At 55.8% G+C, this 105163-nt stretch overlaps 6 protein-coding genes across 15 annotated transcripts; 3 read left to right on the top strand and 3 right to left on the bottom strand.

Moving 5' to 3' along the window:
* Positions 1–7657: 7657 nt before the first annotated feature.
* Positions 7658–19329, bottom strand: SEMA3G (semaphorin 3G). Of its 2 annotated transcripts, none has more exons than XM_031470483.2 (16): positions 19185–19329; positions 17217–17377; positions 17040–17102; positions 16695–16814; positions 16338–16428; positions 16103–16219; positions 15724–15869; positions 15475–15589; positions 15313–15382; positions 14907–15051; positions 14378–14609; positions 14191–14282; positions 13510–13551; positions 12557–12785; positions 12106–12245; positions 7658–10770 (listed from the first exon to the last, which is right to left on the bottom strand). In XM_031470483.2, exons 1-16 carry the CDS (start codon positions 19291–19293, stop codon positions 10321–10323), a joined length of 2322 nt encoding a protein of 773 aa, XP_031326343.1. In that variant the 5' UTR covers positions 19294–19329; the 3' UTR covers positions 7658–10320. The 2 variants fall into 2 exon arrangements, with proteins under 2 accessions (XP_031326343.1, XP_031326345.1); XM_031470485.2 differs by having other exon boundaries at positions 7658–10767.
* A 4952-nt stretch (positions 19330–24281) lies between these two features.
* On the bottom strand, positions 24282–27227 carry TNNC1 (troponin C1, slow skeletal and cardiac type). The gene is made up of 6 exons (XM_031470487.2): positions 27171–27227; positions 25671–25701; positions 25303–25449; positions 24905–25019; positions 24561–24697; positions 24282–24475 (listed from the first exon to the last, which is right to left on the bottom strand). The coding sequence occupies exons 1-6, from the start codon at positions 27192–27194 to the stop codon at positions 24444–24446; spliced, it is 486 nt and encodes a 161-aa protein (XP_031326347.1). The 5' UTR covers positions 27195–27227; the 3' UTR covers positions 24282–24443.
* Positions 27228–29140: 1913 nt separating this feature from the next.
* On the top strand, positions 29141–61904 carry NISCH (nischarin). Of its 3 annotated transcripts, none has more exons than XM_064496475.1 (21): positions 29141–29401; positions 31545–31628; positions 32301–32483; positions 40663–40711; positions 41694–41857; positions 42227–42322; positions 43574–43669; positions 44890–45042; positions 45690–45758; positions 46260–46445; positions 46611–46739; positions 47856–47969; positions 48294–48405; positions 52513–52637; positions 53760–53809; positions 54631–56037; positions 57978–58356; positions 58801–58957; positions 59460–59588; positions 60109–60270; positions 60670–61904. In XM_064496475.1, the coding sequence occupies exons 1-21, from the start codon at positions 29306–29308 to the stop codon at positions 61278–61280; spliced, it is 4551 nt and encodes a 1516-aa protein (XP_064352545.1). In that variant the 5' UTR covers positions 29141–29305; the 3' UTR covers positions 61281–61904. The 3 variants fall into 3 exon arrangements, with proteins under 3 accessions (XP_064352545.1, XP_064352544.1, XP_064352546.1); XM_064496474.1 differs by having other exon boundaries at positions 57972–58356; XM_064496476.1 differs by lacking the exons at positions 52513–52637; positions 53760–53809; positions 54631–56037; ... (3 more) ...; positions 60109–60270; positions 60670–61904 and adding an exon at positions 48945–50009 and having other exon boundaries at positions 29144–29401.
* A 141-nt stretch (positions 61905–62045) lies between these two features.
* STAB1 (stabilin 1) lies at positions 62046–90701 on the top strand. Of its 7 annotated transcripts, none has more exons than XM_031470489.2 (70): positions 62046–63404; positions 64091–64359; positions 68345–68481; positions 68801–68916; positions 69109–69194; positions 69288–69357; positions 69761–69856; positions 70125–70235; positions 70483–70679; positions 70938–71068; positions 71218–71345; positions 71640–71719; positions 71935–72072; positions 72212–72352; positions 72503–72565; positions 72864–72977; positions 73056–73109; positions 73352–73432; positions 73801–73959; positions 74324–74386; positions 74621–74716; positions 74964–75050; positions 75548–75659; positions 76119–76305; positions 76406–76499; positions 76610–76768; positions 78083–78178; positions 78848–78943; positions 79077–79124; positions 79291–79421; positions 79594–79705; positions 80102–80179; positions 80268–80366; positions 80497–80595; positions 80734–80865; positions 81079–81207; positions 81382–81438; positions 81758–81841; positions 82338–82533; positions 82657–82752; positions 82843–82888; positions 83000–83076; positions 83279–83404; positions 83606–83679; positions 83817–83891; positions 84152–84274; positions 84561–84608; positions 84821–84898; positions 84996–85142; positions 85530–85670; positions 85759–85818; positions 86172–86348; positions 86432–86518; positions 86633–86782; positions 86885–86941; positions 87033–87234; positions 87598–87747; positions 87841–87945; positions 88093–88200; positions 88288–88481; positions 88577–88721; positions 88802–88935; positions 89025–89190; positions 89268–89377; positions 89468–89587; positions 89667–89816; positions 89893–89997; positions 90076–90222; positions 90312–90428; positions 90508–90701. In XM_031470489.2, exons 2-70 carry the CDS (start codon positions 64279–64281, stop codon positions 90562–90564), a joined length of 7710 nt encoding a protein of 2569 aa, XP_031326349.1. In that variant the 5' UTR covers positions 62046–63404; positions 64091–64278; the 3' UTR covers positions 90565–90701. The 7 variants fall into 7 exon arrangements, 3 of the variants coding, with proteins under 3 accessions (XP_031326349.1, XP_064352542.1, XP_064352543.1); XM_064496472.1 differs by having other exon boundaries at positions 72209–72352; XR_010384843.1 differs by lacking the exons at positions 89893–89997; positions 90076–90222; positions 90312–90428; positions 90508–90701 and having other exon boundaries at positions 72209–72352; positions 89101–89190; positions 89667–89805.
* Positions 90594–99200, bottom strand: NT5DC2 (5'-nucleotidase domain containing 2). Its single transcript, XM_010985270.3, has 14 exons — positions 98868–99200; positions 95189–95373; positions 94931–95005; positions 94613–94668; positions 94410–94503; positions 94062–94190; positions 93890–93950; positions 93706–93808; positions 93487–93588; positions 93208–93289; positions 91397–91483; positions 91171–91311; positions 91021–91085; positions 90594–90937 (listed from the first exon to the last, which is right to left on the bottom strand). Exons 1-14 carry the CDS (start codon positions 99097–99099, stop codon positions 90676–90678), a joined length of 1674 nt encoding a protein of 557 aa, XP_010983572.3. The 5' UTR covers positions 99100–99200; the 3' UTR covers positions 90594–90675.
* A 2416-nt stretch (positions 99201–101616) lies between these two features.
* On the top strand, positions 101617–104888 carry LOC105093380 (ubiquinol-cytochrome c reductase complex assembly factor 5). Its single transcript, XM_010985252.3, has 2 exons — positions 101617–101980; positions 104784–104888. Exons 1-2 carry the CDS (start codon positions 101830–101832, stop codon positions 104873–104875), a joined length of 243 nt encoding a protein of 80 aa, XP_010983554.1. The 5' UTR covers positions 101617–101829; the 3' UTR covers positions 104876–104888.
* Positions 104889–105163: the final 275 nt, after the last annotated feature.

The raw sequence follows: 105163 nt of genomic DNA, 5'->3' as shown, positions 1-105163 counted from the left end.
GTCCACACTAGACTGAGACTAGGCCATTGTTGCAAGGCTTGGGCCCTAGACTCAAACAGGCCGGGGCCTGCCGTGCTCACATGGGGCAGAGATGTGTCCTCACTCCAGCGTGCCTCCCAGCATGAATGAGGACACATCTCCACTCAAGCCCTCCTGCTCAGGGGCTCGACCATTTCCAGCTTGGGTAAGGGGACCATGCCAGGACAGTCACATTAGGCAAGGCAGCTGGTCCTTGGGAGAAATTGAATAGAACCTATCTCATATTTGCTTGTTTTTAATGATTTTGTGGGATTTGCAGGAGTTGGGGCAACTCAGGACCATTACTGATAGAGGCACTGAGTTCTCAGGATATGAGTCATCGTCACTAATTGCAGAGGATGGGGTTCTTGATTCAAATGACCTCTGGAGATTTAATATCCAAAATGTGCCACAGTGATCACCTTTGGATCTGACCAGATTCACTTGGAATCACAAGGGCGTGGGTGGCAAAGTGATACTCTAAAAAGAAATCAGGAAGTACTAAAAGGATTATAATGAAAAGTATTCTCTTGACTCACCCTTCCCTACCCCCAGTCCTACCCCCTAAAGGCAAATACTTTCTACTTTTTTTAGCCATTTCTTGATTTATTCATCTTAGACTTATTGACTTCTTATTATGTTGCATAAAGATCTAGCACCTTTAAAACCTTCCCATTTTTATTCTCTCCGTCTCTTATAATTGCATCACAATTTTTGTTTATAACTATATAAACACTGTTCACTACTGAGCCAAGCAGCACACTATGATTATTTTTCCTCTCCTATACATGTTTTTTTTTTTCCTTAAGTGAATACCTCTTTTTATTTGCTCAATTTGCTATGTATCTATGGCTAATTCTTCCCAAATGTTCCACATGATCAATTGCCTTAAAATACACTTTTCCTCATAGGCCAGGCACCAGATCACTTTCTGTTGCATTTCTTCTCTGGAAGACCAATGGGCCCACTACACAGGGGCCCAGGGCTCCCCATGACTATGACTTTTTCCTTCATTTTTCTCTCCATGGGTTTGGTGACTCAGTGTTGCACCTCCTAATCTAGACATCCAAGAACACTTTGTCAGATCTCTGCAAGTGAGAAGAGAGTTCTTAAATTGTCGATTTTCATCTTGAAAACAGTATTTTACCAATCCTAAAGACTCAACACTTGCAGCAGTAATTCACAGCTGAAAGATACTTCCAAAACTAAGATTTTAGTGTCTAACAGAGTTTCGATACCTTGGGTCACCAGGCATATTCTCAGACATTTGCGGTAGTATCTTTTCCTTTAAAAAGAGTCCATTTGTATACTACTAAAGTGTTAGAAATACCATCTTAACAGTGCCCTCTGGACTCCAGCTGCAGTGGGTAGGAGGTGGAGCTTTTGGCGGGGGTGGGAAGATGGGGAATGCATTTGTCACCCAGACACTCAGTTGCCTGGCCTCTGTGCAGTTGGTAACTATCAGAGTAGTGCACATGTGGGCACACACCTCTATTAGCTATTTCTTAATCTGCATACCCTTACTCTCCATCAGTGTTAATAGCTAACTCCATTCTCGTAGGCTGGGAAATCCAACTTTGAAATGTTCGCTTCTTCATCTGGACCTAGTCAGTCATTCTCCAGTAAATAACTGGGCTTTTTTCTTAAACTTCTAATTTAGGATAATTTTAGATTTAAAGAAAAATTGTGAACATATTGCAGAGACTTCAAGCCCATTATTAACATCTTACATAAGTGTGGTACACTTGTCACAACCAATGAACCAATACTGATACATTATTATCAACTAAATAAAGCCCTTACTTTATTCAGATTTCCTTAGTTTTTACCTGATGTCTTTTTTTTTTTTTTTTTTTTTTTTCTGTTCTAGGATCCCATCCAGGACACCACATTGCATTGAGTCGTCATGTGCCCTTAGCTTCCTCTTGGCTCTAACAGTTGGTCAGATTTTCCTTGTTTTTGGTGACTTTGACAGTTTTGAGTACTGGTCAGGTATTTTGTAGGGTGTCCCTCAATTGGAATTTGTCTAATGTTTTTCTTATGATTAGACTGGGGTTATAGGTTTGAGGGAGTAAGACCGCACAGGTGAAGGACCATTTTCATTACATCAAATCAAAGTTACATGTATCAACAGAGCATCACTTTATCTTGATGTTGATGTTTCTCTTGGTCACCTGGCTAAGTTAATGTTTGTCAAGCTTTTCCAGAAAGAGAAAAGTTACTCTTTTTTCCTCCCTTTTCATACTGTAAATTTTGGAAAGAAATCACTCTCTGCAGCCCATAGTTAATGAGTGGGGATTTATGCCCCCTCCCTCTTTAAGGATAGAGTATCTACATATATTATTCGGAGTTCTTCTGCGTGGGAGATTTACTCATCCTCTCCTACTTATTTATTCAATTATTTGTATCAGTATGTACTCAGGGATATGTATATTATACTTTGGGTTATAATCCAATACTGCTGTATTTTGTTGCTCAGATTGTTCTGGCTTTGGCCATTGGGACTCCTATGTCCTTTTCACATACTGCCATTATAGTGTGCTTCATTTTGTTTGGCTTGGCTTGGTTTTGAGAACTTCTTTACTTTTTGGCACTACAAGATGCCCCAGACTCACCTTGACTATTTTAATCACCTGTTTTCACAATCATAAGCCTATTAGAATTAATTACCACTTTATAACCTAAGACCTAGAACAAATAGTTCACTTGGGGAGGGTAGGAATAGATGTTAAGCAAAAATTCCCCAAAACACTTGCTCCCCTTCCTCTAATCATTACTTTCGTGGGAACTATGAACTACGGCCAGAAACCTCAGAATCTCCTTATGTTTCCCTTTCTGCCCAACCACCTTCTTGTCAATTTGACTGTTTTTCAGATGTTTGTCTTGTCTCCATCTCACAGCCAGTGCTCAGCTAAGACCCCTGTGACTTACAAGACTGCAGCAAAAGCCTTCTCTCCACATGATTTCCTTTGTCCACTTGCTCTGCTGACACATCCACCCTCTTCCCTTCTGCTAATTACCATAAAACATCTGCTAGCTCTTTATTTAGGTGGACCCCGCTAGGATTAGCATCTAAAGCTTCCACAGATGTGTCCCCACATGTGGCTTCACCTCTCAGGAAACTCCTCCCACAGGCACTCTGCCATGACTACCCTTGAATACTGGGCCCTGAGCATGAGATTTGCAGTCGGGTGGACCATAACCTCTACCCTCAGCCTGGTGAATCCAGCATAAGGGCCACGTCTTCATCCCTAGGCACTCTCTGTGGGCTCTGCTTGTACCCCTATTATAGCCTGCCTCAATCTCCATCTGGTCCTATGATTGTCTCTCCCACTAGATTGGAATCCCCTTATGGGAAGGGACCTGTCTGTCTTATTAACCTTTCTCCCCTTCGTGGTGTCTGGCTCAGGACCCCCATTCAGAGGCAGTTTGAGGAATGTGCTCAAACCCTTCATTTATAAGCCTGTTGTTTTACTGCCCGACACCAGAGGGCGCTGTGAGCATATTGAGGAAGACGGTTATAATGCTATAGACCTGGAAGGCTGAGAAAGGCTTATAAGCTTGCTTTGTTTTGGGATTGCACGCGATTTACTGCTCTTTGCTTATTCTAAGCACATCCATTCGAGTTTATTCATGAGTTGTGCTCCTGTTATATTTATAGACTAATACAAAAGTCACCAATGACACTTCTATCGTAGGTCAGATCCTCAGATAGGACTGCCTTCATGGTCTCTCCAGACCCAAAGTGATCCTTCTATCCCCAGCTGTCCTCCTCTTACCCCTAAAAATGGGGACTGCAAGTCCCAAGGGCAATGGGTGATATGGTTCTGTTCCTCTTCTGCCCCACCCTACTACCACACACACACACACACACACACACACTCTCTCTCTCTCTCTCTGTGACATCTGGGGTCTCTGGCTGGTGGTTAAAAGGCTCTAAACTCCTGTGGGCAGGGCCAGAGGTTGCTATGAGAAACAGCACCTCCATTGATCCTGACCCCAGGGATACTGTCAGCTACCTGTGTGCTCCCAGGGGCTGGAGGTGAGTTGCAGCATCAAAGGGGCCTCTTGGTTTGAGAAGACTCCCTAACTGACTAAACCAGGGAGCCCCATTCCAGAGGGGTTGGCTATTTGCAAGGGTCTCATGCCTTGTACATCTTTTCCAAAAAACAACATGGCAGTTGGAGGCCATAAACCAAAGAGTTGATGTTTTCCAGGAAATAATCTGGCTTCTCCCTAGTAAACCACCTCTAGCCCTGGAGTCCCTGAGTAGCGTGACAGCATGAGGCCCCAGTAGAAGGAGGGAGGCACAGGAGCTCCTCCCCCTCATCTTTGGTGTAAACTTGTTCCTTAAGCCTGCCCTGCGTGCACCTCTGATAAACAGGAAGGCATTTACGCCATCAGTGTCCGTCCCTCACAGAGCATCTGAGATCTGTCTGGGCCATCAAAGCCATCCCCAGCCCCCAGGAGCACTCTGGAGGGGACTCTGGCCTCACTAGAAACAATTCCCCATTGTATCCCCCTACCTTGGAAATCATAGATTTGTAAACAAGCCCTTACGTTTAGACAGGTCCTGCCCTGGCTTTGTGCTGGTGTGTTGTTTTTTCTTCCCTGAACAATGTCCTTTCCAGTAGGGCCAGCCGTTCACACCATTGTCTGAGACCCTTGGACTACAGGAAACAGCACCAGATTCTTATCAGCTGACGGGGTGCAGAGTGAAGAGATGAGGTCATGCCCATACAGCAAGCTGCTGCTCTGCCACGTCATTCTTCCATACCTTTATCTCTGAGAGTGGAGCCCCCCTTGTCCTCCTAACAGGCAAATCTAAGCTTTGAGTGTCTCTAATACTATCTCCTCCATTTGATGACAGACACCTGGACTCTGCTCCAGGCCTCTGTTAATTTGGAATCCTCTCTAGCCCCCAACTGTCCCGTTGCCCTGGTCTTCCCTCTTTACCCAATGGGATGCTCTTGGCAGTGAAACACACCGCATTGGGATGGACTAAGGTACACTGCAGTCATCTTTCTCCCTGCGGGTGAGAGGTCAAGACTGGTCCCCTGAGTTCTCCTTACAGCAGAGTCCCTGAGTGCAAGTTACTAGCTGACTACTGGAGGCTGAGTGTGGGGATGGGGGTGGGCATCACTTACAAGGCCTCCCCTGGAGACTGTGCAGCATTTCCCGTCCTCAGTGGAGAGCGATTTTTTTAAAAGGCTGCATTTGAGGAACTAGGAGTTTCCTTTAAGAAAATCCATCAGGGAAAGTGAAAGGATTCATTAGGACACAGCCTCCAAGGTTGTGGGGCCCAGCAGTGGTACTCACGGCAAAGACTGGCTGGGGCTGGGTGGTGGGAAGTGGGCACGGGCTCGCAGCTGGTGTTACTTCATCTCCTGTGCTTCAGGAGGGGGTGAGTCCGGAAGAGGAGCCAGGGTGGGGGACCAACAATCCTTAAGCTCCTTATCAGTTATTATATCCAAACCTAGCTCCACCCATTCTCGCAGCACACCAGGGCCAAGTTTGTAATCTCAGAAAACCCAGGGGACTTGACCTTGGCGTGTGTTGAACTTTCTCCCTGTGGGGAGCCTCTGCAGACCAGGACTTGGGTGAGGCTAGGGTGGATCCTTAACTCGGGTGGAAATTGGGCTGTTTCTGAGCAACTGTCTGCTAGTTTTAAGGAGGAGATGTGGCTAGCTGGAGACGCCCCCACTTTGCTTGACTGGCAGAGGCACGTGAGAGAGTTCTCTGGGACCTACTCAGCTCTAACTGCATCTGGGGCCCTTGCCAGCCCACAGAGAGGATAACTGGGCAGGAGGCAGGCCTGGCTCCTGACGGCTGCTGCCTGCCCACTCCTGCAGTTGGGGGATTCTAGAGGCTTCTGGGACCTGACCCGGGCTTAACTGAATGAAAGGGAAGCATAGAAGCCATTTAAGGAAATGAAAGGACTGTTTTTCACCCTTATTCTGCCTCCACCCTGCCCGCCATCCTTCCTCAGAAACTAGTCTTTGGGACTGCAGGACAGGCTCAGTCTTGGGGTGAATCCTAGCCTCTGCAGAGGACCCTTCCAGACACAGGAGGGGCAGGAAGTGGATTGAGGAGGTAAGCTGGATGTGGGAGGACAGGAACCAGAGGCAGGGCAGAGTCCAGGTCCGAGAGACAGCAGGCAGGTGGCTTGGCAGCCCTGGTCCTGGGGTGGCAGGCCCTGCTCTGGTACCAGCCATGGGAAACCAAGAAGTGGCTGTTCCATCCAGAAAGTCAGGGCCTCCAGAGTTTACAGGCTTAGGAGGCAAAGATTAATCTCTCATGTCAAGGGAGGAGATTACTCTAACCAGCATTTTCCCAAAGTATGCTCTTTAAAACACTGGAAACATGAGATGGTAACTGCTCCATGGGAAAAAAAGGGATAGAGGACCACATGTTTTGGAGGATCATGTAGCATGTAGTAGGCATGCACATTAACAGATCATTGTGGGTGCCTCGGGGATGTCACAGGGCAAGCAGGCAGCCAGTGCACAGCTCCGTGGGGGCGAAGGGGGCAGAAATCTCGTGTTTATTTGACCATTGTCAAGGATCTCATGGGACAATTTTTCCGAAGAACACCATTTTGGAAAACATTTGACTAGAAGCCCTTTTCCGGCTCTAAACCTGTTTGGGAAATTATGAAACAGGCCCCAAGACCAGGGGAAGTGTGAGACTTAGAGGAAAAAGCTGGGAGAGGAAGATAGAGTGAAATCCTTAAGGCAGGAAATAGGGCTCGAGATGGGAGGAGGGAGGGGGAATGAGGGGCCAGGGGAAGTCCAGACCCAAGGGGTCTTCGGGGCATGGGTAGTGGCCATGTGGGAGCAGAGATGCTGTGCTCCTCATGGGAGAAGGGGCTGTGAGGCTGCATTCACGCACCCTCCCAGCCCGGCACTCCACACAAAGTGGGGCTCTGATGAGGCTTCTCGGAAGGGGTGGTGATGGCCTGGGGCAGGGCAACAGGATTTCACATTCTGTCAGGCCTGGGTGCTCGTGCAGCGTCCAGGGGGCAAAAGCATGGGTCCCACCCTAGGGCCAGGGTGCAAGATGGGATGGATGACTGACCTGTATTAAGCACCCCCTAGTCTATAGCACGGATTGAGGGGCCCATCCAAGAAAGAAGGTATTCTCCCTGGTGATGTGGGGTGATGTCCCTCCCATCTTTAAAGTACCCCTGGCTTTTTCCATCTCCCTCCAGCCCCGATGGAGTCTGCTCTTTGGGCAGGAGCATGTTGTCACTAGGGGAGTGAGAGGTGGGGGAGAGGCACCTCCTGCAGCCCAGCAGGCCAGACTCTGGGGCTCCCCCTCCTCTGCTGAAGCTGCAGCTCTCACCACACAGCCCAGCCCCCCCGCCCCCACCAGCAAGAGCACAGTGGCCTTTTTTTTTTTGGTGGGGGGACAGTAATTAGGTTTACTCATTTTTTAATTATTATTTTTATATTATATGTTAATTATTTTATATTATATTTTAATTATTATTTTTCTTGATGGGGGCACTGGGGATGGAACCCAGGACCTCGTGCATGCTAAGCACGCACTCTGCCACTGAGCTATCCCCTCCCCGTCAACACGGTGGTCTTAATACACGTTGGTATGTGGCTGATGAAGACAGGCACCAGGCCAAGTGTTGCTATCAAAAAGTCAAGTGTAATTATGAAAAAGGAGCAGGGCAGCCTACGTGCCCAGCTACCCTTTGCCAGCATTTTTTTTCCTGGCTTGAGATCTTCCTGAAGTTCCAAGAAGTCTCAGAAGCCCAAGGGACAGGATTTTCCTAATTTAACAAGCAATCTCCACTTCATAGGCAAAGCCCTCTGACTCCTTCCTTCCCCTGATACCTATCTCCTCTTCTAGGAAATACCACCCAGAGTGGCTTATCCCTCCTAGAATGGTCAGGGAAGGCTCTTCATTTCCAGCTCACAAACATAGCATCAGACAATTTAGTACAGAAATACACAGGTACAATAACGATATAATTATGTGATATAAATATTAACTTCATCCCTTTCCTTGTAGGTTGTGTGGTAAACCACTGTGCTGTCCTCACCAGCACTGAGGGGCAGTGACAAAGGAACAATAGTAATTATGAGAACTGTGCTTTGAAGACAGAGAAACCACAAGGCCCATCTCAACATATGAATACAAAAATAGAATTCACACATAGAGGCATTTCCAGGCGTTAATAACACACAGTACCATGGGGGATAGGGGTGGGCAATCAGTAGAAGCTGTCCATAATTTTCCAAATGCTGGTGTTCCTGGTTCAGGATTTTTAACTCCTTCTCCCTCTGTTTTCCAGAGTAACTTCCCTAGGGGACCCTGCCTGGAGCCGGCCACACATGGACCCAGCCTAGAGGCCCAGTTGCTTCTTCCTGGGACAGAGGGGCAGAGTTGGCTGCAGCTCTGACACCTGTTCCATTCTACCCTCTTCCGTGGCCTCTACCTCCTCCTCCCCTTTCTTCTCCAGGCCCCTCCCCACAGTCCTCTCCTCTGCTTTCACCTGCTGACATCTCAGCCACAACCACCCCAGGCCAGCGGCTTCCCAAAGTGTTATCAAGGTAACCTCAGTGCTTCTGTTTCACTTACTCCAAAGGGAGAAAGAAGGGCCTGTTTCAGATTCCAGTTCTCTGGAGGTGGTGGTGGGGCATGGGGGTCTTGGATAAAATCCAAGGCAGACACAGTCTGGGTTTGAGTTCAACAGGGCAGGAAGCCCTGTATTGCTTTTTGTCTGTGTTTTTTTTTCCTTCCTCTCTTCATCTTGATTTTTTAATGGAGGGAATCTCGAACCTGATGCTCTTGTCTCCCTCCTGTCGGTTTTGTGCGTCACTGACTTGTTCATACGCAGTCTGGGAACAACTTTTCATTTAGTCCTCCTCCTCCCCCTCCATGCTCCCCAGCCCAAGAAACACATTACCGCTGATGGCAAAAACACCTCCCTACGCGCCCAGACAGAATGCATCCTGGCCACCTGAGCCTCGCCCCCAAGAGCCAGCAGGATTTAGCAGCTTCTCCCCTACATTTCTTTCCCTTAAAAGAGAAAAATTTTCATAAATGAACCATCCATGACAAACCCTTATTTAGCAGAAACCAAAGATCCCAGGGTGGGAAATACTTGGCTCCTGGGCTAACCGATGCCTTCTTGGGTCCCTGAGAATGCCTGCCCTTGGGTTCCAAAGCCCATCCGAGGGTCTCCCACCCTTTCCCCTTTCATCTCAAAAGCCTCAGTCCTCTGTGGCCCACCAGGCAAAGCCCTGCCCCTGGTCCTGCCCACCAGCTGTAGCTTGCTCACAAAGCTGTCACATTCCCACCCTTCCAGGCTGTGGGCAAGGTTGCATTGCCCTGGGAAAGACAGCTCACTCCTCCAACTACCCCACACTTTCCCAGCTCCCCTTTCCCTATCTCTAGTCCACAGAGATGGGGGATAACATTCTCCTAGAATCCCCCCACTCCCTGCTCATCAGCGTGGAGACCCTGATGGTAGGGAGGGCCAATCCCATCAGGAGTGTGGGCATCCCAGGAAACTTGGCCTGGCAGCTCTGGGACTTAGGGAAGGGAAGTCAGGCTGTGAAATGTTCTCTTGCTTTCATTTGTGAAGTGGGGCCTGAGGTCCAGACCATCCCCAGGACCCAGGGAGCTCTCGCAGTCCATGCTTCTATGATTCTGAGATGGAGAAGAGGTGGTGGGCAGTGGGGAACCACCAAGATTGCAGGGCATGGAGTGTGAGGGGGTCTTGCTGTAACGTCTTCTCAGTGCCTCCACTTTCCCACCCACCTCGCAGGAAAGGTCTTCTTCCCCCGTGCTAGCTTAGGAGGCAACTTCTACCCTCCTTGGCTGCCTGAGGGCCCCCTGCCCAGGCACCTCCTCAGACGCACCCACACACCCACACACCCACTGGAAGGGTCACTCAGAATGGCCATTGTTCTGCAGGCTGGGTGAGAACCACCCAGCCCTCTCGCCTCTGGCCCCCGGGCACAAGCGGAAATGTGCTCGGGGGCCTTGTCTGAGAACAAATAGCAGTCCCACTGGGGTTGCCAGCAGCCAGAGGGTGCTGGTTCCAGCCTGGGACTGAGCACAGAGAGGGGCAGGGAATAGGCCTCAGACACAGGGCCCTCCATCAGGCCCCAGCGTTTCCTGTGGGTGACCTGGTAGGAGTCTGGGGGCAGAAATTCCCATCTCTAAGAGACAATCAGGCACGTTGGCCTCCTCTGCCCTAACCGGGTGGGTGAGTGGGAGATGCTGGGGGCTCATGCTGGCCACTCGGCCTATCCCAACTACCCTCTCCTCATCCCTCTCCTATGTGGCCTCCACTTCCCGGGGTGTCCGATTGCGCTCAGCTTGCACCCGGCTCTTCACCTTCTTGCCTAGCTCCAGCCCCACCCAGTTCTTGCCCTTGGCCTGTTTGCCACGGCTCCGGCTGCGGGAGGGGCACCACACGCGCTCACAGTACTCATCCACCCGGGGCAGGTTGGCGAAGCCAATGAGCTGCAGAATGTCCTTATACCAGGCCTTGGAGGGGGCGGAGGCTGGGCCTCCCCGGGTTGCAGGCTCCTCTGGCCTGGGCTGCCGAGGGAACAGGCCGTCAAGCTGCGCAGCCACGATCACCTCTAGAGCCAGGCGGACCACCACCTGGGAGAAGCCGTGCTCCAGGGTCATGCAGGTGTAGGTGCCCGCATCCAGGCGGTTGAGCCTGCGGAACAGCAGACCCTGTTCCGTTTGCAGGATGCGCTCATCTGTCTTTACCTGCTGGGGGTGTGGGAGGGCATGAGTCGGGCAGAGGGTGGTGCAGGGCCTGCACCATCAACTTCTCTGCCCCCTACTTTTCCATATTTGCCATCTCAGAGCCTACTCTCCCCTCCCAGCAGCTTGGCAGGCTCAGGCTCCTCGACTGTGAGCTAATTGCAGGCAGGGCCTCACCTTCCCATAACCCAGGACAGGGCCTGCAAAGGGGGATTCTCAAAGATTTGACTGACTGGTCTCTCCCCTAGTCAGAGCTCTGGGGCCCCTATCTTGGCCTTGGTGGTGGAGGTGGGGGGCTGGCACACATTCCCAGGGAACAGAGGGTGTTAAAGAGGATCTATGGGCTTTCACTCAGAGGGACTATACCTCCTAGCTCCAGGACTAGGACTCCCCTCCACTCTATACACACACACACACACACAGTCCTCCAGATCTTGGTCTGCATTGGTCACTCCCTGCATAGTGCGGGGCCCACAGCCCCATCCCAGTGTAGGAGGTGGGAGCGCGGTTCTGATCTGGCCCCATCTCTGGCCTGGAGCCTCTCTGGGCTTTAGTTTGCACATCTGTACACCAAGGCTGCCCTGCTTGGGTGGTGAGTGTTGTGTAACTCCATCTCATCACTCCCCCGCCCCTGGCCCTCCGGGGGAGACTTCTCAGTGCCCAGCCCAACAGCTGGCCCAAGGCTGGCCTCCCCCAGTTCTCAAGCTGGAAGAAGAGCCCCTCCTGTAATCAACCCACTGCCTCCCCTTCCCTGCCCGTGGGAGCAGCTGGAGAACAGTTCTTCACCCTGCCCCACCGACATCCATCCTCAGGCCCCAGACTGAAGCCATCTCTGGGGTTGACAGAGCTTTCTGGATTGGGGAGGAGAGGGCTTGGGCAGACAGCTGGACTCTAGTGAAGAAGTGTGGGGCCAGGCAGTGTGTGTGGTGGGGGGATGTGTGTATGTGCAAGGGCCAATGGTCAGGGGCACAGGCTAGGGCAGAGGAGGACCAAGAACCCCTGAGGAAGAGACCCCTTCAAAGATGAGCCATATGTGTAAGCATGCAGGGCTTCCTGACCAGCCCAGACCTCCTTCCCTCTCTTCTGTCTCTGCTACTCCCCATCTCAGACAGAGCTTGGCTCAGTCCCTAGGAGTTTGTGGGCTTCCGTCACTGGATAAGTTCTACCACATGTGGCCTGGGTGTTCTCAGATGGCAGGAACAGGGACACTTCGTTCTAGGCGCACCACGGGCCTAATACACACTTAAGTTGATCTTAGCAGGTGCCCCCCAGAGGCCCTTCCTAAGGCTTTGGGTTCAAGGAGGGGTATGACCTCAGGACACATGCAGGCTGGAGGTTCACCTGGTCAGGCCCGTCGTCCCCCGGCCTCTGCAAGAACCAGCGCACAGCGGCCTGGGGGGACTTGGGCAGGCACTCCAGGAAGGTGCTGTTGTGCTCCGTGCCGTAGACCGCGGTGGTTGCCACGAGTCCTGCAGCCTCCTCTGGAGGGATTTGAAGATAGGCTCAGCTCAGGAACTAGGGGACCCCAGGGACCATCAAGAGACTCCCCCAGCCCAGGAGCCCCCACAAATGTGCCAGGGACCTAGGTGCCTATCAACCCCCAAGCCGCTCACTCTACCCTAAGACCCTATACTCATATACTGACAAGAGCTGCACGCACAGGGAAACCAAGGACGGTCTGTTACTACAGGACTAGCCTGAGGCCACACCTCACAGGGGTGGAACCCAGGCCATTAGGGTGAGGGGGCCCTGTGGGAGCCCAACTGGCGCCACCATGCCTGCTGCCACTCACCTTCCTGGCTTTGGCCCAGGCACTGCAGGGCAGGGTTGCCATGCCGGATATCCTGTCGGCGGATCCGGCGCTTGCTGGTGCCTGGCCGGTAGCGGGTGCAGGAGGCACCATCCCAGGCGCAGTACGGGTCCCGGGCCAGGCAGCACTCTGCACAGGCACTGCCGTAAGTCTGACACTGGTGTAGCTGGAGCCGGGCCACGCCCAGCCTCGAGCCCACGTACAGCATTTGCTGGAAGGGACACAGGCAGAGCTCATAGTGAGCCTGCACTCCTTCTCGAAGCGGCTAGGCTCTCAGCCCCTTTGGCTTTCCTGAGACCCCTGCCATTTGCAAGAGTCTTCCAGAGCCTCTTGGGTGCATTCCCAAAACCAAAAAGCATTTATCAGTCACCTGATCTACATTAGATCCTGTGCTAGGGTGTGGAGGGGGTAAGGAACCCCTGAGGTTCTCTAGGGGGCTTCTCCAGGCCCTCCCTGCAGTTGACCTTTGCTTTCTACCCCCATAGCCTTTATCCTGTCTTGCCATTAACCTTAGAGGTATAGTCTGCTTTAAGTGATCCCAGTACAAAAGTCAAGATTTACCCAAAGATAAACTGGGGCAGATGAACTTGGGGAGATTTTGCCTCTTGCAAAAGGACACACAGCAGGCCTCTAAAAAGTGGCTCCTAAGAGTGATTTAAAATCTGGATTTTGTTTTCAAGCACTTTTGGTCTACCCCTGAGGAACTGCACTTTGTGGATCTCCCCTGATCTGAAGAGAGACTCACTTACTCGGGGTCTCCCACTGCCCACTGGTTTCATGCATGGCATCTCAGCTCTCAACCCTCATTGCAGGGCCTAATCAGGCAGCCCCAGGGCCTGCTGTGGCTCGGCTTCCCAGTGATGGAAGCACTCAGGGAAGCTTCAGGAGACTGGTGGAGAGGAAAGAAGTTGGGGAGGATTGGCAGCTGTTCTTACCCTTTTCACGGAGATCTCCATCTCAGTGATGGGTGTTGGCACCTGGGGAAGAAGCAAGAGCTCCCCTGCATCCCGGCTTTCAGCCTCCTCCAGCCTCTGGATGGAAGCCACCTTTCTACCAGGTCAGTTCCCTCCCTGGCAACTAAGGCCAGACAGTCTTGCGCACTCATCGGGTTGCTAGAACAATCCCCTCACCCTGGCAGGCCTCCAAGGCTTGGCTAAAAGTAAGCTCTGGGGTCTCCTGCCACAACCTTGCTCCCTAGCAATAAGGCAGCCCTCCCAAATCACCCATCCCTTGTGGGGAGGCATGGCAGTTCCCCAGACACAGATCCCCTGCCTGACTCTATAGAGGGGCCAGCAGAACCCACAGGGAAGTTGGGGTTTCAGCCACCCCTCACTGCAACTTGAGCCTGGCAGGGCTTTGTCAGGGGACCATCACCTTGGCCATTCCTCTCTGGGCCCCCCAACTCTCAGCTTAGAGTGCGTCTCCAGGCCCCACAGTCATTTAGAAGCATCAGTAAGGCCTCTGCAGCAGTGTCACCCCTTTCACTCCCCACCAGCTGCGGGTTCAGTAAAGTCCAGCCCATCTCCCTCCTGTGCTTTATTCCTGCTTCCTTGTAGTCAGGCCTAGACCCAGGGACGGGGCTTGAGGGGACCCTTCCCATCAGTCCCCCTGCTCACCTTAAACACTTGGAGCTCCTCCAGAACCACCTCTTCAGGCTCAGCCGAGCCTCCCACCTGGAGGGCAATGACTTTGAGCACAGAACCTGAGTCTGAGGCAGGGAAGGGAGAGGTCAGTGAGAGAGGAAGGCAGAGCCTGGGTCCCAGCACACTCCCCTAGTGAGGCCACCCCACTAAGCCCACCCACCAGTCCCCAGGAAGATGACATCGTAGGTCCCGTCCTCTGCCTCCACACGGTCCACCACGATCTGACGCAGCTGCTGGGCCAGGTGGGTTTTGACGAGGACAGGGCGGCCCCGCCGAGGACGCACAGGCCGAAACATGAGTGGGTGGGCTCGGGCAAACTGCAGCACCTCATCGGGGTAGTCCTTGGTGCTGCCAAAGGGTCGTCCTGGCTGTGCGGTCATCTTGCTGGGGCACTGCGGGCAGCAGCAAAGGGAGCACGTGAAGCTTCCTGGGATGTCACATCCCACCCCAGTGTGTTTCCGAGGCCCACTGGTTAGGCACGCCAACCTCAGAGGGACCGCTCTTGCTGTAGGAATGACTCTTAGTGTCATCAGGGCTCTGCTCCCCTCCTAAACCCGCCCAGCCTCTGTGGAGCCCCAGCTCAGCTGCTTCCCTGGGGCTGCATACGGACTCAAGCCTGTCCCCGGGCGGAGACCCTCCTGGCATCTACTCAGCCCTCTTCCCTGGCCTGGCAGCAGGCAGATACTCACCACGCCAGGGCGGGGGAAGGGCACCTTGCCCCCATAGGGCCCCCACTGGTGCTGGGGACCATCTTGGTGGGCAAAGGGGCCCTTGAAGACCTCCCAGATATCCGCCATGTGGTACACGCAGACAGCGTAACCCTGGAACACAGCACTGCGGAGGGGGGACAGGGACAGTCAGGCCAGGGTGGCTGTCATAGGTTTCATAAGTAAGACAGAGGATGATGGTGACTGCGGTCAGCAGAGACCAGAAAACGAGGACACCCAGGCAGAGAATACAGCCATGGAATCACTGGGTCAGGGACAAAGACAGGGACCCATGGTGAGGCAGGGACAAGAAAGCAGAAGCTCAGGGGAGGAGGCTGAGGGTGCAGAGATGGGGCCGGGGCAGGGGTGAAGGAGGCTGTGTGCCCACCTGACCGTGCTGAACAGAGCGTACACCTCTGGGCTCTTCCCTGCATTGGGCCACAGCAGGAACACGTCCTCTGGGAGACAGAAGGCCACCACCAATGCCCCCTACTCACTGGCTCTGAGCACCCCCCAGCTCACACCCCACCTGCCCTGGCCACGGCCTTACCCAGCTGGTCAAAGTGGGTCTCGGTGCCGCCAGGGCCAGGCACGGAGCAGAGCAGCCTGGCCTTGAGGAAGGTGCTCCATTTGTTCACCAGCACCCGCTGGCCACCTGCATCATTCTAGTGGGTAGGGGCCAGTCAGTCTTGTGCCTTGGGGGCAGGCCCCTCCACCTGCTCCTCCTCCCTACTTCTGCAGGTGGGGACAGGTCCGGGAAGGAGAATTTGAATCTCACTGCCCCTTCCATAGCTCTCACCACACAGACGCGGCCCACGCGGCTGACGATGACATGGCCCAGGCCCCCATCAGGCGAGGGGACTGTCTCCGAGAAGAAGAAGTACACCTTGTCATCATCCTGGTCCAGATTGTCCGGGATCCGGGCAGCCATCACAAATTGGGGTTCTGGGAGGTGAAAGGGAGAGGCTGGTGGGGGCCCTCACAGTGGAGGATGGGGGGAGGCTGAACTAATGAGGAGGGAAAGAAGCGCAGGACCCCACTGGAGGCTAGAGTCCCAGGGAGTAGAGTAGGGATGGGCCGCCCTCTGGTCCCCACTCCAGAGTCAGCTCTCCCGCCTCCCTGCCAGTGTCAGAGGCAGACACCAATCAGCCTGGCCCTCAGCAGACCCCTGGGCTCACCATGCAGAAGGTTCTGGTCAGAGTCAGAACGCAAGGCTGGCCGGAGTCCCCCACTCCGGAAGATCATGGCCTCACGCCCCAGGAAGTCAGCATTGAGGCCTGTGTACAGCTCCCCTCCTGGGGTAGGGGTAGGAGGCAGGGTCAGGAGAGGAGGGCCAGGCCTGTAGCCAGGCCCCATTCCTTCCCAGCCAGCTCCCACCCTCACCATGCCTGCCCCGGTCTGGGCATCACCTACCTACAAAGGTGCTGGCAAAAGGACTGCTGGGCTCATGTGGGCACCTCCCCCGCCCACTTTCCACACTGCGAGGCTCCAGGTGGAGTACATGCTGGGGGAGAAGGAGGGAGACAGATATGTCACATAGGAAAGCAGGGCAGTCCCCCACCCGGGCAGTGGCCATCGCGTGCGGCTGGAGAGTGGGGGTGGGCAGAAGGCACCCTTATTCGGGCCTCACCAGTGGGGTCAGCTCCCTGCCACAAAGACGCCTTTCAGGCTCTGACACTTCTGCCCTGGCCCAGGCTCAATGGGGAGCGTTCAGGCGGCAAGGAGGAAATGTCACTGCTTCCCAGTCCTTTTTGGGGCTGCCCGGCTCACCTCCCCACGATGCCCAACTGCAATGAGGGCGCAGGTGGGCTGGAAGGCCCCGGTGCCACATGCCAGCAGGTGGGTCCGGTTGTGGGGATGCAGCACCCGCACAAAGTTGGCGCAGTCCACCTGGGGAGGAGGGAGTGGAGGGCATGAGGGGTGCTGCCTGTCTGGTCAGCTCCGGTGATCTAGAGTGGGGGGAGATTCTTCCAGACCATCAAGAACCCTCAGGATCTGCTCCAAGTGTCCCCAGCACCGGCACTAGGGTAGCAGTGGCCCCAGGCTCTCCTGAGGGTCAAGGCCTGGGAGTTGGTCAAGGAAGCGGGGACGGATGTCACTCCCAACAGCACTCACCAAAGGATCTCTTCCCTTGCGAACACATGCCTCCCTCTGTCCTGGCTGCGGCGGCCACAGGACCTAAAATACAGCCTGGCTTACCCCTGACCTCACAGCCTCGGTTTCCCCAGCAGGCCTCCCATCTAGAGTTGCTCGGCTCTGAGACAGACCCTCTTCCCGGTCAGCCCAGCTCACCTCCCGGGGATCCATCCATGCCTGGTCCAGTCGCAGGGAGTAGATGGCATCACGGCCACCCAGAAACAGGCGGTCCCGGTACTCGTCCAGGTACAGGGCCTGAAGGTCCAGGGAGCCCCGGGGACCCAGGAAGATGGCAGAACGGTTGGCAGAAAGGAGGTCTAGGAGGGAGCGAGGGAGGGGGTCAGAGCCTGCTGCGCAGCCCACTTCTCCAGCCAACATGTGGAGGTGGAGGGTCCCAGCTGTGCGTTCACCCCCCACACACTTACATCTGGAAAATGTTTCCATCCACAGGGCTGCTGGAGGGCTTCTGGGAAATGGCTCCTGGGGGTGGGTGGGACGGGGACTCTGAACCCCCAACCCAGCTCAGCCCACCCAGGAGCCTGTCCCTTACCCCTCCCACTCATTGGCCCCCTGGTTTTTCAGTTAACATCTTCCCACTGGCCCATCTGAGCCCTATCCAGTCCCCAGGAAAGATAGCTCTGCTGACAGGATTTATGGCAGCAAGCTGGGCAAAGGGCTGGGAGAGCCTGGAGAAAGGGTGGGTGATCTGAACAGCGTGCAAGGCTGACTCAGTGGGACAGGTGAACGAGTAGGGAAGAGTGCTCCCAGCAGAGGGAACACCTGGCAAAGGCCTGGGTGTGGGAGAGGCTGGGTATGGTCAGGTGGATCTGTAGGCTCCGGTCCAGGGATGTAGCTAAAGAGGGTTTTCTCCTCCATAGACACTGCCCACCCAGGCCCCAGGGGTTGGCTGTCTGGGGACAATGATCCCTGAAGGTGGGGATTCTCAAATAGGTCCTTGGGGTCCAGCTTGGTAGGTGGAGGTGATGGGTGGGCAAGTGAAAGCAGCAGGCTGTGGTGGGAAGGGGCGAGGGCCATCCTTGGGAATACCGGGTATCCAAGTCTGCCCAAAAGGTCATCCTCAGCCCAGCACCTACTCTATCCCCAAACTCATCAACAGTCTCTTCAGGAAGCCCTCCATGGCTGACAGTACTTTGGGAGGGATTTGCCCTATTTGGGCCTTTTCTTATAACCTGACTGCCCTCTAAAACCCACAGCTCCCAGCGCAGGACCACATTTCTCCCACCACACTGACTCTTCAGACTCTCCAGAGTGGAGCCACATTCCCTCCTCCAGACTCTCCAGAGCAGTCCTGGGTCTCCCCTCTTGGACTGGGGTTCCTGAGGGAAGATGATCACCCCTCTGGCTTCCCCAAGAAGAATCTGTGGAGAGCCTGTGTCTTAGGGACATTTCCCATGGACCATCTCCACAGATTCAGAGGAGACTGTGTCCCAGCTGAAGCATAACATAAGCTAGATCTGCAGGGGAACCTCCTGGACCAGGATGAGCAAAGAGGGGAGACCGGAATCCTCCGTGGGCTACAAAGGGCCTCTTGGATGGAGGGGAAAAGGCAAGGTCAGCACTGCCAAGGTCAGGGAACAGGGCCATGAAGATAGGGTGAAGGACGCCACTGAAGGGCAGGACGAGAGGGACAGGATGTTGCCCTCTCCCATACTGTCTGCCCTGGGCAAGGAGCCGGGCTGAGTGCAGACAAATCGTCCAGACCTGCCCTCTCTGCCCCCTCCCCATCTCTCTCTGCCCAACTCTGCTGAGGTCTCTCTTCTTTTCTCAACAGCCCCCTCAGGTTTCCCTGCTTTGTCTGTCTCTCCCACCTCCACCTTGGCCCTGTCTTTCAGAACCTGTCCTCCTCCCCCGCCTTCCTCCTGGGTTCCTGCCCCTGGCGGCCAGCTGGGAGCACCATGCCGGGGAGTGAAGGTAAAGTGCTTCCCCCATGGCTGTTTAAGGAGTGACCGCATCTTTCTGGCTGGCAGAATAGACCACCCAGAGCTGGCTGGGGCCCCACAGCTGGGGTATCGCAGGGTCCGGGGCTCCCACAGACACACACACACACACACACACACACACACACACACACACACACACACACGGGGCGCGCACCGCCTGTACCTCGGTAGGAGAGCCGCAGGCGGGGCACGCTGGGGCCGGGGCTGGGGCAGCCCCCGCGGAGCAGGAGGCCCCCCAGGAGGCAGCAGATGGCCCAGGCTGAGGGGGCCATGCTGCTTGCAGAGCTGCCCTAGGTCCTGGTCCTGCTGCTGATTGTAGTTTGCTCGGTTGCCGCCAGGCCTGCCACTTATAAAGCAGCAGCTCCACCCCGTCCCAGGCCAGGAAGGCGGGGAGGAAGAGGGAGGGGACCAGTGCCCAGTCATCCACCTGCAGCCTCTCCCTCCACTTCGGCTGGCCCAGTTGATGCCTCTGTGTCAGATTGGCTGGTTCCTAATTGGGGAGACTCTTTTCCCAGCTGGGATGTGGATGATTTATACAGAAATGTCCACAAATCCAAGTCCCCAGCCTCCAGCAAAATGTCAAGGGGGAGATAGCCTGAAAGGGAAATCAGAGATCAGAGGTTGCTGGGCTGGGTGAGAGTCTAGCTGGGCTCTCCTTTGCTCCCTGCCCCTCCACTGCCCATGAAAGAGAATCCCACAAATTGATTCTGGACTCAGGTCCCTGACACCAAGGGTCTAGACCCCTGAATCCTTGGCCTGGCACCCTAGCTCCCCTGGCAGGGCCCAAGTTGCCTGGGGCGGGGGGTGGGCGGTGATGGTCATTCCAGCCCAAGGGGCTCCATGTTTTGGATGGGGGCTTGAGGTCTGGCCACACTTCACAGATCTGATATTGGCAAGAGATGAATGCCCAGACTCTTCCACCCAGACCTGTTCCTGTGTGGCCTTTGGGTCTCATCCCAGCTCACTGGGGCAGGGGACAAGGTCTACCCCCATGCCAGGGAACCCCCCATTACCCTGCCTCCCTCAGTCCTCCAGTCCTACCAGGGCCCAGAGTGTCACCAGGTGAGTGGTGGGTTCTTTCCCAAGTTCCTGTCTGCTGGCCTATGATTCCTCCAGACTGAGGGTGGAGGGAGCGTGCTCGTACCCCCACGACCTCTGCTCTGAGCTCTGATTTAGGGGTAGAAGAATCACAGAAGAGAAACAAGGTGGGGATGAGGCTGAGGGGCTGAATAAGGGCAAGTGAGGAGACCTCCCTATGCCCCTCCCCGATAGTAGCCCCTGTCTCCACCTCCTACAGCTGCCCCACCCCAGACTCCTACCCTCAGAATCTGAGGCCCTGGGTACTAAGATTTCAAACTTGAGTCAGAATTTGTGCTCCCAGGATTCTAGAAATGCCTGCAAGTTAGATGCTCCCAGATGGACCAGCCTGAGCCCTCAAAGGGTGGTCAGAAAATGTTGGGGCATTAGAGAGGGAAGGACCAGGCCCAGGCCACATAGTAGGGTAAGGACAGGTCCTGCTCAGCCCTGCCCCTTCCTGGGACTCTCTTGCTTCTCAGGCTCCTGAGGGTACTGAGACCTCACTTCCTTTCCTAGCTCATTCCTGAAAGGGAAACAGATCAGCCTCTTAAATCAGCATGAGAAGGACCCCAGGACCTGGACCCTGTCTCCCCGCCTCCATCTCTCCCTGACATATACATGCCTCCTGACCTGGGATTGGGGAAGGGGCTACTCAGGGAGGCCACCCTGCCTCTGGCTCTCCTGAAGAACCTTAGCCAAGGCCCTTCCCTCTCTGGGTCTCAGTCTCCTTCCAGAGCCAGGGACCAACTATTTTGAATGTAATAGGTTCTATAAACTGGTGAGGGGTGCTTGTGCAAGGTCTGCCATGGTGGCGATCATATCCTGGGCCCTCTGTGTCCATTTCCCTAGGGAGATGTTTTGGCCCATAGTCCAGGTTAGGCTGGAGATTGAGGCAGACAGCCCCTAGTCAACACGTGGCCACCAGCTGTGGGCGGCAGCCCCAACAGCTCCTCAGCCTGCCAACTCACCCTGGGGATCTAAGCTCAGCCAGGTCCCCAGCTGGGGCTGCAGGGGCGGCCCTGGTCTTCTGAAGCAGGATTGGGGGATGGCCCATTTCACACTGCAGGAAAGTAGCCTGCGGTAGGGGCTGGGAGCCTGAGCTCTAAACTTGTCTTATGGCCTCGAGCAGGCCCTTTTCCTCTCTGGGCCTGTTTCCCAGTCTGGGACAGGGGTAAGGATCTTCTGTAAAGATCTCTGCTTGCTGGCTGCACAGGGGAAAAGACCCCAAGGATACCCCTGAGATCTGGGACCAATGGGCCCAGCTACAGGCATCTTGTGCCATCTAATGGACAAAGTAGGAATTGCAGGAGGTCCTAAAGCTGCCTGCTGCAACAGGCCCTGTGATGGACAATCCGGCCACCCAGCAGAAACCACAGCCTCTTGGGATGGCAGGCAGAAAAGAGGAAACCATAACACGAAGAGGCAGGGGCAGTGGGAGATGCTCCAGTGATTTCTTCTGATGGGGAAAGTCAAGGGAGGCTTCATGGCGGCAGCACATCTAGGCAAAGGATAATTCAGCCCAGAAGAAATGGAGAGGACTAAACACAACAAAATAGTCACAACTGGGTTATGTATGGAGGGGAGTGCAGTGCTATGTGCTGGTGGGAACTTGTCAGCCCTTGGCTGTATATCTGTGTGAATGTTGTCATGCACCAGGTGCCACCAGGTAGGCATGTGGAGGGTCACAGCCCAGCCTCTGCCAGCTAGAGTTCTGGGGTGGGCATTCCTGGAAGGAATAGATGCCCCCAGTCCCTCCTCCACCAACATAATTCTGAAACAGAGATACTGGGACAATCCCACTGGCTCCCTACCTGTGGACCCCTTCTTTAAGGCATCATCCAGCCACCCCTCTCCTTGTATCCTCTTTGTAGCTGGCCCAGTCTTCCTTCTGTTTCATTCGCAAAGGGTTTAACTCTTGGGGTTTCTCTCTTCTCCTCCCCCAATTCCATCATCATCCCATATGCCCTGGGTTCACCCAGTCATTGTCCACCTCACTGCCAGTTACTGTCTCCCCCACCTCAGCCACCCATCCTCCAAGTCACCACCAATGAGGACGTGGCCTTCAGCTCAGAAGTTTCTCTGTTCAGAACATCCCTCTTCTGATGCCTCCTCCTGTGCTCAGCATTCCCACTGCCACAATTCTGCCATCATTTCCTTGAGCCCCCCTTTCTCCTTGCCCAGCGTGGATCCAGAGTAAGAGGACAGAATGACAAGACACAACTTGTGATCCTTGTTTGGATCCTGGTCCTGGAAGAGGACTTCTTAGAGCAACTGACAAATTTGCGTGAGGTTAGCAGATGAGTTAGTGGTGGAGTGTCAGTGTTAATTTCCTGGGTTTGATCATTGTGGGTATTTAAAATGTTCACGTTTGGGGCAGCTGTGTGAAGCATAAGTGGGACTTCTTTCCACTATTTTTTGAAAGCCTGGAATTTTAAAGTGAAAAGTTAGAAATTTTAAAAAGAAATCAAAAGGGAAAAAGGAACCTCCACTTCCCAATACCCCACTCCAAGAACCTGTGCCTCCCTCAGGCTTCCATATCTCAGGAAATGGCAGTTTCATTCTTGAAATGAAAGGTCATCCTTGACTTGCTACATTCAATCCTTCAGTGAGGTCTGTCAATTCTAGTTCCAAAACAAGCCCTGAATCCACCCGTCTCGCTCCACTGTGCTGAGCGCCACCAGGCCTTCTCATCCTAAAGCTGCTGGGGCTCTGCACCCAGCCCAATGCTGAGAAGGGCATCTTCCCCATGCCCTTCCAAGGCTGGTTCCCTGTGGTTCTTCAGGCCTCAGTTCAGTGCCAGCTCCTCCAGGAAGCCTTCCAAGACCACCCTATCTCAAGGCCACCACACCACTACCATCCCCCTTCCAGCACATTGGTTTCCTCACTGCACTCATCCCCCTCTTTGTCTTCCTGAGTTGTCTTCCTACAAAATCAATGTCTGCCCTCCTTTTGAAGGGTCCCAGCATCCAGCCAGTGCTGGACACATGGTAAGGCTGTGACTAAACCCTGGAATGGTGCACTGCTGGTGCCCACTGTGGCCATGCCTCCTCTCATGAAATGTCATCATTCCTTGGTGTACATGTAGGTCCTTGAGTTTTCCAGCTCCTAAGAGCAGGCCTGAGGAGAACTTCTACCTTCCCCCCAGGTCTCTCCAGGGACCAGGCAGCTCCTGACAGCTTTGGCCTCCACTGGAGGCATCTCCAGAATTCAAAGACTGCCTCTGGAATGCTGGGCCTGTCTGGGGGATGCCAAGGCTGGTGCACAGGTGGGGAAGCTGTGGAGTGGCTGAGTGGAGCAGGGACAGCTGTTGACATTCGGGCTGGAGCCTAGGCACAGTGGCAGCTGTCCCTCTTACAAGCACCACTGCTGACACCTCCACTTCCTTGCAGCCCCCCACCTCCCCAAAGCCAATTTCACTGTTCTGGCTGTAGCTCTGGCCTGATTAAGCTGAGAGCCGACTAACCCGACTAAGCTGAGAGCCACCAGGCCCTGTGCCTCCATTCCCTGTCAGGGAGGGAGAGTGGGTTGCTGGAGCTGCTGAGGTTCATGAGAACTGGAAATTATGCCCATGTGGACCTATTCCATCAGACAGAATCCTCGGCTGGGAGCCAGGTGGCCCTGCTCTCCCCCAGACTCACTGGTGACCTTGACAGGCCCCCAAGCCTCTGGACCCTAGGGTACTTACCTGTCAAATGGGCAAGGGGAGGTAGAGTAGACGATATGCCCCTTGGTCCCTGGGAATCGATGTTGCCAGCAGGAAACCCAAGTGAGTGGGCAGAAAGATAGGAGCTGCAGGCCTGCTGGGCCCCTGCAGTGCCCTGCTTCTCCCCAGCCAGAACTGAGAAGCGGCTGGGCCTGCTGTGCCAAGTGGCATCCAGGCCTAGCCCAGTGCTGCAATGACTGCTCTCTCCAAGTACAGGACCCTTCAGCTGCCAACTGGCTGACTAAAGCCATGGCCCCCAGGAGCCTGTGAAATGCAGATTCTTGGGCCACTGCAGAGTCCGGACATGGAATTACTGGAGATGAGCCCTGGGTACCAGCAGTTACGGAGAGGAGCCAGTAGGGTATGGAGCGTGGTGGTCTCTGATCTAATCTAACCCCTCCTGCAGAAGGCAGGATGGTGAGAGCATGAGCTGGCGTGAACCCTGCAGAAAAGTCGGGAATGAAAGCCAGACACTAGGCCTCCAGGGAGCAGGGCTTTATTTGCATTCCCCAGGACAGGGCTGGGAGAGGTAGTCAGGGAGGGCCCAAGTTCACACCCTGGGGACCCCGGGCTCCTACCCCCACCCCGGGGCCCAGCTGGAGTTGGAAGGTGGCACAGGCAGCTCTGGGCGTAGATCAGTGTCTACTCCACCCCCTTCATGAACTCCAGGAACTCTGTGGAGAGAGGGGCAGACGGAGGTCAGTGGTGGGGGCTGGGCAGGGCGTGGGCAGCAGGGGATCCAGCGCCACCCCCACTCACCATCATAGTCAATGCGGCCGTCGTTGTTCTTGTCACCGTCCTTCATGAGCTCCTCAATGTCGTCCTCTGTGATGGTCTCACCAGTAGCTTGAAGCATTATCTTCAGCTCCTCCAAGTCGATGTAGCCATCAGCGTTTCTGCCAAGTGGGTGAGGAGGGTCTCAGAGCCCACAGTTTGTGGGGATGGATAGGAAAAGGCAGCCCCACCATGACCCCGGGGGGGCAGGGAAGGGCCACTGGGAGATGGGGCAGCCTACTCCCTTACTGAGGCCTGAAGGGCACAAGACTATCCCCCTCTCCCCATCTCTGCTAGAGTGGGGGTCAGAGGTCAAGGGTCACACTCACTTGTCAAACATGCGGAAGAGGTCAGAAAGCTCCTCCTCAGACTTTCCTTTGCTGTCATCCTTCATGCACCGAACCATCATGACCAAGAACTCATCGAAGTCTACTGTGCCGCTGCCTGGGGGTGGGTGGCACAACCATTCGAGAGGGATGGTCAGAATGGCTGGCACTGCCCTTGACGCCAGACCCCAGTGTTCTCACTGCATCTTTATGCCAACTCTGAGAGGCAAGTGTGGTCCTTGTGCCCATTTTATAGATGAGGCAGCCAAGGCTCAGACAGACTAAACAGCTTCTTTAAGTGCACAGAGTAACAAGTGGCAGAGCTGGGATTCAGGTTCCCAGTGAGCTGGGGGTGCTATGGGTCTTGGGTCGGGGTTGGTGGGGGGTGCAAAGGGGCTCACCATCTTCATCCACCTCATCAATCATCTCCTGCAGCTCCTCAGGTGTGGGGTTCTGGCCCAGCATCCTCATCACTTTGCCCAGCTCCTTGGTGCTGATGCAGCCATCCTCGGCGCCCAGCACAAAGATGTCAAAGGCTGCCTTGAACTCTGTGTCCGATAGGGGAGGAAGGGGAACAAAGCGGCAGGGGCTCAGCAGCCAGGAACCCAGAAGGCCAGTTCACCTGGGCTACCTGCTAACCTACCAACTTCCCTCCGAGACCTATGAGGTCACGTGGAGGGGGACCTCAGCCTCTGATCTCCAGCCTGGGGTCTTCATGCTCCCCAAGCCCCACCCTGCTGTTCCTGCACATGCATATTCAGGTACTCACCATTTTTCTGCTCTTCTGTCAGCTGCTCTACCTGGAGAGAAAAAGAGGTCTCAGGACTCAGGCTCAGTCAGGCCTTAGCTGCTGTTGAGGAAACTAACCCATTCCATAGGTGGGAAGACTGAAGCCAAGAAGAGGTAGGCCATTCCCAGGTCACAGAGCAGAGGCCTCGTTCTCTCTCCCTGCCCCCAAAGCCCTGAGATGACCCTGCTGGCCTCACTGAGGCAGGGCTCAGGGCCAGGGTGACAGGTGGGTACCCCTTCCAGGACCAAGGTGACCCTGAGTGACAATAGTTAGTGACCACTCAATGCCCTTTCAGCCCCCCTGCTGAAGCCCAAGCTGAGTGGCCTGAGAGACAGCTGTCCCTCAGGTTGGGACAATAAAACCATTGTGGGGGTGGGCAAAGCCACCCACTGTAACCTGACCGGGGTGGCCACTGGGCTATTTTTAACGGGGGACAAAGTTAAACCTGGTGATTGTTCTGGGGACTCTGGCATGCAGTGGGTGGGGCAGCATTATCTGGCCCCCTGGCCTGCTGGTGCCTCAGGAGCCAAAATTAGTCCCCAGCCCTGTCAGGCCTTGTATGGGCACGGGGCGGAGGGCTTCCCCCACCCCCAGCTCCATGGACTTCTGCAAGATAGGCAGGGGGGCCCCCAGAACCAGCTTTAGCCCCTCCCTGCCCAGGGGTGGGGACATACTTTCTGGGGCTGAGGGAGGGGTTCCCTTGGGGACAGCTGTCTATGTCAGATGTCCTTGTCTCTGTGGTGGGGGGAGGTCCACAATACCTCCTTCTCATGATGAAATATCATCTGAAGCCCCTTAGTGGCCCCTCCAGCCTGTACCCCTGGCTAAGCCACTGAGCCCTGAGCCTGCTAGGCCAGTTGGGAGCTGGGGCCCCAGTTCTCTGTTCCTTCTTACCAGCTCTCCCTCCTGGTCCCTCCCTGCCTCCCTCAAACTTCAAAGCCGCTTCTCCAGCTCAGGATACCAGCTCTGCAATCCCCTCCTCATAACCCCGGCCCGCCCTCCACAGCATCTTCAGCTAGCAAAGGGGGCATGTGAGAAACAGAATACAAGGGGCAGGAATGGGGGATGGGGACAGGGAAACAGCAACAGAGCCTCAGAGGGAGAATTTGGGAGGAACAAAGAGACAGAAAGAGACTGGGAAAGGCAAAGGTCCAGAGACTAGAGACTCAAATGCAGAGATGTGGCTGAGAGACAGTGACTCGGACTACAGCGGTGTTTGGAGACAGGGGCAGACTCAATGCTAAAGCTATGATGTCCTTCTCCACCTACCCTGACAGTTCCTTCCAAACCCTAAACTCCTCACCCCTCCCGCACCCCCGAACTCTAGACCCACCATCCCCTTGAGGGCCTGGGCTGTAAGTACCTGGGGTCCCCATCACTTCTTTGGGTTGAGCTTGCCTCCCATCCTGAGCTGAATGAGCCCCCCATGGACCCACCCACCCCAGCCCTGCCCCAGCCCAGCCCCAGCCCAGCCCTCACCGCAGCCTTGTAGATGTCATCCATACTGGCGGCTCACAGGGCAGTCAGGCTGCTGGGGTTGCCAGCGGCCCTGGGCTTAAATAGCCCTGCCCCGCCACATTCCCCGCCCAGCCCACCCCTGTCTGCAGTATCCTCCACTCCCTCCCCCAGCTCTGGTGATCTCACACTGGCCTGAATCCCTGTGTCCTCTGCCCAGGGCAAGGAGCAGATGAAGGGCTGCAAGGACCAGGTCTCTTTCCCTCTGTCCCCCATTCCCCCAGGGGATTCTCTAGGAAGGTTTTTTGAATGAATGAAAACATAAGCCCAGGATGAGATAGAAGCTGCAATGTAGTGGGTCCCAGGCCAGGTCCCTACACACAGCAGCTCAACTCCTACCCAACCAGGGAGGTGGGTGAGTCTCCCGGAGTGGTCGTGACTTGCTCAAGGTCTGGCTGGCTTGGCATCCCCTGCCTTAAATTAAACCTTTCTGAAGTGGGGGGCAGCAGTATGCAGGGAGAGGCTAGAAGTGTAAGGTCTTTCCAAGAGGAGCCTTCAATGCCAAGCTTAGAGTATGGTGCTGTGGAACTGGTGGGGAAGGAAGGCACTGACCTACCTTAGGAGAGAGTGGTCTGTAGCCCTTCTGCCAGGTGTCCCAGAGGAGCCATGCCCAAGATTTCATCTCCCTGGAGAGAGTAGTACTAGCTCTGGGCTTGACCGCACTCAACTAGTCATTCAACAAACACACCTACAGATGCCTTATGATTACTGAGTCCAGACTTGTTTTGCTCACTGCACAACAGGCCAGTAAATCAGGAGACAAGGTTTTGGGGCAAGGAATAGCGACTTTATTCAGAAAGCCGGCAGACCAAGAAGATGGCAGACTAATGTCCAAGAGAATCATCTTACCCAAGTCAGAATTCAGGATCCTTTTATACTAAAAAGGGGAGGGGGTATGTTGTGTTGCTGCAAACTTCTGGATGTAAGAATTCTTTGTTCTTGCAGCTGTCCACATGGGTCAGATCATGGTGTCCCTATTAACCTCCAACAAAACAAACGTTATTTTCTATTTGCAGTTTGTTACCTTTGTAGGAATGGAGAAGTGTTAATATACTTAAAGGTCAGAGCCTTAGAATAGGCTATCCAGTTTATTTCAGGCTATAGGCAACATTATTTTACAAAAGGTGCAGAACCAGCAAGACTAAGCCTAAGAAACAGAGCACAAGGTTAAAGTCAAAGGAACAGATCTAATATGGAGTCAGATTTGTTCTTTTCTATTACATCATCTGTGTGAGACTCCTGCTCCAGCTGGGTTACCACTTTCCTTCTCTAGGTCTGGGTCTTTCCCTGGGTTAGGGCTCCTTCTCTATGCCTGTGCTTCCCCTTTCCAGCATTGTAGTTCCTGCTGCCCAACCCTCCTCCCCCATCATTTTAAGCTCTGCTAGGACACCATCTTGTGCTGGATGGCCCGCACACTTCCCTTCCTTCCACCTCACCCTTCAACCCTTCACCCCCTTCTTCATACAGATACCCCTCTTGATAACCACAGCAGCTCCTTGCCTTGCCTGCCAGGCATTGCAGGAGTCCATGTGACAGAGGAGATCTCTGAGTCTTGAAGGTTAAGAACTGGACCAGAGTTATTCTGTCCTGCTTGGGCTTTAGGCACAGCTCATACCTTTCTTCTCCAACCTTCTCGTGCCCTACAGGGAATAAGCCCAAGAGCCAGGTGAAAAGTGATTACTGTCTTTTCCGGAGAGGGATACTGAGGCCGGGTGAAGCAAGTCACTTGCTTCGGGCAGCCTAGGAGGTACCCTTCCCGGGTACCGAGTGGCAACGCCTAGAGCAATCCCCGCCTGGGACCTCAGTTTCCCCTAGGCTGCGAGGAGTGGGGCGGGTGGTGCCACGCAGGTATAGATTACGCAAGACCGGCCCGGGCGGCCTGCGCACGCGCGTTGTTCGCAGCTGCTGTCAATTACGCGCGAGGGGCGGGGCGGGGGCTCGAGGAGTTGGTGGGGCCAACATGGCTGCACGGCGCGCAGCGGGGGCGGGGGGCGGTGGGAGCCGGGGGGCGATGGGACGTTGACCCCGCCCCCTGCTGCTGCCAGTCTGCGCCGGGCTGCGGCGGCGGCGGCGGCAGCGGCGGAGACGGATCCCGGAACATGGCGGCCGCGGCGCGCGGCTTCGGCCCCGAGCGGGAGGCCGAGCCGGCCAAGGAGGCGCGCGTCGTGGGCTCTGAGCTCGTGGACACATATACGGTGTGCTGGGGGCTCGGACGCCCGAACTTGGGTGGCGGCTGGAACGCGGAGTCTGCGTCGGGGGTTGGGGGGTTGGGGAGGGGGTCTGGGCCCGGGAACCGGAGGGGATAGGGTAGAGGGGCTGCGACTTGGAGGAGGGGGCCTGGGATAGCAGAATCTGGGGAACGACCCTGGGCCCCGCAGGTCTGGAAAGAGGGTCGTGGTTGGGGCCCAGGGAAGGGGCTTGGGAAGGGTACGCGTTTAGAAAAAGCCTAGGGTTGGGGAGGGTCAGGGGATAAAGAGGGTCTGCGGACGACGGGAGTCTAGATGAGGGGGAGGCCCCTCTTGATTCTCTAGCCATGGAAGGGTGTCGGCCTGGGAGGACATGACAGGGGGTCCGGGAAGAGGGGATTAAGGGGGGGGAGGGTCTCCTGGATGGAATCAGGAGAAAGGGTCAGGCCTCTGCAGGTCAAAAAGGAGAGGGGGCGGGGCCTTGATTGGGGAGGGGGGAGCTGAGGTTGCAATTGAAATTTGCTCTGTAAGGGAACGGGGGATCTGGGGCCCGGAATGCTCTGGGGATCAGATAAGAATGGGGGAGCTCAGAGATAAGAACCGGGAATTGAGGCAGTCCCTTAGGGCTGAAAGTCCAAGACCCAGGAACCTTAGGGGTCTTCCTCGCTTTGGGCTGTGGGGGTGAGTTGGGGCAGCAGTCTGCCCACGCACACTTCAAAGCTATGGGGGAGATAAAGAAGAGAAAAGGGGGTAAGTTCCAGATTGTTATGGAGTTAGAGGCTCCTCTGGTTCTGAATGGGGTTGAACACCAGGCCTATGGGCCTGATAGGCTGTCTGGCAGGGACTGGCCCTGGGGTAGGGGCATCCTCAGCACCTCCCGCCTCCTGTCCTTTGTTCCCGGAGGGTGAGGAGTGGTGGGGGGCTTTGGCCCAGCCCTTGGCCCTCATCCTTACCCTCCTCCTGAGGGTCATTCCTCTGGCTTTTTCTTATTTCCTGGGCCGGAGGAGGAGGAGGGAAGCTGCAAGGCTGGGAAGAGGGGCTGGGGGCGGATCCTGGAGCAACAGGCTGGCCCTGGGGAAATGGCTGCTCCTTCAACCAGGCTTCAGCTGAGCTGATTATTTTCTCCTCCCCTTCCCTGCGTGCTGCAGAGAGGGGCGGGGCACTAGCAGAGGGGGCCTCACCAGGTGAGGGTCGAGGTCTCTGAGCTGATGGCTGGATGGCTGTCACCCCTGCACTGCATTCAGCTTAGGGGGTCAGCTCCAAAAAGCTCTCTTTGTTCTGCAGGGCTGATCCCCTTCTCTGAATGGGTGTGGGGGAGGTGATGATCCAGCCCGTCTTGTGTCTGGTTACACTGAGTTGAATATTATTAACACATCTACCTTTGATTGAACATTTTCTACATGTAAGGCCCCGTACAAAGTACTATGCGTGCATTTATTTGATCTTAAACCTACCAGATTTTAAGATGGAGGAGCTAAGGCTCAGTGAGAACTTAGGCTCCCAGTCACTTATGTAAGTGACATACATAAACCATAGCCAGGAAATGGCAGAATCAGGTTTTGAACCCAGGTCTTCCTTGACTCCAAGGCCTGTTCCCTTCTGTTAGGGCTTGTCTATCACTGCCTCCCATCAGCTTCCTAGTGCCTTGACTCCTGGCTCAGCAGCAGGAATCACAGCCGGGAACCAGCTGAAAGCATTGGAAAAGGACTTGCTTCCAGGATATAGTCAGGGCACCTAGGAAAAAGTTACATTAGAGAAGCTGGTCCTACCAAACCTGACCCTGTTTTGCCTTCTTTAGAAGGAATGGCCTTCCTTGCCTGCAGCTCGGGTTGGATTGGGCTTTAAATTACATGAAGGCTGGAGTGAAACAACTGAAGATTCTTGCTGTGATAGCCACCTTTTCTGATCCTCACTGTTGGATAGAGCCATAGATTTGTCCCATGTGCCTGCCAGATCCAGTGCTAGGGCTGTGGAGGAAGTGGAGAGGGGGTCCTGCTGCTCAGTAAGGGTCAGGTGCAGAGGCTGGTGGGCAAGAGCAGCTTAACTTTGGCCTGGGGATTGGGAGGGCCTGGGTGTTCTGCAGCTATCCTTGAGGGTAGGGTGGGGCTTTCCTTGTTGCTGGCCGGCAAGGGCTGTCGATTTTCTCTTTTAGGTTTACATCATCCAGGTCACTGATGGCAGCCATGAGTGGACAGTCAAGCACCGCTACAGCGATTTCCATGATCTACATGAAAAGGTAACCCTTGATAGCTGTCTCAGGGCTAGGGGGATTTTAGACCAAGTTCCCATTATGCCATGCATTGGTTTTAGGGCAAAATAGGCTCTATGCCAGTTACACTAATAAGGTTTTATTAATGTAACTGGCAAGAAGACTGTGGATCCTGGGAGTTCAACCTTAGCGTGAGACAGTGTACAAGGAGCATATTTGAACTTTGGTTTTGAAGTTGCCAGTCTTAGCTTGGATGTGAGATGCTGGGACCGTTTGCTGAGGAGGGAACAGGTTTGAACTTGATGCACCTGACTATACCGATGCTTTAACATTTGGGTGTGATTCCATTTCTTTCTTTGCTTTTGGCGAGAGTTACCTTTGTCTGGGTTATTTGCAGCATGAGAGTGTTTTAAAGATAGGCCACCGCCCTGATTGGGTTTCATCCTGGTTTGGAGAAGATGGTGATTTTAGGGGCCTCGATTTAGGGTATTTTGTTGAATGTCTCCAGGTGGAGCTCCTCATCTAGAATTGAATTGCTATTTCTAGTGCTAATTGAATTGGAGATTCCAGGTGTACTCGTTTGATAACTAATCTTGTCACTACTGCCAAGAGGGGTACTTGCCTCCAGGCTGCTTGCCTTGGCCTTGCACAGCTGTAGAACCTCTTGGTCTGTGGTTCACATGCTTATGTTTCTTACAGCTCGTTGCCGAGAGGAAGATTGATAAGAGTCTGCTTCCTCCCAAAAAGATAATTGGGAAGAACTCCAGGAGCTTGGTGGAAAAGAGGGAGAAGGACCTGGAAGTCTACCTCCAGACACTCTTGGCCACCTTCCCTGATGTGGCCCCCAGAGTGCTGGCTCATTTCTTGCATTTTCACTTCTATGTAAGTACCTCTTGGGTTTTGTCCTTCGCCTGCAAGCCCATAGCCACCAGACCTCCAGGCAGCAAACTCTTATAGACCTCAGTTTTGAGGAGAGGTGGGCTGGAGTTCAACCCTGAGGTTAGAAGATGGAGGAACATCACTTAGGGGGTTGGGTATGGACAGCGGCACAGTCATCGACAGATTTGTGTTAAATTAGACTGACTGGCTGTGGCCACAGAGAGGTTTTTCTCCACCATAGGCATTTTATTTAGCAAAAGCAGCCTGCGGGTGTCTGAGCTAGGTTTCCATCCAAATGGATGGTGTTAGATTAGAAACAGCTGACGCCTGACAGAGACTGTTGTTGAGTTGTTGGTTCCTGGCTCAAGACTAATTCAGAGATCGATCTGTGTTGGCAGAATGCTGCCATCTTAGGTCATTGTCGGAGTCCAGGTGCTGAGTGAGGGTAGATGGCTTCCTCCGAGGGAAGTGTATGTCTCTGAGCAGCTCTGAACTCCCTTCTGGATGGGGGAGCAACTTTCATGGGCTGCTGGTGACAGGATGAGTTGTCACACTTCAAGGAGGGAAGTTTGGCAGTGTGAAACCAAAACGTTAAAAAGCCAATTCCATTTCTGAGAATTTATTCTAAAGGAAAAAATTGGGCAGCTGAGGAAAGGATATAGGTACAAAGGTAGTCAGCCCAGGATTATAATGAGATACTGAAGATAATCAAAAGCCTAACAGGAGGTGACTTAAAAGAAAAAACAAAGGGTGCAGCCGTGTACTTGGATATTATGCTGCTGGGAAAATAGTGGTGTAGTGGATTTGTTGGATGTAGGAAAACTAGTATATTTCTGTATGAAAAGAGCAGGCCAGAAAATTTTATTAAAAAGTTTGTGTGAATAGACTTTTTTTCACCTTCCTTTTTTTAAATTTTTCAGTTTTATTAGGTAGAATTGTTACAATTTGACTGCACATACACAATATATTGCATGTAAATGCATATACACAATATACTGCCCGTATTTTTTAAAATTTACATATACATACTGTTCATTGTTTCTAAGAACATTTAGAACTTTAGCTTTTTAAACTTACATAGTTATCAAAGGAATAAAGCCAAACAAAATAAGAATTCAAAAAGATACATACATCCCTTTATTAACAGCAACATTATAATTGCCAAGATACGGAAGCATCTTGGAGTGCACATCAGTAGGTGAATGGATAAAGAAGATGGAGCATATATATGTAATGGAATACAACTCACTCATTAGAAAGAAGGATATTTTGCCATTTGCAGCCCTTCATTCACTTCTTTTTCTACTTCAAAAACCAGAATTTTATAACTGGCACAAACATTTTCACTGCATCAAAAACAACAAAATACCTAGAAATAAACTTAACCAAGGAGGTTACCTATACTCTGAAAACTAAAATATTGATGAAGGAAATTGAAGATGATACAAGGAAATGAAAATACATCTTGTGCTCTTGGATTGGAAGAATCAACATTATCAAAATGACTGTACTACCCAAAGCAATCTACAGATCCAGTGCAGCCCCTGCCAAAGTACGCACAACATTTTTCACAGAACCAGGACAAACAATTCCAAAATTTATATGGAACCATAAAAGACCCTGAACTGCCAAAGCAGTCTTTTGTAGGTCTTTTGTTTGTTTGTTTTGTTCTTTTTGTTCTCTTATGGTTTGGTGACGAGAGAAGTTCCTTTAACATTTGTTGTAAAGCTGGTTTGGTGGTGCTAAATTCTTGTAGCTTTTGTTTATCTGTGAAGCTTTTGATTTCTCCATCAAATCTTAGCGAGAGCGTTGCTATATAGAGTTTTCTTGTCTTAGCGAGAGCGTTGCTATATAGAGTTTTCTTGGTTGTAGGTTTTTCCCTTTCATCATTTTAAAGTATATCTTGCAACTCCCTTCTGGACTGTTGTGTGAATAGGTTTACCTACGAAAATTCTAGAAGGTTGTACATCAAAATACTAGAAGTAGTTGTCTTTGGGTGGTAGATTTTTGGGTAATTTACATTCAGTTGTTTTCCCTTTATGTGATGAAGATAGGAAAAAACCCACTCGCTTTTCAGGCTCACCTTTTAGGAAGGGTTGTGGTCTTAATGGCCCAAACTTGTTTAAAAAAATAACTATTGAGGTATTTTCTGAGTAAGACAGCTGAACCTTTCTTGAAGTGTTAGAGCATAGAAGTCTGGTGATAGCACTAGCAGTGGGCCCCTCGGCTTGGAGAAGCTGTGTGGGGAAAGGGTGGCATTTACAGATGGGAGATATATATATATACACGTATGTATGTCGGAATATATATATAGCTTTGGATTTCATTTGGCATATACCAGCAGTGTATGTGGTTAGCAGTGGTTTCCTGTTGTAGACTTTTTTTTTTTTTTTTTTTTTACATTTTCTTTCCTTATGTGAGTCTTCTAGATAAACTTAACTGGTTAATATTTTAAGAAACGCTGTACTTTCAGAAAGCTTTGATTAGCTATTTAAGGGTAAAACTTGATGGGCAGCCCTTTGTAAGCCTTGCTTAAGACCTGGTCCTTGGAGGAGGTCTCCTGGCTACCTCAGGTTTGCTCTGAGCATGGGAAGGCCTGGACTGCTCTTTTGAGATAGGTTTGCCTGAGCTAGGCCTGCTGCCTGCCCTACACCTGTGGTTCTGATCTGAGGCATGCTCTACTGCTTGGAGCAGTTTGGACATCTTTGAAATTACTGTTATCAGGAGGGCTCCTGGGTTATATAAATCTAATGTTTTAAAAAAAGTGATTGACCCATCATTCAGGTAAATTAGGGTTTCTCGGCTGTGGCACTATTGACATCTTGGGCTGGACGATTGTTGTGGGAATTTTATCCTGTACATTATTAAGCAGCATGTCTGGCCTCTACTCACTAGATGCCAGGAGCACCCTCCCTCACACCCGCTACTAAGTTGTAACAACCAAAAATGTTTGCACGCACGGCCACATATCCACCTGGGGGCACACTGTACCTGAATGAGAATCACTATGCTTGATCTTCAGGTGAATTTCAACAGACAGGACCCCAGAAGGTTTGTCAGCCTTTTTTACAGGCTGGGAGCCCTTAGGGAGTGTTTCTGGTAACCTATGCCCCATCAGTGTCTTCTCTGAAACGGTTCCCAACACACTCCACGTCTTGTGGGACTGACTTTGAACAGGGTGGACCCAGGGAACCCTGTTTGGCTGAGGTGTGGATTTTTTTTAAAAAATGAGGTGTAATTCACATACCGTAAAATTCATTCATTTAAAGTGTGTATGTCTCTGGTTTTTAGTGTATTAACAGAGCTGTGCATCCACCACCACCATCTAATTCCAGAACATCCATCACCTCAGAAAGGAACTGTATACCCGTCAGCAATCGCTGATGTGCTTTCCATCTTCATGGATTTGTGTTATTCTGGACATTTCATAAATAATGGGATCATACAACATGTGACCTTTTGTGACTGGCTTCTTTGACTTAGCGTAGTGTTTTCAGTGTCCATTCACATTGTAGCATAAATAAGTACTTCAATCCTGTGGCTGAGTAATGCTGTATTTTTACCATATACCACCTTTTGTTTATCCGTTTATTAGTGGGTGGACATTTGTTTCCACTTTTTGGCTTTTATGAATGCTGCTGCTGTGAACATTCATATATGAGTTTTGGTGTGGACCTATATTTTCATTTCTGTTGGGTGTATACTAGGAATGGAATTGCTGGGTTACGTGGTAAATCTGTTTAGCTTGAAGAATTGCCACATTTTTTCCCATAGTGTCAGCACTTTACATTCCCACCAGCAATAGGTAGGTTCTCATTTCCCCACATCTTTGCCAACACTTGTTACTGCCCACTTTTTTGGTAGCCATCCTGGTGGGCAAAAAGTGTCTGTTTCAGTGTGGTTTTAATTTGCATTTGGCTAATGACTACTAATACTGAGCTGCTTTTCAAATGCTTATTGGATATTTGCATATCCTCTTTGGAGAAATGTATTCAGATCCTTTGCACTTCAAGAAATTAGGTTAATTTTTTTTGTTGAGTTGTAGGAATTCTTCATATACTCTGGATATTAGACCCTTATCAGAAGTAAGATATGTGGGTTGTCTTCATTTTCCTAATACTGTTCTTAGAAACACAAAAATTTTAGATCTTGATGAAGTTTATCTATTTTTTTCTTTTGGTTGCTTGTGTTTTTGGTGTCATATCCAAGAAACCATTGCCTAATCCAAGGTCACAGAGATTTACAACTGTGTTTCTCTTCTAAGAGTTTGTATAGTTCTAGCTCTTACATTGAGGTCCTTTTATCCCTTTTGAGTGAATTTTTGTATATGGTGTGAGACTGGGGTCCAGTTTCATTCTTCGGCAGTGTGGATTTTAATGGCAAGGAAGCACTGCTTCTCTCCCCAGCCAGCAGCACTGGGGTGTCCCAGGCCTGTGCAGCCCTGTGTTGCAGTGAGAGGGCACACCTCTGCCCGGCCTGCTGCTGTGCTGTCTCCCTCCAGATCGTTGTGCCCTGGTACTCCTGCCCGCTCAGGGACAGACCTCATCCCAGAACCTCTAGAGCAGAGGTGTTCAAATTCAGTGAAGTGGAATCTGATGGAGAATTCTAGCACGCCGCTTTGGGTCAGGATGTCTAACAGTGGACTTGAAAGACAGGCAGAGCCAAGTTTGTCTCCCAGCCCTGCTGCTTTCTAACAGTTTATTCCAGGTCAGTCATTTAACCTGTGTCCCATTCCTCTTAAGAACTGGAGAGAGATGACCCAGGGCCCTTGAGGAGACCGTGCAGTGTAGGGGAGGGGCTTAGAAGAGTGACCAGGGGCTCACCAGGTCCCAGCCAGTACCAGCTGTCCTAGTCAGCCCAGTCCAGAAAAGCGCTCACTTCTTATCACCTGGGGCATTTGTATCATTTTCTTATTTTAAAACTAGTTGGCTAGAAAAAAGGCATTTTTTGAAATTTCAAATCAGGAGGTACAGTACAACTATTACCATAGAACTGTCACCATCTTAATGGCAGCCTTAGCACCTGCATCTGTCATTTGTCTTAGCTGCAGAGTAAGGAGGCTGTAAGTGATAACAGATTCCTTTGCAACTTAAAATTTTGGATCTCTCTTCAGTCCAAGTTTAGGCTTGAATCTTTCAGTGGGGATTTTTTTCTGTACAGAAGTTCTCACACACATTATGTATCTGACTTCCGCCAGAATGCCTCATCACAGGCCTGAGATAAATGTTAAGAAAAGACCCCCAGCCCTTAGCACACACGCTTGCATATGTGTGTATAAATCACCCAGTGATGTGTAGTTGAGTTCCTTGTTAATGTATTCTGTGCTTGAGCATGTGCCAGGCAGAAGCATCAGGCTGGCCTGGGGTTATTCGCTGAGTAGGCTCCTGGGCTGCAGGGTGCACCTGGTTGTGGGGTTCCGTGCGCACAGACGTGCTCAGTCGGAACATTAGTTGCTGAGCCATGGCCTTACCAGGCCATGGCGTGTCTGCGTGCAGCCCCACCACTGCCCAAGGCTGCACACCTACTCGTGATCCTTGCAGTGGCTGATTGGTCTGTAACGCATTTGGGGGTGGGTGTTATAGTTTTTAAGCATAGCTAATTTTTTTAATTGAAAAATTTTTTTGAAGTATAAAAAATGGTCTTTAAAATATTTTTCTACTTCAGTTAGACATTTGTGGCACCCCGAAGCACTTCAGGTCCCTTCAGCACAGATTGGGTGGGTTGTGTGGGGAGTCGTTTGTCTCCATAGGTGACCTCTGTGCAGAATCGGCAGCAGCTTAGACAGGGGTCCCACTGAGGCCCCGTGTCATCCTGACTCTGCCTACCTTTGCACACATGGCCACAGTTCAGCAGGAGCAGGAGCACTGAGGAAGCAGTACTCTGGATTTGGGTGCTGAGGCATTTCTTTATTCCCCTCTGATTAAGAGTTCAGCCTGGGAAACTAAGTAGATAGTGTTGCAGGGGGGCGGACTTCCTGTGGCCCAAGAGGCAGGAAAGAAATTGTTACGTAGTTTAAATTAGATTTAGATTGCTGGGAAGTGAGAACATGTGCTCTGCTTAGCCTGAGTCCTTGGCTGTCACTGTCTCTCAGCTTTCTGTGTCTTCCGGAAATTCCAGCCCTATCTCCTTCGTATTGACGCCAGCTGCCCGAAGGAGTGTAACTTTGAGGGTGAGGGTTGTTGGGTACTGATGGTGGGCAGGGAGCCCTTTTCCCACGTGAGACCTTCTAGGAGCCCCAGTGTCAATGACACGGGGCCAGAAAGGCTGGGGATTGAGGTGGGGGCAGATCCGTAGCCCCTGGGTGCCGCTCAGGAGTCTGTATGTTTCCAGGCGATTCTGACTGCAGGCAGGATGGGACAGTGCTGATGGGGAGACAGGGCTCGGTTCTTAAAAGCCTTGGTAGAGAAACAAGCGTTCAGATCATTCCAAGGTCTTACTGATCTTCAGTTCTTCACAGTAGCCAAGGAAAACATAAGCAAATTTACATTGTTGCAAGAGACTGAAGTTGAACTTGAAGGCCTCTCCTCGCTAATGGGATCCTCTCCTGCTCAGATCCTGCTTTGTCCCTCTGGTGGCCCTTTGACATCTGACCCTAAGTCTTGCCGGACTCTTGAGCCCCTTAACGCTGGAGCTGTGTTTGCTTATTTTTCTCCCTTTAGCTTTTTGTTTGTGAGAGGAAGGGGGTAGTTATTCTCTTACTATGTATAAACTGATGAAAGAAACACCTTTTTTTTCCTTAATAATATAGATACTTTGAAGTACTAAAAGAAGAAATTAGGGGAATGTCTTACAATCTTGGGTTGGAGGGAGAGGTCCCAGAAGTCACAATAGAAAAGAATCAGCGGTTAAACAACATAAACTTGACAAACCTCTCTGTCAGAATCACTGTGAACACCGGTGAAAAGCGTGCACAGACAGGGAGAAAGTGTTTGCAGCATATAAACAACCTTTAAAATATCCATTATGTATAAGAGGTAGGGAAGAGACAAACAACAGAGAAACACAGGAAGAGGACACCCTGTCTCCTGCAGCTGGGTGCCTTTCCAGGCTCGTGGACATGTGAATTGTGTGCCCTGGTGGCAGAGGTGTTCCTGTGAATTACAAAGGCAATGGTGCAGTCTCCATCTGGACCTGTTTACGAAATGTCCTGTCGGCTGCCATCTGTTAGTTTAAATCCTTACCTGCAGGATGTGGGGCTGAGGGCGCGGGGGCCCTGCCAGCCCCACGGTTACACCATAGAAGTACTGAGGCAATCGGTTGTGTACAGAGAGGCTTCAAGGCCAAGTGCTTGGGAGTGTGGCTTCGCTAGTTTCTAGCCCTGTCACAGGGAGGAGGACAGTACCTCTCTACCTCAGTTTGCTCACCTGTGAAACAGAATTCAGAGTAATGGTTTCCTGGCCTAGGGAGTTGGGAGGATGGAGTGAGCTGTTCCGCGGGGCACAAATTAAGACCCCAGTGCGCTAGCTGTTAATGTAACTGCAGGCTGGTCCTTGTCATACCACCTGCACCCCCTCACTCTGAAAGGAAATCTTCCCGCCTCTTTAACGTGACCCTGGGCCGGGTGGTACTGCTGCAGGGCTTCAAGGGATGAGCACAGAGGATGGTGCTGCTCCAACCTGAGACACTTTGGGGCGTGAGTGTCAGTGGAAGTGGTCGCTCTCAGGGAGGGTTGTCTCTGGGGGGCCTTTTCCTCCCCCCGTCTCAGCCTCCCAAGTAGCTGAACTGTGGACCCACGCCCCCACGCCTGGCATGGGAGGCCCTTTTTCTCGCCAGGGTGACGAGAGCCTCTTTGCCAGAAGGAACGGGACTGTCTCTCTACCACAGCCTCCTGGGAATCTCCCAGGGCCAGTTTGGGGAGCTGCTGGCTTCCCGGCCAGCCCTTGACATGGCCAAGCTTTGCAGGCCTCCTGGACCTGGAGTTCTCAGCTAGTGCCCAAGTGGCTTGGAGTTGCAGCATTCGTTTGTCCCATTCTCCTTTTGAGGAGTCATTTCAAAAGTCCATGTAACTGGAAATGTTTCCTTTTCTGAGCACTTTGATTCATTTTAGGTTTGTTCTCTCCATTTTGTTGCGCTTTCTGGAGAGTTGGCATCGCACCAGCAGAGGAGTAGATAGCAGGATATGGGCAAGTCCGGTGACTGGAGGGCAGGTGGACTTTCTGACTGGGTTTTGTTTTCTCTGCAGGAGATTAATGGCATCACTGCAGCACTGGCTGAGGAGCTCTTTGAAAAAGGTATATGTCTGGGGTCCTTGAAATACCGGGTGCAAGTTGCCTGGGCCTGTTAGGTGGCCGGGGGCCCAGGGTGGCACGCAAGTCCCATCAGTTGCTCTTTGCCAAGTGAGTCCCAGCCAGGGCCCATCTCCCTGGGGTAGCCCAAATCCCGGCACCTGGTCCACAGCCAAGCCTGCCCACCGACCTGATCTGCAGGCCTGAGGAGTTACATCCTTCACTTTAGGACTCCTGGCTCCCTGTGTCGGGGGCTAACTCCAGGCTCCGGATCTATTGCTGAGCCTTATGGTGGGGTTCTGGAAGGTGGGTGGCATGCCCTTTTGCCCTGGGTTTGTCCTTACCTGAAATGGTTCGGATGGCAAACAGAAGCCGACTGTGGGTTCGGTGCTGCCAGAGCACAGTAGCAGTAGCTAACATGTAATGAGTGCTTGTGGTATTGCCTTGTGTTCGCATCTTACTGCCTCCCCCCAGGAGGTGCAGACAAGGACACTGAGGATGAGAGACCCAGTTACCTGCTTGAGGGTAGAAAGGAGCAGAACGAGGACCAAATGCTAGATTCTGTCTGGCTCAGAACCCCCTCTGCTCTCAGGCCCTGCACTGTGCTGGCACCTGAGGCCTCACCTAACCTCAAGACGTCTCTGCATCAGGGAGGTTCCAGTATGGGCCCATTCCCCACACTGCTGCCTGCATGAGCTTCCTCCTGGCCCAGTGCCTCAGACTGTAACTCCATCTCATCTCAGGGAGGCTCCCCAGCTGCAAATTCCTGATGTCCTTCCCTCTGTAATCATGTGTTCTGGGTCAATCCTGTGCCCAGTGAGCTCAGGAGGAGCTGCTCCTGGTGCTCAAGACCATGACTTCATCCTGATGCTGTGCACATAATGGGTGCTGGCCAAGTGCTTGTTCATTGTTGGCCAGGAGGGCCGATGTCCTGGCCACACTACAGAGCTGGGGCTCAGTGCTCACCCCTTGGGTGTGGCTTTTGCAGGTGAACAGCTCCTGGGGGCTGGCGAGGTCTTTGCCATCCGGCCCCTGCAGCTCTATGCAGTCACCGAGCAGCTGCAGCAGGGAAAGCCCACATGCGCCAGTGGGGATGCCAAGACTGACCTGGGACACATCCTGGACTTCACCTGTCGCCTTAAGTACCTTAAGGTAAAGCTGGGGCAACTTGGTGTTGGAGAGCTCCTCAGTCGTGGGCACGCAGCTCCTCAGCTGGCAGTGTGTGTAAAGGAGACTGGTGTGGGCCCTGAGGGAAGGCAGGCTGCATCTGGTGATCTTGGCACTGTGCTTCTGGCTGTGAGCACTAGGGGGCAGTCACAACCCAATGTCCCCTTGCCTTAAACCTCGACTTGAGCCTGCTTGTTGGCCGTGGAAGCCATGACTGGGGGCACATGCCCAGTCTGTCTCACATAGCTGGGCAAAGCTTCGAGTGAGGTTTGGTAGCTGCTATAGTACTGCTCTGTGAACATGGCTGGAAAGTGGTTGCAGCAGCCCTAATTGAAGCCATTTATTTGGCTGCAGGTTTCTGGCACAGAAGGACCTTTTGGGACCAGCAACATTCAGGAGCAGCTCCTGCCTTTCGATCTGTCAATATTCAAGTCTCTTCATCAGGTGGAGGTGAGGCCCAGGGCTCCTGGAATGCCGGCAGGGCTGAGCCCTGTGGGGGATGGTCTTGCTTCTGACCATCCTATCTGTGTCTTGGAAGTGTTCCTGATGTTGAGGGGGGTGTGTGTGTGTCAGGATTTAATCATAAGGCACGGTTGCTTTTGTGTTTGTCAGTACGTGGCAGGTTCTGTTTGGGTAAGTCAGGCCCATCTGAAGGCAGAGAAAGAGGGGCTTCTGCTCTTGGCTGGTCTGTGTGGCCTGACCCCTGCAGCATTTGGACAGGATGGAGCAACAGCACTGGCTTCTTCTGGGCGAGTTGAAGTGCTAGGAAGCCATCCTGAGGGTCAGGCAGAGCCAATTTCAAATCTGTGTCTCCCAAGGCAGACAGCCAAGGATGTGGAGGATTCTCTGTGCTTTGGTGTGCCTATACCGAATAAATACTTTGTAGCACTCACTACTAAACTTCTGCGTTCACAGTACCAGTTTTGTTACCATTTTTTTAAACAAGAAGGAACTCAGTAGTGAATAATAAGAAATGTTTTAAAGCATTGATTTCTCGAGCATGGCTTTTGTGTTCAGCACTGTGCCTGGTGTCTGACATACACTCCTTGATGGAATCTTCTCAACAGCCATGTGAAATGGGCACTTTTATTCCCATTTTACAGTTGAGGAAGCTGAGGCTGAGGGAGGTAAGGAAGTTTGGCCAGGATTACACAGCTAATGAGGGAGAAGCTGGTGTCTGAATTCAGCCAAGTCTGACTCTGCAGCACTCTGGACCTCGAGGACCCTTTCCCTTGATGGGATTTGTACCTCGACCAGGGCAGGCGAGTGGCGACTGGCTAGTCAGAGGAGTCTCTGGGTAGGCTGAAGCTCCACTGGTTGGGGTCTGCGGGTGTGTGGTTGGAGGGAGGGTGCTTTGGCCGGTACCCCTCTCTCCTCCTGCAGGTCTGCCGAGGCCAGCGAAGTTGCAGAGGCCCTGCGCTCACCAGCTCTTGGTGTCCCTGGCCCTCACTCTGTCCACCTGCCAAGCCGCAAGCAGCGTTTCAGAGAAAATGGAGTTCATGGTTCATAGGCTTACAAGCTGCTTCAGCGAATGTTTAGCTAGCACTAAAAATTGGGGAAAAGACCTAGGGTTTGAGTCACCACCTACCTCAAAGGATTCAAGGTCACCAATGGCTGTGCTCCTTTTGTGCGTGGGTGGTGAATACCCACGTCCTGGGACTTGTGGTGGAGCGACGACACTGTAGCTGTTCCTTGTTCCAGATAAGCCACTGTGATGCCAAGCACATCCGGGGGCTGGTCGCGTCGAAGCCCACCTTAGCCACGATGAGCGTCCGCTTCTCAGCAACCTCCATGAAGGTAAGCCCCACCTGTTACCCACTTGGGGCACTGTCTCAGGGACAGGGTCCTGCGCCACAGTCCCTGCACCGAGGATGGAGTCAGCACTGCTGTCTGTCAGCAGCCAGAGGCTAGACTTGCCCTTGGGGGTCGTGTGGGACCTCCCAGTGTTTGATAGTCCCTGAGACGTGTTAGGCCATGTCTTCATCAAAAGTCAACAGTATTAACAATTTTTTAAGGAACTGGGTAACCTCCCGACCCCCCAAAAAGTCACTGGTTTTTGATAAACAGAATTATTTAGCAGTGGCAAGTGGCAGAATGTTTATTAGGTGAATTGACAGAAATGTTTCTCTAAATATAAAAAGCCTTGGCTTAGCGTTTGCTTGTACCTTGTGCTCAGCGGACTTGGAGGAGCCAGGTGGGCTTGTGTATACTGGGCCCTGTTTGTGTGTGAGCAGCAGAAGCGTGCAGACTGAGACTGCACGTTTCTTCTATATTTACCCTTCTATGGGATGCATCTTAGTAATGTTAAATCCTTCTGCAGATACGGAGAAACCATAGTGGTACTTCTAGTACTTACAGTGTCTGAACAAGATTGGGGTTAGGTGAAAAGTCTGTGTCCTGAGGGTACTGCATGAACGAAGGCAGCTTGTGTCAGGCAACCTTGCCCCTCTTGCAGGGGTTCCCTGCCACTTGTCTCAAGGAGCCCAAGAAGATCCATTGAGAGAGGAGAGGTCTTGTCAAAGGGCATCAAAAGTCAAATGAGGAAGCCTGCCTCCCTGCCCTTGGATGGTGCCCCTGTGCTCCGAGCTGCTCCCCTGTCTCAGCACTGCTGGATTTAGCCCGTGAAGTAATGGTTAAAGGGCCTGCTGTCCGCCATGGGGGCCACAATGCCAGCTTGTAAAGCACAGTTGCCTGGAAACACTGCAAATTCTGACCTTCAGCCTCCGAGATTTAAGCCAGAAAAGACATCACCATATAACAAAGGGCTCTTGTGGGCTGGAAAAGCATTTGCCTCTCAAGTAGAGCTGGAACATATTCCAAGTGGCTGTTATGTTGCTAAGCTCTTCAGTTATTTCACAATCGTTTCAAGGCATATGAACCAAAACCTCCTTTTAATGCAACTTCATTTCCACATACTAAATATGCTCCAGCCCTTCCTGAAATTTTGCAATGATTGTGTTCCCAGTGAGTGTTGCATGACGGCCTGCATGTGGTGCTCACCAGATGTTCTTACACAGGAAGTCCTCGTTCCTGAAGCCTCGGAATTTGATGAGTGGGAGCCAGCAGGCGCGGCCCTGGAGGGCCCTGTGACGGCCGTCATCCCCACGTGGCAGGCGCTGACCGCTCTAGACTTGAGCCACAACAGCATCTCAGAGATCGACGAGTCCGTGGTACGTCCTTCAAGGCCTGACCAGACCCTTGGGTTGGGTATTTAACCTTCTCAAAGGACCACCGAAAACTTGTATCCAGTGCTCTGTGCATTGCCTGCCATTTCTCAAAAGTGGACTTCAAAATGGGATTCTTTAAACTGAGGTGTGCGTAGAACCAAATGAAGCATATTCTTTGCATGTACATTTGATAGAACAGAAACACCGTGTAAGTGATGAAGTTTATTCCCGAGGAGTAGAGCAGAAAGCTCATTCTGTAGGTTCCAGATGTGCCCATAAAAGAATGACATCCAGATGGTATTTGGGCAGTAAGAATGTGATGCCTGTATTTGTGCCTCTCCATGGCGTGGGTAGATTTGGAGGGGGACATACTTCCTTCTCTGTCTGGGACCTTGCTGCTTGTCATTTTTACAAGCCAAGTGTTCCATAAAAATGGTGGGTCATGCTCAGCACTGGAGCCCCTGTGTGTTCCTGAGGACGTGCTGCTGGTAGGCACTGGGAGGTGTCACATCAGGGGCCCTGTGAAGACGGCCAGCCCAGGAGTCCATGGTCAGGAGAAAGCATCCCAGGGTGTCTGTCCACTGTGTGCAGGGGCCATGTAGGGTCCCACCTCCTAGGGTAACGTCAGGTGTTGTATTTTCTTTCACAAGAAACTGATTCCAAAGATTGAGTTCCTGGACCTGAGTCACAATGGAGTACAGGTCGTGGACAATCTGCAGGTAATTAATGTCTTGGGAGACCATCACCGCCTGCAGGCTTCTCACAAGGTCCAGTTCTCCTGAGATTCAGGAGGCTGATGCAGCCTTGGGAGTTTGGCCATACTCTGGGGTTTCTTTCACGGGTGCTCAAAAGGGGTCTGGGTGCACCAGAGGTTTATAAAGACAGGTGCTACTGCCGTCCCTTTAGGGTCCCCATGATGCTGTGAGCGTTTTTTGATCTAGTTCCTAAGAACTAGAAAAGATGTGTAAATACCATCGAATGTGATGAAGATGATGTGCCTCCATCATGGGGGTGACAGCCTTGCTTTCAAAGCCTGCACCTACCCTGTGGGCCATGCTGCCCCTGCAGGGGTACCCCTGAGCAGTGCCAGGAAGAAGGGCTTCCCTTGCAGATGACTGTCAGAGGAGCCAACCTGTGGAACTGGTCGTTTGAGGTTGGAAGGCCCCTTTCTTTGGAGCCTTGACGTGAACTACTTTACCCTGTTCTCAATGCCGCTGCAGCACCTGTACAACCTCGTGCACCTGGACCTGTCTTACAACAAGCTCTCCTCCTTGGAAGGAGTTCACACCAAACTGGGGAACATCAAGACCCTGAACCTGGCGGGCAACCTCCTGGAGAGTCTGAGTGGCCTGCACAAGCTCTACTCCCTGGTCAACCTGGATCTTAGCAACAACAGAATCGAACAGGTGAGCTGCAGCCCAGGAGGGTCTCGGGGTTCTGGAGTGGCTGTGCCTGGGTGTTTGTCGCTTTAGAGAGAACGATAGGCTTTCTTTCACTGGCCATCAAGCATGTTGTCACGTTGCTGAAGTGTTAAAAGAAGGGATGGGGGGAATGGGACCCGTGCTTTGCAGATGGAGGAGGTCAGGAGCATTGGCAGCCTCCCGTGTCTGGAGCACGTGGCTCTGCTGAACAACCCCCTGAGCATCATCCCTGACTACCGGACCAAGGTGCTGGCTCAGTTCGGAGAGAGAGCCTCTGAGGTAAGCTACTGGCAGTGGTGTCCGCTTCAGAAGTCCCTGCTGACCCTGAGGGGCCTTGCAGTTCTGGGATGTCCTCTGCCTCCCCCAGAGAAGACTCCCTCGCTTCTCTCCTTGGGGGCCGCTGGCTGCCGTAGTTCCCCAGCGGGTTTACCTTACGTCACCTTTGTCAGCGCTTCAGGCCAGGGTGCTTCCCACAAACCAACAGGCACAGCCTGAGTGTGGAGGGGCTGTCTTCAACTCGCCAAAAAGTAATGTGTATTTAGGCAAAGGTCAGGAATAAGGTATTTAAAATAATCACATTTCCTGGACAACTTCCAAACATAAAGTCTAACTACAAACCTGAAGGGCTTGCCCACCTTGGCCAGTGTCGCCCAGCCAGTATCTACTGCCTGTTGAGTGGTCTCCTGCCGCCCCGCCAGCCCAGCAGTTCCTCTTCCAGCTTCCTCTGTCTCCTCAGCTTCCAGCAGGCCCCTCTCCACCTCTCCCTCAGTTCCTGTCCGGAAGATACCTGGGAGTCTGTTTTCGTCCTTCCACACCCTACCCCCCACCCCCATCTCCTTTCTTCTGCCCGAAGTGCCCTTTTCTCCACACTGTCACCAAGACAGTATCCACAAGATGTCTCGTCCTCCCTCCCCAGCTCTGCTCCAGGCCCTTAGGACCTTCCCTTGTTCGACCATACTGCCACCCGCCCAATGCCTGCCAGCCCACAGCTCCCTCATGTTTGCAGTTGGGGTCCCTACCCCCCCATGTACTTCCTATGCCTTTGCCCCCTAGTTTCCCAGCCCAGAAAACCTATCCTCGCTCTTTACAGATCTGGATTCTGCCATGATTGGGGGCTTAGTTCAAGGCACCACCTTCCTCCACTCCCAGCCATCCGAGGGCCTTCTCAGAGGACCCTTCCCTCTGCCTTCCCTTCTTGGAGAGGGACTCCCAGAGATGGGCTTGACAGTGTGGGACTTGCCTGGGCCACACCAAGGAGCTCCTAGGTCACTTCCATCAGTGACAAGAAGCTCGGAGCCTCCTTTGTCCTTACAGGGCAGGGCCCACTCCTCACTGGGGTGCCTGCCTTTCTCTTGGCTGGCCCCTACACCAATAGCCATTTTTTGGACACTGTAGGTCTGTCTGGACAACATAGCAACCACAGAGAAGGAGCTGGACACAGTGGAAGTGCTAAAAGCAATTCAGAAAGCCAAGGAGGTCAAGTCCAAACTAAGCAACCCAGAGAAGAAGGTGGGTCTCTGTGTGGGAGGGAGGCGGGAGCATGGGCAGTGAGGAGCCAGCCAAGGAACGAGCTGGCTCGCCGTGGAGCTGGGCTGGGGGAGGACTCGGCCACAGAGTCCGGGCTGCCCCCCTCCCAGGCTGTGTGCCCTTGGCAGGTCATGCCCTTCTCATCTGTGAGATGGGGGTGGTGGTGAGACCTGTTACATGGGGCTGCTGAGGGTTAGTCGAGATCACCTTCCTTGTCACTGATGTTTGTAAGAACTCCTCACATCTCTGGCTCTGTTCTTCCGGATCTTTCTCCTCTCCCCCGCTGATACGAGCACTCCTCCTCAGGTCAGTGAGGATCCCCGGCTCTCTGCTGCCCCCTGCGTCAGACCCAGCAGCTCCCCCACTACCGTGGCTTCCACCTCTGCCTCCTTGCCCCAGCCCATCCTCTCCAACCAAGGTAATCGTGTGTGTACCTTACTGCCTAGCAAAGCTGCACATGCCCTGCCTGGGCCCCCCACTGGGCTGGGGTTGGGGGGAGATGCTGGCACCTGCTCCCTACAGGCTTCAGATACGGGGAGGGCATGGTGCTGTCTACATGCCAGCCCCTCTTGGGGTGGCAGATGGCTGGGGGGTGCCTGGCTTGATTCCTGTTGTTTGCTTAGTGAAGAATCCCAATTGCTCTGACACCCATGTCCAGTTCCTCTAGGAGACCACGGGGTGTGCTCTCTGAACAGGCTCAGGGCTGCTGGCCCCTAAAGACCCCACTCCCCACAGGCAGTATGGGCAGACAGGCTCCTTGTTAATGGGAAGCCAGGCCTTGTTACTTCCCTAAGTTGGGCGCCCCAATCCCTCATCGCTGTGGCCAGTGTGGTGTGACCCAGCACCAAACACTGTTGGTGGGGCCGAGATGGGCTGTCTGTGGACCCATCGAAGACCAATCCCTTTCACCCACCCACTGTCTTAGCGTTTTCAAAGGGCTTTCACCTCTGAACCCAGGCATCCTCGGAGATGAGTGAGTGAAGCAGGTCCCATGAGTGTCTGCTGGCCCGGCCCCCACGGAAGAGGGGAGGGTGTGCCGTCCCGAGTGGAGCCGAGGCTCGGGACACACAGGAAAGAACGCCGCCCGCCCGGGCTCCTGGAGACGGAGAACTTGGTGTGAGGTCTTGGGAAAACAGTTTGACCCTATGTTTCAAGAGCCAGAAAAGCGTTCCCACCCCTTGACCCGGTAACCCCACTGGTGGGGATTTTATCTTAACAGGATAAGATAACGGGGAAGGGGGAGGTGAAATGCTCACTGCAGCACTATTTATGCTAGCAAAACATGGGATGTGGCGAACATCGGAGAGAGAGGGGGATTGAGGTGTGGTCCGAAATACCCTGCAGCCATCACGTCAGAGAGAGGGAGACTGGGTGAGAAGGGAGAAGTGCTTGGTTAAGTCAGAGAGCCCGCTGCAGGGCAGCTACCAAGGTTACCACCGTGAGACGTGAGCGAGCATTCCTGAGAGTGGAGGGGACGTTAGTGCCGGGGTTGCTCTCCATCCTCTTTTGTAACACTCTTGACTGAGCAATTTCGGGTTTGTTTTTTTGTTTTTTTTTGTTTTTTTTTTTTACGTATAACAGGAGGGGGTTTGTATCATTGCAAAGATGCTTCCCTAACCCTGTCTCCTGCCACCTTGAGCTGCTGGTCACAGCACTGGGGGCCTGTGGGGAACCATGTGACTAGGCTCTGGGGACAGGGAGACATGGCAGATATCCTCGGGGACCAGCCAGTCTCAGTCAGCGTTTGTGGAGTCAAATAATGAGTGAGTGCATGAGTGAACGAGCGAGCTGCGGGCAGTGAGTGAGGCATCTGCCCCTGAGGCCACAGCTGGAGGCTGCACCCCCTTTGGTGGTGAAGCCCCTGTACCAGCCAGGCCCAGGCCTCAGCCCCCTTCCTCACTGCCCCCGCTCCTAGGGACATGCTATGGCGTGGCTCCCTAGTCTGCCCCCATTCCCACTACTGGACATTGAGACGTTGTCTCCAGATTTGCACCTCTTATAAATAAAACTGCAGTGGATGTCTCTGTGTGCACATCTCTTTCCTTTTTGTGAGAAACAACAAAGGTTGGGCCCCTGTCTGAGAATTCTGCTGTCCCTGTCCCATCCTCTGGCCCTTTCTGACCACTTGTTTGTACAAACCACAATCCAGGAAGGAAGCAGAAAGACTGTCCCTGTCCACATTTCCTCAGCTCCAAACAGGGCTTGGGTGGGTAGTGGCAGGAAAATGTTGCCTTTTCTCGCTAATGTGGAGGAATCCACAGATGTTTGTGTTCAGCTATGTGCTACTGGGTCTTGCCTGGATGGGCAAGGGTTTCTCCCTGGGGGGAGCAGTTTTGCTCCCAGCCTGATGCTGTAGAAGTGAACATACTTGTGAATAAACTGCGCCCTCAGGGGCCTGCCTGGAGGGGGCGCTGTCCAGTCAGCACCAGGCCTGCGTTCATCTCAGGAGCTGGTAGCCAGCTTGTTGAAGCCATGGACAGTTATGCCCAACAGGGGCTGATGTGCAAAGACCAGCTGACTCTCCAGCCAGGTTCAAGGGCTGAGAGGAGGCTGTCGAGAAGTGGTTAGCAGCAGGCACCCAGACTCAGTCACCTGAGTTTGCGTCCCAGCTTCCCTGGCCTCATTCCCTGAAGCAACTTGCTGCTTCCCGAAGCTCTGTTTTCTCCAGCCTACTTCATCGATTCTAAGATGCACATGTTTCCCCCTTGTGACTTCTCTGAAATTGAAGTGCATCTTTCAGTCAGTGGCATCTCATAGCTGCAGTCAGCCAGCTGGTATTCGTGAGAGTTGTATGAAAACCTTCAGTGGACACCTGCTGAGACCAGGATGGTGCCACCTCTGCACATCTTAGATTTGATGAACTGTGGTAAATAATGGGAGGCATGCGTGAGCTCACTCTGGGGAGGTGCTCGGCACTACTCCTGGCTCAGACGTGGTCAGGAAGGGCTGTCCTCCCTGCGTCCTTACTGGAGGGTTTCCAGATGACCGGGACAGAGACCCTGAGAAACTTGGGGCTTCTTGGGATGACGAGCTGTACGCCTAACGGAGAATGGGGCAGAATGATTTGGGGCATTTGTGGAAGGGAGAGGTCTGTCTCGAGCAGAGAGGGCTTTGCAGTGGAGGTGGTGTGTGAGGTGAATCTTGGAGGATGGTAGGGTCTGAGTGTGTGAGGGAGGAGCGGGTGGATTGCAGGAGAGAACAGCATGCTTCATGACTGGCTGAGAGCCTGCTGCCCGTCCTGCCTGGGCACAGCCCCTGCTGCTGCGCCCTGGGGGGTGACTGGGCCTGGGCCATCTGCCTGCCTAGCCCATGGGCAGAGGACCTGGGCTGTGTGAGTGTCCTGTCCCCGGGCAGTGGCTGAGCTGGGCAAGGGTCTGTGACCTCTGGGGCTCTGAGTTCTCTGAGTCATTTCTTGGGCCATGGTGAATGGTGGTGAAGCCAAGCTTTGGAGGCAAGCCCTGGTCTTCTCCAGATTTCTGGGAAACTAGGGGTTGACGCCCAGCATTCAGCCAGCCAGCGGCATTTAAGGTTAAAAAAGGCTTTACCCTCAACCAGTCTAGAACATGTCTGGAGCAAAATAATGAGTCCAGGCAAGCATAAAACAGCCTCAGCAGGCTTTAAGAACACCATGTGTTTTCGGGGTGCTGTCCATGGGAGGCGGCCTAGGGGAGGGTCAGTGGTGTGTGTCCTGTGGGAGGCCGGGTGTGGGTTGTCCTCACCAGTCCTGGAGGAAACCGGACCCCGCAAGAAGGCCTGGCCTTCCAGTGGAGGGGCCGGTGTGTTGGTGTCTATGAAGCTCTGTAGCGATGTCAGATGGTGGGAGGCAGCGGGTGGGCTGGAGGCTTCAGCCATTTCCCCAGAAAGAGGCTCTAGGAGTGAAGACGTTTAAGTTAAGGCTCTTGGTGGACATATTGCCAAACTGCTCTCCAAACGGGCAGGGCCGCCTGCACCCCAGTGCCGGCCTCCGCCCAGTTAGGCCACGCAGTCTGACCTTTGCCAAAGTGAGAGGCAAAACTTGCCCCTTTGTTGATGGCTCAGGAGGGTGAGCTTGTATTGTGTGTTAAGTCCATTGGCCATTCTTGTGTGGAACGTCTGTTCATTCTTTGCAGTCTCCTAATGGGAGTTCTCATTTTCTCCCCTTGTTTTTTGTTATCTATAAGAGCTTTTTACTGATACAAGCTTTTGTCAAATGTTGCAAGCACTTATTTCTCACTTCATTTGACTGATTTATCTTAGGTTTTTTTTTTTTACTTGGAGTTGTTTTTACGTAGTCACACCTCAGTTACTTCCTTTGGATTTAGGCTCAGAAAGTCTCTCCCTACCGTGAGATTAGATAAGCATTCGTTTGTTTTTCCAGTTATTGTACGATTTCAGTTTTAACATTTTCTTCTGTAATCCACGTGGCTGGGTTTGGGGGTCTCGCTAGCCCCCAGCCATGCCAATAGCCCAAGGGCCCAGCCCTGATTGTTGAATGGCTGCTCTCCCTGCCCCGCCTGCCCCACCCGCCTGCCCCTGGTCTCTCCAGGAATCATGTTCGTGCAAGAGGAGGCCTTGGCCAGCAGCCTCTCATCCACTGACAGTCTGACTCCCGAGGACCGGCCCATTGCCCAGGGATGCTCCGATTCCTTAGAGTCCATCCCTGCGGGACAGGTAACATCCTCTTCCTGCTTCTGGGGGTTGGTTATCTCTGCAGCCAACTCTTTTGCCTGAGGCTGTCTGGAAGTAGGAGGTGGCCTGGCTGGAGTTGTGGCAGGCGCTGCCAGTGCTTGGTGTACTCTGCTTTGTGGTTAAGGGGTCTGTGTTCAGTCAGCATCTGTCTGTCTGTCTCTGTCTTTCTCTGGGCTGATGGGAACAGGTGGTTTTCTCTCACTGGGCCCTGGGGGACAAAGCCAGATGACCCTTAGCACATGTGAGCAGACTCCCTGGGGAAAGTAGTTCAGAAGACCCTGGAGGGGTGCTTGTTTGGGTTCCAGACCCATCAGGAAGAGTTTCTGCCCTGCTGCCTGGCATCCCTGGGCCAATTTGCCCATTCCTGCATGTCACCCTGGTAGTCTGGACATGGCATGACTCTGGTACCTCCTCTGTGGCTGCTGCTGAGGGTTCCTGAGCAGCTCCCTGTGTCCTAGGAAGAGAGGAGGATGGCAAGTGTGGTGTGAGGGGTTGTTTGCTGTGTGCATGGGGAGTGTGCTTGGTACCTGCGCCTTCCTCCAGCCCTCTTTACCAACACAGGGTCTGGGCCTTCTGCACATGTGGCACTAGGGTAGTGGACAGCCCTTGCTCTGTCTGGGCACTCCACGGCTCTCTTCCTTGACCCCGCCACCCCAGGGTCACAGTAGGAGTCTCCCGAGCCCAGAGTCTTCCCCCTGCCCATTGGGTGGGCCTTGCCAGACACTGCACAGCCTCTGCTCACCGTTGTCCTCTGCTGGCCCATTATCAAATTGGTAGATAGTCCACATGGACCCTCTGGGATGGCACAAGGAACGCTCAGGTGCCAGACCCAGAGGCACAAGAGGCTTTGGCCCAGGGGTTGGGAGCGTGGGCTGGGATCAGACACAGTTGGGAATCTCACCCCTGCTGTGCACTGGTGGGGTGACTAGGTGAGTCTGTCTGCCTCTCCAGGCCCTGGGATCCACCCCAGGATGGAATGTGGGGATGGCAAGGAGCCACCTGCAGGGCCATGAGGGTGGGGCACCTGGCTCAGGGCCCGGCACCCAGTAAATGCCAGGGAATGGCTGCGGCAGATGGTGGCTGACTCTGTTCCTTTTCTGTCAGGTACCTTCTGATGATTTAAGGGACGTGCCAGGAGCTGTTGGCGGAGCAAGGTAAGGAGGAGGTTATTGTGAGAAGGCATTCTGGGCCTTCTGCACATGCTCAGCTGTGGGCTAGTGGTAGCTAAGATTCTGTTAAAAGTCTGTTCTGAGTCTTATAGAACTATTTCTTCCTTTAAATAAATAAACACAGATGAGATGGGCTCTGGTCTCTTTCCAAGTTCTAATCCCTAAACTTTGCTTGGACACATATTATCCTACACAAGGGGTCAGCAGATCAAGGCCAGTTTGGTCCGCTGCCTGTTTTGTCCAGCCTATGAGCTAAAAATGATTGTTCCATTCTTAGAGTTATTTTTAAATAATGATGTGGGTGGGGTGGCCCCCAAAGCCTGAAGTGTTTACTCTCTGACCCTTTACAGAAGAGGTTTCCCATCCCCACTCTGCATACCCTTTGCCCAAGGGCAGTAGTGGCGGGGAGGAGTTTGAATTACCTAGTCCACTCCCCACCCTTCCCACCTGCAAAGGCTGCTGGGTGCCCCTGAGGGGATCTGCTGTCAAGTGAGCACTCGTTGCCTTTAGAGCTCACAGCCAGTGTCTAAAGGACTGAGGCGTCTCATGGTGTGGGCAGGGTTGTGCCGGTTCGGCTGGGTCTGGCCTTTGAAAGTGTGGACTCTTGACTAGACTGGTAGCCCCAGCCTTCTAGCTCCTCAGCTCCCTCCCAGGGTACTTGTCCTAGGAGCAGTCTCAACTGTGTAGGAGGCTCGGGAGACCTGTTGGTTAGTTCCTCGGGGCCAGGGGATTGCAGCAGGATTCAGATGTGGGAGGTGGGGTTGTCCCTGCCCAGCATGCCACTGACCTGGCCCCTCCCCACACAGCCCAGAGCATGCGGAGCCAGAGGTCCAGGTGGTGCCTGGATCTGGCCAGATCATCTTCCTGCCCTTCACCTGCATTGGCTACACTGCCACCAACCAGGACTTCATCCAGCGCCTGAGCACGCTCATCCGGCAGGCCATCGAGCGGCAGCTGCCTGCTTGGATCGAGGCTGCCAACCAGCGAGAGGAAGGCCAGGGCGAGCAGGGCGAGGATGACGAGGAGGAGGAGGAGGAGGACGTTACTGAGAACCGCTACTTCGAAATGGGACCCCCAGATGTGGAGGAGGAGGAGGAGGCTGGGCCTGGAGAGGAAGAGGAAGAGGAGGAGGAAGAGGAGGAGGAGGGTGAGGAGGAGCGCCTGGCTCTGGAATGGGCCCTGGGCGCAGACGAGGACTTCCTGCTGGAGCACATCCGCATCCTCAAGGTGCTCTGGTGCTTCCTGATCCATGTGCAGGGCAGCATCCGCCAGTTCGCAGCCTGCCTAGTGCTCACTGACTTCGGCATCGCCGTCTTTGAGATCCCGCACCAGGAGTCGCGGGGCAGCAGCCAGCACATCCTCTCGTCCCTGCGCTTCGTCTTCTGCTTCCCGCACGGCGACCTCACCGAGTTTGGCTTCCTCATGCCGGAGCTGTGCCTGGTGCTCAAGGTGCGGCACAGTGAGAACACACTCTTCATCATCTCAGACGCTGCCAACCTGCACGAGTTCCACGCTGACCTGCGCTCGTGCTTCGCCCCGCAGCACATGGCTATGCTGTGCAGTCCCGTGCTCTACGGCAGCCACACCAGCCTGCAGGAGTTCCTGCGCCAGCTGCTCACCTTCTATAAGGTAGCGGGTGGCTGCCAGGAGCGCAGCCAGGGCTGCTTCCCTGTCTATCTGGTCTACAGCGACAAGCGCATGGTGCAGACAGCCGCTGGGGACTACTCGGGCAACATCGAGTGGGCCAGCTGCACGCTCTGCTCTGCCGTGCGGCGCTCCTGCTGCGCACCCTCTGAGGCCGTCAAGTCTGCCGCCATCCCCTACTGGCTGCTGCTCACGCCCCAGCACCTCAATGTCATCAAGGCCGACTTCAACCCCATGCCCAACCGCGGCACGCACAACTGCCGCAACCGCAACAGCTTTAAGCTCAGCCGCGTGCCACTCTCCACCGTGCTGCTGGACCCCACACGCAGCTGCACCCAGCCACGAGGCGCCTTTGCCGATGGCCACGTGCTCGAGTTGCTGGTGGGCTACCGCTTTGTCACCGCCATCTTTGTGCTGCCCCATGAGAAGTTCCACTTCCTGCGCATCTACAACCAGCTGCGGGCCTCACTGCAGGACCTGAAGACTGTGGTCATCGCCAAGAGCCCTGCAACCGGGGGCAGGCCTCAGAGCCCCCTTGTGGATGGCCAGCCCGCCGAGGGCGGAGCCAGGTGAGACGGAGCGTGGGCTCTCTGGGGACTGGGGGAGGGGGCTGGTGTGCACACCATGCCTGAGACCCCTCACCTTACCCAGATCTCTAGCATCTCCTCCTTGGCTCCTGAACCCCCTCAGCGTTGCCTGTGGCTCCCTTAGGCTTGGTGCTAGACTGCTCCTTATCTCCTAAGGCTTCAGAGGAGGCCCTGGAAAGCTGTCTTTCCACAGTGCTGGGCTGGCCCAGTTCTCTGCCACTTAAGAGTCCTGCATGGCTGGGTCCGCAGGCTTCTGGCCCTCTCCACTGGGCCCAAGCATAGCCTCTAGGTGTCACACCCTGGGCTCACAGTCCTATGACTGGCTCTGTGAGCTAGAGGACTGCTTCAGGCACCACCTGCCTCTGACCCCCAGCTCCATGCCTTACCCTGTTGGTGAGCCACACACCCCTTTTCAGGAAGACCTGGGTTGCTCAGGGGCCTGCTCTACATGTAATTTTGTGAGTTCCTTTCAAAGGAACCTGTTGGCGGAACCTGTCTGTGTGAGCTGGGTGGTCATTTTGAGCAAAGTCCTATTTTTCTAAGGGGAGACTGAAATGCAGAGGAAGGAGTTGGCAACCCTGTCCTGTTCTTTTGTGCTCTCCTCTCCTCCCACTATTCCTGCCCCCTGAGCCTGGATTCCCTCAGGGTTACCTGGGGTTGGGATATAGGGGCCTATGGGGCTGTGGTCAGACCTACAGTTAACTCGTGCCTGGGGCTCGAGGGGCCCTGTGCCCTAGAGGGTGCCCCTTTCTCTTATTGCTGCCCCAGTTTCAGGCATGCTGGGGCTTCCCCGACCTGGGCAAGAAAGCTCTTGGCTTGTCGGCCCTTCTGTCCCCTAAGGCCCGGTCTGGCTCACTTCCTCTTCCATCCTGGTGGACAGTCCTCACTGCAGCATCTCACGGGGCCTGCCTTCTCCCTCCAGCCCAGCCCCTCAACTGATGCTCCCACAGGGCTTCTAGCCTCTTCCTGGCTGAATCAGGGGCCCCTCTTTTGCCCAACTAAAGTTCCATGCACTCCATAGAGACTCCTGATGCCTCCTTGTGCTGGAGGTGGTCTTGCCTGGCCATCTCCCTGTCTCCCACCCTAGTGATGAGACTTCAGATGGTGACACCTTGTCTCAGTTTCCCTGTCATCCCCAAGCCTGGCTGGACCCTGCCCACAGTGGGAACAGCATGCAGGAAGCAGGCACTCTGCTTTAAACCAAGAGACGTATTTCTTTCCCAGGACAGGAGGAGGACAGCCAGAGGGCTTGGGGGCGTTTGGCCCAGTGCAAGATCAGGGCCCCAGGGGTCTCTTTCAACAACTGGGCTGTCCAGTTGAGAGGACGACATCCACGACTACCCACCAATTCGGGCACGGGCATGTGGGCTGCTTGCAGAGGGCCCTCCCCACCTCTGTGAGCTTTAAGGGTTCTTCCTGAGCACTGTTTGATCTTGTGCTTGGAACAGACCAGGGAAAACCCAGCGTGGCCACGTGCAGTGGTAGCCGAGTCAGGTGAGAGCCTGAGCCACCTGAGGAGACCCCAAAGGCAAACTGAGGAGCAGTTTGAGTTTTTGGTTCTCACCTCTCTGTGCCCGCAGGTCCCAGCCCTGGGCACCTTGGTCCATGCTTTGGACTCTGGAGTGGCATTTCTGACACCTTTACCACCATCTCAGAATGATTTTTCAGTCCTTGGGCCACATGTGTCTGTCTGTCTCAGTGCTGTCCCATCTTCCCATCTCCCTCCCAAGAGAAAGGGCCCGGGCGCTTTCCCTCCGCTGCTTTCTCTCCCCATAGGGAGCTGGGGTAAAATCCCCAGGTGACCTCAGAGGTAGTGTGTGGTGCATGCGTTCCCTCACACTCTGATGTTATACATGGGGTGCAAATCTCCAGTTGGGGTCTATGTGTTAATATGGTGTTTCTTGGGGAATTGGGAGATGCAGCAATGACCGGAATGTCCAGGAGGCTCTTGCTCCGGCACCAGCAGAGGTCCCGGCACCAGCAGAGGTCCCGGCCCCAGCGGAGGTCCCAGCTCTGGCCCCGGCAGAGGCCCCAGCTCTGGCGGAGCCCTCAGTGCCAGCTTTGGTCCGAGGAGAGGCCTCAGCCCCAGAGGATACCCCAGCAGAGGCCTCAGCCCTGGCACAAGCTGAGGCCCCAGCACAAGCTGAGGCTCCTGCCCAATACCCAAGCGAGCACCTGATCCAGTCCACGTCAGAGGAGAATCAGATCCCCTCGCACCTGCCTGCCTGCCCGTCGCTCCGGCACATCGCCAGCCTGCAGGGGAGGGCCATTGTCGAGTTCTTCCACAGCAGCATTGCCGAGGTAGGGCTGGGCGCTCGTGTGAAGGAAGGTGGCACAGGTGTCCTGGGGCTGCTATAGGCTCGCCTTGGGGTCAGCCTCAGATTCCTGACTTCTCTGTGCCAGCTTTCCCCCCAGCTTCAGCTGTTCACAACTTTGAGGGCTTGAGTTAGGGAGGTCCTGGGCTGCCCTTCCCTGGCCTGTTGTCCCCTGTCACTGCCTCCCCTTGCGGCCATTCCTAATCTCAGGCCCTAAACCAACCCCACCACACACCTCTCTGCTTCTGAGTTTATAATACATTGATGAGATGCGGAAAAGCTCCTGCACCTTCCTACCCAAGGCTGTGGGCCCGTTTTTGGGCAGTGGGGATGGCAGAGGGTGCCCTTGCTGGAGGGCTGGAGGAGGAGCTGCATGCCCCGCCCTGGCCGACCTCTCCTGCAGCCGTAAATCTGGCCCCTCTGTGTCCAGGTGGAAAACGAGGAGCTGCGGCACCTCCTGTGGTCGTCGGTGGTGTTCTACCAGAGCCCGGGGCTGGAGGTGACTGCCTGCGTGCTGCTCTCCACCAAGGCCGTGTACTTGGTGCTGCACGACGGCCTCCGCCGCTACTTCTCAGAGCCGCTGCAGGGTAGGCACCCGGCCGTGCCGGGCGGGGGGCTCTGTCTCTGAAGTGCCTGTGTGGCCTGAGGCAGCAGTGATTCGACCGCACTGGGCCCAGAATCTCTTTCCTGAGGACTGAGGGTGGTAACAGCACTTTCCCCCTGGAGCTGTCACAAGGGGTATGAGGCTAGCCGTGAAAGCGACTGGCCAGGGCCCATTGAAAGCCCAGGACCTGTCCGTGACAAGGAGATGTTGGGCAGCCTCTGCTCCTTGGGGCCTCAGTGGGAGCCTTAGCCAGTGGCCGGTCGTAGGGCTCCTAGTGGCTCCACCCTCCAGGCAAGAGTCAGACCAAAGAACGCATTGCCCGTGAGACCTTGTTGGTGTAGAGGTGGTGGTGGCTTCTCACCAGGTCTCAGCAGGCCAGGCCAGTCAGGGGGACCCATTCCTGCTCAACACAGCTGCGCACCTGGGACCCTTGTACTCGCCCAGCATGGCCACCACCACATTTGATCCTTTTCTCTTCTTCACAGATTTCTGGCATCAGAAAAACACTGACTACAACAACAGTCCCTTCCACATCTCTCAGTGTTTTGTTTTAAAACTCAGCGACCTGCAGGTAGTCAACGTTGGGCTTTTCGACCAGTATTTCCGGCTGACGGGTGAGTGACCACTATGCTTTGTCCTATTTTGAATGAAGTCCAGTGTCCCCATTGGGCTTCCACCTTCCTTTGTGGGTGCACTATCACAGGCAGATTCTCTCTCCTCTCACAAGCCAGTTCACCAGAGCGGGAGGAAGCAGCTTCAGGAACTGCTGAGAGTGCAGAACTCTCCCCCCAGGGCCTGGAGCGGGAGGCCAGGAGCGAAGTGCTGGGCGAGCAGGCAGAGCGGGCCCTGGGCTCACAGGCAGGATGTTTCTGACTCACACTTCCTGAAGAGAGAAAACTAAGCTCTTTCCCTAATGCCTCTGTATTCCCTTCCGGAAAAAAGTCACAGCCTTTCCGGGCTGAGAAATGGCCATCTCCCCAGGCCCCGTGATGCTTTCCCACATGGTCCGTCCTGGCCCTGGCTCTGTGATCCTCAGGTCCGGGCTGACCTGCTAGTGACTAGAGATGGCTGCAGGGGCGGGGACGGGGCTGGGGGAGCAGTAACCTGCAGTGGTGACCGGCCTGTCTCCCACAGGCTCCTCCCCGGCGCAGGTGGTTACCTGCTTGACACGGGACAGCTACCTGACACACTGCTTCCTCCAGCATCTCATGGCTGTGCTCTCCTTGCTGGAACGCACGCCCTCACCTGAGCCTGTCGACAAAGACTTCTACTCTGAGTTTGGAAACAAGACCACAGGTACCCCCACCTAGCTCGGGTCTCCTTACCAACCCCAAGGGCCGCAGCAGCCCCAGAGGAACCTCTCTGTGCCTCGGATCCCTCTGCTTCTCTCTCTCACATTTTTCTCTTCTCCTGCTTAGTGAGCTTGGGTTTTCCATGGGCTTTCCCATGGCAGTCTCCGTTCCAGCAAACCCACACCATCCAGCAGTTGCATCTCAAGTGTCTGCTCTGCTATGAGCTGCTGCTCTCTGGGCCTCCGCCTGAGCATGGGGGCTTGGAGTGGGCTCTCCTGCTTCTCACAGACAAGCAGCTCGTGCTGCCATCTCTGGGTAGCTTGGGGCCGCTGGTGCTCCCAGTCCCACCACACCATGAGCCAGTTGTTCCAGGCTCCAGTCCTGGTGGTGTCTCTCTTTGCAGGGAAGATGGAGAACTACGAGCTGATCCATTCAAGCCACGTCAAGTTCACCTACCCCAGTGAGGAGGAGATCGGGGACCTGACGTTCATCCTGGCCCAGAAGATGGCAGACCCGGAGAAGGCGCCGGCCCTCAGCATCCTGCTGTATGTGCAGGCCTTCCAGGTGGGCTCGCCGCTACCGGGGCGCTGCAGGGGTATGCTGCGCCCCAAAACGCTTCTGCTCACCAGCGCCGAGATCTTCCTCCTGGACGAGGACTTCGTCCATTACCCACTGCCCGAGTTCGCCAAAGAGCCGCCACAGAGGGACCGGTACCGGCTGGACGACAGCCGCCGCGTCCGGGACCTGGACCGCGTGCTCATGGGCTACCAGACCTACCCGCAGGCCCTCACCCTGGTTTTTGATGATGTGCAGGGCCACGATCTAATGGGCAACGTCACTCTGGACCACTTTGGGGAGGTGCCAGGTGGCCCAGCCAGAGCTGGTCAGGGCCATGAGGTCCAGTGGCAGGTGTTTGTCCCCAGCGCTGAAAGCCGAGAGAAGCTCATCTCGCTGTTGGCCCGCCAGTGGGAGGCTCTTTGCGGCCGAGAGCTGCCTGTTGAGCTCACCGGCTAGCCTGGGCCATGGCCGGTCCTTGCTGCCCGCTGTGTCTGGCCTGGCATCCACTCAGGGCGGGGAAGCAGGCTTTCTTTGTTCTTTTTAAATGTTTTCTCCTCTCTTTTTGTACCTTCGTTTGACTGTCCTCCCAGAGAATGTGAACGTGTGTGTTCAGTTGGTTCTTTCTAACCTTGGGAGTGAGAGCGCTGACCCCTCCGGGGCCTCCATGTGCCGTCAGCCTCCTGTGGGTCGTTGCCTGCCCCTGGTGCCGCACGGCCAGGCACACCTGTGTTGTGTCTTCTGTCGTGGGACCATCATTAACACGTGGCACCGTGGGTTTGATTTACTCTTACACATCCTTTCCTGAGATGTCAAGTCCAGTCTTGTTGCTGTTGCTGTCATTGTGGGTACTTGCTGCTAATTATGAAGCTGGCAGCAAAATGCACATTGAAAGCTCTCGCCCCGTGCAGTTTTCCAAAGGGGTGGCCTCCTGGTCCAGACAAGTGGGAGAGCCCCGTGGGGGCTGGAGTCCCCCAGGCCTTGAGGCTGAGAGGGATGGGGGCAGGGGACCCAGTGCTGCCAGCACCAAGTGTGATTCCTGTTGTCCATTTTCTCTATTCCAGTAAAGCCAAGTTTGACACAGTCTGGGTCTTTTATTTCAAGGGCTGCTGGGGTCCCAGCAGGGCATTGGTGCAGGGTTGGTTGCATGAGGGTAGAAGGTGTCCTAGAGATGCAGGAAGTTGAGAGATTAAGGGAAAGGAAGGAGGAAAGAGGCCACGAAGGGTAAAGGGAGCGGCTCTCCCAGGGCCAGATTCTGGTTGGATGTCCCTGGAGCCTGGGGTGGGGGTCGTGGGATGTGGGAAGGGACCTTTGGACAGGGCCGCACTGGGCTGTGGCTAAAGCACAAGCCTCAGGGTAGACAGGAATGGAGCTCCTCAGGCACAGCTGGCACACTGTTGCTGCCCTGCCTCCTGCCAGTCTGGAGTGTCGCACTGGGCCTGTTGTGAGGGTCAGGCCTGGAGTCTGGGGGTCTCAGCAGGATGGCCTGCAGGGGGAAAGGCCTGTGGGGAGGTGGCCCTGGTGGTGGATAGTGAGGAGGAGGTCCCGGTGCCATCTGTGTCTGGATTCACGACCTGAGAGATGATTGCCTCAAGGAGCCTTGCTGAGGTAGGACATGGGATTTCTTTGGGAGCCAGCCTCTGTGCCCCATCCTTCCTCAGCCCATTCCCACCTTCATTGCAGGGCCCTGGAGGCCCACTACCCCTCTTATCCTGGGCCAGTCAGGAGCCTCAGGCTCTAAGCTTGCAAGGCAGTTTGGGCCAGGCAGAATTGGGGTGGGAGGGGAGCAGCCAACCCACCAGCTTCTCTGCTTCTCTGGCATCCCTCGGTGCCAGTGGAGTGGGGATCCTGGCCTGGAGGACCCATCACCCTCAGGAAGGCTGTGGGGGGATGAGAGGAGCCACCAAAGGTAGGGTCTCCCCATTCACATCCCCCCAGCCAGATCTCAAAGACCAACCCATGGCCTCTCAGCTGGTAGGTGCGGGGAGGGGGGCCTGCTGAGCAGGAGGAGGGGGCAGGTGATAAGGCTGCCCCCAACCAGGCCTTTACCAAAGGCCTGTACAAATGGCCACCTGCCTGTCTCTGTCTCAGTTATGTCATCCCTAAATGGGGACTGACTTACCAGAGGCAGGGTCCACCATGTTCAGGCCTGGCATGCATAGGGCTCACCACCTGGGCTGTTTTCCCCAGGCCCCACAGCCCAACATGTAACAGCTGACCCCACCCTGGATCCGGGTAGACAGAACCAAGTCGGGGGAGGTCTGCAGTATAGTGACTGGGCAGAGGGCCCTGTGGGCAGCAGACCTGGGATTGGATCCTAACACCGGTGTAAGGGACCCTAGACAAATTCTCTAACCCCTTTGAGCCTCCCTGGCACCAGTAACAGGATAATAAAAGTAATTACCTTTCATTCATCCCACAATCTGAATTGTGCATCTGTGTGTGAACCAGCCAGACACGAGAGTCCCTGCTTTCCCATAGCTGACATTCCAGCAAGAGAGAAAATAAACTAAAACCACTGTCAGCTGGTGGCCAGAGCTACAAGGTGAAGGCTGGAGACCTTTGACCTGAGACTGATCTGTGGTGAGTCTCCATGAGGATCTGGGGTAACAGCAGTGCCAAGGGAGCTCGCTCTGTGCTTAGAAAGGCCCGCATGGTCAAAAGTAGGGGGTGGGGGTGGGGCAGGTCAAAGAGGCCTGTCTGGCCTGGAGGGGGTCCTGGAGGGCATGGGGAAGGCTCAGGGCCGAATGGAGAATGAACTGGGGAGGGAGGGCTACAGGTCGCAGGGAGGCCAGGGAGGAGGCCCCTCGGGGAGATAAGAGAGGCAGAGATTGTGGGGCATGGTGGGGCGGGTGCCAAGCAGGGCAGGGCCAGGCGGAGGGATAGCTAGGGCAGGTGAGAGGAGGAGCAGTCTGGTGGCTGTCCCCTTAGCATGAAGTCCCGCAGTGAGTCAGAGGCCTGCAAGTGCCCTCAGCAGCTGGAAAGGTGGAGGCAGACAGACCTGATTCAGGGGCTGCCCTGCCCCCCAACCACCAGAACCCCCAGAGCCTCTGAATGAAGCCTGCTGGGCTTGCAGGTACTTGGGGTGGGAAGTTGTTTGCATCTGTACTTGAATGTGTTTCATGACTTCTCATAGGCCCCAGGCTTGTAGCTAATGGTGGGCTAGGAGGCTGTGATGCCAGGAGGAGGGTCCTGGGCCAGGAAGCCCCAAGCAGGGCCCAGGCATCCATGCAGGGGTCAGTGGCCAGCACCTTCCCTTCCGCCTGCAGGCTGCTGATATGCAGGAGGAAATCCTGGCGGGTTCCTGTGGGGGTGAGCTGACGGGCCTCCCAGCGGCTTTTAAAGCGCCTGCCCGCCCCCGTCCTGCCTGCCTGCACTGCGCCTGCCTCTTGGAGCTTGTTCCCCAGCCGGCTGTCCTGACTGTCCTGGACAGTGTACCCGCCAGTCACCACCGGCCATGGTGGGGCCTCGGGGCTGCCTCCTGCTCTGCCTCCTGGCCCTCTGCCTAGCAGGTTCCAGCTTCATCACGGGGCAGAAGGTGAGTGTGAGCCAGTTGCAGGGGTACCTGGTATCCAGGCCCCGCTGGCCAGTGGTGGGAGCAGGGAGGGATGGGCCACAGATCGGACACAGGCTGGGGACACACAGGGCAGCTGGTCCTTGTCTGACCTTCTCTGAGCTGGACAGAGGGCTTATGCCCACCTCCTCAGGCTGAGGTCTGTGTCTGGCTGCTTAGAGGGGCAGGGATGTTGGGATGTGTTGGTCTGCCCTCCTCTGTGTCTGGCTAGCCAGCCAGCCGTGTGGACAGCCGTCCCAGGGCTCCCCAGCCTGTGGGTTGGGGGTACAGAGCCCGGCTCATCCTCCTGCCCTCCGTGCCCAGACTGAGGCCCAGTCTCTGTGTGGCCCTGGCCTGGGGGTTGGAGATGTGATCACCCCCAACCCTCACGGGGCTAACCAGCCGAGAGACTCACATGGAACACACATAGGCGTGCTGGGTGTGTGCACATGTGCGTGCCTGTGTCCTGCCCCAAGGGTGCCCAGAGGCAGAATGAGGTTTACTCACCCCCAGTCCCTCTGGGTAAGCGGCAGCCAACAGCAGTACCCTTGAGCCTAAGAACAGCTGATTATACAGTTCTGGGCACACCTGGCATTATCCCCTCCAATCATCCCAGCCCCTGAGTGGCAGACCCTGTTCTCTGCCTGAGGAAGCCAAGGCCCAAAGATGACACGGGTCAGTCCAACTCGAGAGCTGTGCTCCAGTCCACTGTTTGCAGTTGGTTCCTTATTCAGCCATGAGGGAGGAGCTGGCAGGGTCTCAGTGTGCAGCTGTCTGGTCCTTGCAAGCCTGCCCACTCTGCACTGCCTGTCTGCAGGTCCACCCAGGCCACATAGTAGGGACATTGTCCCAACTAAAGTTTCTGAAAGAGCCTCCCACCCTGGGGATGGAGGTAGTGTCATCTGGCTGGGGCCTGCCTCCAGGGACCCTCCCCTGTGAGGCCAAGTTCATCTGACTCTTGGGGAAGTAGTTAGGGGTCCCTTCCTCTCTCAGGGGGTTTGATTTCTGGGCCCTGGGCCCCAGCTTTGGGGGGATTCTACCTTTTCACAAGAGGCTTAACACCTCATGTCTCCTCACCTTCTCCAGCTGTGTCTCTGGGGGAAGCAGATGTTGCAAAATCAGTTCTGGACTGGGACAGGGTGGAAGGCAGCACCCACCTGGCTCAGCTGGGTCCTGAGGTGCCCTCGGGAAGAAGGGAATCTGATTAACCACTAGGCCATGATCCAGCCTCACTCCACCTGCCGGGCCGACGATTGTGGGCTGGAGCTGATGCTGCCTTCAGGCCGCCTGGCCGAAAGGCTGAGTGCCCACTTCCGGTGAGGTCCCCAGAGAGAAGTGTGATTTGCCTGCTGGTTTTTCCATCACACTTTTATGAACACATCTTGTGAATGAGTATCCACCACAGGGCCTGTAATTCACCCACCACTTCATTGAACCCCTCTCTACCTGAGAGTGAGGACAGTGCTCTCTCACTGCCCCGAGCCCTTATGCAAGGCTGACCAACATTCTTGTGAGAGCTGGTCCCCTTGCCACTGGCGATGGCTGGCCAGGTGGCCCTCGGGGGAGCCCACTGCCAGCTGAGCCTTTGCCCTGAGCCAGCAGCTGCTCAGCCCTGGAGTTACCCAACTTCCTAGTGGCTCCCTGGCTCAGCAAAGATGAAGCCTTGGGAGGGGGGTGGAATGTAACCACAACATCCAGCCCCACAGCTCAGCCTGAGGCCGATCATAGCAACTTCCCTCTTTGCAGACCACAGAGGCATGAGCAGAAAAGACCAAATCACAGCTGTGGGAGAGGCCCTGTGTTCACCAAAAGACAGTATTGAGGCGCTGTTTCTCCTTTTCTTTGGCTTTGAGAGCCACACATCTGTGATGGATTCTTGGAAAGAGATGTTCTGGGCTCACCCCATTTGGAGCTGTGGTCAGCATTTTTTAAATGGGAACTTCTCAGCTTCTCCAGGCCGTGCCCCAAGCCTCCCAAACCTCTTCTCATCAAAATGCACCTTCCTGTGGCCTTTTCTCCCACTGACAACGAAGAGTTTGGCTTCCATCCCTCCAGGGTCAGTGCTATATGTTATTGGGACTTTGTTGCTGTAAGTAACAGTAGGGCCAATGATGGTGGACCTGGGGGAGTTGTGACAGGCCAGCTAGTGGGACTGCAGGCCCGGGGATTTCTTGGCACCCAGGTGACCATGTCTTCCCCTGTCGCCACCTCTGTTCTCCGGGCAGCAGACAGGGCCCATTTAAAACACAAATGAGCCCACGGGCTGCTCTGGACTCCACCTCCCCTCCCTGGCCTGGCCACCAGCCCCTTCCCATCCTCTCCTGTACTGTCTCTGCCTCATCATCCATGGCCGCTTGCTCGTTCCCGCTTCCTGGCTTTTGCCTCTCCTGTCCCCTCTGCTAGGAGCACTACCCCGACCAATTCTCATGCATCCCTCCGGTCCCAGTTCAGTGGTTGCCTCCAACCTAGGTCCTCTCAGCTGCCTCACTGCCATCACTGCCTGTCCAGGGATGGGCAGTGGACCGCTGGGTCATGGCTGGTGTATGGGGCTGTGAGCTACCAAGGCTCAGGGAACGTGACTGCTTGGCTCAAACTCACTCAGACCCCCTCGCATGTGCTTGCTCACGTGGGTCAGCTGCAGGGGTTTGGGGCTGACTCCTGGGTCTCTGACACTGGCGCAGCCCAGAGGGCCCTGGGCTGGCTGAGGGGGTCCTTTGGCAGCAAGGGTGGGGGGGGATATGCTCAAAGCAAAGTGACACCTGGAGAGCCATCTCCTCGGAAGCTGTGTCCTGCCTGTGCTCAGGGATGGGGGACCACGTCGCTGTGTTCTCCTCAACAGTGTCAGCCTGTCATTTAGTGTTTACTTTTTTCTTTTCCATTATGGTTTATTACAGGATATTGAATATAGTTCCCTGTGCTATACAGTAGGACCTTGTTTGTCTGTTCCGTATATAGTAGTTTGTATCTGCTAATCCCAAACTCCTAATACACTCCTCTCCCACCCTCTCTCTGCTTTGGTAACCATAAGTTTGTTTCTAATGTCTGTGAGTCTGTTTCTGTTTCATAAATAAGTTCATTTGTGTCTTATTTTAGATTCCATATATAAGTGATGTATAGTATTTTTGTTTCTCTTTCTGGCTTAACTTCACTTAGTATGCTAATCTCTAGGTCCATCCATGTTGCTGCAAATGGCGTTACTTCCTCCTCTCTTTTAACAGCTGAGTAGTATTCTACTGCGGATAGATAGATAAATAGATAGATAGTTAGAGATATATATATAGAAAGTACATCTTCTATTTCCACATCCAGTCACCTGTTGATGGACATTTAGGCTGTTGCCATGTCTTGGCTACTGTAAATAGTGCTGCTGTGAACATTGGGGTGCAGGTATCTTTTCGAATTAGAGTTTTCTCCGGACAGGTTCCCTGGAGTGGGACTGTTGGATCGATATATGGCAACTCTATTTTTAGTTTTTTTAAGGAACCTCCATACTGTTTTCCAGAACGGCTGCACCAATTTACATTTCCACCAACAGTGTAGGAGGGTTCCCTTTTCTCCATAGTGTTTATTTTTAAATGAAATGTGAGAATGAGCATTAGGTTGAGAGTCTGTGTTCAGGTCCTCGGGCAGCTGCGGGCAAGGACCCCCCCACCCCCGGGGTGTTCAGTTTCCTCCTCTGAATAGGCCAGAGTGGAATGAGGGGGCCAGATTCTCTTCATGTCACAAGGCAGAGACTCTGAGCCTTCTGGGCGTGCCTCTAGGGTCCCTGGCAGAGGTACATGGCTGTAGACATAGGGGCACGCTGTGGCAGTGACAGCCCCAGACTCAGGGCCTTCCCTGCCCTTGCTCACCCTTGCTTAACAGGCAGGAAACCAAGGCCTAGAGAGCGGTGCTAGGCCTCACTGCAGTCAAGAGTCAGGTCTGTGTGTGGGGTCCAGGTCCCTCACTCTAAACCCCGCCCGTGGCCCAGGTGCAGTCCAGGCACTGCGATGTGAAGACCAAGTTTGTCACGCATGTACCCTGCACCCCATGCTCCGCCATCAAGAAGAGGACGTGCCCCTTAGGCTGGCTTCGGGAGTCCCCAGAGAAGATACCACAGGACTGCCGGTGCGGACCCTCACCCCATCCTTGCCTGCTTCAGGGGTGTCCTATGGGGTGGCAGGGGACCAGGAGAGCCTGGCAGCCCTGGAGAGTGAGGGCAGGGGCTCACTCATCCACACTTCTGTTGGCCCCTCCAGTGGGGCCGAGGCGGGCAGGGAGGAGTGAGAGTGTGGGGCAGGTGGTTTTACTGAGCATCTGCTGTGAGCCACGCCCTGTGCTCAGCTCGTGGCCAGGCAGAGAGGGAGTGGAGTAAGAGCACGAGAACCCAGTGGGGAGGCTGCAGGGGGGAGCTCCTCCCATCGTCCTACCCATCCTTGGTCCCCAGATACGAGGTGCAGCTGGGAGATTCTTTGGTGTCCATGAGCGGCTGCAGCCTGGAGTGCTGGCAGGACGTGGTGCAGAAGGCCTGCTGCCCTGGCTACTGGGGGTCCCAGTGCTATGGTAGGGGGAGGATCCCAGCCTTGCTCCTTACACCCCAGCCCACCCACATTCCCTTTCAAATGGCTTATTTAATGCACAGCTTGGCCACCTGGCTCTGGCTGCTCTGGGGGAGGGACCAAGTCTGGGGCCACCCAGAGCTGTGGGGGTTGGGTGAATTGGGGCAGAGCTGAGTTCTGGGGGGGCTGTCCACAGAGTGCCCCGGGGGTGCTGACACCCCATGCAACGGCCATGGGACGTGTCTGGATGGCATAGACAGGAATGGGACCTGCGTGTGCCAGGTAAGAGCCGGGTGGGGCTGGGGTAGGGGCAGTGGAGGGGTTGCACTGACTTAACTGACTTCGTGCATCTTTTCCAATATATCCCTCTGCCAGGAAAACTTCAGTGGCTCAGCCTGCCAGGAGTGCAGAGACCCCAACCGTTTCGGGCCTGACTGTCAGTCAGGTAAGTGCTGGCAGGACAGGAGGGCAAAGCCAGTGTCCATCTGGGGGCCAGTGGAGACCCAGTCCCTACCCCCAGCTCCTACCAGACTCCCTCCCAACTGCTCAGTCTCACCCTTCCTGCCCAGGACACAAGCTTTGCCTCATCACATTTCTGGCATTTGCATGGGCTCTTCTTGGAGGCCTCTTCTTGGAGGCTTCCTCTAGGAAGCCCTCCCTGAATCCCCAGCCTGGGTCAGGTGCCTCCCCTGGGCTCCCACCAACCCTGTGATCATTCATCACAGCTTTGTATTCTTGAAGTTGTGCCTGCTGGAGCTGAGTTCTAGAAGAAGAGGGCCGGGACTCGATGTCCCTGTGTGCCCCTGGGAGAGGCTGGGGTCCCACCTGTCCCTGTGTGTTCCTACCAGTATGCAGCTGTGTGCATGGCATGTGCCGCCATGGGCCGCTCGGGGATGGAAGCTGCCTGTGCTTTGCCGGATACGCTGGACCCCGATGTGACCAAGGTGAGCAGCAGGTCTTCAGTGGCCAGAGCAGAAGAGGCTGACTGGGTGAAAGATGGGGCCTGAGCTTCAGCAGGATCTCTGCCTGCAGCCTAATTTCTAAGTGGGAGAGGCACACAACTGGTCAGGGGGAGGGGGTATCATCTGAGACCTCCACTGCCTAGAGGCCCAGAGAGGGTGGGGCCCTGACCGGAGTCACACAGCAAATTGGGTGGAGCATCTTCGCTCCTGTGTCCTCCCCAACCTGCAATGCTCTCCCCTCTCCACTCAGAACTGCCTATCTGCCAGGCCCTGAACTGTCCCCAGAACTCCCAGTGTTCTGCAGAGGCCCCCACCTGCAGCTGCCTGCCTGGCTACACCCAGCAGGGCAGCGAATGCCGAGGTAAGTCTATGATCGAGAGCCCAGTGGGCCCAGCTCAGGGTGAGCAGGCGCTGGGAAGACATCCTTTTAAACCAGCAAGTGTAATCTGGCCACTTACAGGGAAGGAGAAATGTCCCTGCGGGACTAGATCAACCTGCTCACCCCATCTTTGGGTCACCCTCGCTGGAGGCTCTGGGGAAGACGAGGCTCCTGGGTGCTGGGCTCACTTTGGCGCATTCTCTCTCTTTCTGTCTCTCTGCCCTGGCAGCCCCCGACCCCTGCCAGCCATCGCCCTGCTCCCCACTGGCCCAGTGTTCAGTGAGCCCCCGGGGACAGGCACAGTGTCACTGCCCCGAGAACTACCATGGCGATGGGACAGTGTGTCTGCCCCAGGACCCGTGCACCACCAACAATGGTGGCTGCCCTGGCAACTCCACCTTATGTCTGTACAAGAGGCCAGGCCAGGTGAGCTGGGGCCCTGGGCTGGGCCTGCCCTGCCCCACGGTCCAACCACCCACATTGACTGTGGGACCCAGGGCCCACAAATCGCAGCAAATCATGAGCCTCCTAGGAGCCTCAGCTGCCCCTTTTATAAAATGTGAAGAGGATGACATCCCTTTTCTCTGAGGGTGGTTGTGGGAACCTAACAGAGCTCTGTGGGTATGGCAGACACCACAGTTCTCATGGACATGGTGTCACCCTCCCGCCTCTGCATGGACCCAGGCCTCTTGCTCATGTAAGCCAGGCCTGGTCAGCATCAACCACAATCCCTCTGCGGGCTGCTTCGCCTACTGCTACCCTTACTCCTGTGACCGGTCAGCCACCTGCCAGGTGACCCCTGATGGAAGGACCAGGTGGGCACAGGGGCTTCGGGGTGGGCACCAGGGACATAGCAGGGAGAGTAGATGGGGCTCAGATCAAGGGCCCCGTGGGGACGGTGTGTGAGGGCCAGGAGGGGGCCTGGCCACCCCCCCTGCCCCGACTGGTTCTACCATTGCCCCAGCTGTGTGTGCAAGGAGGGCCAGGTGGGAGATGGGCGTGCCTGCTACGGACACCTGCTCCACGAGATGCAGAAGGCCAGCCAGATGGGCTTAACGTTCACGAGGCTGAGAGTCACCCTCGCCATGATGGGTGCGTGACCCCCACCACCTGCCTAAGACCCTGCCCCTGGCACCCAGAATTGCTGGAAGGGACAGGGGGCCAGACTCTGCAGAAATGCCTTGTTTCTCTGCCCAAGAGCTGTGCAAGCAGAGAATGGGCTGTGGTGGGGCGCATGATGGAGGTGGGAGATAGCCCCCCAGATCCTGATGTCGCCATTTACCCTAGATCTAGACCCAAAGCCCCACACCCCAACTCTCCAAAACCCAGGACTGATGCCTGAGGGCCTCCCCAGACCCATCCTGATGCATACTCTCCCACCCCCAGACCAGGGCTGCCGGGACATCCTCACCACGTCGGGCCCATTCACTGTGCTGGTGGCATCTGGCATCTCCAGGACCATGAATGTGAGCCCCAGCCAATCAAGGAGCTGGCTTCCAGCTCTTGCCTCCTCCCTGAATCCTGCCCCAGGCTGCCAGGCCCTGAGAGCACCCCTAGTTGCATACTCTGGGGGACTGAGGCCTGGGAAGCCTCTTGTTCCCTCCGTTGCTCTGGCAGGGTGGCATGAGGAGGATTGCCTACCCTGGGCCCACTTGGCACCCAGATGCCCTTGTGCCCGCAGGCATCCGTTGCCCAGCAACTCTGCAGACAGTACATCATCGCAGGGCAGCACATGCTAGAGGAGTCAGGAACCCAGCCTACACGCAGGTGGTGGACACTGGCTGGGCAGGAGATCACCGTCACTTTCAATATCTTCAGGGTAAGTAGGGACCTCGGCCTGGGGGCCAGAGGAGTCACAAGTGGGGAGCACAGCCTGGGCAAAGTGTGGAGGTGGGACAGGGCCTCAGGACAAGGGGTGGGCATGTGGAGTCTGAGCCAGAGGTCTCATGTATCAGCAGAAATACACCTACAAGTACAAAGATCAGCCCCAACAGACATTCACTGTCCATAAGGCCAACTACCCAGCAGCCAATGGCGTCTTCCACATGGTCAGTGCCCTGCAGGGGAGGCCTCCATTAGAGCTCCCTGGGGACCCCAAGGTAAGCTAATACCCTCCCCACCATCCCACTGTGCCACTGGGTGGCCTCAGACACCCACCAAGTTCAGAGAAGGGGGAGGGGCAGTTCTGGGCAGGGCTGGAGCAGAGCTCCAACCCCCCTGGGGCCCTCATTGCTTGTCCTTTCCTACAGAGGACCATTGGCCAGATCCTTGCTTCCACTGAAGTCTTCACCCGGTTTGAAACCATTCTGGAGGTAAGTCTGGGGAAAAGATCCTTGCCTACCTGATCTTTTGGTCCAGGACTCCCTCATTACACAGACTCTGCCCCACAGTGATCTGGTGGGGAGTAGCATGGGCCTTTGTCCACGACCCCATCCTAGACCCTGCCCATCACCATCCTGAGGCTCTGTGGTAGCATGGACCCATCGCCAGTGTGTCCCACTTAGTCCCGGTGGGAGTTCTCTGCAGGCCAATGGCAGCAGGGCCCAGGCAGGGCTCAGAGGTCGGGGCTGGCCATGGAACCCCTCCTGAGGCTCCTTCTCACTAAAACAGAACTGTGGGCTGCCCTCCTTCTTGGACGGGCCTGGGCCCTTCACGGTCTTTGCCCCCAGCAACGAGGCAGTGGATAGTTTGCGTGATGGCCGCCTCATCTACCTTTTCACAATGGTAAGCTTGTTGGGGAGAAGGGGCTGGGAATATGGCGCACCAGAGCCTCTAGCAGCCAAGCCCTCTCTCTCCTGCCAGGGTCTCTCCAAACTGCAGGAGCTGGTGAGGTACCACATCCACAGCCACAGCCAGGTGAGAAGTCTTCTGGAAGGGCGGCCGGCTTGCACCCGCTGCTGGGCGGTCGGTCTGGGAGTTTGTCTGTGTGTGCTGGTCTTCCTGGGGGCCCCTTCTCCTCTCCTGGCCCAACTGGACTCTACAGCACAGAGGAGAGTCTGGGGACCAAGGTGGTAGCTGCAAGTCACCTGGGCTGGCCTGGGCGTGGCCCCACGGTGTGGCCAGTGCCCAGCCTAAGGCCGTCGTCTCCTCCACCCCAGTTGACCATTGAGAAGCTCATCTCCAAGGGTCGGGTACTCACCATGGCAAACCAGGTCCTGGCTGTGAATATCTCCGAGGAGGTGAGCTCCACAAACACCTGGAGCGGAGGGACAGACGGAGGGGCTGGTGATGACCAGCCAGTGGTCTGGCCTCTTTCAGACCCACCTTCATGCTCCAAGCCCTGTGGTGGGCAGGCCTTGGTGGGGGCCATGCAGGAGCAGGCTCAGATCAAATCCCTCTTCTGGGGCCCAACCATCTATGTGGAATAACACAGGAGGGCTCCAAAGAGGAGGAAGGCGAGCACATGGGCAAGGGGAAGGGGGTGCAGAGGCTGGAGTGGTTCTGCCAGAGCAGGAGGTGTGGCCAGGGAGAGGGGACAAAAGGTGGCTGGCAGGCTGGGCCTCTGACAGTGCACGGAGCCCAGGACGCACACGGGGCCCCGCCACAGGGCCGCATCCTGCTGGGACCTGATGGTGTCCCGCTGCGGAGAGTGGATATACAGGCTGCCAATGGTGTGATCCACATGCTGGAGGGCATCTTGCTGCCCCCAACCATCCTGCCCATCCTGCCCAAGCTTTGCAATGAGGAGCAGCACAGGGTGGTGGTGGTGAGTGCTCGGGACCCCAGTGCTGCTTGTGTTGGGGTCACCTTCCCAGGGAGGGTGCCTTTTTCTAGTTCCCCTCACATGAGTGGGTGGGTTGATGGTAGCTCTGGGATCCACCTGGATGCCCCATGCCCAGCCTTCAGCAGTCCTACTGATTGTCCCTTTGCCACTATCTGTGCCCTGTCCCCAGCCTGCCTGCCGAGGCCCATGATGCTCTCCATTGCAGGGCCTCTGCCCTCACTCTTCCCTCTGGCCCCGCTGTCATGACTCTCATACCACAGGCCTTGGCTCAGTGCCACCTTCTTAGGGCTTGCTGAGTAAATAAATCATGACTCAGCCTTCTCCCCACCTCCCTTGCCCTGCCCAGGGCTCCTGTGTGGACTGCCAAGCCCTGAACAGCAGCATGTGCCCTCCCAACAGTGTGAAGCTGGTGAGCATCCCCAGGCTCAGCCCCTGGGGCCGACTCCTGACTGCCCTGCAAGATTTCTGCCCTGGCTCAGGGTGGGGAAGTAGGGCTGGGGGGCTCGGCTGGACCTGGAGGCTCAGCCCCGCTGACAGTGAGAATGCTGGGACCAGGGGCTGAGATCCCTGGACCAGGGCTGCTTGGTGAAGGCGGCCAGCCCAGAGCCCATACCTGCTGACCCATCTGGCACTGCCCACCCAGGACATGTCCCCTGAGGAATGCATCTACACCCATGACCCTATCGGGCTCAACGTCCTGAAGAAGGGCTGCGCCCACTACTGCAACCAGACCATCCTGGTGAGCCGGGCGTGGGAGCTCACTCCCTGGGGACCCAGGGCACTTGCTTCTCCTCTGGGGCCCCCAGGCCGGGGCTTGGTGGGCTGTCTTCCTCAGAGAGCTGTGCTGTATCCTAATGGTGGAAAAGGTGTCATAGAGGGGCCTAACCCACCCCTTTGCTCTAGACGTGGGACCAGGGAGCAGAAGCAGCTTGGATGGGGGAACAGCATGGCTCCAGACAGACCCTCAGACGTGCTCTCTCCTCCAGAAACCTGGCTGCTGCAAAGGGTTTTTCGGGCCTGACTGTGCACAGTGTCCTGGTGGCTTTTCCAACCCCTGCTACGGCAAAGGCAATGTGAGTCCCTCTTGCCCTGGGGTGAGGGGTGGAGGAACCAGAGGCTTCTCCTCAAGTTGGCCAATGACTGGCTATGTGTCTGAGCAAAGCCTGCCTCTCTCTGCCCTTGGCTTCTTCACATCTAGGTAGTAGAAGTTAGACCAAATTATGTTCACTGTTTTAATTAGAAATAATTAAGTACATAGTTTTTTTGTCGATAGTTTTGTCATGTTTTTGCTACTTTGTAATACCAGGCTAACATTAGCACTTGGCCATGGAATAACACAGGAGTTACATGTTTCTAGGTTAAGTAGAAGCCACCCATGGAGCCTCCAGGGCCAGGTGCCTTTCAGGGGACAAGTTCTTTGGCAGCATCAGTGATTTGGAAGGTCTCTTCCGGGGGAGGACTTCCAGGGGAAGCAGGAGCTCAGAGTTAGCCTATGGAGAGAAGGGGTGTTGGGGGAGAGGATTGGATGGTCCCCTCCCCATGACTGATCATGCCTCCTGCCCACCCCCAGTGCAGCGATGGAGTCCAGGGCAATGGGGCCTGCCTCTGCTTCCCAGACTACAAGGGCATCGCCTGTCACATCTGCTCCAACCCAAACAAGCATGGAGACCAGTGCCAAGAAGGTAGGTGGTCCTGGCCCAGGCTGCCTGCCAGGGAGAAAAGGGGTCTGCTTGGAAGGGGGAATGGGGACTCCCAAGAAGGGAAATTGAGCCTCAGGAGGAAAGGTGAAGCCCAGAGGGCTTGGAAGAGGTTTTGGAAACAGAAGTAGATACTTCTTTCACCCATGCCAGGAAAAGAACCACGGTTTGATCTAAAGCATGCAAGGTTTAGGTCAGCCATACAGAAGAACTTCCTGGTGGTAGTGTTGGGAGCAGGGTACCTAGAATAAGGTTACCGAAAGCATTGAATGCCCTCCTTGAATTTCCTCCTCTCTCCCATCACGTCTGGGATGACCTCTGATTTTGTGACCCTGAAGTCAAATCTCTGCTGGCTACCCCATTCCCACCTCTTCCCCAGCTGCATCCTGGCTCCCAGCCAGCCCCGCCCCACCTCAGTTTCCCTGCTCCATCTCCTCCCTGCAGACTGCGGCTGTGTCCATGGTCTATGTGACAACCGTCCAGGCAGCATGGGTGTGTGCCAGCGTGGCACATGTGCCCCAGGCTTCAGCGGCCGCTTCTGCAACGAGTCCATGGGGAGTTGTGGGCCCACAGAACAGTCCCAGCCGTGCCACCTGCACGCCCGCTGCGTTAACCGGGGGGGTGTGGCCAGGTGAGGACGCGCGCTTCCTCCCTGCCCCGTCCATGACTGCTTGTCAGTTTGCTCAGAGCTTCTAGAGGCTCACCAGAGCCCCTCGTTCACCCACTCCCAGGTGTCTCTGTCTCGATGGCTTTGAGGGTGACGGCTTCTCCTGCACACCCAGCAACCCCTGCTCCCGCCCAGACCGTGGCGGATGCTCAGAGAACGTCAGTCTGGCCCCTTCCCTGAAGTCCTGACTCAGGGGCGAGAGGTGGGACTCTTTTGCCCTCTGCCTGCCTCCCCGCAGCCCTGAGTCATTTATCTGTTGCTCTTACAGGCTGACTGTGTCCCCGGGGCCCCGGGCACTAACCACTGCACGTGCCACAAAGGCTGGAGTGGGGACGGCCGTGTCTGTGTGGCCATTGACGAGTGCGAGCTGGATGCACGAGGCGGCTGCCATGCTGATGCTCTCTGCAGCTACGTGGGGCCCGGGCAGGTGAGGCTACGCAGGCCTGGAGAGAGTGGGTGAGGCGGGGGCTCTCCGTGCTGGGGGACTCTCTCCCTAGCCCGTCTGACTCTAGGAACGTCCACTCCAAGAACTCAAGCTCAGGGTCTCACACCTCAGACACAAATGAGAATCCAGTTCTGAAATGTTGAGTCGTACACTCTGGAAGCAGCAGACATTGAGTCATATGTTGCTGGCAGCAATGTAAAGTCTCTGAGAGTTTTAAAGGATCGTGTGTTTCCAGGGCCAGTCTAAGGCGGCATTTTTTTCCAGTCAGAAGGCTATGCCTCCTATCTCCCAGCAATGAGGACTTGTAACCAATATATCCGTGAGCTCCCTGCCCTCCTGGGCCCCTGGGCTGCTGTCTTCTGACAGCTCATTCACTCATTGATTTCCCACATGTCACGAGGCACCTGTTATGTGCTAGTCCTTGTAGTAGATTTAGGAATTCGATGCAGAGCAAAACAGGAAGAGACCCCTGCCCAAGGGGAGTGACATCCCCAAATCATAAAAATTCAGCTGTGGAACTTTGGAGTCTCAGACTCCAGTCACAGGATCACAGAACCTGGGGCCTTCCGCGTGAGCCTGGGGACTAGTTGGCACTGAAGAATGTCTAATATGCCAACTGGGAAGCCAGGTCTGGCTGGTTCAGGGTCAGCCTCTGCGTGGCCTAGGCCTGTGCCGGGATCCCTGGGGCTCCTACCCGACCATGACCTGGACCACCAGCCCATGGGGCCTCAGCAGTGAGAACTCAGAGGGGCCTAAGAGCTGGAGCTCTTTAAAGTTCAGAACTGAGTGTGGAGTCAGCAGGTGGCGATGCCCCCACATGCAATGAAGGGCAGTTGAGATTTGGGGAGCCTCACTAGTTGCTCACCTGAGGTGCGGACAAGCCCAAGGACACTGGCGCTTAGCAGGAAGGATCAGAGCAGCCAAGCAGGGGGTCGAGGTTGGAGGTGGGATCTGAGCCACCACCCCTGGGGCTGGCCTTGGAAAGCCGGCCCACGCACCAAACACTGCTGACCTCAACAGGCCCTGCAGGGCTCAGGCCTGAGGGCAGTGAGGCACTGAGTCTCCATGGATGCCTCCTGCCAATGCCATCACTTTCTTGGACTCCTCCCCAAAGCCAGTCTCCCCTCCGGGCCTCAGTCTTCCCATCTGGAAAATAGACCTCCAAGGGCGGGGCTGGGAGACACTCCTCTGGGATCCGAGCAGGCCTCCCCAGGGGAGAGTGGCCATCGAGAGCTGAGGAGTGGAGGAGGAGATGCTCCTGGTGAGATGAGGCCCTCTGTTCCCCCGCCTCTCCAGAGCCGGTGCACCTGCAAGCTGGGATTCGCAGGGGATGGCTATGTGTGCAGCCCCATTGACCCCTGCCGGGCAGGCAACGGTGGCTGCCATGATCTGGTGAGGGGGCGAGAGGGCTCTGGGCCCAGGGAAGCCTCTCCAGGGTGGGCCTTGGCTGCAGCTCTCTCACTCTGGTGTCCCTGTCTCTGGTCAGGATTGGGGTCTTTCTAAACTCCAAATCCAAATCCTGTCACCGACTGCCCAGGACAGAGCTTTCACAACTCCTTATGAAGGGCCCCACCCCTGCCCAGCCCCTGTCCCCTGCCTGTGCCCCCACCACCTGTTCTATGCTCTCCTGGCCACTCTGAGCTCCTTGCCGTCCCCTGACCTCACTCTGCTCTAACACCACCATACCTCTGCCTCAGTATTCCAAAAGGCCTCCCTGTGCCGCACTTTTGGCCTGGCTATCTCCTGCTCTTGGGTCAGGCCTCTTTTGAGGGTCTAGGGGCCTCCTGTGTGCTCCCACAGCCCTGGGCTTCCCTGACCCATCTTTCATAATGGGGTTGGGTAACTCATGTCAAATGCTAAGTGGTCTTGGAGAGCAGGGCCAGGCGCACCAAAGGAGCAAACTGAATGCAGACAGGATGAATGGGGAGACAGATGGTGGGGACGGGTGGCTGGACAAGCAAACAGTAGGAGGATGGGCAACAAGGGTAAATAGGAGGTGGGGGATGCGTGCTGGCCATATGGCCGCTGCATGGAGGCTGTGTCTCTCTGTCCCACCCCCAGGCCACCTGCCGGGCAGTTGGGGGAGGTCAGCGGGTCTGCACGTGCCCTCCTGGCTATGGGGGTGATGGCTTCAGCTGCTACGGAGACATCTTTCAGGTGAGTGGTTCCCTCTGCTTGGGGAGGAGTCCTTTCATATACTCGTGGGAAGGGGCAGTGCTCGGGGTCCTGGGAGGAGTGGGGGGAGGGTTTGTCCCTAGATCAGTGACCTCAGTTCTTTCCCTCCCCTCAGGAGCTGGAGGCAAATGCCCACTTCTCTGTCTTCTACCAGTGGATCAAGGTAGGATAGGGCAGAGTGCTGGGACTGGGGGCTCAAATCCAGGAGCCCACAGAATAGCTCTAAGAGCTGGAGATAGTGGAAGGTAGGCTTGGAAGCTGGGAGATGTAGTCTCACGTGGCGGCTGCCCTCATCACTCCTCCCGTCCTGCTACATCCCATGTGCACAGGGTGCCGGCATCACTCTTCCTGCTGACAGCCGAGTCACAGCCCTGGTGCCCTCAGAGTCTGCCATCCGTAGGCTGAGCCCTGAGGACCAGGCCTTCTGGCTGCAGCCAAGGATGCTGCCACAACTGGTCAGGTGAGTAACTGGGGCTGGACCCTGGGAGGGGGGCTTTTGTGCAAGACCCAACCTGTCCCCAGAGGTTCTTAGCCTGGCCTTTGTCCACATTTCAGGGTGGATCCTAGTTCTAGGGTTTTCTGCAGGGTACACTAACCTGGTTCTATGGCCCCTCCAAACTGTGCCCCCTCAGGGCCCATTTTCTCCAGGGTGCCCTCTCCGAGGAGGAGCTGGCCAGGCTGGATGGGCAGAGTGTGGCCACCCTGAGCCCCACCACGCGCTGGGAGATTCACAATATCAGTGGGGTACGTGGTGAACTCTGGGCAGAAGAGGGGGCCTTATGAGGCATGGGGGCACTCAAGTGGCTACAGGCTTCTCAACCCAGGGTCCCCAGCGCTGAGCTTGGGTCCCCTCACCCTGCCCAGGGCTGAGCTCAGAGAATGTGCTCAGGAGACATTTGTTGCTGGGTAGTGTCTTTGGACCAGAGTGACTCCCCTGCCAGGGTTGTCTGTCCATCTTTGCATGTGTACACCTGTCCCTCCCTCTCATGCATGGGCCTTAGTGAGGGTCTGTGTGCCCATCTGTTAGGTCCTGAATCTGGGCCAGGCTGGGGCCACTAGTGGGTACCTGTGTGCCCAGCAGCCTCTCTGTTGGTGCACGCATTCTTAAGTGTATACGTGACTCTGCCTGCTGCCTTCCAGAGGGTCTGGGTGCAGAATGCCAGTGTGGACGTGGCTGACCTCCTTGCCACCAATGGTGTCCTACACATTCTCAGCCAGGTATGGCTGGAGGGGTGTATATGCAGGGAACTTCCTAGGCATGCCGAGAGGCCATGATGTCCCGACCAGCCCCCACGCTCCGTTCCAGGTCTTACTGCCTTCGAGAGGGGATGTGCTCAGTGGGCAGGGGTTGCTGCAGCAGCTGGACTCAGTGCCTGCCTTCCATCTCTTCCGGGAGCTGCTGCAGGTAAGGACAAGAGGTGGAGGGGGTAGTGAGTGCCTGGTCGGGGTGCCCTCTCCCAGGTGCTGCCAGAGTTGGCTGGCTCCCAGGGTCAGGATGGAAGGCGATTATGCCCATCCCTGCCCCCTGCCTCTAGCGCCACAAGCTGGTGCCCCAGATTGAGGCCGCCACTGCCTACACCATCTTCGTGCCAACAAACCGCTCTCTGGAGGCCCAGGCCAACAGCAGCAGCCTGGTGAGATCACCTAGACAGGGGCCACTGAAGGGGGAGGGGGAGCCTCCCATCCCACAGCAAAGGGCCACGGTGGGCAGAACGCACTGTGCAGGGCACTCGGTAGTCCTAGAGCCCCTGAGCTTCTCCTCCCCTCTCTAGGACGTGGATGTAGTGCGACACCACGTGATCCTGGGGGAGGCGCTCTCCATGGAAGCTCTGCGGAGGGGAGGACATCGCAACTCCCTCCTGGGCCCTGCCCACTGGCTTGTCTTCTACAACCATAGTGGCCAGGTTGGTTGAGGGGGCAAGGAGACCCTACCTCAGGCACCCTCTCTTGAATACCACTTATCTCGGGAGTTCCCCCACCTGCTCCAGGGACGGCCCATCCTGGGGGACCCCTGTCTGTGAAGATACCCCCAGCCCTGGAGTGCCTCCCTGGCCTCTAGCCCCCAGAGTGAGGGCACTGTGGGGGGTGTGGTTCAGCCTCCTGCCCTGCCCCCCCAGCCCGAGGTGAACCACGTGCCACTGGAAGGCCCTGTGCTGGGGGCCCCTGGCCGCTCTCTATTCGGACTTTCAGGGGTCCTGACGGTGGGCTCCAGCCGCTGCCTGCATAGCCATGCAGAGGCCCTGCGGGTAAGATGCTGGGGCTGGGGGAGGGCAGTGGGAAGTTAAGAGCTGGCCTGGCTGGTGGGAGGGGCACTTAGTCAGGGGTGGGCGAGCTGTTAGCTGGTCCTGGGGGGAAAGAAGATGGGTGTGGGGGCCCCTGCTCCGGGACTACCTGACGCTCTGTCCCCTTCCCCTGCCCAGGAGAAATGTGTCAACTGCAGCCGGAAATTCCGCTGCACTCAGGGCTACCAGCTAGAGGTGAGGCGGGGCTTCACGTAACTCCATCTGCTTCCCCTGCTCTCACTGTGCCCAGGTCTGCTCACCCAGGCATGGGGACCTGGAACGGTGTGGGCCACATGACTTCCCTGGTAGAAGCCAGGAGGCCGGTGACCCTGCGGCCCACGCCCGGGTCCTGGCCACCCTCTCCTCATCAGGTCTGTCTGTCTTGGTCCTTCCTTGACTCCTACTCTCCTACTCGTCTGTCTCACCCACTGATACCTGGAGTCTGTCTCCCCATTCACTGCCTTGCTCCTACCTAAGCCACTGGCTGAGCCCTCCCGCCCGTCCCCATTTTCAGGACACCCCCAAGAAGAGCTGTGTCTACCGATCTGGTTACTCTTTCTCCCGGGGTTGTTCTTACACGTGTGCCAAGAAGATCCAGGTTTGTCCTGAAGCAACCCCCAAATCCAAGTCTTTAACCAGGGAGGAGGCGAGAGTAGGGGCCCAGGGCAGGAGCCTGGGTGGGGTTTCAAGGGCAGAGGCAGAGCTGGGACTATGGTGAGGCCAGGGAAGCAAAGGCCTGGAGGAAGGGGAAGGGAAAGAGGGCTGAGGTCAGACCTCCAGGGGATGGGGATGGGGAGAGAGAGAAAGGGGCTCAGCCTGGAGCTGATACCATCAGCTAAACCCTGTGGGAAGCAACAGGGCCCAGCTCTGCCCCTCACTGTGGGGCCTGGCATAGCCCTTCCCTCCTTGAGTCTGTTTCCTCGGCCCTGCCATGGAGAGGCTTGTGGAAGGCGGGCTACATTTCCCTGGGCCCAACTTGCTTTGTTTCGATGGCTCTGTGGCCCCCAGATGCCTTCCCTTGACCCCCGCCATCTCCCTGCCCCCTGACATCTGTCCTAGCCTGTGCTGGGCCTCTCCTTGCACCCCTCCCACAGGTGCCTGACTGCTGCCCTGGCTTCTTTGGCACACTCTGTGAGCCGTGCCCAGGGGGGCTGGGCGGTGTGTGCTCAGGCCACGGGCAGTGCCAGGACAGGCTCCTGGGCAGTGGGGAGTGCCGCTGCCACGAGGGCTTCCACGGAACGGCTTGTGAGATGTGTGAGCTGGGCCGCTATGGGGCCAACTGCACTGGAGGTGAGGGCTGGGGAGGGGGCAGGAATGGTGGGCAAGCTGGCAGAGGACAGCAGCTGTGGAAACACTGCAGCAGGGGCAGGACGGACACCGGGTAACTCCTGTCCTCCCTTGTTCTGCTCCCAGTGTGTGACTGTGCCCATGGGCTGTGTCTGGAGGGGCTTCGAGGAGACGGTAGCTGTGTCTGCAACGCGGGTTGGCACGGCCTCCGCTGTGACCAGAGTGAGGAGCAGCCCCAAGAGGGAGACGGGTGATTCCTGGGGAGGCAGTTCCGTGGTCTGAATGATCAGAACGATCCTCCTACCCCCACAGAAATCACTGGTCCTCAGTGCCCACAGAAGTGTGACCCCAACGCCAAGTGAGTGAGCTCCGCCTGGGGCAGGTGGGCAAGTGGGTGGAGGGACTGGGGTTAGGGCAGGGGCTGGACAGACACAGACTAAATTGTTGCCATCCGTCCCGTCCCTCCCAGCTGCATCCGGGACTCAGCTGCAGCCCCTGCCTGTGTCTGTGCCGCGGGGTACTCAGGCAACGGCATCTCCTGTTCAGGTCCAGCCACACCAATGCCCCAGGGCCCCTGAAATGTTGGGGTGGATTTCTCCACACTGCCCCTCCACTCGCTTTAGGTCCATTTCTATCCCTGTCCCCTTTTGGGTCTCTCTGATCTTTTCCTTTCTTCCATGCTCTCCTCCCCTGTCCTACTCTGTCCCTCACCTGCTGCTCACAACTCTGTGGGATGGTCTACTCCTAGAGGTGGACCCCTGTGCCCATGACCGCGGGGGCTGCTCCCCCCACGCCAACTGTACCAAGGTGGCTCCTGGTCAGCGGACATGCACGTGCTTGGATGGCTACACAGGCGACGGGGAGCTGTGCCAGGGTGAGGCTGGGGTCCCCCACTGGGGTGTATTCAGGGTTGTGGGTCTGGCTTCATTGATCTGCGTTGGACTAGAAAGGGCTGAGGGGCACACAGGCTGCGGGACTGAGGGTGCTCAGAGGGTAGGGGAAGAGTACCTGCATGGACAGATGAACAGAGGGGGCCGCCAAGGGCCGCTCCTCACCCCAGTGTCTCTTCCCTCAGAAGTTAATGGCTGTCTCATCCACCACGGGGGCTGCCACACGCACGCTGACTGTATCCCCACAGGCCCCCAGCAGGTCAGCACAACAGGGCTGTGCCACTCCCTCATAGGGCGCGGCCCTCCTCAGACCGGACCCAGGGAGGGGGTGCTCCTACCCAGGCAGTGGGCCCACTCTTGGGTCCTAGCAGCCCCACTGATTATGATTTGGGATAGGTCTCCTGCAGCTGCCGTGAGGGTTACAGTGGGGACGGCATCCGGACCTGTGAGCTCCTGGACCCCTGCTCCCAGGTCAGACCCCCAGGCCCCACCCAGTTTCACAGAGGGAGGGGACTGGTGCAGGAGCCGGCCCTCCTCACCCCAAGCAGGGTCCTAAGGGCCTCTGAAGGGTGAACTACCCTCAGCACAAGCTCAAGCTGACTGATTAGTAAGACAGAGTTTTGGGGGTTGGACAGAGAACTTCATGGCCCTTTCCCCAGGGCGGGTGGTGGCAGGGTTGGGGCAGAGGAGTCCTAGGAGTCACTGACCTCTCTCTCCTGTCCGTGACTCAGAACAACGGAGGCTGCAGCCCCTACGCCGTGTGCAAAAGCACAGGGGACGGCCAGAGGACGTGCACCTGCAGTGCAGCCCACACCGTGGGTGATGGCTTCACCTGCCGTGCCCGAGTCGGCCTGGTAATGACACCCAAGTAGAATCCCTGACCCAGCCTTGGCAGTGCCCCCCATGGGGCTGACCCATGATAATGGTTAAGACCCCAGATTTGATCCTGATCCTGACCCTGAACATGACCCAGAGCCTGACCCAATTCCACTCTGGGCCTGACCTGTGCTCAGACCACCCTGGCTTTCCTTTCTTCGTCTCTGCCTTGGCCAGACCTTGGGCTACAGGTGCTGGGACAGGCACCAGCCCTGAATGGGGGCCAATCAAAATCTGAGCTGACCCTTGCCTCCCCTGCCCCAGGAGCTCCTTCGGGACAAGCATGCCTCATTCTTCAGCCTCCACCTACTGGTGAGTGACCGGCTGGCCTCGCTTCCTTGGTTCACCTGGGGCCTCGCTGACCTGCACCTCCTCCCTGTCTCTGGGCCTTGATAGTCTCCTTTGGTCAGAGAACTAGCTGGTTTGGTTTCTGAGTCCAGATCTTTCCTGAAAGATCAGTGGAAGCCCTAGTTGGTCCCAGGTTGCCCTTCTTCCACTCAGAGTATTCCCCTCTCCCCCACCAGGAATACAAGGAGCTCAAGGGGGAAGGGCCTTTCACAATCTTCGTGCCTCATGCAGATTTAATGGCCAACCTGTCACAGGTAACTCAGCCCCTGAAGCAAGGCTGGGGAGGGATGGGCACTGCCTGGGCAGAGGGGCAGTCACAGCCCCCCTGTACCCTCACGATCCCTACTCCAGGATGAGCTGGCTCGGATTCGCGCAAATCGCCAACTGGTGTTCCGATACCACGTGGTCGGTTGCCGGCAGTTGCGGAGCCAAGAGCTGCTGGAGGCGGGTTATGCCACCACACTCTCCGGGCACCCCCTGCGCTTCAACGAGAGGGAGGTGGGCCCAGTCCCCACCCCTGACATGAGCCGTCCACAGACCCAGCACTCAGGTGCTTTCAAGGCCTGAGCCCTTGTCCCCATGCCTTTAGAATCCTCTCACCTTCCCATGGCCAGGGCAAAGAATGAAAGGGACATGGGTCTGGCCCCAGATCCCACTCACTACAACGGGCCGGTGCTGGGCTCAGGACTTCCCAGCCTGGCCCCGTGCCGGTGCCGCACCCACCAACCAAGTCTTGGTGGGAGGCAAGACCTCCCTCTGCCTTGACCCCGCCTTCTTGCCACGAGACTTGCCCAACCCAGGCTCTGCCCCTGCCTCAGGCCCCGCCCACAGCTCACAAGCACCCCACTAATCTCTTCATTCAGTACTGGTCCCCCCACCCCCCAGGGCAGCGTTTACATCAATGACTTCGCGCGCGTGGTGAGCAGTGACCACGAGGCAGTGAACGGTGTCCTGCACTTCCTCGACCGCATCCTGCTGCCACCTGAAGCCCTGCACTGGGAGCCTGACATGGCTCCCACCCCACGGGTATGACCCTGGGTGCAGGCCTGGGAGCTGGGGGCCTGGGATCCTGCTATCCTGTCTGACCTCACTGCTCACGAGTTTCTGTCTCCAGAGAAACATCACCGCTGCTGCCGAGAGCTTCGGTTACAAGATCTTCAGCGGCCTTGTTACGGTACTACTGCATGTGAGAGTGTGTGCAAATGTGCACATGCCAGTGTGTCTATGCAGGTGACTGTCAATGTATGCACTCACCTGTCTGTGCACACCTGCCTGTGTGAGCACATCTATATGCACAGACTGTGTCCATGAGAATCTGTGGAGCACAAGGGTGCATTTATGTGTGCTTACATAGCTGACAACATGCATGTGTGTCCATGTATTCTTGCCTGGGATGGCTACAGTGTGGCCAGTGGGAATGTCACCTGGGTCCCTGGAACCCCTGCCTGGTCTCTGTAGTCAGCCCCCTCCATCTGCCCACCAGTCTCTGACTGGGCTGACTGCCACACATCTGCTCTGTCCCACCAGATGGCTGGCCTCCTGCCCCTGCTTCGAGATTCATCCCATAGGCCTCTCACAATGCTATGGCCCACAGACTCCGCCCTGCGAGCCTTGCCTCCTGATCGCCAGGTCTGGCTGTACCATGAGGACCACCGTGACAAGCTGGCAGCCATTCTGCGGGGCCACGTGATCCGCAACATCGAGGTGGGCACACCCCCAGACCTTGGTCCCCACTGCCTGCCACCCAGCCAGCCCACCCAGCTCCAACTGTGGCTCCATCTGCTCAGGCCTTGGCATCTGACCTGCCCAACCTGGGCCCACTGCGCACCATGCATGGGACCCCCATCTCCTTCTCTTGCAGCCGTGCCCGGCCGGTGAGTCTGGGGAGAAAGATTGAATGAGGGAAGCAGGAGGCAGGAGCCCTGGCAGTGGTGGGGGGCTGCAGTACACCTGTGACCCTCATGTACCCCCACATCTTCCACCTGCAGGGTGAGCTCACCGTGGGAGAGGAAGACGCCCGAATTGTTCAGCGGCACCTGCCCTTTGAGGGTGGCCTGGCCTATGGCATTGACCAGCTGTTGGAGCCACCTGGTCTTGGTGCCCGCTGTGACCGCTTTGAGACTCGGCCTTTGTGGCTGGTGAGGGAGGTCACAGGCCAGAGGTGGATGGGGAGGGGCCTAAGCCCACCTGTCCTGTCCAACTACTTGACCTTGCTATGTTTTGGCCTCCCTTCTTTCCAGAAAATTTGCAGCATTTGTGGGCTGGAACCACCCTGTCCTGAGGGCTCACAGGAGCAGGTAAGGGGCTGTGAGCTGGGGAGGGTTGAGGGTGGGGCAGGGCCCAGGGACCACCAAACTCAGGCATTCAGCCTGATTCCTCTTGGCCCAGGGCAGCCCCGAGGCCTGCTGGCGCTATTTCTCAAAGTTCTGGACGTCTCCTCCGCTGCACTCCTTGGCACTGCGTAGTGTTTGGGCCCGGCCCAGCCACTGGGGTCAGCCCCAAGGCCTGGGCAGGGGATGCTACCGCAACTGTGTCACCACAACCTGGAAGCCCAGCTGCTGCCCTGGCCACTATGGCAGCGAGTGCCGAGGTGAGCGTCCTGAGGCTGGAGACGCTGACTGGCTCCTTTAGCTCTCAAGACAGCCACGGGCACAGCTCTGGCCATTGTGCCTCAGAAAGGGTGTCGGGGTGGTCAAGGGCTGGCGCAGGTTTGGGGCAGGGGTGAGTGGATTTTACCCAGAGAAAACACTCTTAAGAGCTGGGGTGGGTGTGTTGATGGTGCCAGCTCCTACACCAAGGGTCTGGGTGTTCTCCAGGGCACAGGGACCTGGAGAGTTCTTAGCAGCGTGGGGACTTGGGTGGAGGATGGATGATGTGGTTGGGCTGGGGATGCACCTGTTGGGGTCCTGACAAGCGCCCTGCCTCACCTCACTTCTTCTACCCTGTCCCCTAGCTTGCCCTGGCGGTGCCAGCAGCCCCTGTAGTGACCATGGCGTGTGCATGGACGGCATGAGTGGCACCGGGTATTGTAGGTGCCGTCCAGGGTTTGCTGGGACAGCGTGTGAACTCTGCGCTCCGGGTGCCTTTGGGCCCCTTTGCCAAGGTTAGCTGTCTTGCTCCATCCACCCTGCCCTACGCTGCTCGCGATTCCCTTGACCCACATGCCAACAGTCCCCCTGCCTGTCCGTCTCCTCAGCCTGCAGCTGTACCTCCCATGGCCGCTGTGATGAAGGCCTTGGGGGCTCTGGCTCCTGCTTCTGTGATGAGCGCTGGACTGGGCCACGCTGTGAGGTGCAGCTGGGTAAGTGGGCCTTGTGCTTGTGCCTACCCTGCACACTTGGACATACTCGCACACACCAGTGCATGCCCCAGCTGCACCCTCAGGTGGGGGAGGACCCCAGGAAGGCAGCCACTAATCTGGATATGTGGGGTGGGCCTTGGGGGACAGAGCTGCAGCCCGTGTGTGCCCCACCCTGCGCACCCCAGGCCGTGTGCCGCGTGGGCAACAGCTGTGAGTGCAGCCTGGGCTATGAAGGGGACGGCTACACGTGTACAGGTGAGCAGGTGGACGGGGTGTGAGGTGGGAGGCCCCACTCCCCTCCTCTCCTGTCACCTGGCCCAACTACCTCTCCCTGCCCTCCAGTGGTGAACCTGTGCCAGGATGGGCGTGGTGGCTGCAGTGAGCACGCCAACTGCAGCCAGGTAGGCACCAGAGTCGCCTGCACCTGCCTACCTGACTATGAAGGTGACGGCTGGAGCTGCCGGGCCCGCAATCCCTGTGAGGACGGCCACCGTGGAGGCTGCAGCGAGCATGCAGACTGCCTGAACACAGGACCGGTGAGCAGGCAGGGAGCCAAGCAGCTAGGTGGGGAGGCCCCCCAAAAGCAGCTGTCCCAGTCCCTGAAGGGGGCTTACCTGCTCTCCTGTCCCAGAACACCCGACGCTGTGTGTGCCATGCCGGCTATGTGGGTGACGGACTGCACTGTCTGGAGGAGCCCGAGCCGCCTGTGGACCGCTGCCTGGACCAGCCCCCACCGTGTCATGTGGATGCCGTGTGCACGGACCTGCACTTCCAGGGTGTGCTTCCCTGCCCACTCTCAGCACCCTTGCTTTACCTTGGTGCCAGCCCACTGACCACGCGCCCCTCCCTTCTGCAGAGAAACGAGCTGGTGTCTTCCACCTCCAGGCCACCAGTGGCCCGTACAGCCTGAACTTCTCAGAGGCGGAGGCAGCTTGTAGGGCCCAAGGGGCTGACCTTGCTTCTCTCCCTCAGCTTTCTGCTGCCCAGCAGGTGCATGGGGCCCAGGAGTCTGAAGCCAAGCCTGTGGGGGACCCCTTGAGTTGGGCCTTGGGTCTCAGCATCCCCTTCTGCCTCCATAGCTGGGCCTCCACCTCTGCCTTGTGGGCTGGCTGGCCAATGGCTCGGCTGCCCACCCCGTCATTTTCCCCGCGGCAGACTGCGGTGATGGTCAGGTGGGCGTGGTCAGCCTGGGTGCCCGGAAGAACCTGTCAGAGCGCTGGGATGCCTACTGCTACCGTGTGCAAGGTGCAGCCACCCACCACGCCCGTCCCTGCTGTCCCTGCTCACTGACCTACCAACCCACTGAGCCACCTTTCTTGCAGACGTGGCTTGCCGCTGTCGTGATGGCTTTGTGGGGGATGGAACCAGTGTGTGCAATGGGAAGCTGCTTGATGTACTGGCCACCACTGCCAACTTCTCCACCTTCTATGGGGTGTGCAGGAGCCCAGCCTCAGGGGGTGTTGGGTAGCTGGGATCCGTGGGGAGGGAGCCCACCCACAACCCTGTCTTCCCACTCTCCCAGATGCTACTGGAATACGCCAATGCTACCCAGAGGGGTCTCGACTTTCTGGATTTCCTGAATGACGAGCTCACCTATAAGACACTCTTTGTTCCTGTCAATGAAGGCTTTGTGGACAATATGGTAACTAACAGGGGGCGTGGGCAAAGCAGGGCCCAACTGCTCCGTCTGGCCCAGGCCAACAAGGCCCTGCTTTGCCCAGACGCTGAGTGGCCCAGACCTGGAGCTGCACGCCTCCAACACCACCTTCCTGAGCACCAATGCCAGCCAGGGCACCTTGCTTCCTGCCCACTCGGGCCTCAGCCTCGTCATCAGTAGTGTGGGCCCCGACAACAGTTCCTGGGCCCCTGTGGTGAGTCTGGTGGCTGCCCCTCCCCTGCTGGCCCTAGTCCTCACTCACCTTCTGGGCCTGACTGGTCTCCCTACAGGTCCCAGGAGCAGTTGCAGTTAGCCGTGTCATCATGTGGGACATCGTGGCCTTCAATGGCATCATCCATGCTTTGGCCAGCCCCCTCCTGGCACCCCCACAGCCCGTGAGTTGGCTGGGGGCGGAGCTGCAGGGGGTGAGGGGACTGCTCTGGAAAGGTCCTTGATGCTCTCCTTGTTTGCAGCGGGCAGTGGTAGCACCTGAGGCCCCACCTGTGGCAGCAGGTGTGGGGGCTGTGGTAGCTGCTGGAGCACTCCTTGGCCTGGTGGCCGGAGCCCTCTACCTCCGCGCCAGAGGCAGGGCCACAGGCTTTGGCTTCTCTGCCTTCCAGGTAGGTTGGGTGGGGGCCTGATGGAGTTGGTGGGGGTCTGGGCCCACTGATCTTGTTTGAGGCCCCTCACTACTCACCCCTCTTGCCAGGTGGAAGACGACGCTGCTGATGACTTCTCCCCCTGGCAAAAAGGGACCAGCCCAACCCTGGTCTCTGTCCCTAACCCGGTCTTCGGTAGCCCAGATGCCTTTTGTGAGCCCTTTGACGTGAGTGTTGGAGGCAGGGGAGTTGGGAAAGTGGACCCAGGCCTGGTCTCGGCCCAGGCACTAACAGTCCTCCCCGCAGGACTCGCTCCTGGAGGAGGACTGCCCCGACACCCAGAGGATCCTCGCGGTCAAGTGATGTGGCTGGGACTGAAGCAGAGGAACAAGCAGGAGAGAGATGGCTTTTATTGCCCAGAGTGGGCAGGACAGGAGGGACTGGGCCTGGTCCAGACAGACAATAAAGGTGCCCTCAACGGATGTGGGCCATGTCACCAAGGAAGGGTGTCTTCATGCAGCCAGTGCAGAGCTGGTCCATCCAGAGCGGTGCCTCATGCTGCAGGGGTGTGCGGCGGGGGTAGAAGGTGAAGTCCACGCGGTAGTTGAGCAGGCAGCTGAGAGAGGCCATGTAGAGGTCAGAGAAGCGCACCAGGCGCCGTGAGAAGTAGGTGGGGTTGTGGAAGGTGCGGAAGATGCTCCCAAACTGGGCGTTGAACAGGGCCTTGGTGATGCACCTGCAGAGGGGAACACGGGCACTCAGGAGGGGGACTCTGGAGGGGGCGGGGCTGGGACTCCTGCCCAGGCCCCACCTGCTTACCTCAGCTCCTGCCGCTCCTTCATCCAGGCAGCCAGCACCTGCCGCGACTCGGCGTCCTGGTAGGTCTAGGAGAGACAAGGTGCGTGCTGGGTTTGTGCACCCAGGCGGCCGCCCCTGTGCCTCCCTGCAGACGATCAGCCGCCCCCGCACCTGCATGCGCTCCAGCAGCCCGGTAAGCGCCTGCTGCCACGTCAGTGAGTGCATGTACTGCTCCGTGTTGATGATGCGAATCTCACGCTCCAGTTCTGGGATGATGGCACCCGTGCGCCAGCCGTGCCGCAGCATGAGATCCTGGTGGGCAAGGTGGAGGACAGGGTTCAGCGCTGGCTAGGAGCTCCCCCCACCCCCAACTGTGGCCCAGCCCCACAGCCCTCACCGCCAGGTCACTGTAGAGGTGGTCTCCGAAATAGAGCACGCGGGGGCCCCGCCATTCCGTCAGGCGCAGGAAGTCAAACAGGTTTCCCTGGAGGACAGGGAGGGGGCCACTAAGCCCAAAGTGCCAAGGGCAACCCCGCGGGGCTGTTACCCCCAGTCCTCCCACATCCCCAGTCAGCAGGGCCGGATGCTGGGCTGCCCCTTCCCATGGCCTCGCTGTCCCCTCCGGCCCTCGCCACCTCCCCCCTCACACTCAGGAAGGGGGTCTGCCTGCTGCAGGGAAGTCTCCTGTAGGCCTGGCCTGGTGCCCTGAGCCTCCCCTCCCTGTGGCCTCACACCCACCCCAGGCTAGGGATTGAGTCCAGTCTCTGTGGGAAACAAACAGCAGGCGTGACCCCCACAGGGACCGAGCAGACCAATGGCAGCGCTTACTCTGAGGCCGCCTGCCCCTCCTGCACCAAAGCCAGAGAAAAGATGAAAACACCCAGCCAGGCTCAAACACAGCAGAGGAAGCTCCGAGGGCAGCAGAAGGGGTGGGGTGGGGTAGTGGAGGAGGAAGGCCCAGAGCAGGAAGTCCTGCTGCCTCCAGGGCGAGAGCCCACAGCCCAGAAGTGAATATACACCCAGCAGAAAGGAGTTACTGGAGCAGCCTGCATGTACGAGTCCCAGGGGAGGAAAGCTGGGGGGCGAACAGGTGGCTGTGAAGGACTTAATTGTTGAAATAAATTCAAGTGGAGAGGCTGAGGAACAGGGGACCCCTCGAAGACGGAAGTATGAGCGGGTGGAGCCCACATACTGAAGATGTGCCAAGGGACAGACTTGTGGTGCCAGTGCCAAGTCAGGCAGGATGGAGGCTCCAGCAACAGGAGACAGACGGAGGGAGGGAGAGGACTAGAGCTAAGAAAGCCGAGAAGCAAGCACACAGTGAAATTTCAGATCAGGCATAAAGAAGTCTTAAACCTGCCAAAGAAGAAAACTGCATGTTCCCCACAAAGGTGTGTGACCCTCCTCAGGCTTAGAGACAAAGGAGAGCGTCACCCTCAGAATGGAGGGAAGAGCCTGCACCCAAGGGGACCAGCAGGGTGGGAGTAGTACCTGCAGCCAGGCCTGGGCCTTGACACTGGGTAACTGGAGGCAGCTCCCTGTGGCTGTGCCAGTGGCTGAACTGCTGGCTTCCTCCGTCCCGACACTTTCTGGAACCGCCCCCTATCTCCACCAGGGTTTCCGCATTCCATCCAGAGCCAAATGCCTTAATCACCTCCTGCTAACAGCCACCTAATATCTACCTCCCAGCACAAGGCTCCTTTCTCATCTTCCCAGCCAGCCAGGAAAGGGGGTCTCCCTAGAGGCCTGTGAACCACCCCCCACCAGCCCAGCTCTGGGGCCCCAACCAGGCTTGTCTGGCTGCAGCAGAGTGCTCAAGCCTCAAGTGAAATCAGTGCCATTTACTGGGCACTTAGCGAAGGTCCGGCCCACCTGAGAGCTTATACCGCCACTCAAGCTGAGTATTATACCTCTTTTACGGACGAACAAAGCACGGCACAGAGAGGCCAAGCGACTGGGCCAGGCTCCCTCTGCTATCCAGTAGTGAGTGGGAATTCAAACGCAGGCAGCCTGGCCTAGAGGCCAAGCCCTCAACATTGCCCAGGCCTGGGCCCTGGGAGCCACTTCCTGTGAGGGGACAGACCCACAGTATATGTGTGGTGGCTGGTCAGGACCCAGGAGGCTGTGTGGTTGCCCCTCCACAGCCTGGGGCTTTGGCTAGGCCCTGGGGCCCCTGCCAGGTGCAACTCCCACCTAGACGGTGCTCACCTGCCGATAGATCTTGCCCTTTTCCAGGCGGGTGATACGGTCCCACTGCAGTACGCCCTTCTCATCAAGTTTTCTGAAAGGCCTAGGGTCGGGGTAAAGAGGCTAATTTTCATTCAATCTGTGGCAGGACCCCAAGCCAGGCACCTCTCCGCTCTGCAAAGGCCCCCCTGCTCACATGGGCTACATGTCAGCAAGGGCTTGTCCCCATTCCAAGCACACAGTGCAGTAAACAGAGGCCATTCCCCGCTCCCTGGGCCCACTGCCCCATCAGGCCCATACTTGCGCCGGTCGGTGAAGAAGCTGGGCTTGTCTGCCTGGACGATGACCACGTCAAAGAGTTGGCGCCAGTCAGGGCCCACCATGTGCCGCATCCCCTTGTCCCTGGGCAGAGATGGGACAGGGTGGGTCAGGCGGCAGGTGTCTGAGGGAGGCTCCAGGCCCATCCACCCCAACCAGGGCCCCTGCCCCGCTCCCTCCTCCCAGCGGGGCGGGGCTCACACAAAGCTGAAAGGACTGTTGGTGATGAGGAACAGCTGTTTCCCATGGGACACCAGGCGGCTCAGGACAGCAAATGTCTCATCCCCTCGCAGGATGTACTTCTCTGACAGGAGGAGATGGGTCTGTGAGGGCCAGCCCTGCACCTGCCCAGGCAGGCCGCAGCAGGGTGAATGTCCTCCCTTACCCATGTCCCGCTCGATCCATTGGTACATAAGGCCCTTCACGTGCACATCCCGAATGGCATCCTGGGGGCAGTGGAGGGACAGTGAGGGTACAGCGGAGCCCAGGAGGAACTGTCCTGCTGTGGCTGGACTTCATCTTCCCTGCCACCCTAAAGGCAGGCCTAGTGTCTTTACCGTCACATCCTTGTAGAGGTGTGCTTGGTCAAACTCCAGGCCGTGGCCCAGGAAGTGGTCCACCACACAGGATAGCAGTGCCATCTCTGGCAGTGAGAAGATGTCCATGAACTGCTTGATGGAAGGGCCCTGGGGAGGGACCATTGACTTGGCAACCCCTCCAGCCTCACCACCCCAAGCTCTGGAGACCAAGAGCTCCAACTCTGTCTTGGGACACTGGCAGAAGGGTGTAGCCTGTGGGTTAGGGCTGGCCCACAGGGATGTGGGCACCACCTCCCAGGGAGCCAGCACCCACAGTGAGGTCACTGAGCTGACTGCCCTCAGTGGGATGGCAGATGGAGCAAGTACCTTGCCATAGAAGCCACTCATCTGGTAGAGTGGGATGTGCTGGGTGCCCCCATAGAGGTCGATCACCTCTTCATCTGGCACAGGCTGGAGGCCCCTGGATGGAGGCACAAACATCACCAGTCCAAAGTGGTCCTGAGCCCAGGCCATAGTGTAGGGTGGGGGAAAGTGGGCTGGGGTGGGGTCAGGGCAGAGTCAGCACTGACCTGTAGGCCGTCCCCAGCTGTACGTAATGGAAAGCATCAATCTTCATCAGAAGACTCTAGGGGCACCAAGGGAGCAAGATGGGCGGTGAGGAGGAAGTTTGCCATTGGTTCTGAGCCAGCCTTTTCCAGCCCCTATGCTGAAGCCCCAGCTGGATGGTACCAAGGGGATCACGTGCACATCAAGAGGAAGCTATAGCTTTGAGGCCAAGGGGGTAGACAGATGAAAAGACCGCCCCAAAGGAGATGGGGTGCTAAGGAAGTAGCCCCAATCCACATCCAGTCAGAAGGGGCCAGGGAGTCAGTGGTCTAGACACTCACCTTCTGAATGTCATAGTGGAGACCACGGATGGCAAAGCTGGGGTTGTAGTCATACTTCCGAATCCCCTCTGGGTACTGTTGGGGGGAATCAGGCCAGGCCTGAGCCAGCAGCACTGCCAGACCTGCTGGCTGAGCAGCTGCCTCAGGGGATCAATTCAGCCACCCGCCCAGGGGAGCCCCATGACTCCAACCTGGGGTTAGGCCAAGCTGGGCCCTGCCGGCCTCCAGGACCTGGGCCCCCTGCCTGTCTAGCCTCACCTTGTAATGCTCAATCAGGATGTCACGGGCAGCATTAAAGATCTCTGGGTGCAGCGCGTCTGCGTACTGGGCCAGGGTGTAATCATAGTCAAAGCCATAGACCTCGACATCTCGCAGGCTGATCTCGTTGTTGGCATAGATGGCTGCTGGGTTCAGGAGACTGCACACCTCAGGAGGCAGGAGATCTACAAGGAGGTGCAAGTATGATGAGGGCGATCATGAAACACTCGGATGGTACTCTTAGCTCAGTGAGGCTCAGAGAGAAGTCACTCCCCAGGGTCACTTGGGTAGGGTAAGGACCCTGTGGGTTCTGAATTACACCATCGCTTGCGGCCCACCAGTTGCTCTGAGCCATGCCTCCTATGCTCTCATAAGCCCCATCAGACACCTGGCTATGTTCTGACCCTTTCCATCTTGCCTGAAGGTAGGGTTGGGATGGTGGGTATCAGGTAGCTCCTCCGCTGCTCAGGCTTCCAGCTCTGCGCACCTGCCACAGCCCTCATAGCTAGGCCTCTCTTAATCGGATTTCAGCCGCCCACCGGCCGACGTAATGACATTCGCTGCCTCTAGCCAGGGAACATTGCTAATTACGACAGGCTGGACGTGTAATGTCAGCTTCTGGGCCATTACCCAGGCTGCTCCCCTCTGAGGACAGTCATAGCCATCCCAAGTCCCTTGCTGCTCCCGCAGGGCTGAGTGGGACACTGCGCAGAGCACGTTCCGGGGTTTCAGGGAGGCAGATGAGGTGGAAGATCTGAGGCTAGTCTGCCTTGGTTTCCCCATCTGTGCAGTGGGTGAGGTAAATGGGAAAAGGGCATGGGCTTTGAAGCCAGAGAGACCAGATCAAGCCTTCCCTCTCATGACTATGATCTCAGGAAAATCACCTCTTGTGATCACCTCTTGTCTCTAAAGGGGGAATAAAAATTGTACCAACCTACAGAATTACTAAGAGGGTCATACAGAACAACGCTCTGGGCAGTATTCCCACTCTGCACCCTCAGCAAATGTAGGATTAAATGGGCAGTGTGCCTCTGGAACCTACACTTCCCCGTTCCCGACATCCCTCAAGGAAACGGGTTGCAGGGAGATAGAGGGGAGCAGGGAGGACTAGGTGCACGAGGCACTGCCTCGCAGGGGCTTCAGGTGGCTCTGCTCCCGAGACTTTTAGGCCCAAACTGCCCGAGCCTCCAGTGAATTTCTGTCTCAGCCGTATCATCATAATTTGGAACCAGAAGCCCTTGGCCACGCTGCAGACATCTGCCATGAAGGCCCCTTTGGAACACAGGCTCCTCCCCTACCCCCTTTCCTTTGGAGCCAAGTGCAGAGCGTGGGTCGGGGAACAGGTGTGGCTGGTTCCTCTGGTGGCCCCAGGCCTGGTGGAGCAGCTGCTTCAGACTTACGGGTGCAGACGGAACACTCCTCACTTGGGCACACATGAGACACTTCAGCTCTCTAGGGAACTGCTTCTGAGATGTCTCTCCCCACCGTCCTGAATTTCTAGGTGCCAACTGTGACTCCTGGTTCAATGCTCAGCAGCTCCCTAGGAGGGGAGGGTCTGCTTGGCAGTATAGCCCCTTGCTCACAGAGTTCTGACCAAGTCCAGGCTTTCATGCCTACTCTTCCTTCTCAGTGATGGACAATCCTCCCAGGAACAAAGCAGGACAGGGAAACAGCCCACAGGCCTGGTCTCCTAATCCAGCTTCTAGACTGAGAGAATCATAGCTCCAGGGTCCACAAGATCCCACCTTCTTCTGCAGGGCTGTGGTGGTGCACAGGGCCAGGAGAGGAGACATGCTCCTCCACCCACACTGGCCCCTCAAGTCCACTGGTCTTACTGTCCAGCCCCCAGCTTCCAGGCCTGTCCAAGGCTCCAGGTTCCAGGCCAACTCCTCCTCATGGCAGCCATGAGAGTCTCGGCGGGGGGCCACCACCCAGTTACTACTGGGTGCCTTAGAGGCTCATCTTGTTCAATCCCGACTCCAGTCCCGTAAGGTGGTCATATTTATTCCTCCAACGTCCATAGGAAGAAACTGGAGCTTAGGGAGGTGAAGTCACTTGCTCCAAACCATCTAGCAGTAGCCCATGGAGTTGAGATGTGAATTTGGGTCACCCAACTGCCTCAATCACTTTGCCCCTTGGCCTAGCCTTCTAACGTCACCATGCTGAGACAGGGGCGAGGGTGGGGGCGGCAGGCCGGGCTTTCTGTCATAGTTTGCCCATAGGCATCAGCATTACCTCAATGCCCGGAATCTCCCCCAAGAAAACCCAGAGGGGAGAGTCAGGACTCGGGGGTGCAAGGCTGCTCCATCCTGGCACTCATCATGGCATCTTGGAAACAACCTTGTCCCTGTCACAGCAAGAGGAGCTTGGGGGGGGGTGTCTCTGTGAGGATCTGAAGATCTAGGTGGGCCCTGAGTGATAAATAAAGCCCACTAGACCTCCCTACATCCCTTCCCAACACCTACACGGCAGGCTTCTCAGGCTGCTCTACAGGGGGGGTCTTCTCAAGGGCCAGAGGAAAACTATCTCCTTGAACAGCACTCCCAAGTGTGCCCTGTCCACTAGGGGGTGTGTGTGGTGGGGATGGTCCTGACAAGAGACTCAATGGCTTCAAAAGTACCATTCCTCAGGGGTCTTATTCTGCCTTCAGCTTCTCAAAAGGTGAATCCTGTCCACCCACCACTCTCAGGTCTCCACACAGCTGGAGTAGAAGCCCTCGTTCAGTCAATTGGAATCTTCCAGACAGGATCACTTTGTCTTATCAAACAATGAAAGCCATGTCACCCCTGGGGGGCTCCTCTGGAAGCTCCTTTGTCCCTTCTTGGCCTCTTTCCGAGTCACCACCACAACCCTGTGACAGAGGCTCAAGAATTGTACTTTACGATGCAAAACACCAAGGGTCCAAGGGCCAGGCTTGATGAGCCACCCAGCTGGTCAGTGATGGGGCCAAGACCCAACCACATATTCTGCTAAAACGGCAGGGCCAGAGACCTGAACAAATATCCACCCCTCCCAGACCTCTGGCCTCACCAGGGTGCCCTGGGCCTCATCAGCTCGTTTTGCTGAGGGAGGATAGAGGAACAACCCTGCTGGATTCCAGGGGACCCAGGCGACTCCAACCAATACCGTCCCCTCCTGGGCTCATAGTGCCAGACTCCAGGGCGGAATCTAGAGGTGTCCGAATAGTCCAGTCGGCATCCTTGGGTCGGGAGTCCCTAGGAGCCCGCTCCGGTCTGCGCCGCCGGCCGGCTGGCTTTGTCCCCAGTAATCCCGCCCCAGCTAAGGGCCCTGAAGAGAACAAGAGGTTGGGGGCGTTTCCGCCGCGGTATCCCAGCAGGCGGGACCCTGAGGAAAGTCTCTGGGGCCCCGCCTTCCGGCGGCCGCTTCTGGAACCCTGAGCTCCTGCAGACTGAGCGAAGGAACAAATCTCGCGCTCGCCAGCCTCCCGGTGTCCCGAGGCTCCCAGGACCACCTGCCAGAGCCTCTCCCTAAGAGCCGCCCGGCCGTGGGGCTCCGAGGCTCCGGCAAGCCCCACCATGGCGCTTCCCCAGAGGAACGATGACCAGGACGGCTCGGGAGCGTTACCCTGGCGCTCGGTCCGTCTGTCCGAAACCCAGGCACTCGTGTGCCGCCGCGAGGGCTACACCCCCGGCTCTTGTACCGCTCCCGGCTCACTCACCGTGCACGAGTTTCCGCATGTCCTGGTATCGAGCCCACAGGTGCGCGCTGGGCTCGGCGCCACCGGCGGGCGCCGGGGCGGGCGCGGAGCGCGGGGCGCCCGGGCAGTGGGAGCCGGGACCTGGGGGGCCGCAGCCAGGGCAGGAGGGCGAGGATGAGGCGCCTCGCGGCCCGCCGTGGTCTCGGCGCGGCATCCAGCGCCGAGCGGCCGCCCGCAGCCCCGCACCCGCCATGCCCGCTGCGCGCCGCCCGCACAGCCCTCGGCCCTCCGGCCCGTCCGCCGCCCTCCGACTGAGCGCCCGCCACGGTGGCCGCGTGCTCCTCACGGCGGCCGGCCAATGGGCGCGGCGCGAGGAGTCTGGCCGGCCAATGGGCGCACCCCTTGGCCCGCGGGGGCGGGAGGTCCCGGGCAGGGCGGGGCGGGGAGGGCTCCGCGGCCCCCTCCCCCCGCCTGCCCCGCGGCTGAGGACTCTGCGTTCCCCTTCGGTATCTACTGCGGCGGAGCCCGGTTCTTCTTTCCCCGTTCTGGGAGGCCCGAGGGCCTAAGAACGCCCGTCCCCGCGACGTTCCAGGGCTAAGAGAGAAGGCGGGAGCGCGGTGGGTGCACCCCGCGCCACCCCTTCCCGGGTCCTCTGTCTCCCCCTCAGCTCTCGAGTCCTCCCGCCCCTTCCTCCACCTACCGTCCTCCGGACCTCAGATCCTCCGCCCCTCCCCCTAGTTCTGCAGCGGGGGTCGTGTTCGTCTACTGTCCGTGACTGGCTCTGCGCTCGGACCTGACGCCGTGCCGTTTCACTCACTTATCTAGTGAATAAAGAGCCCTTCCCGCGCGCTTCCTGGTGCCAGCTCCACGCTGAGTGAGATCTCCGGAGCCTGCAGCTCAGCCGGCTTCCGCTGAAGTATCTTCTCTCTCCCTCCTCGTGCCTGACACAGATGATCCCGTTTAACTTGGAGCGGGGAGGTGGGCCAGGGCTCACTGCGCCTGCCTGGTTCCTACCTCAGCAAATGGCCGCACCGGCCCGCCCCACTCCTCGCTTCCCTGCGCAGAACCCCTTCTTGCCGTTCTAGCAATATTACCAGACTTTCGAACGAAATTACTCTTACCTGCTGGGAACCGCTAACTCTACCACTCAGATCCGTTTTCTGAGTCCTCCGCATGCGTACCAGGCCATTCCCTGCACCAGTGGGTCTTGTCAGTGGAGAGAACTGGCCAGCTGGGCACTCTTTCCTCGGGATGCTCCCCACGGTGGCCTTGCTGGGTCTAAGGGTGTGAGTACATTCCAGTATTCGCTGCACCTTGGCTGAGGACCTATATACAGTGTGCCAGCCCCTGGGCCAAGTGCTGACGCAGGCTGGGGGTGGGCCCGTGGGTAGGTGGCTGCGGCCTCTCCCCCACCAGGGCCCCAATGAGCTAGGTGGGCACTGGGGACCTGGCCACGTGTAAGCCTCATTTGGACGGAGATGGGTGCTCTGCGGTGTCTAGCCCGCAGAGGCACTAAGAGAAACCGGAGTGAATACCAAGCAGGTGTGTGTGCACACATGTGTGTGGTTGGGTGGGGTTGGCCCTGGGAGAAAGCAGGTTATCCAGGCAGCAGCAGACCCTACAACCCTTTCTAGGGGCCCTGCTTGCTCCATCTGTTCTCCAGACTGTTTTGTATATTTTGTGTCCACATCACCGAGCTCTCTTATTGGTTCTAAGTTGTTATTTGACTTTCTTAGATTGTCTAATATTTCTCTTCCTCAAAGATACCCCCCAGTTTTTTTTTACCTTTAGGTAATGAGGTGATAGCCCCTTATAGACATCTTCGAACACAGGGGCTCAGCGAGAGTGAAGGCTCTGGAGTCAGGGCTCTGCTTTTACCTGGCTTAAGCTCTTTAACTTCTCAGTTCCCTGTTGAAAAAAGGAGATAATGAAAATAGAGGCGAAGTTCAGCAAGTTCAGGAGTACATGTAAAGAGCTAGGGCTCAATAAATCATCATCATCATCATATTATTATTATTGCTAATGTTAATGGGTCGATTACTATGCTCCAGGCATTATGTTCAATGTTTTATTTGTATTACTCTCTAAATCCTCACAGCATCAGAGAAAGATCCCTATTTTGTGGATTATGGAATTGAGGCACAGGCCAGCTAAGAGACTATGTGTGGAGCAGGGATGTGGTTTGACAAAGCCCAAACTCTGACCATTCTGGTCGTCTATGATTATTGTGATAAAGAGATGATGTTATGTTTAAAAAGCTCCTGCAAGTTCGGGTATAGCAGTAAGTGTCCCATACAGTATAGCTTTTATTAATTTTATGGTTGGTTGTCACAAGATGCTTAGGCTTTTGTTGTGATAAAGTTCAGCTTTCAACAATGCAATCAAGTTCTGTTATTTTTAGAAGTGTAGGCACCAGTCACGATCCCGAAATAAATTCAAGGCGTTGTGTAATTGTATTTTAGAGTGTGGTACAGTACACGTTTAGTCCATCATAGTCATCACTTCTATCAGGACTTTTAAGAAAAAAGATGGCGGTGGTAGAGTAGGGGGGCGCGGCTGCCAACTGTGAGTACCAGCGTGCACAGAGGCTGCCCCAGGGGGCGGGGCCGGGCCGTCGCCACGTGGGAGGCCCCGCCTCCAGAGCCGAGGCCCCTGCGCCTGTTTCTCGGGTTGGGCTCGGCCTCATCGAGCACGCGCACTCCGCCAAATTCTGATACCTCTGATTGGCCGACTCGCTTGCATTCCCCACCCCCGCCTCCCATTGGCGGAGCCGCCCCAGCTCTGGGTCCTGGGCTCAGCTCTGGGTGCGTCGCTGGCTCCGAGGCGGAGCAGTGCGAGGCTCCGACAGCAGCTTGGCATCTGAGTTCCACAAGGACCGGTAGGGCAACTTCGGCTTCATTTGAGCGCTCCAGTCCAGGGGCTGAGACAGCTCCCGTCTCTCCACACTCCGCCGCCGTTCCCCTCTCCACGACCTTGGTCGGGCATGTTTTCCAGGGCCCAAGTGAGGCGGGTTCTGCAGCGGGTGCCTGGGAAGCAGAGACTCGGCGTCTACAGGTTCCTGCCCTTCTTTTTTGTCCTGGGAGGAACGATGGAGTGGATCATGATTAAAGTGCGCGTGGGCCAGGAGACCTTCTGTAAGTGGGGGCGGGGGGGGTGTAGCAGTCTCTTTCATTTCAGACAGGCAGGAGGCGGCAAGAGAGCCGTTTTCCTGGGAGATATCCTTAGATTGCAGACCGCACATTCCACTCAGCGCTGAGCTGATTTTATCCTGGTTGGAAGGGCGAGTGCAGTTCCCTTCGCTGGGCTGTAGAGACCCTCTCTGGCTCTCCAGGAAACGGGGCGACAAAGGCACACTGGCATCCAACCTTGAGACCTTCCTTGCACTTTGAGGGGAGGGCACTTCTCTCCATTCAGGACGCCCTCCTTTCAGGCTTTTCCTTTGCCCATGCCAGTGAGATTGGGCGTAAGGAATAGACTTACTCACAGCACCTAGAAGCGAGTGGGATCCTGAGGGTCCGTGGAAGCTCGTGCTAATTGCCTAGTCCTCTCTGGACTCTTCAGTCCAATCCCAGAGGGAGCTAGTTTGCCTTGCTTAGCTTTATAGGCTAGAGTCATTGGCACCAGGGCCCAGCACTGTGAAAAGAATGCCTGGCATTGCTTTGCTGAGCACTAGCTGAGGACAGGCTAGGAAATTTCCCTAACTCCTAGGCCCTTTCTGTTTTCTCCCTCTCCGTAAATGCAGTATTACTTGTAAATTGTCTACCCTCATTTTTAAAAAAAAGCGCTTTCTAAAGATATTTAGTCCTTCTGTTCATCCATTCACTAATATTTAATGAGCACTGGTGAGAGGATATAATGAACAAGGCAGAGGGTTCCCCACCCCAGAAGAGCTCTAATGGGAGAGCTAGATCATACAGTTACTATCAAGTGTGATCAGTGCTGTGAGGGGAAAGGTGGGGGGGGGGCATGGGAGTCTTTTGTGGGGCACCTTAATTCGACTAGGTGGTGCAGGGAGGCTTCCTGGAGAAGTTACCACGTCATGTAGGACCTGAAGATTGAGTAGGTGTCAGCCAGATGAGGGAAATGTTTATGGAGTTGAAAGTGTCTCATGCCAGTGGTAAGCACAGTCATGAGGGCCTAGGTGTGAAAGTGTGCTGTGTTTGAGGGACTGAAGCAGGTGAGCAGACTGAGGGATGAAGTGGTTAGAAAGGTGCCTGGGCAGGGCCACAAAGGGACTGGAGAACCAAGAATGTATCCCAAAGAACTGATGGGTTTTAAGCAGCAGTGTATTAACACATGTGGAGAGGAGCTTGGCAGGAATACTTAGGCTGTGTGGTTATCCAGGTTTAAGATGGTGGCTTGGTCTAGGGTGGGGACAGAAGGGATGCCAAGAAGTAGATGGAGCTGAGAGACACTCCAGAGGTGGGACTGGCAGGGCTTGGTGACTGAATGGACTCATGAGGAGTAGAGGCTCTGTTGGGGAACCTGGGACAGGGGGAACACAGGCAGGACAATCCTGGGCTCCATTTTGGACATGCTGAGGTGGAGATGGTTATAAAGATCTGAAGCTCAGAAGGCAGATCTGGGTCTTAGATCTAGGCTTGTAGGTCATTCACAAGCAGATTGTGATGAAAGTCAGTGAAACTCTAACATTTTAAGGGTGACTGAGAGTGGCCAAAGAGGCAGGGGGAAAACCAGAAGGGTATGTTATCAAAGAAAACAAGAGGTTCAGGAAGTTTGACTAAGTGAAAGGGAGGGAAGCCCCCTCTCCCCTACCAGGAGAGACTCGAAGATATGCAGATACTAACCAGGGAAGAGGAGGTGGAGAGGGGCTTGGAGATACCTTGGCCCTAGAGAAGGTGGGACAGGATGGGATCAGAGCAGGGCAAGGAGTAGCTCTTGGAAATGAGCTGGAAGAGTTCTTTACTGATGACTTTTCTCTGTGAAGAAAGAGTCCATGGCTATTTGGGGGTTGGTAAAGTAAGGTCAGGGTGACAGCTGAGGAAACAGGATTGTCAGGCATCACAGTGGACCGATTAGATGCAACAGTTGGTCCTATGCTGCAAAGCAGCAGAGCGAGGCATGGAGAAGGAAGGAAGTTGTAACCTGTAGTTGTGGTTTTGAGAGTGTGTCAAAAAGTTGATATTGATGAGTTAGAGAATTTCAGCTGATTTGGGCAGGAAGAGAGAACAAGAGGATCTGAGGAGATATTCAGGGGCCAAGGGCCTGGGGAAGTTGGCAGAGGTCCAAGATCAGGAGGCTAGAAAGGTAGTAGAGGTTGAGGTCAGAGGAGAATGAATTTATTACTTCAGAGGAACACTGCAAGCACATGGCAGAAGTTGACTGGAGAAGTCAGGAAGGTGAAGGGCTGGTGCTTCATCCCTGTGGGGGGTGGGGTTGCCTGGGAAGATGGCACAGGTCAAGGAGCCAGAGCTAGATGCCAGCGTTTTCGGAAACTGAAGAGAAGTGATAGACAGCAGGTGCCAGTGAGGAGATGGTGGCAAATGGCAGAAGCCCTAGAGAAAAAGGGTAAAGAGTCAGTATCTGGAAAGCAGCAGCTGAGAACAAGGAAGCTGCCCTCAAGTCCCCACCCTGAGTTCCTGGGTGTGGCAGAGGGAGCAGCAGAGAGCTGCAGGGCAAGTGCCCTTGAGGGGCCAGTGAAAAAGAATGATTTCAGAGAGAATAGAAATTGCTGAGAGGTGTGCTAGGACATGGTCCTATCTTTGAAGACACTGACTCTGACCCTGCTATTGGTATCGGGAACTCCATTAACATAGTCCTCATTTAAATCGTTTTAAGTTTATTTTGGCGTTGAATTTAACATTACCTTTGAGATTCAGGTGACAGACCAGGCTATTGGCTAAATTACTTAAATATATGAGTATTTTTAAATCCTTAGTTTTTTAAAAATCTAAGTAAAATCTTTGTTTGATACAGACGATGTCTACCGTAGAAAAGCCGCAGAAAGGCAGTATCAGAGAAGGCTGGAAGATGCATCAGAGACTGAACTTCAGCAGTCAATAAAGTGAATATGAAACTTTACTACTGGTTTCAACTCCTTTAAAAACGTACTTTTCAGATCTCTTGTGCCTTTACAAAGAATTTTTATAGTTTTTCTGCCTCTCCTTGAATACTTCCCAAGTCACTGATGGACAGCACTTGTGGAAAAATTATTTCCTCCAAAAATACACCTACCCATTGAATCTAGTTCATGAAGTATTTCTTAAGCAATTCAAGGATCAATCAGGATGCTTTTCAGTGCGGTCTGAATTGTTTGTGGAGTCCTCTGTTGTAGACAACAAAGGATAACCTTGTTT

Source organism: Camelus dromedarius, chromosome 17, assembly GCF_036321535.1.
Source record: "Camelus dromedarius isolate mCamDro1 chromosome 17, mCamDro1.pat, whole genome shotgun sequence".
NCBI lineage: Eukaryota > Metazoa > Chordata > Mammalia > Artiodactyla > Camelidae > Camelus > Camelus dromedarius.
The sequence above is the reverse complement of the archived record's forward strand: the minus strand, read 5'-3'. Positions and strand labels throughout refer to the sequence as shown.

Coding starts and splice junctions, on each gene's coding strand:
- TNNC1 (XM_031470487.2), bottom strand. CDS start 27,194: ATGGATGACATCTACAAGGCTGCG. Junction 25,450..25,670: donor GACAGAAGAGCAGAAAAATG/GTGAGTACCTGA, acceptor TATCGGACACAG/AGTTCAAGGCAGCCTTTGAC. Junction 24,698..24,904: donor CTCTTCCGCATGTTTGACAA/GTGAGTGTGACC, acceptor CCCACTTGGCAG/AAACGCTGATGGCTACATCG.
- NISCH (XM_064496474.1), top strand. CDS start 29,306: ATGGCGGCCGCGGCGCGCGGCTTCGGCCCCGAGCGGGAGGCCGAGCCG. Junction 32,484..40,662: donor TCTTGCATTTTCACTTCTAT/GTAAGTACCTCT, acceptor TTTTCTCTGCAG/GAGATTAATGGCATCACTGC. Junction 58,958..59,459: donor CTTCTCAGAGCCGCTGCAGG/GTAGGCACCCGG, acceptor TCTTCTTCACAG/ATTTCTGGCATCAGAAAAAC.
- NT5DC2 (XM_010985270.3), bottom strand. CDS start 99,099: ATGGCGGGTGCGGGGCTGCGGGCGGCCGCTCGGCGCTGGATGCCGCGC. Junction 93,290..93,486: donor TTCTTCACCGACCGGCGCAA/GTATGGGCCTGA, acceptor CCCCGACCCTAG/GCCTTTCAGAAAACTTGATG. Junction 91,312..91,396: donor ACCTCTACAGTGACCTGGCG/GTGAGGGCTGTG, acceptor CTTGCCCACCAG/GATCTCATGCTGCGGCACGG.
- STAB1 (XM_064496472.1), top strand. CDS start 64,279: ATGGTGGGGCCTCGGGGCTGCCTCCTGCTCTGCCTCCTGGCCCTCTGC. Junction 82,534..82,656: donor TGGGGCCAACTGCACTGGAG/GTGAGGGCTGGG, acceptor TTCTGCTCCCAG/TGTGTGACTGTGCCCATGGG. Junction 82,889..82,999: donor AAGTGTGACCCCAACGCCAA/GTGAGTGAGCTC, acceptor CGTCCCTCCCAG/CTGCATCCGGGACTCAGCTG.
- LOC105093380 (XM_010985252.3), top strand. CDS start 101,830: ATGTTTTCCAGGGCCCAAGTGAGGCGGGTTCTGCAGCGGGTGCCTGGG. Junction 101,981..104,783: donor CGTGGGCCAGGAGACCTTCT/GTAAGTGGGGGC, acceptor TGTTTGATACAG/ACGATGTCTACCGTAGAAAA.
- SEMA3G (XM_031470483.2), bottom strand. CDS start 19,293: ATGGCCCCCTCAGCCTGGGCCATCTGCTGCCTCCTGGGGGGCCTCCTG. Junction 14,283..14,377: donor TGTCATCTTCCTGGGGACTG/GTGGGTGGGCTT, acceptor TCCCTGCCTCAG/ACTCAGGTTCTGTGCTCAAA. Junction 13,552..14,190: donor AGGAGCTCCAAGTGTTTAAG/GTGAGCAGGGGG, acceptor CTTCTTCCCCAG/GTGCCAACACCCATCACTGA.